Raw genomic sequence first — 143257 nt, 5'->3', positions numbered from 1 at the left:
ATTGTTTTATCTTTAGAAATTTAATACGGTATTAAGAAATTTACAATATTTATACATTTTATTCAACAAATTCAGATAGACTTCCTTAGTTGAAAAAATGTTAGATTGCATATATACTATTTTGCCTTATGTTTGAGGTGAATTAGTCTATACATAATAATATGATAATATTACCTTTTGATTAGAATTACATAGTAATTTTTAGTATGAGTGTTTAAAACTAAATTAAACTTTTTGTAAATCGCCAAAATAATAAAAATAAGATTAAAAAAACTGCTTACATCACAAATCGCAAAAATCAAATATCTAAAAATGACATATTTTTATAATTTGGTTCGATTTTTAGATGTTGTTATAAAAAATCAAACCAAATCAAATAAAACACATATTATAATTATAATTATTTTTATTGTGATAATTAATAATAAATATTAAATAATGTATTTTTTTCCTTTATTTTATAATCAAGATTTATATTTTATTTTAATATGTTAAAAAAATGATATATTAATATTGCTTAAAAATAATATTAAATATCAAGCAATGTATAAATTGCTATTATGTTACAAAGAGTTAGTAATATCATTTTATATTAATTCTAAATAAAAGTAAAAATAATATTTTAAACTAAAATATGTTAAATAAAGTTTAATAAAACATATTTTTTAATAATATAATAATTATATAAGTTTAATTTTAAATTATAATAATAAATTAAAAATACGTCAAATTGTAAAAGATCGATTCGAATTTATTGTTATATTAAATCAAATCAAACCGAACTCCCAAGGCGTACCTACGCTTGTGTTTGGATTTTTTTCAAATTAGTTTTTCAATATTTGGTAATTTTATAAATAATTTCATTTATATGTTATTTATCTTTTTATGTTTTAATAAAATACTTTATTCTTTTGTAAAATTTATTGTAGAGATAATTTTTTTTTTGTTTTTTCTGGATAGAATATTTGACTATTATTTATTTTGTTTCTAATAGTTATCCTTTTATAATAATAATACTATTATATTATTATTATTATTTTAAAATTTATAAATAATTTCAGTTTGTAATCAAATAATTTCCATTAACCTTTGCCAATGGGTCAAACTTACAAAAATTGAATGCAAGATTAACAACTTTAATTTTGAAACACATTAACAAACATTTATCTTTCTATCACTGTTTTCCTAAATTCTCTTTGTTTCTTGTGTCTTGTCTTTGTTCTTAATTCTTACTATTGTGAGGTTCCACTATGCTTTTGATATCAGGATTTAGACTTGCATGCAATATAAATCTTAGAAAAACAAATTAGATACTGAGTTGCACTAAAGATTTATCAAAATTTGCTTCTAAATTTATAGCCTTTGTCATAAAAAATATTTTTATTCTTCTATTTTTTTAAAATATTTGAAAGCAAATTAATTATTCTTCAATAGTTGTTGTCTAGTATTGTACTAAAAGATAATTCAGTGAGAAACACAATTTATTCAAATTTATTTTATTTTTAGAATATAATTAATAGAATTTTTTTCTTAAAAAATACGTGGTTAACAAAAATTCCAATTTTTATTATAAATTTATTAGTAACATGTAAAATTGGTTATTATTTTTTATAATTTTGGGTCTTAAAAAATATGTTTAATATTTTCTAGATAAATGTATTTTTTATTATATGTTCTTAAATTATTTTAGAAAATATATAAACATTTCCTTTGAATTTTAATGCTAGATTCTACCCCTCATTTGGGTCCGCTCCTACAAACTATATCTTTGTTTTATGTTTAGTTCCAATATTTTTATCGAAAAAACTGAACCAAATCTTACAATACATATCCCAAATTTTTGTGATAAGTTTGAAATATTTTTTCTTTCAAATATTGCATAAGTGGTGTGAAATACATTCATAAAAAGAGAAGAAATAATCCAATTTTTTATACATACATTAATTTTCAAGTTAAAACATAAATTTTGTTTTGCATCCCTGATAAATATTTTTTTATTGAATTTCTAATAAAATAAAAAAAATCCATTTTGGTCTTTGATATTTGATTTTAGTATCTGATAAATTAACAAACTTTATTTTTGGTTCCTAAAAAATTATGTTTATTTTGTATTAGTTCCTTTGAAAAAATACTTGATATATGGACTAATAACAAAAAAAATTACTAGAGTTTCAACAAAAAATTTATTAATTTATCAGAAATTAAAATAAAATATAAAGAACCAAAAATATTTTTTTATTGGGGATTCAATATTTTTTTATGAATAAATCAAAATAAAATTCATTAATTTATCAATAACGAGCTAAAACTTATTTTAATATAATTTTTATGTTAGGTAATTTTTGTCCACTAATACACTTTTTTATAGTGTCACGAGGGGAGTTGAGTTATTGTGATCCTAACCTAACATGCTTTATGTTTTATTGTCTTTCAAAATCAAAAACAAAAAACCTAACATGTTTTATTTTGATTTAGGTGAAACCACCGTACAGTTTGTGCAGAAATATTCAAGAATGTGAAACTGCTAGCAGTGAATAGGTCATGTAATAAGTACATAAACTTCAAGCAAGCATATATATAATTGGGTAATTTAGTATGAACTAGATCAAGCCACCTCATAATTAACCCACTAGAGTAGGTTCTGTTGGGTTTGGGTAGTATAAATAAGGTCGTAGGTTTTAATCTGCTACCATTTTGCACAAAAAAAGTCACCTCATTCTGTGTTGAGACACTTAGTCTCCACCCTTTATGCTCTTTCATTACGCTATTGACCATTAGGATGCACAAAAAACATTATAGTCATCATTAGCCTAGTTTGACAATAATATTAGTATTAATCAAACAAGGACTCTATATGGTATATCAGACTGCATTATCGTGTATATCTTATCCATGTTAATTAATTCCAGTACTCGTTGTCACACACATCAAATGACCAAAGGACTATGGTAGTATTAAGAATCTGTTCTAATTTGTGGAATTTGATTTTATGTGGTTCTTTCTTTGACCAATAGCTGCTAGATATATAGCTAGCTAGCTCCACTTTAGTGAGTAAACAAGAAATCTCAGTAATCATTCTGTGATTGAAGTACAATGGTGATGTACTTTATCTGAGAGGCACTGACTCGTTGTGGCAGGAGAGTAAGATAGCAAGCCACAAGGACTAGTGTGTCTGGATACTCTCTGAATCAAAGACAGTCAGGCATGCAAACAAGGATTATCAAAGATAGTGATTACTTGTCAGTTGTGAGACAAGTGTTTATTCACACTGGGATCAAAGTTTTAGACCACAGATAATTGACCACGTGGACCAACTATTGTGCATTGAATCAACTTAGTAATTTCGAGTTATGAATATAGTAATGTTAAATGTTCCAAGAAAAAACTTCATTGTCCATAATAAAAGAACTTTATCATTCATAATATTCGTTTTCACTACCCGATTCAAGCATAATTGTTTCCTATGAAAGATACATGTAAAGTTTTAAAAAAAAAATGCTTTAAACCACAAGCACCAATTTGAATCAATTGCAAGGTGAAAACACAAGGGAAAAGAAGGGTATGTGGGTAACGACACCAATCCAGGATCCTCATGAGAGAAAGGGCCCCAGAGAGCACATGTGGTGGCAGTCAAAGCAAATCAGTGTTGTTTGCTATCCAAGTTGAAGACTCAGGACTCTGCCATTGCCCTGCTACTTTTGCATCCTTTTGGTAAGTGGGTTAATAAAAAAGAAAAGGTTTGGTTTAGTTTTTGGCTGGTTCATAATATGTTAAAAAATATGCAATTGCAAACACTCTTTTACCCCCCACTTCATCACATATCTAGCAGTTTTGAGCTAAGGAAAACTAGTTGCATCTTGATATGAAAAAATTATCATTGTAAAAGAAAAATAATTGACATCATATATACCTTTTACTAATTATACATCAGAAGCCAAAAGGAGGAATAAGATAAAGATCACTCACAAACATAAATATCAAAAACCAACTTATGTGAGAAATATATAAATACTATAGCCTCATACACAAGTAATTTATCTGACACCTAGTACTCTTCCTTTCATCCAAACATTTTGTTTTATCCACCTGTATTCATTACTTATAAACCATATCTCTTAATATTCAAATGCTCTTTTTAAGGTTTGTGCATTTCTATATTTGAGCTAGGTTTAGGGTTAAACTTGAAGCACTTCATTTCCTTACCTTTTTGTGTTATTTATTTGGTCATACCATGCTTAGGGTTTGAAGTGGTTTATTTTGAGCCTTCATCTCTACTCCTTCACCATTGCTTCAGAATAAAATACGACACAGAAGGTATTTCCTTGTGTTAATTCATCAGAAATTAGGATATGGAAACAAAAATTAAAAATAAAAAAACACTAAGAGTAGAAAATTCAGAATTTTTTTGTGAGCTTAGGATAACTCCATACATTTACCCAATTTCCTTGTTTGGCTATCATTATTCTTTTCAGTGTCAATAATTATGTCTTTCAATCCATATTTAATCTGCAAAAAACTGAAATAGTTAAATACCCCATAAATTCAAACATTTGGTGTGGTTCTATTTTTCTGCTCTGTTTTTTCCTTTTCGTGCATACTATATCCTGAAGTGTGAAACAGAAACCACGGAGATCGGTTTATATGGAATTCCTTGGTGTTTCTGTGGAAGTTATCTGCTGCCACGAAGTTCATGAGATCCTAGAAATAGTGCTTCTGACTGCTGAAGTGAACAGTTTTCATATTTTCTACAGAACATTATCATTATCAGTACGATGAATATATTTTTATCCACAAATGTTATTAGTTAATAGTTAATTGTTAATTTTTTTATTAACAGGAGAAAGAAACTTACAACCTTTTCTTTTCTTTTCTTCTTTTACCATCCCGTCAAAGTCAACCTTATAACTAGTACAATGAAATTGCAAAATAAATAAATATATGTACCCGGGAATTTGTGGAATTCTCCATATGATTAGGTTCCCTAACATATAGGATATAAAATAGGTTATCCTATTCGCTGCATATAAATTCTGGTCAAAATAAAACAAATAGAAAGAAACCATGTTTCTTTAGATGGACAAGGTAGACCCTAGCTAGAAGTTTATATATAGAAAATAACGAGAAGATAGAAAATCTTATGTAATGATATATATAGGCCAAACTTTACCAAACTCTGCATCTTCATTTCTCTTCTGTTCATCTAGCCTTGTCATGCAGAAGAACTCAATCAGAAAGAGAAAACAAATTCAAGTGGATCATATAGAAACATGTGTTAAGTGACACGGTTCTTAATTACTAATTTTTATGAGAACAACAAATCTTAATCATACAACTAAATGTACATAAACGATTAAGATTAATTTTATTCAAATTTTTATTTTTAATTATTGACGTATGTGTGGTTATATAGTTAAAATTAATTATTTGCACTAGCAACCCTTTTATCTCTCAAGGTTTTGGCTGATAAAAATCTCAGGGTAAAAATGGTGAAAAGTAAGTTACTTGATAGAATGAATCTTGAAAAGTTAGTTACTTTATTAAGGGTTGCACATAAGAACTTCTACGCAGAAGGGTTCACTTTGGATATATGTATTTTTCTTTCCTTGTTTCTAAAATAATGTTATATTTTGTTAGCTATCTCTTTCCAAATGCTATCGTCATGATTGTCAAATTGCGTTATGAACTAAGACAAATATATATATATATATATATATATATATATATATATATATATATATATATATATATAAGGGTATCACTTGTGTACTCCAACTAGAAAATATGAGCTCAGATCTCGTAAGATGAAGACACGTAGTAGCCTTAGTTAAACAAGTAGAGTTATAGATTTTTTTAAATTATTGGGGAAGAAGACTGAGGAAAAAAAGAGGGACAGAAAGAGAGATTAAAAAAAGGTGTGTGCTTTCTATTATATATATTACTCTTTTTAGTCTTTACCCACACCTGCTGCACAAATGGCTGCAACTCTTTTCATCCGTGTGCCCCACAAACTAGTGCTTGTGTTTAGTCATTTTTACAGAAAAAAAGGGTCAGGTAGTATATATAGTGCCATACACTTGCAAGGGCTCGGATCACACAGCTTGTATAATAATAAATACTACTTCAGAGACAGAGAACTGAAAAAATTGTCCTTTTTTTATTTATTCTTTTGCCCTAGCTGTAATTATGAATAGGTTTATTTATTTATTTTAGTTTCAATATTTTATATTCATTTAGCTTATGTTATGGTTGTTAGCTACTAGCTGCCCTAGTAGCCCTACCATTTGGTCATGCTAGAAGGTTAAATGTAAAATCATTTATGGCCAAATTGAATTCATTCTGGCTTGACCATTGGGGTTTCAATAAATTCACCAACTGTTTTAAACCTTTAAAGAAAAAAATTCAAGTAAAACACTAATAAAAAAAAACTAAAGGTATATAAGAATAAAAAGAGTGGGAAAACAGAAAAAGAAATGAGAAAAATGGTAATAAAAAGACAAGTCCTATAATGGCAAGGGTAATGTTTGTGTATGAATGGAGCTTTTGGTGCTACCTATGTTGTTGTTGCTGCAATTGCAAAGATCAAATGTTTTGGTATGAGAATCAGATACTATCAGAGTTTTCAACTTCTCATGCAACTCAACTCAAGTCCCTCAGAATGACATTACTTCCGTTCACCCTTTTAGGCTCCAAATGGGACCCCATCAAGTAAGTTTTCTGTGGGCCACTCCTACCGCACGCAGGGGTAGGATTTCATGCGTCTCACACACGCGCCCCCTTCATTTGTAGCTTGCCGTAATAGCAACTAGCAACTAGCAACTGAGAAAATCAAAAGAAAAGAAAACTGAGGAAAAAAATTGTGACTAGTTTTTTTTATCATTATAATATTAATAGAAAGTATTTATTAATTTTTTTATATTTAATTATCAGAAAATCTGATTGATTAATTTTAATTTAATCTTCTCTTTTGATCATATTTTTTTATCCTAAATATTGAATTTTGATGTGAATTATGAATATTATTTTAAACATTTTTATCCAAATTTTCTAGAGAAAAACATTATTCCGCAAGTATCCTTTACCCATGTTTTGTTTAGATAAAAATTAAGGGGATCTAATTCAATTTTTTGAATAACGTGTATGAATTATGTAAATTTTTTATGTTTGAATTCAATTTTTATCGATAAGATTTTTTAATATAAGTCACATGTCTTTTTATTAGAGTTATTTTTTAAAATATTAATTAGATATACGAAACTTAAATTTGAAACAATTAATTAAGAGTGTATTCGAAAACAAGTTTAAATCACTTTTTTTTTATGAATGAATATAATATAACAGAAACTACAAGTCTCTAGTAAAAACAGTACAAAGTCATATCAGCTGTTAACTAAGATACAATGAAATTAGGAGCAAACTGAAACACATGAAAATCAACATCTACCAATAAAACATGCTTCACCTGCAAATAAGTTTAACAAAAAAACTCTCTTGTTTTGATACAAAAATCCTAAAACAACTTGAGTGTGTACGTCTTTGCATTACGTTCTTTGCAACGCTTTTACAGACACACTTCATATTATTAAAAGAAACATCCTTAGGATAAATGATATCTTTGATTTAAAGTTACAAAAGTATGTTTATGAATTTCAAGACAAAAAATTACGTGTTTCAATGCATAAAAATAAAAATGAGAAGAAAAAATTTATTGTTTTGAAAGTAAAAGGATAGCTTCAAAAGAAAAACAAAAATCACTACTCCTATGCTTGAGATTCTTGAAGTTGAACAAACCCGAAGGACATTGAAGGTTTGGGATGCAGAGGTTCCCACAGTGGGACGGTCTGCAGGAGATGATTTCCTGAAAGAAAGAAAAAAAGGATAAACAAATAAAATGGTTTTGGACAAGCAAGAGTGACGTGGCTGTAGCTAGCGGCAGGGGGTGTGAGTAAAAGTAAATCCATCCAAAACCTAAGGGCTAAATCGTCCGAGAGAAAAACCAAACAGAAACATATGAATGAAGGGCCGAGAAAGCAAAAAAAAACCCTGATTATCAGGCATCGAGGTGAAGAGAAACCAAAGGCTGGAGCCCCAAAGCAAGAGTGTTCCATTTCCCCTGTGATATTACATATAAAATCCCATTTGGCGGAATAAGAGGTTTTATTATGAGGATCCGCAAGAACGCCAAGCTTTCCCCTCTTCTGTTCTCCTCGTCCTTGTCGTCCTCGTCGTCTTCGTCCTGCGTACAAGGTGGTTCGGTTCCGTTGGAGTCGCACGTGTGCCAGTTGAACCAGTCCCCATGGGATGTGATCCCCTTTGACTCTGACTCGATCCAGGTTCCTTCCCTCTCCCAATCTCTTCATTCTATTCGTTATTTCATTATTCTCGTTATTCCCCGTCCCCGTTTAGATCTCTACGCCCTCACCCATTTAGGGTTTTCCCTCTTCCGTCTTAGGGTTCACCACCCTAAATTCTCCTCTCTTCCTTCTTCTCTTCTTTCCCTTCTTACTCCCAATTAGGTTTATTCTTAACCCTCATTTCTCACCTTCCCTCCCAGTTCAAGCTCGACGACAACTTCACCGCGGGAAACAACAATGGCAGCGCTGTTAATTCCTTCGCCGCCGTCCAGAGGTTCGCAGCTAACATATCCCAATCTTCGTTCAGTTAGGGTTTCTTTTCTTGCATAAACTTAAAATCTCCAATTTTTTTCTCTATGAATTATTATCGTCGTCACCACAGCGTGGCGTCGATGATGGATGCAGGTAACAAAACTACTTGCCACTCGACGGTAATGGTTGACCTGGTGGCGCCGACAAATATTGACGCCACCGTAAACATGACCAATCCTTGTCAGTTTCACGATGACAAGGGTTGGCCATGTAAGAATGAAGCCGGACAAGGGCAGTCATTCTGCGAGCAGCATTTATCTTATTCTCTGCTCACTCCCCTCCACCACACCAGCAGCAAGAAATCGCAACCATCCGCGACCGGAACTCGCCGTGGCAAGACTCGGGGAGCGGCGGGGAAGAAGGCGGCAGCTGTGGCGGCGGCTGGGGCGAGTTCAAACCCGTATGAATTCTACTACTACTCCGGGTTCGGGCCCTCGTGGAGCAAACGAAGAGGTGATAGAAACGGTGGAGGAGAAGGGAGCAAGAATAATAGCGTTGGGGTTGAGAATTCGACAATGGTGGAGTCCGAGAATGTAGTGGGTGGTGGTGCTGACGATGTTGTCGATGATATTAATGGTAATGTGGCAAGTGTTGAGGTTGTTCCTTCGGTTTCGGAGATGGAACATGATGGGATAATCGACTATGTGGATGATGACGAAGAAGAAGAAGAAGAAGAGGTACTTGACGATAGCGGGAAGAAGAGAATGAGGAAGCCCGTGAAAGCAAGGTCGCTGAAATCGTTGATGTGAAGAAATGAAGAAGAAATAGTGGGTAACGAGATATAGTAAGATCGAGGGTTGGGGTTCAATGTCTTTTGTGACTATTATTATTATTATAGATTATCGTAATTTGTTGTTTTTGTCTTTTTATTTTATTTTTCGGTGTTAGGGTGGGTGTTGTTGGCGTTGGGGGTGGGATATTTAGGGTTATGAAAATAATGATGCTAATTTTGGTTTCACATGACGAAGGGTTAGTTCGCGGGTGAGGTTAGTCTTGCCAACATGACGGTAGGGGTTTTATTCTAGTGTGAAGGAGGTGGACCGTAAAATTTATGTGTTTGAAATGAAAAGGGTGTAATGGTAAATTGAGCATGTGGATTTTGGAGTTTTTATTTTTAAATTTCTTAAGGTGGATTTTTCGCTTTGATATTTATTATATTTCGTAACTTTATCCAGAAGCGGAGCATTGAACTTTATAAATTGGTAGTTATATTCATGCATAAATATACATTTTCAGCCTATTAATTTTAAAAAATCACAAAATATTTTTAAAAAAATTCAACAAACCTAAATATATATTATTTATTCAACGAACTACAGTAAATATAAAAATTTTCACTATTAAAAAAGAATAAACATAAAATAAGTGTAAAAGCTTAAGAGTAGTTAAGTAATATTTGTAATATAAAATAAAAATAATTTAATTGCGATGTGTCCAGGACTATGTGGATATGTACATATCTATCTTTATTCTTGTCTTCATTCTAAAAAATCAGGTATTATTCGTTTTTATTTTTGTTTAAAATGAATATTGTTTGTCAAAATTATAATAGATTTAAGATGATATACTTGTAGGTATGAATTTGTTGTCGTATTTATTTGTAACGATAGTAATTTATTTCTCCGAGGTTCCTTCTTATTGAAATAAATGTAGTAATGATATTGATAATAATAGAAAAATAAATTTGATTTTTTTCCTTGGGGCAACTGTTATTTATTTATTAGTTATTCTGCTTATTAAAAATGTTGGCATTGGCAGAAGAGGATTGAAATGCAATTGTGGAATTAAAAATACCTGATAAACAGTTAGACAAAATAACATTGAGTTTTGTATGGAATCTTTAGCACTATCTAATATCTAGCAACTGTATCCAAAAAAATTTAATATCTAGCAAAATTCTTATGTATTTAGCATTATTATCTCAATCAATGGTTTTAAGCATTTTATCTCTGCCAATTAAAAATTCACCTTGAATTAAAATTGACACTTTTTTAAGATTTTTATTGGGACAACAGAATTAACCCTAAACATACTCCAAGTCCATGTTATCTATTTTAAGACTAATTAGATTGGTCAACATCTTGTTGACCTACGTCTAAAAATATTATTTCATATCTTGTTAATTTATGCCCTGCTATACCGTGTATAAGTAATTATATTTTATATTATTATTCATGTTTTTTTCTTTAAAATATCATTATTTTGTCAGCTTTTCTTTGAAAATTGACAAGGAATTTACAATAAAAAGTTGCTGACAAGCTCGACAATAAGGAGAACAAAGAAAAATATAAACCCATCCGGTAAAAATGTATGCAATTTAAAAAAAAAAAGTTCCTGGAAGAGTTGGAAACAAGATATTCCTCCTAAAAATTGTAATTTATACAGGAAATATTACACCGGTTTCGTGCTAGTTTTTTACATGATGGCAAACCTTCATTTCATCAAGCAATAAAATTTAAATATACAACTTTGTTGAAAAAAATTTAAGCACAAATCCCAACATTAAATTACGGTTTAAATTCTAAATGAGTAATTCAATATAATCAAAGATTAATCTTGTAATCAACTAAAAAGTTTAAATCTTATATAAATTCTGAGATCCCATCAAAAAATTAATGTCCCTAACTATGATAATTACAAAATAAAAAATTATGGTTTGAAGAAGAATGTAATTTGACTAGATGAATTTGTAGGTAGATCTACATTAGAGTTATCCTAGTTTGTTCAAATGATGACATTTGACCTTGAGCCAAGGGTGTAATTATAAAAAGAATAATAAATTAATAACATATAAGTACTTCTATATATCAAACACTTTATCAATGTTTACTATTCTTTTTTTAATCACGTAATATCACTTATGATACATAAAGTTTTCTGCCATCTTTCTCTTTTAGATGTTAAATAACATTTGATTTCTATTAACATTTTTCTTATGAAAACATAATTATATCTCGGCTTCCTTAACTAGCTAGCAGCCTAATCATGATATCGCCAATATATTTTTCGCCATATATAAAGGGTGCTAACACTAAAAGATATAAGCAAAAATTAAAATATTGTCCTAAACGATGAACAGTTGCATTATTTGAAGCTTACTGTATTTTATTTTTATTTTTTTCCTTAAATATATTTTTGGTCCTTATAACTTAGTCTTTTGTTTTATTTTTGTCCCTACAAAACTTTATTTTTGTTTCAGTTCTGCCAAATTATGTTTATTTTGTTTTTTTAAAGTATTTTAAATAATGTTTTGAAGAATAAAAAAAGTGTCTTTAACAATAAAAAAAGTGTTATCTAAAATACTAAGACAAAAAATAAAATAAATATATATTAAAAGGATTAAAATGATTTGTTTTACAAGAACCAAAAAAGGTACTTACAGGAAAAATAAAATGTATTTTAGACTTTTTTTATTGCTGGAAATAGGAAGTTTTTATCAAGAAACAGGGGTCATTATCGTTAATGCATTATGCAGAGCATCTTCTATGTACGCATTCTGATTTAAACTACATTATAGCAAGTGCCAAGAGTAACCTTATTATTAGTTCTACAAACATTGATAAACGAAATTGATCTCAATTTACAAAAATCTACATATCATCTCACTTCTAGTTGCAATTACGTTTTTAAATCAGAAAAAAAAGATATTTACTCTGCTAAAAAAAACATTTATCAGCAATATAACAAACCATGTAATCTGAATTCCAAAGCTAGGACAGATCTTGAACCTGTTTACTTATTCATTATTGAAGACATGGACACACATAACACTAGAATCAGCAATACTTAGAAATTAGAATTATGTTGCAGCTAAGACTATAAATTTTGAAAAAGCAACCCCAATAACCGGTCCAAAATGAGATCACAAAAGGACCTTAAAATGTATGAAATCATACCGGGTAGAAGTATTAATATCATTTAAGTTACTCACTACTGTCTTGGTGATCTAACAGAGGAGGGAATGTGTGACAAAGAAAGCATGCCAAAAGTGTGATCAATTTGCAGTTGCAAACAAAATGACCAAAGCATGTACCTCAAAAAAAGGACAACTCTGTGCTACAAAGTTTCCCTCATGGCAGGGTCTAAGAAAGAGTCAATATTGTAGGCAACATTACCTTATATTTGCAAGAGGTTGATTCCATGGCATGAACTTGTAGCTCCCTGGTCACACCACATGAACTCCCTTTCAAAGCATTTACTTCAAATGTCTATTCATATTCTACAAAATTCTCTTAGCATATATAGGTATAATGTGTTTCGAACAATATATCATGTTTTCATCCAGAAATTTTAATCAGTTAGGGAGACATTGACATACAAATCTATAGCATTGAAAATATAATAAACTACTATTAAAAGTATAAATATACATCATTATTATTTTGGAGTTTATATATTTTGGAAACATTGAACATTTTTTTATTTTATTTTCAACACTATAAAAAAAATTCTACTCATATAAGTAACTAAATATTCGTTCAACCTATTTATCGTCCATATGATTTTGCATTCAATTCTTAATGATGTTCACAGAAGCAAATGAACTTTGCAAACTTTTGTCCCCCATTTTTTATTATGCTTACTGCTTTTCTAATATATCTCACATCTTTTTTATATCAAGCATTTACATACTTGATTGTTAGTACAAAATTGTTCAAATGTCATAAAGGTATAAGAAAAACAGAGGTGTGATTAAGATGACAACTTGATAAGTGAATGTTAACTATAGTACACGCTTAAAGGGGTTCAAAAGTCAAAACCCTTATTAGCTTGTCCTAATCTTAAGCAATAACATGTAAAAAAAACCTTGTTCACTAAACTAAAATGAAATTGTCTGCTTTCCTACCAAAATAGTCGAAGGCAATGATAAAGGGACAACGGTTATGTTCTCCCAATAAAAAAAAAAAGAAAATAATGAAGAAAGTAAGAAAAGGAAGAGCAAAAATTGTTCTACTGTACCACATGTTTGGATTTGTGTTTGGCTTGCGGTGACACACGTTCTTAGATGTAAAGAATATATCTCAGAGATGCATTCACGAAATGCAGTTTGAATCTCTTTTATAAGATACTCAAATGTACTCATACCTAAACAGATGAAATGTTTAGAAAGATAGGAGGTAATAAAAAAAACTATTTAGTAAGAAAAAAAGTGTTAACCGACATTATTTAATGCAATATTATCAAATATTACGCACAATTAAAACACATAATACATGTTAACATATAATATATATATCATGTTAAAAAAAATTCAACCATTGTCCTAATAATGAAGTATATAAGTTCATCATTATTTTCACGAAAGCACACACAATAACAACAAAAGTTTCAACAAGTCTGAAGATGACAATAGTATTCATATATTCTTTTCCTTACCTGACATATTACAAGTATGAATTATCGGCACATAAAACACACAAGTCAAAATATTCTGACCATACAATATTTAGGAGTGGGATTATCAAACAAACCTTATGATAAAGTATCAATGTTAGTTTAAAACTTGTCGTCCTTCTCTCCAACAAAAAAAACAAAAAACATTGAGGAGAAATACTTGGTTGAAGAGTCATTAAGTAAAGTTGACCATGATAAGTAATTTATTAACCATAGATACTCGTAAAGTTGATTTCATTACAAATTATATTCTTTACAATTTGTTGTAAAATCTGAGTTAACTGTGTCTTTATTTTTTAGTAAACTTTTATATATTGTGAGTTACTCTCTCTATCTTTCTCTTTTTACAACGAAGATAATGAAATTTGAGTATAAAATTTGACACAAATTATCCAAATCTTCAATAACTAAGGCGACCCTAATAAGTTATTACTCTCTTTCTTTTATTCTTTCTTTTATTTGTTTATCATATTAAAGCATAAATAAATTTGTAATACGATTTTTTAAAGAAAAAATTGACAATTTTTTTTAGATTTTTTCTATTACATCCTCTTAGTTCTAAGACAACAAATAACGTTTGAAAAACTAAAAAAAAAGTAGTGAAAATATATTTTAAATTTTAAATTCATTTTTTTAAAATAAAATTCACACATTTAATTTTAAACTTAAATACCTTTAATGTATATCATTTAAAATTTATAAACCCTTTAATTTATATTATGTCTATAGATACATATTACTCAAGTTTAGTTATGAAACAGAGTTTGATGAAAAAAATAGGGGGTAAATAGTTAAATTTGTCATCCAAATTGGGGGTAAATAAATTGATTTTTAAAAAATAAAAAATTTAATTTTAATATCTAAATGTATAAAAAGTGAAATAAAATAGTTTTGTAATTAAATTTATGAGATCATTTTGTTATTAAGTTGTAATTCCTTCATTATTAATTATAAGGTTTTTTTCAAAAAAATTGATTGTCCTTTTTTATAAGATCCTTTTCTAGTTTTTAAATGCATTAATTATTTTTTTCCTACCTAACCATATATAATTATTTTCTCTCTAAATATTAATAAGAGAATAAATGAATAATTTTAAAATGATAATATAAATAATTGACAAATTTAATATGATAACTATTTTTCTTAAGGAATGTGAATTAGTTAAAAAAAATTATAATTACTTACGGAGAGAGTAATATTCAATGACCAATTTGATAATAAGTTATATTTTTTCAAGAACCAATCTAACATTAAATTACAAAATTTAGGAATTAATTTATCATTTAATTACATGTAGGATTAATCATATCGCACTTTTTATCATTGAGAGATTAAATCCAAATTTTTTATCCTTCAAAGATAAATTTATCAATCTTTCACACTTTCATGAAAAAATTTGACTATTTATAAAAAAAAATGTCTAAAAAGATTTGGTGCATGTAAAAGACGCGCTTGTAAGCGCGTGTGATGTGTGACATACTGAATCTGGGCTACTAGGTCCCAATTTCGGGTCATAGCTTCTAAACCAGTAAGGCACTAACTGAAATCCAGCTCGGACACACTGATTCTAACAATCAAAAACTCACGATCAAGCTAGTAAATTCCTTTGGTGATTTCAAAAATTTTGCATAAACATTTAGAGTAAAATTAACTCACTACCTTAATCTTTTATGTGCCTTTCAAAATCGAAAACCTAATTGTTCACAAGGTTTCAATTGCTACTTGGTTATTCTTCCATAACATCAAAGTCAGGCCGTATATGCATAACTATGGATTCTTCAAGATTAAAATGTCCATTTCGGGCAACTCAATATAACAAAATCTATGACACCATAAGATCTATGTTGCAGAATAACATTATTCATTAAGATATTTTTTAAGTTTTCAAAACTAATTTTCATCTCCCAACTATTTATAAGAATTTTAACTTTTAAATTTTATAAAATCTCTTATTTGAAAAAAAAAAAACTTTACTGTTTGAGCTGTCTTCAAATTCTAATTGGGACGATAAGATTTATGTTGCGTAATAGTACTATTTATGAGGATAAATTTTAAATGTTTTCGAAACTATTTTTTCTCTATCAACTATTGATTGGGATTTTCACTTTCAAATATTAAAAAAATATCGATTTGGGTTCTTAACCCAGTTTAAGTATTTGAGTTGTCTTCAAATTCTAATTGTGGTGACAAGATCTACATTGAGTAAATTTTGTTAGGGTAAATTTTAAACTTTCCAAAATTCATTTTTCCCCTCTCAACTATTTATTAGGATTTTCACGTTCAAAATATATAAAATCTCCAATACAAAATAAGAAAATTTTATTGTTTAGTTAATTAGTTGTCTTCGAGTTCTAATTGTGACAATAAATATATGTTGCGTAGTGGTACTATTTATTAATATTCATTTTAAAATTTTCAGAATTATTTTTTTTCTCTTAACAAATTATTAGGATTTTCATTTTTAGGCTCCGTTTTATTTACTAAAACATATGATACCAAAGGACAAATATTTTTTTTCACATTTGATTTAAGAATTGCGAAAAAACACACATTAAACAAATGAAAACAAGATAAAACATAATTAGAAAACACAGACAAGTTTTTGTCCTAAATATAAAATATTTAAAAGGCACACATAACCTTATTGCATTTGAATTTCCCCATTATCTATTAGACGTAACAATAATCTTATCATATGTATTTTGAATTCATATTATGTATTAGCTAAGTTACTTTTATATATATATATATATATATATATAATGTATTTTGAATTTACATAATATATAACAATAATATAAATTATATTAAGATAATTAATATTAAAAATAATATTTTAATAAATTTCATATTATTTTATTTTATTTGTGTTATTCATTGTTGATCAAACAATGTAGATGATAAAAATATCTTATAACTTAAGTATTTCACTTGTTTTGTTCCTTTGTCCTACACCGTAATTCATCAAACACACATTTTATAAAACCTCTAATTAAAATTTAAAAAAAAAAGTTGTCTTTAAAGAGAAACTATTAGGTAGGCACAAACCTAACACATTATTCTTAGGAACAACTAATTAAATAAAATAAATAAATAATTAAAATGTCAAGTAAAATTAAATTTAATATTCTTTCTGCTTTTTTTTTCTAATCTTCTTCGTGATTTTTTCTAAATTAAAGATACAGATTATGAGCGAAATTTATAATTATAATTAATTAATAATTTTTAAATTATAAAAAAAAAGTTAAAAACTAAAACACGCTACTCCTTAAATAATACGCGACTTCACATTGAGGATTTTTTTTCTAAATTTTAAATTTTATTTATAATTTTTATTTTTAAAAATTATCAATTATAACTATAGTTTGATTTTAATTTTAAAATTGTGATATATTGTATAAACTGAATATGTCTTTATTTTATAAATACAATGAATATTAATATTACAGTAATATTTATCGATCCTAATTAAAATTATATTCTAAAAATTAAATTATAAATTCAACGACAACAAAGTCTTATGATTGCTTAAAATCAAAGTGTTTTATTTGCATTAATAAAGTTATTATTTAAAATAAAATACTCTATAATTTTACACCACCAAAATATATTATTTTAAAATTTAAATTATATTTTATAAATTCGAATTATAATCCTTTATATATTTTAATTTCAATGCAATTTAGCAAAAAAATAGGAAGAAGATAATAAAATAAAACAAACATTATCAAATTTAATTTTACTTGAGATTTTAATTTTTTATTTATTTTATTTTATTAGTTGTAAAATTCTTATTAATTGTGGCTAAAAATGATGTGTTCAGTTCGTGTCTATCTAAGTTTTTCATCTTTAAATTTTGAGTGTGACTATAAGATCTATGTTCATAATAGTAACATTTATAGAATAAATTTTAAAGTTTTAAAAAATATTTTTTTCTTTCTCAACTATTTATTAGGATTTTCACTTTCAAATAGAGTACTTTTTGAGTTTCTTCAAATTTAAAATGTGGCCATAAAATCTATGTTGTGTAATTGTACTCAAGGATGGATTGAAAAGGGAATAAAATCTATGTTGTACTCAGGGATGGATTGAAGGGGTAGCATGCGTCCATAAAAAAATAAAAAATAAATAATCTTTCACTTTTCTTTCTTTCTCAAAGGTGTAAAAATAGCATTTAAGGTGTCGATAAAAAAAAATTCCATAAAAATAATGGATTAGGAAAAAAAAAAAGAGATGTAAGAGAGAATATTTTTATTGGCCAAAAACTTTAACTTGTTTTGGCTTATAAAAAGATTAATTAGTGGCAACATTCAATCACATATCAACGTCTACTAAAAAAATGAAAAAAATCACATATCAACAACGTGCTGCCGAATTAAATGTTTTATTAATCATAATCGGAATTGTCCATGAAAGAGGAATAAATGACTAACTATACATAACTACCTATTCAAGCCAGTATTGTATCAATCTTCAGTGTTCAAAGTTCATCATCACATCAACAACGTGTATTTTTTGTTTAATTTCTTTATACTTTTACAATTAACCTCACTCTTCACCTAAAGTATCCCCCACTTGCCACGTGTTTATTCATGGCTAGGCTTAGAGGTAGCAACTTCTTTTGGCATTTACTTTCCTATGATTATGGGAGTTGGGAATTCTACTTGAAAGGAGAAAAATGAAATTACAGTGTAACTCATAAGTCATATCTGTCTTGAGGAAAAACCAACTAAGAAAATTTTTAATGGGTTATTTTATAAGTTGTTTAAAATTAAACAATATTGTTTAACAAATTTTTATCATTCGGAGTAAATAACTTGATAATATATTATATTATTTAAGTGAGTTATTTATAGAAATAACGTTGTTTAATCCATTCTTACCATATAAAGAAATATTTTTTAATTATAAAATTTAGTGTGACTCAAGTTAAATATTTATTCTAATAATTTTAGTATTTGAATTAATTTTTATGTAATTTTTTTAAATTTATGTTATATTATAAGACTCATAAATTTAAAATAAACAACTTATTTAAATAATTATACATTATAAATGCTCTAAATAAATATTGCCTATTTTCCGGAGAAAAACGTGATAGATACAAGCCTAAAATTAAGACGTTCTCATATGTTGTCTGTTTATTAGGCACATGCTGTCTGCTTATTAAGCACAATCATCTCAAAATGTTTGTACCTGCCATGACAAGACAAAACTTTATAGCGTTATAGAGAAAATTAAAAACCTCGTGTGCCAAGAACATGAACTGAAAATTTTCTTGTGCTAAAAACAAGAGTTTGCAGAATAGGAAAAAAAATGTTATTTAATGACATTGTAAAACAATAAATTATTTTATCATCTAATTACAATTCATCATTTATAATAAGTTTATTAATTTTTATAATAATTATCTTAAAAATTATATAAAAAATGATTTATAATTAAATGATGATATAATTCATAAGTGTATTTCCATGAAACGCTTGGCAGAATAGGGGAGCACTCATGAGAGTTAACAGACTATGACAAAAACATATTTTATTTTACAGCTTCATATAAAACTTTAAAACAGTAAGTATATGAGCAAATCTTCTATATATCGTTTATCCATTGAGCCATTTCATAACAAATGTAAAACTTTAATACGCAACTATCCCATAACATATTTTGGAGTGATTTTGATCTAGTACATTAATAACGGTTAAATATAAGTTATTTTTTATAATAAAAATATATTAAAAATATTTTTAAAAATATTTATTTAACAGTTATTTTGATTTAAATATTATAAATTGATATTTTTTTAATTTATGACTTACAAATATGAAAAAGAGAGATTAAAAAAATATAAAAAATATGAAAAATATAAACAAGAAAGATTTTTTGACATTAGGCCCAAGTCCACTCCAACAACTATAGAAAGGGGGTTAAGCTCTAGTCCACTCCGGTAGTTATAAAAAAGGAGTTTTAAGTTGAGTATCTCTTTAATGATATCCTAAGTTGAGTATCTCTAGTAGGGATTTTTTTTTATCTCCTATTCCATTCCATCTGTTTCTAAACCCCTTTTCAAATGTAAGGTTTCTTATGATTATGAGAGGCTAAACCCTTAGTTAGGGTCTGACAGGCCTAAAAAATCAAAAGATATATTGTACACTTCATATTTCATAGTTATCAATGCAAACAGGTGTTTTCTTCTATATTATCCTTACTTATTTTAATTTTATGTATCATTCATCCTTGTATTATCTTTAGGGGTTAGGTGCTCGATAGAAATATAAGGAAGGTCTTACATGCATCAGTTTTAGGGATTAGTCGTTCGATAAAGGATAATTTTTAATAGAACTAAAAGGAAGAGATACCTTAATAAAATCATTGTTAGACATAAAGTGGTTTCATTATGCCCATGCATCCAAATAAAACATCTAAAATTAGAACTTCATGCATTTTATTTATTGAGTATTTGCAAAAATAATTGGGAAATAAATAGGTTTGTCATCGTGAGACATCAGGGGTATGTATTCTAACGGATATGGGTAGGAAAAAAATTCACCAAATTGATAGAGAAAAATCTAAAATAATACATCTTAGACAAATAAGACAGGTTATGTCTCAACATTATCACATTCTGAATTTATCTTTCTTTATTTTTATCTTAATCTTTTATTTTTCTTGTCTTTTACTTTTCTTATCTTATCTTTTTTATCTTCTATTTTTTATTTTTAAATCTTTTATTTTATCTCTTATCTTTTTTTATTTATTATTTTATTTCCTTATCTTTTGTTACAATTCCTGTGGATTTGATAATTGAACTTCTAGGTACTTTACTACTTGTGATAGATTGGTACACTTACCAATGAGTTAACATACATCTTGAGTCCGCAATTGATCATATAATTGCTTGAATTTCACTGCATCCCTTTTTCACTTGCTGAATAGTCTCTTGCCATATATGGCAACCAGATTGGGATCGCGGGTCCTCTGTACTTGACAACAGCGTATGATCATCAAATTGTAAAATGGGATAATAAGAATAATTCTTTCTGTGAGGGGAGGTGTCACAACTCTTATTTTAAGGTAATTTGGTGGTAATTGAATTATACAAAGAACCTAGAGCTGTTAGTGATGAAAGTCAATTAGCCAAGCCAACAATTTTTTATACACTAAATATCTCTGCTATCTTATTTCTTTCTGTAATTTGAAGCTCATTTGAAATCGGGGGGAATCACAAGTGTGGATGGGAATTCCACATTATCAGAAATCTCAACCAACTTATAATTGCATAATACACCTGAGTTCTTCTATTGATAAAGTTCCAAGCTTAACTTTTATTTAATATGTATAAAAGAAAAGCATAATTTAAATTTTATGCATGATCGGATGAGCTTAAGAAAAATCAAATTACGGAAACAAAATAAAAATATAGGAATGTTTCTCTAAAACTTATAGTTATGCTGGAAACAATTAATTATTGTTAATTAATCATATATATTGACACTATCCAACAGTACTCAAACATGTTTATGAGACGAAGAAAGGAAACAAGAACCTTTTGATGTGGTAGTTAGGAAAGAGCAATTGTCACTTTCTTTCAAATCAGACCGGCACTGGTAAACATCATCTTCAGCTTCAGCCAACATCACACTTGATGTCTTATCATTTCTTCATCATAAAACTTACCCTTGTAGTCCCATTGGAAAGCATCAATAAAAAAAGTTAACAAAGTAATATTGAACTAAAAGGGCCACTATAAGGATTCAGGATAATAATGTAAGATCAAAGAAAGTAGTAATTGAAGCTTGCTCTATTTCTGCTTTCCTGTGTTGTATGTTTGCTATTTTAAGCAACATTCAGGATAGTAACTGAAATTCTTCATTTAATTGCCAAAAAGAAAGATCCCTTTTAGTTTGATAGGCCAAATTGGCATAAGGTCCTCTCCAACCCAACCTCTTTTTATTGTTGGTAATAATGAGAAGATTAGTAGAGTAATGAAATGAGAGTTACTATTGAAAGAACTTTAAAAGGAGAATTTTATTATAAGAGAGAACACAATGTAAGGCTAACAAAATTGTTTAGAGTTATTGAGAGGAGCTTCTTGGCTTAACTGAGGTGTTGAGGGGCTTATTTATAGGCAAGTCAACTGTCCAAACGTGTGGTGGAAACGGTTACTTTTTAAGTTTTTTTACAATTCATTTATTACTCCTAGATACATTCACATCTTGAAAAATATGTGACTGAATCTAGATAAATCTATATCTTCTGAAACATGTGACTAAAAATATCCATGTGATTAATTTAATCTAGATATTTCTTATCTGAAAATGTGCATCACATTTAACAAAGCCTTGAAATTGATGAAAGTTTTTCCCGAGAAAAGGGCTATCACCATCTAAGATGGAAGAAGGATCAGGCAGATTGCATTCGGTAGTACCAATGCTGTTGTAGGAACCAATTTTGTATTATTGGCCATCTTCACATAGATATAAGGAATCCATATTCAGTGATCCCAAAAGCAATGAGACCGCAAAGTGTTTGACATACGTGTGAGAGAAATTACCCTCCCCCTCTCTTTATTTTTGGTTTTCAATTCTACACTTAAAGATTTAAGCATAGTGCAATGAGTTGGTAGTGAGATTGATAGGAAGCAAATATCTATACTATACTATTACTACTCCTAAGCTATCTACCATTAAAAACTTATTGAGAAGATAAAAACATAAATTTTGATATTTTTCATTCTTGATAATAGGTAAAGATGAATATACTTATATAACCTTAATAGTGTGTTTGGATGAAGTAATTTAATAGGAGAATTCATTTTTTTAAGGAATTTAAAATGATTTATGATAAAATAACTTGTTTGGATAGAGTATTTGAAAGGAGATTTAATTTTTGATATTTTTATGAATCATTTTGATTGACTAAAATAGTGGAATTTCAAATTTTCTAAAAAAAGATATAATTTGAAGTTATTTTTTCGGAGATGCTCACTCTAACTCATGTTCTTGCTTGTGACTCTTTCTCGCTCAACACTCACAACTATGGGCGACCAAAAATTTTACGGCTGATATCGACATAAGTTGTTTTTCACTTGACATTGGCCGAGATTTTTTTCGGTCAGAATTTTTTTGTATGATGTCAATCAAAGTTATTTTTTGTCGATATCGACTAAGATATTTTTTAGATGATGTTGATTAGGGCTATTTTCTCACTAACGTCAGTCATGAGAAATTTTTGCTAACGTCGGCCAAGGATTTTTTTGCCATTGTCATCCAGGTTTTTTAAGTTGATGTTAACCAATGATTTTTTTGGTCGATATTGGCTAGATTTTTTCTACTGACATTGGTCATGACTAACTTTTGAGTAGACACCTGTTAGGGTTTTTCAGCCGACATCAACTAGATTTTTCTAGGCAATATCGGCTAGGGTTATTTTTTAGCTGATATTAGTACGGGTGTTTTGGCTTATGTCAACTAGATTTTTTTGCTGACATCGACTAGGGTTTTCTGGCTGACATCATCCAAAGCTATTTCTTAACCACATTAGCTAGGTTTTTTGGTTGATGTTGGCTAGGATTTTTTCTACTAACACCAGCTAGGTATTTTTGACTGACATCAAACATGATTATTTTTAGTCGACATCGACTAGGTTCTTACAGTCGATATCCACTAGAGTTTTTTCGATCGACATTGGTCAGAACTATTTTTTAGTCAACATCAGCCAAGGCTATTTTATAGCTGATGTTGGGTGGGGGTTTTTTTTCCGACATTGGTTAAGGCTATTATTTTAGCCAACTTCGACTAGGGATTTTTCAACTAACGTTGACTAATGATGTTTTTCAGTCGACATCAGGTAGGTTTTATTGGTCGGCATCGACCAAGCTATTTTTTAGCCGATATTGGATATATTTTTTTGTCAACGCTTGCTAGGATTTTTTAGGCCGATGTTGGCTAAAAATAGCCTTGGTCAATGCCGTTCGAAAAGACCCTAGTCGGTGTCGGCCAAACAAATCGTAGTTGATGTTGGTAAAAAAATCTAGCCAACATTGACTGGAAAATAAACTCAACCAACGTCAGCCAAAAAATAACCCCGACTAATGTCAGCTAACAAATATTCCCGACATACTTTGACAAAAAAAAACCCTATTGGATGTCGACCAAAAAATAACCTTGGTTGATGTCGGTTTAAAAACATCATTGTTTGTGGTTAGAAAAAACAACCCCAGTTAAAATTATCAATATTTTATATTTATAAATTATTAAAAATTGAAAATATTTTTTAATTAATATTTCAAAATTAAATTGTTTATTTTTTATAAAGTTTAATATTAAAATTTCATCTATTTAAAATATAAAATTGAAATTTTACATATGAAAGAAATTGAATTTCCCTATCCAAACAAAGAATTTAAAATGGAAGAAATTTGAATTGATTTATCCAAACAAAACATTTGAAAAATAAAGAAAATTAAAATCAAAACAATTCAAATTTTGAATATTTCAAATTTTTTGAAATTTTAAAATTTTTTATCCAAACACAAGGTAAATGATGTCAATCAATGGATAATAATTATCCAAGTGTCACCATCATATTATTTTTATAGAAATAAAATAAAACTATAATTTATAAAAGAAATATCTAAAACCATTCTACATAATCTTTTAATCAATTGAGTCAATTGAGCCAGAGAATATAGAGTCTCCTATGCCCATCCTAACGTAGATACCTTGTATCCAATTTTAAAAAATTACTTTCCAATGGGAAAAAACAATCTTAAGTTGCTAAGCGATGAATTATTTTCCCTTTTAGGTTTAATTTCTTTTTAAGTCCTATTTAGTCTATGTGTAATTTTACTCTTTCAAATTCTTTTTCTTTATGGCTAATCAAGTAAAGTTGGTTTTCTATTGTTTTTCTTCGATAAAAAACCAACTTTGCTTAATTTCCATTTTCTATCCCAGCATTTGTAAATTTGTGATGAATTATTTGGCATTTGAAATAATTTCAGAAGTGCAGCCGGAAGCGCCCCCCCGCCCCCACCCCCCCCCCCCCAAAAAAAAAAACACACCCCTAAATTTAACAGTCACCTACGGAAAGCCCAAGTTTGATAGCGATAAATATTTACTGCAATATGAAGATTAAGAATTTCATCAAAACCAATTTCAGTAGTATTATTACCTACACAATTCTTAAATTTTGTTATAAAATATATCCTAACTTCTGGTAGAGATTAAAAACTGTGACATGCCTTGATTTTGAAATGGGACAACTTCTTCCCTTAACTTTGTTCACCAAGTAAGAACTTAAAACTTCACAGCTAAACCTTGTTTATTTATGAAATAGCAATTAACTTAAAGACTTAATTAAATAGCAATTTTATCGAGAGAAATAGAGACAAAGAAGTGTACCATTGCATAACCTTGTAAATTCTGAAACAGTTTTGCTTTTCGTAGCATTCGTCATGAAATGCTACAGAGAAATGTTCTGGGCCTCCAAGAAAGGCCTCTTTGTTCACATAATTTCTGACATTTAGCTCACTTGTTTATCTTGACCCTCCAAAAAAAGTTCTCTTGTGTTGTTTATGTGGTTCTTGATAATTGCACACTGAAAGGTATCAATCAGACGGTGACAGAGCATTCCCCTGGGAAAAAAAGATGGAGAGTAAGAGAGGAAGAAATTGCCAAATGTCTAGTTAATAACGTGTTTAAGATAAAATGGGAGGAGATTATGAATAAGTAGTACTTAAGATTAGATGGGTCAAGCATTTCAGTTCATGAGATTTTAAAATTTATTTGATAGTTTCCAACGTTACAAAATGTTATTCCTTTTAGTCTTTTTACTTTCAATGATCTACCTTGTTGGATTTATTTGATAGATTCTAACGTTACAAAATGTTATTCCTTTTAGACTGCATAAACTAGGTCAGAGACTGAAACGCAGTTACCTAGCTGACCAATGACCAGCATGTACAAGAACTTGCTCCAATTGTTTGTGTCCATAGTTGAACATTATGCACGCCATCTATCTTGTTTGTGGTAGTAATAATAATCTATCTACTAGGGAGCAATATCTTCACTAGTTTATTGTACTATCCACAAATTGTGCAATACCTTCACTAGTTTATTGCTTTTATGTTATACTTTGAACAACTTCTTTACGCATTCATTTTGGTTTCTTCTGGGCCAACTCCACTGACTGCCTACCGTTTTACTTTTACCATTCTTATCCCCAAAAATGGTCCTACCGTTTTACTTTTTCCATTATTATCCACAAAAATGGTCACACGAACGGCATTTATCACTTTCTTTTAAACTACGTCATATGTAGAACCCAGATTACTGGTGGTCCATTCAGAGTATAGAAAATTATAAATTTATTAATATAATAATATCAATTGAAAACGTATATATTTTGTAGGACACATTGAATTTGTGGAAAAAATCGGTTCTAAACATGCTATAAATTTATCTAAACAATAGCATTTTTGACACTTAATTTACTTGTAGACAATCTAACACTTTCCTATTATATGAGTCACTTGCAGTACAAGAATGTTACAAAAATGGAACAAGATACAATTTCCTCTTCAAAACACAAGTATACTAGAAAAAGAAGAATCTACTCAATTTAGGTGGCATTCAAACTGCAATAATTACATAAGCGGCTAAAGTTTGTAAATTTGCGATTAAAGTAGAGGTTTGTATATGGATCCGGATCTGCGGAGTAGTCTGTTAAAGTCAGGAATGAGGTGGATAAGGAACCTATTTTAAAAAATATCCATATGATCATAGGGAAATTTGAGTCATGTTGTGCGTTTTAGAAATTTCTTCTAATTGGTATATTTAATATTTTAGATTGTTACGGATTTTGTGTTTTTTTTTTTAAGTTTTCTTTTTCACATTTCAATTTTGGCCCACAGACTGTTCTATTATCCATGGGCTTGATACGGACCCAAAAATAAAGTCCATTTAATTCACCACAATTGCAAGTATAGTTAAGTCCTTTTGGAAAATCATATGCCGAAAGATATTCCTTCCTTTTTAAATACTTGTAAGCTAAGGTAAGTAAGTACGCACCAATTAAGGATGGGTATTAGATTATAATTTCAAAGGATTTTAAAATACTTTTTTTAATAAAAATATCTTGTGGTATTCAATTATAATTTTAAAATGATATAAATAAGTTTTGTGGTATTTAATTAAGATTTTTAAGAATCTTTTAATGAGGATAACAAAATCCGGTGGTATTTAATTAGGATTTTTTATAACTTTTAAAAAATCTTTTGTTATTAAAAAATATACAAATTTTGATGGATTATTTTTAAAAAAATTTCTTTAGACTTTTTATTATAAAATATCATCAAACAATCTCACCCAAACCCTTGAAATTTTGCTAGACTATTTTTTTTTTATCAGATTTTCTTTTCTCTCATCACACATACCCTCTTGTCTCTTTAGTATTCTTCAATATGCATACATTGTATATGATTTTTCAATTATTTTAGAATAAAAAAATGTCAAATATACTCCTCTCTTGGACTAACCATATTTTTCTTACACCGACTTTGACATAATATTATTCTCGTGAGTGTCACCCTTAATTTCGTCATCCATATAACTCATTAACTCTCCCACAAATTTTCCATTCCCATCACTCCCTTCTATCCATTTAAACATGTCATTGAATTCATCATAAAATAATTATAGTAATTAAAAAAAATAAAAAAACCAAGGTGTAATTTTAAAGATATATTACTCAAATCCAAATGTGAGAATAAGAAAGTAGCATTACAAGAAGGGTTAGTATACTAGGATACCAAACTAGAATCATTTTAACTATTAAAAGATTAAAAAAATTATATTAATTTTTTTTATCCAAACTTCATCATTTTTATTATTTTTTTATTAACTCTCATAATTTTAAATATATTTTAAATCGAATTTTTACAAATATTATAAGTCTATAAAATTCTTTCAAATATTTTAAATTCTTATAATATAAATTCAAACTATTATAAAAATCTTTTAAAAAATTTAATAAATCATAATATTCCTTCATAATCTTTAAAATTTAAAGATTTTCTTTTCTAAAATAATATCTTAAAATCCTATTCTAATACACTCCCAAGAATAGATCAAACATGTATGTAGTCATGTTAAAAAAAAAATACAAATGAACCAAAAAAATAATGGATCATTCAGAAAAAAATATTTCCTTTTAGTATTTAAAAATTATTAGTTAACTTTGGTAAAAAATAATTTATAATTAACCTTATTAATTCTACTAATAATAATTACAATATTAGTTAATAATCTAACATATGAACTAAAATCTTCAATTTATAAAACTAAAAGAATTAAATGTTATAATTAAAAGTAGAAAAATCAAAATTGTAAATTTGAAAAATTAGGAAAAGAAAATTACAATTTAATCTTAAAAAATGTTATTATTTTAAAGCAACAAATAAACCAAATGATTATTCTATCAGTGACTGTGGATCAATATTCGGTGACCCCAAAAGCCACATATTTCAATTATAATAATAATCGTTAAATTAATCCTATACTAAGTACCGTCGTACATAAATTATATTCAATAATTCACAAGCCACCGTAGTAGTGGATGAAATTCGGATAACACCACTAACAATAATAATAGTAACTAAAAAGTGTATCCATTAATACGCAATGGTTCAAAATTTTAATTTTTTTTCCTTTTATTTTCGTTTTTGTTATATACAATTCACTTTCATGATTGAAATTCAGAAATTCAGAGTTCAGAAGGAAGAAGTGTAATCGGCGTAAAACTCGTTAACCCCAGAAGCAGCCCAGAGTCGTTGATTATAATCATCAAGCATATCATCAGGCACAAAGGGGGTCCTACAGAGAGGGCACGTTTTCTGATCGTGGTCGATCCAACGGTCCACGCATGTGCGGTGGAAAATGTGCTTGCAGTTGCGCAGGCACCGAACCTCCTCCTCCTCGGAGAACTCGAACAGGCACACTGCGCACAAGCCGTTTTGTTGGGCGCCAACGTCGGAGTCTCCGAACTTGGCGACGGGAAGGAGGTCGCGGATCAGGAGCGCCGACGCGGATGGGGGCCGCGCCGCCGCAGCCTCGTCGGAGGGGTGGGGGTGGTCCGGCCAGGCGACCTCGGTTTCGAGGAAGTCGGAGAATCCGAGGAGGTGGAGGAGGAAGAATACGAGGTTTCGGAGGAGGCCGAGGAGGGCCAGCGTGTGCAGGAACGGGTTCGGGAAGAACACCTCCGCGTAACCCACCGGAAAACCCATCGGAAAATAAATAGGAGACACGGTTTTGTTTTGGGGTGAGAGAGAGAGAAGCTTCGATTTTGGACAGCGAGCGTGGAATATATAGTCACAGCTTCTGTAAAACACTTATAAAATACATTATTAAAAGGCCCTTTCTTTAACAAGGATACGGTACCATGAGTTAATAAAAGGAAAAAAGAATATTTTTATACTATGTATTTATTTTTTTATTAGGCTTTTGGTTTCCATGTTTGATCGTATTTAAAATTTCCTGGCTTCTCTTCAATAATGTATTTTATGAGAATGAAACTTAAATCTTCCTTCACAAGTGCACTACATGTTATCAACTGAGTTACTTCCATTCAGTTTTTTTTTTTTAATCTAGTGTATGTACATTGGAAATTAAAAAATAATATTTCAAAATTACTGATATTTATTTAAGAATTTTTTTTTATTTAGGTAGCGGTACTTTGTTACATCCCTCATGCTTAATACAAACCAATTTCTATGCAACAAGATCAACCTTCTCCTGTATTGGTGGTCTTAGCTTGCTTGTTACTAAGCACCTTATCATGAAAAGAAATATTATTAACAGTTAAATGTTTAGTTGCTCCTTCAATGTCTGTTGGTTTCTTCTACAGAAGTCGTAACTCATCACTTCTTTGGACAGAGAAAAAAAAAACTGCTACTAGTTACTTAAGATCAAGTCCAAGAATAACTATGCACAGAACTATAAAAAAAATGTTAATTGTCAACATTATTTATTAGGATTAATTTTATTCAGTTATTTTTTTATTAAAATATTTATTATGTAAAAATTATAAAAGTGTAATAAATATTTATTTTTGTATAAAAAATTACTTTAATTATTTAAAATCAACCCTTAAAGATAAATAATAAATAACATCCTAAAAAATGTGTTGGTAGGCTTCTTCTGGATCAAATAATATAGATGAACTACCTTACGTGTGACCCAATTTTTTTTAATTAAAAACTAAACTGCACTGATGTTGAACCGTAGGATAGGTTTTGGTGAGAGGAAGTTTAATCAAATATTAAGTATGAATTACTCTGGCTTTCACAAATTTGGTGTATAATACAATTTGAAAAAAGTGCCACGTGTTTTTAATAAGGAATTGAAAGAATGAAGAAGTAGTGGGTTCTTGATCACCATCATCATCTGTCTGATTTAATTATCCATTCTAGTCATAGATTCATAATTGGCTTTATATAAAAATTATAAAGGACAAGAAGATGATTATGGAAAACATAAATAACTCGTATCCAATCTCTAAATATTTAATACATATATCGTAAGTTACTTTATCAAAATACATCTCATTCGTTAATCTGAATAATAAGAAGAATTCAAGCTAATGAAACATGCTTTAATTTAAAGCCATGATTAAATAAACTACTTTTTTCAAATGATATTAAAATAGTTATAAAATCTTGCTAACTATTTTCTTAAATACATGTTAAGAAATCAATAAATAATTTTTTTTTATTATAAATTAAAGTAAGAATATATAGAGAGTATCGTTATGGAAATGTTTTTATAACATCTTTTAAGCTTTCTATTTTTTACTCTTTAACCAATGTTAAAATAATACTTATTAATATTATCCATAATTATATTTAATATATTGACTAAAGTTGTTGTTCATAATATTAATTTATAAGTATTCTCTTTTATTAATGTGAGTTATATATTAAGGACTCAAATCCGAAATCTCAACTGAAATGATCCCACATCAAAGTTGATCAACGTGCTTGGTGGTATTAAAAAACCCTTTGATCACCTGACAACATTTTAATTTCATTGCACAAATAATTAAACTTTAGTCATACTAACAATTCATTACTAGAATGTAGATGAGAACATAAGTCAAAGCGACACAGATGGAACATATAGGCTAATATTTCAATAATATATAAGAGAAGAATCAGAAGAGTAAGTGATATTGTCACAAGACATATCAAAGCCCCTCTCCTGAAATGAGCAATGACTCAAGTCCAAATGGGAATAGTTTTAGATATGCTGTGAAGATAGTGCTTTCCTTTTCAAGTGGAGTTAACAATCATACACATTTCTTTTTGTCTTATCCAAATCAATAATCATCAAAGTTAAGGAGGCATAAGGATTTCATTTTGAATTTGTAAAAGCGTTTGAGTAACAAGTGGAATGGAAATCGAGGGTGAACGGAAGGTTGGCGAGAAGAAAGAGTCAAAGCAATGAGGTCATAGTTGAAACATACCCCCCACAAAGATATAATGCATGTTTGAGATATTGTTTGATCCCTTCCAAAAGTATGAGAGTAAAAGATATATGAGCGTTTTTTCTCCAAAAGTAAGTTACGAAAGGATTATCCAAACATAATTATGGTGTATGAATTAAATAGTATAAGGTTATTTTAGTTTAATTATTAGTTTTAAATTTGATTTTTAGTATGTAATTATATTAAATATTTAGAAAGGAGAATTTTATCATTTGCAATGATTCTATCAAGTTACATTAGAATATCTATCCTAAAAGATATGTGATCTATATATAAAAGCTGCATGTACAAATTGTTGGATAGCTCTTGATTGAGGGAATTTGCAAATAAATATGTTTACCTAAGGATTAAATCTCAATTTTGAAAAGTTATACTTTAAGGTTCAACTCTTTCATCAATCTAAATCTCATCATTATAAAAGTTGCTCAGGCAACAGATAAATTTTGATTGTCCATTAGTGGCTAAATTTTAAAGTATGTCGTGGTCCCCCCCAAGTAAACACGACCTGGTCATGAGCACAATTACTATAAGCAAAGCATAAGAACTTTTTTTATCTTTTAATTCCAATATTCGTCATATATTGCCTTGCCTGTGTATTTGTCAACCTATCTGAAATGCGGGTTATGAAATTGTCACATAACAATATCTTTTTAGTCTCTTGAGTTATTTTTGTTGCTTTTTTTAAAAAAAAAATAAAAAAATTCTCTCACCATGATTACTTTTTGAGAAGAACAACCTCGCTGTGTCATTGACCTCATTACAAATGGATAAATACATGAGTGATATCCTAAAAATCTCCATAGAAATTAAATCTGTCCTAAAAAATTTCCTAATATACGAATTAAATATTTACAATTATACCAAATATCATACATAAAGAAAGACAATCATTATGGACATATCAAGTTAATTTATTATTTAGATGGGATATTCTATTAGTATACTGTTACTAAATATAAAATTTAATTAGCATTAGCTAATGATTGTGTTTGCACTGCCTTTCTTTTCTGTTTGCTATAAATATGACAAATGTCAAATGGCTTAAAGGAATCTAGTTAAAAATTTAAAACAAATATTTAATAATAAATATCATATTAAAAATACATAATGATTGAATATTTATCTTTTAATTAACTCAAAATATTGAAATAAGATAAATTAAATATTTTAAATGACTTACAAAAAGTCGTATCTAACAATAAAAGCAATAAATTAGTGCTGAAAAGAAGGATTAAAGGTCCACATTGGTCAAGACGTCTGTCCATGGCAAGCATTGTGGCACTTGGCAATTCAAAGCATCTTAATAACATCACTAAATAATTAAATATTCTTTGCAATAAAAAAATTCTTTGGTCTCCTCAATCGACCAAGCGAGTAGGGTCTTATCAGAATCAGCCATAAAAGAAATCCAAATCTATACCATTCATACATATTTTATTTGGCATGACATATATAAGTTCCCACCAAAACTTTTTAGGTGGATTGACACATATCCCCCTCCACTTCGAGAAGCTAGCCAACTTTTTCCGGTATCTCATTCACGGTTTTATAGCTAAAGCTATATATAAGCATAGCTCTATATTTTTTAATTACATTAATTCATTTTGATACTAGTTCAAGTTAATTGTTAGTGTAACAATATTTATATTAAAGGATTTCAAAATTAAACTCGTAAAAAAATGTCACTAACAAAATGATTATGTTTAAATGTAAAAGCACATTGTCCATTTTGAAATTGGGTGGTTAACTTATAAATTAACCCTCGTCGTACAAGTTGTGTCAAAAGCTTGAGTGAATTAGGAGAAATCTTTCGTGCCTTTTCCTGTTTAATTATTATTTCGATTTCTCGCATCTTTCTCGTGCCTGTTATTGACTAGTGTTGTTCTCTATGTTTAATTAACTTTTATTTGTTAATCAAATTGATGAGAATTGAAGTTGTGATATAGAGTTTTCCAATTTATTCTTAAAAAAAATAATATTGGATCTATCATTTGATATGGTGAATCATGAATGTGATATTATTTTAGATGAGCAGTATGAATGTCACCCTTTGTTTTGTGCCTTTTCCTCGTCTCACCCCAATACGATGCAATTATGCAAATAGAATTTATTCCCCTCCTCAAGAACTGAAAAGTAGAAAAAAACATGCAAAAAAAAAGTTACCTATTATAGAACTTTTAGTCACCTCCAACATTAAACAACATCTCCTCAGCCGGTCATTTCATTCGCCAAAACTGTAACACGATCCCATTAACTTTAAAAGTGACAACATCAAGGTCATGCATAACATTGCTTCACTTTAACAAGAAGTGGGGTTAAAACCACCCAATAGAAGTTAAATTATTTCAATAAAGAAAAAATAAAGGTAGGCAAAATTTCCATGCAGATGTGGCTTTGACATCGAAACTTGGCCTACCCAATGTTCATGAAATGTCGTCCGAAATAATAGCTTAAAACACTATTGAGAATGTGAAAGGAAAGATTGGGATAAAAGTGAAGCAAGGTGGGCCGTAAGAGTAGGTCAGTGGGGGAGGAGAGAAGAGACAGGCAACAAATATGGACCGTCGGTGATGAGGACCCTAGCCAACTAACACAGCATCATGGCTGGGTTATGAGGCCATGACCATCATGATAAAAATGGAAGTGGCAGAAAGAGGTGAATAACCATCAACATGATACAAGAAGCATGTAGATCTAACATTTTGAGGTTTGATTGGAATGCAAAGTTTTGGCTTTGCTTAGCCAAACCAAGACATCAATGACCCTAGTGTACTGTCCCTACCAATAATTTTATGGACGCACTTTAGGGTATGGGATACGGGTAGATAACCTAAGAATAGAATGTTAATTATTAGCTTTTATTTCCACCTCACTTTTTTGTTATATGAATTTTAAAATTAAATAGAAGCTTAAAAGTATTAAATTTGCTTAGAAATTGATTTCTTTTATACTATAGTCACATTGAAATTATAACTTATAACCTCAACTGAATGGATATTAATATCTTGGAGGATTAGTTCATGGCCTCCCTCTGACTGAAAAATATCTTAAGTTCACACAAAAATATTTTATGGAAAAAAAGTTTATAATATTTGGGCTATTGTACTTACTATATCAAGAAAGTTGTTTATTTTTTCAAATATATTTTTTTTTATCCAATATTTTGCCAGCATCACGTTTTCTTTCATACAATCTTGTTCACAGATAATGCTCAAATAGTGGACGTGTTAGTCAAGTACAATATAGAAGTGTTTTCACCCCTAGAGATGAAGAAATTGATGAACATGAAGAAAAGCAACTACCGTTACTAGGGATAAAGATGATTTAAGAGACACATAGTTTGATATATTTGGAGATCTTAGGACTAATACTAACATAAGGGAAAATAGTGTAATGGATTATAATGTGTTTTATCTTCAATGCTTCAATGTGTTGTACGGAAAGGGTAACAGAGAATAAAGTTGTGTGTGATTGGGAAGAGTTTTATTCTAGCTCAAGCTTCAAATGGCCAAGTATGGGGAGTTCAAAAATAAGCCATGCTTCTCTACATTTGTATTATGTCTTTTTCCTAGTGTATTTGCCTCGATCTTGTAAGGCATTAGCTAGTCATAAATTATACAAAATTTAAAACTCGTATAATTAATGCATCGATTCGATTAAATTATATTTTTATATTTATATTTATTATTATTATAAAAAATAAATATACATAAATAAAAAATATGTTTTTAAAATGATTAATTATATTTTTAATTGAGCTCAAATTATTTTATATGGTCTTGTAAAATTATTAATTATATTTGTAAAATTACAATATACATTTTAATTAATTATATTCATAATTACATCAAAATAAATATATACACAAAATTGGAATATACAAATTAGTCTTAATATTTTAAGAACTAATTTGTGTAGACATATACATTGAAAATGACCAAGACAAAGAAAAATCATGCTTTTCATTTTCAAGCCGCTTGAATGTCTCATCCGGATTATGGAGCTATGTATAGTTGATATATTTTACAAAATATTCTAAGACATGAAAAAATTAGTCTAAGCTATGGTTGATATATTTACAAATTAGTCTAGTATATATTTTTACAAATGTTCCTAAGCATTTTGCATAAAATGAAAGTCTAAGCTATGGTTGATATATTTTTACAAATTAGTCTACATATATAAAATGAAAGTTTGTCATAAGTATCTACAATTTATTTTGTATCTACAATCTATCAATCAAGAAAGGTTTGTCGATGTAAGTAAACAATATTAAATGAATTGATAATAAAATAAATCCAAATAAAATACTGAATAAATAGCATATTAGGAAATATAAGTTAAAGAAACAAAGCAGTATTTTTGTGTTTCAACTTTTTCTTTTTGTTCCTCAACAAAAGATTATTTGTTGAACTTCATATATATACTCCCAAAGCCTCTTAGTATTTTCTATCCAATATGATAAAAATGCTTCATGTGAAAGCAATATACCTGTAAATCAGAATATGAATAAACATTCACACAATCTAGGATAATACAGAGATATATAGCAAAAAATGAGGGAGAAAAGAAAAAAAAAAGTAACCACACTGCATGCTCACAATATATACTAAAATTGTCATGCATATCCATTATTGAAATAACCATATTAGCAAATCAAATAACTCCAAACAAAGATATGTTTAAAAAGGCAAACAGAGAAAAAAAAAGAAAAATCCAAAGCAATTAGGTGATGTGTTTTACACGTGGAATTAACCAAAGAGAAAAGAAAAAGGTGAATGAAGAAAAATCAACCTAAAAGAAAAAAAGAGAAGATCATAAATTTCATAGCTAAGAAAAGGAAAATAAGTATCCAATGTTATTAATTTTGGATATTAATGGTGCCATCACCCCTCAAACCAACCCTTAGGATTGAGCTAATGTATGGTAAATTTAAAGTGAAAGGTTTAAAATTCATTCTTTAATATTGATTGAAATTTTTAAAAAATTGTAAAAATGTGTGGGAATCATATTTTAATTAATGATTTTTTTTTATTGATTTTATGATTTTTAATAAATCTTAATTAATAAAAGATTTTTATTAAGAGAAGTGTGTTGAAAAATTTATTACCGACACTTCTCTAATTTAAATGGGGAAAAAGGGATCGTGAGTTGTCTCTTCTTTATATACTTTCCCCTCTCTCTAAGGAAAGCCAACCAATACCAGAATGTTATTCTATTCAAAATCATCTATTTATGTTGATTGAATTAATTGACAAGTTTTAAGTCTTAGGTCTTGGATATTGCTTATTGAAAAAGTAGATACGTGAGGTCTACATTTTCAAGCAATGACGGTACCGCAGCAATAATATTATGTACCACAAAGAAAATGGGGTAGCATAAGAACAATTGTTAAATGACAATGAACGCAGATTATATATATTGGTGAACAGAGAGAAGAAAATGACGTTAACATACTACAAAGTACAAAGTACACGTCTAATAGTAAAATGTACATGAATGTATTTTATTTTATATAAAATAATTATGATTTTTCTATCAATTATATCCTTTAAATTCATGCACAATATATCTTTTCCAAAAAAATTTATGCACAATCATGCTGTTTTATTTTTTTGTATAAATTTATATACTATTTTAATAACTTTTATATCCTTGTTTATCCTAAAATTATATGACTTTGTTTTTTCAACTAAACTAAAGGATCAGATTGTGAAATTAACAAGAAACCAACTAGCCTATATATAAAAAAAGCAAACAAACCCAGAAATCAAATATCCAAGAATTGTACCCGTAATGTGGAGCTAAATGAGAAACTTTTGAGATAATGTCGTGATTTGAAAGGTAGATTTTTCCTTTATGTCATATATACATGAATATGAATTATTTTATAAAATGACCAATGCTAGCTGAACATAAATGAAATTGAAGGGACCCAATACACGAACAAGATGTTTGATCTATGTCTCCCGATCGATCTCACTTGCCATTAAGCATGCACACCCACATGCTTTGGTATTATTATCTTATCTCGTCTAAGAAGTGGGCAACTACATCTTTGACTCTTCATTTGGATCTCTTCTAAAACTTACATCTTTTGTGGTTCTCACGGTCTCTTTTGTCCCTTCCTTAACTCTCTAGATCTCTCTCTCCCTCTTCTTTTATTCATTTCTTCTTCATCAATGTGAATTTATGCAGGTCTACTTTTATGTCACATCCTTGCATTTAAACTCTCTAATTGCTTCTCAAGATTCTTTTTTCATTGTTCAAAATGTTAATTGTTAATTTATTAAGGAAATAAATACACCATCTTTCTTTCCTTTTTTTTAACCATCCAATCAATCTTATATTTTTATCTTTGAATACTTGTATAATTATATCACACTTCTATGAGATCATGAAATAAATAATAAAAAATGATAAAATTATTTAGTATTGGAGTATGAACTGGTTAATAGCTAGATTGATCACGATTGATTTTATTGTGTGTTTGGTTGTGTAAAAAAATATATAATAAAAGAATGAAAGAAAATTGAGAAAAAAATATTTGAATTAAAATTGAGACCTATACTATTTTTTGAAATTTTATTGAATAATAATTACTTTTCTTCAACCAAACCACCTATAGTGTTGTTGGGTTTATATTTTGGGTTAGGCTTAATGTTATGAAATACAAATCCCACCTGCTTTGTTATTTTTCCTTGGTTGGGTATTTAGGATCAAGAATGACAAAAAAGAAAAGAAAAGAAAAGAAGATCAATAAGCCGAAACCCACCATTAAAGTGTAAAGCTTTGGTGATAATTTTGAGTCAAATACACGGACATATATAGATCATATACAAAAGGACAATTTACTATATTAACTAGTAAACAATAAAAACAAGACCAAATTAATTATTTACCCGTGAAAGTTATGAAATAAACGTTTATTCAAAATTTTATTATAGAAGATAGTACTTAACATTAGCTCCAAAAGGTATTCTGGATCCACATACAGTATATCCTTAAATGTTGTCAACAAATAAGTTTGTGAAAGATCATGAAATGTCACCATGTTCATCATTTGCTTGTCCACTATTACAAGCTTAATGACATGACACATTAAATGCTGAGTTACATTGTCTTTTTATTATTATTATTATTATTATTATTATTATTATTATTATTATTATGAGTGCTGAGTTACATCGTTAAATGTTAAGTAAATATATGATTTTTATGTATATAACTTTTATTTACCAATAACATTAATAAGAAAGCAAAAGTAATACATTATAAATAATATATTTTAGAATAACCTTGATTATCATATAAATTATAATTATTTTATCTTACATAACATTTATAAGAAATTTTGTTAATATATGAAAATCGATAGATGAAAAATAAAAAAATTAAAGAAAAATGAAGTGAAAAGTTGTTTCCTAAATTTTCTTTCTTTTCATTTTCTCTTCAGTTAAAATTTCAAACATTTTTTCTCTCTTTTTTCATTTTCCTTTTCCATCAAACCAAATAAATGTCATTCAAAATGGATGGAAAAAAAATAATGAATTTACTGTAAAGTCTTCACGTTTGGTGTCGAAATCAATTGAATAATAATAATAATAATAATAATAATAATAATAATAATAATAATAATAATAATAATAATAATAATAATAATTTGAGAATTAAAAATTATGGGTAAAATTATATATGTAAAATAAAGAAAGTTGTTAAACTACCAATGTGTAATATGATTAATAAATAACATTATTCTTTAAATACGTGATCATGAGTTTGTCTGTTGATCTGTGTGTATGAAAATCCATCTGTTAGGAGATATAAATTCTTCTAATAAATTTTAATATTTTAAGAGATTAGTTTTTAACTTTAGGCCGAAGATATCCTAATTCAACAAAAAAAGAGGCAAGTTATGTTGAAATTTTAGGTCTATTTTTCTCCTAATAAATATTAAATAAATGAAATATTTTTAATATGTATGAGAAAAGAGATAGATATAAAAAGAAAAAATTGATCATCACCAAAGTTTATAAGTTACCATCAAGGGACAAAGAGTAGATTCATGAAGGTTGTGGATCCTTATACTTGTATTGGGCCGATCCTAGTAGATTTTCTTGGACTAAGGCTAAATTTCGGCTTGCAATATGCCGTAGTTCCCAAAGTCTTTTCAGTTAACATCAGTATTCAATGCCACTTGTTCCCTAATTCAAATAATAACCAAATCATAGCTTAATGCGGCGAGAAATATAAGACATGAATTCCACAAAGACGCTTTCCTCAATTTTAATCCAAGACATTTGATAAATGATGTTTGGGGGTATAGTGGTGACAGAAAACGATAGCAATGTGGTGATGTGAATAATAACATTGTTAAAATGGCAATGGATGGTGGTGGTCCTCTTAGTGCAATACAATGGACGACCACGGTGATGATGAAAAAGGGATAATGGCAGTGATGGTCCTGTGAACATTATTGTTAATTGGATGCTTTTGATGGTTCTCTCATGCTCTAATAAGTTCATGGAATTGACATTTGGCTATATTTTATACATTGACTATGCTAGAGCATCGTGTTCTCTTCATCCATTTTTAAACACAAATTAACATCCAGAAAAATAACAAATACTTTATCTTATATTATGATGAACTAAAAAATCATTTTAAAATTCATATCTAAGTTATTTTAACAACTGAGAATCTAATACACTTTATTTGTCACGTAAGTTTCAAACTGAAAATCGCCGTGGTTGCCGTGCCAGAGATCATGGCCTCCGGCGGCATCTTGACCGGAGCAGTAACTTCTTATAAAGCAAGTGAGAGGATCGCCGTTGATTAATTAATTGAATTCTTAGCTGCTAGTATTCACAAAAGGTTTGAAATTCGAAGGTTATTTCTATTCACTTAATGTTATTCAACTGTATAGATATATCTATGTGTATAGTTCAACTCTGTGCTGAATTGATGAATGCTTCGGAGTTGCTATATTCGATGCTCGATGCAGGAAGTGAATGTTTATCTTGAGATGATTTGGTACCTTTCTTGTGGCTGTCTATTATGTTTAAAATGAAATAATGTTTGTTTCGCTTTCAGATTGCCGCACGTGTGTGTATTCGAATGTTACTATTACTACTTGCTCTTTGTTTTAAGCTCAATCATTTTGTTCATCGTTGGTGAGTGGTGACTTCATAGCATGGAATCAGTTTGAAGCAAAAGTTGAAACAGGTTTTAGATTGTGAAAGTTGTTTTCTATTAGAGATGAAGCTTGTAATTAGTAGTGACTAGTGAGCCTATAGCTTATGTAATCATCTTGTAATTGCCACTCCACTTTCCTCTCCTCTGAAATCATGTTTACTAACATTTTCTTTTCATTTTTTCTCAAATGAGTGTTGTATTGATTAACTCGTCAATATCTTCTCTTGTTGAGGTCACATGGAATCTTATACATGTGTGTATAATCGAATTAATTTTGATCCATTAAGTATTAATTAGATGGTCCATTAGATTTGAAACTAAAGAAGGATGAATTGGTATCCATCCATTTATTTATATGATTCATTCAATTCAATTCGAATCTTTCTTTATTTTAACAAAGTGAATGAATTGGATTGGATTTTACATGGATGGACTAATGGATCACGGATAAATAGCTTATTTTCTCACCCCTACGGCCCTACTAATTATGTTGCTTTGTTTGTTACCCATTCTGTAGTCCAGTGGCTTGACAGTTGATTGATTCATTTTATCTATCTTAAATTTGCAGCAACTTCTTAAAAACTGAAAAAAATAAATGAAACTGAAAACCATCCCAAACAGGGCCTAAGTTTTCCATAAGTAAGGATTTGGGTTCTTATATAATTTTGCTTGGCAAGATTGCTCTCTTATATATGCTTTACATGATAGGATGCTTTACAAGATTCATTGTCTCCCCTAGTTTCTGCACAGCACACTGGTGGTGAGAATTTAACCCTTCGTATTTTGGGAGGTGAGAGTATATGATGAAGTTCAACCATTTCATCTTAAAAATAACAAGTAATTGCTAAACTTGAAGGTTCTACTGTCAGTGAGCAATGCGATTTATAGTTATTAAGGTTTTAGCTTGATTGATTCAATCTTTGTATTTTATTTTGTTGGATTTTTCATTTTTAAAAAAGGCCACAAGTGACAAGTATTTCCAAACACATGCATGCAACTCTTGATGAACCTTGGTATGAACTTTCTATGGAGCTTGTATTGCTTTGAACCAATTTCGTGTTATTCATTTTAGTGTGTGAATATTTCTTCTACACGAGATCATGACAACGTTTTTAATTTACTATTATGTTCTTGGTCCTCAACTGAGGTTTTTTATGTGATTTGGTAGGGATATGAACCACCATCAATTGATTCAGATCAATTGTCTCCCATGTTTTTAGGTTGTTTATTTTTTGTTCTAGTAGCCAGAAACAATATTGGCTGAGGCCTGAGAGGTTGATGACTTGATGCAAACTATAGCAATCATTTTTTCTGTTGCTAATAGCATGAATGCTACCCACTATACTAACTAGTAATTTTTCTTTGTAGCAACATCTAATCCCAGGAGCAAAGTGCTATGTTACCTCTATTAAGAATATTTTATAGAAGTATGCTTAGTTACCTGATATCAGAGAAAGAGTTCTCCAATTGGTGGGGTTTGTAAAAGGCACTATGTTCGAATTATTGGTAACCTTTTAGATTGACTGATTTCATTCTCCCTTTTTTAGATAATGTGTTTTGTTCTGTGACAAATAATGCAGGAGCATCTACAATGTGCAAGAGATGTGATTGCTAAACGGGAGAAATTTACTTCAGGGCTTGTACTAGATAAGCCAAAAGGCTATGATTTTAACATTTGAACAAACGAAAAATTCCATGCCTTATATTATTTGTTTTTCATTGGTTTATAATTGCAATGACTTCATTCGGTTTGTCCCTTTCCAATGTCACTCTAGTCTCTCCACAGCGATGTTGCATAAATATTTTGTAGTCTCCTATGCGTCTTTATTTCTCTAAAGTCTAAACCTTGTTTATATACTTAGTGATCCTATGATTTTTATTATTATTTTATTTTTGTGGCCTTGTATATTGTCCCTATTTGGTGTTGAAGTAGCAACTCTCCAAAAGTTTAAACTTCTATTTAGAGGCTTAAGATTGGTTGTATGCCTTGAAGTGCGAAGAATTGTTTTGCCTTGTGTTGAAATCCAATTCATATAGAAGAATGGGGTGGTAAGTGTTGAACTCATAACCACTTGGTCATTGAGCATTTGATAAGATTTCAAGGACTAACTCTTCAGATTCCAGAATGCTTAAGCTGTTAGGTGGAGTCTGTTTTATTATATATCTTAAGTCTTTAGGTGGAATCTGTTTTATATCTTTTTGGGCTTAGCTGGTCAAGAAGCATTACGAGAGGAGGAATTGTGAAGGAGAAAAGTAAGTCAAAGGGAAGAACATTTTCGTTGAATGCAAATCACTCTGAAGCAACTAGTGCTCACAAGGAATTGGTAACTCATTTTTTTCCCTCTTTTCTTAATCTGTCGCAATATCTATTTATTATGACCAAGTTGCTAGTTTCTTTTCTTTCTCTGTGAATATGTTCCCATTCCCCAAGAACCATCCTATTTCTTTTACATCATAAGTAATAAAAATCACATGTTTCGATGAAGTTTAACAGTTTAAAATTGATTTTATCAAAATAAATTCTAATTATAAAACAGAAAGACCTTTAATTACTAGGACTGTCTGCTTTGGATGATGAGCAGAAACATAGTACTTTATTCAGTGTTCACTGTGCCGTGAATAAACTAAATTCTGCACTTAGAGCATGCAACATGTAAAAGGCCAAGAAATTAAAAGGAAAAGGAAAAAAAAACGAGGAAGAAAGAAGCAAGCCGGAATCATTTGAATTTTGATATCTTGCTTCTCCCAGAGGAGTTGATCGATTTTTGAAGATAATTTAGCAATAATAAAAAAGGGGAATGAATTACCCTTTGTTTGATGAAAGATGAATAGGATGAAGAGGAAACAAATAAGTGAGAAATAAAAAGATAAGTGTGTGGAGTAGAAGAAAAATGAGAGAGAAATAAAAATTTATGAAACTTATTAGTTATTTTTATTTCATTTCTCACTAAATTCAATTCATTCATTCATTTATTCTTCCTTATTTTTTAAATCAAACACTTTTATATTCACTTTACTTTTAACCTGTTTTTATTTCCCTTTCTTATTTCCATCTACTTAGTTTATCCACAGGCCACAGCAAAATGAAAACTGAATAAATGAAACTTAAAAACAATGATGGAAAAGGAAAAGTGAAAGTTAATGGAACACGAACATTAACTTTCTTAGCTGAAATAGATTCCAATCACGCAATAAGTCAGTCATCATCAAATATATATATATATTTTTAGTGCAGCTTGGAACCGAACATACACGCTTTCTCTTACTTTATTTATTTATTTGTTTATCCCTTCGGTGAGTTTCTCTGCCTTTTCTTGGATATTTCCTGCAGAAAACGGACCCAACAGGAAACAAAATATAAAACAATTTTATTATTTGAATATTAAACAATTAACACTATATTTAATACCCCACACAATTATATAAAGGTGAAATAACATATTTGATTATTTATGTTATTTTTTAATTTAATCCTTTATTTTTTTTAAATCACTTTTATCTTTTATGTTTTAAAAAATGACTAAAATATTTTTTCTGTCACAACAAGTCATTAATGAAATATCTTATTAGAAAAATCATCTTATACAAAAATGATGGAATTAGATGTAAACCGTATAATACATAAAATGTTAAAATTTAATATAAAAAATTCACAAAATTTTTTAAACGCTTACATTATATTAAATTTGTTCATATTTGATTATACAGTAAATGTTTAAGATAATTTACTCTTTTATATATATATATATATATATTAAAAAAAAGAAAAAAAGTTGCTTCACATAGAAAAACACTTTCTATAAAAATACAGAATATTTGGAAAAGAAAATTTTCAAGTCACTGTTTTTTAGCACTTTCGCCATATCTCTTGTAAAAGAGAAACAACGTAATTACGGGCTTTTCCTACAACGAGTATACGAGTTAGTATAAAAGAAAAATAAAAGAGAGAAGCAGATTAATGGTGGTTGTAAAAAGGAAATTAACATGATTGATACATCCCACCTAAGATTCAGGAACCTTTATTTTATAAATAAAATCAAAGAAACAAAGTTGAGTCATTATCGAAAGGATGCAACTTCCCACCCTCTTTCCTACGAAGACTCATGACTACGTTCTCACTTCAGTGGTCAATTGTTCATCCCCATTATTTCTATATATCTACTTCACACACACACACACATAAGAAAAAAGAAAAAGAAAACTTGTATTGCAGTGTTTAACAGAACCAGCATCATTGCAGGGATAATTCAATGGGATCTTCCAATGAAGGATCTTCTTCTTCCACCCTAACCTCCGGAAGGTCATGGTCCAACCATGTTTTCTTGAGTTTTCGGGGTGATGACACACGCAAAGGTTTCACTGGCCATCTTTTTGCTTCCCTAGAGAGAAGGGGGATCAAAACATTCAAGGATGATCATGATCTTCAGAGGGGGAAATTGATATCAGTGGAACTCATGAAAGCCATTGAAGGGTCCATGCTTGCACTTATCATTCTCTCACCAAACTATGCCTCCTCAACATGGTGTTTGGATGAGCTCAAAAAGATTCTAGAGTGCAAGAAAGAAGTTTTTCCAATCTTCCATGGTGTAGACCCCTCTGATGTGAGGCATCAGAGAGGAAGCTTTGCAAAGGCTTTCAGTGAACATGAAGAGAAATTCAGAGAAGACAAGAAGAAGTTGGAAAGATGGAGACATGCCTTGAGAGAAGTTGCAAGCTACTCTGGCTGGGACTCCAAGGAACAGTAAGTTGCTTCATCATCATTCAGTTTTTTATATTACTTTTTTGTTTTTTTAGCTCAAATGATATGTTATCTTCACTATATAAAATAGAGGATGGATAAACAACCAAATTATGACCCATTAGAAAATTGTATCATTAACACACTAACCAAGAGCCTGTTGAAAGAAAAAAAAATAAAACAGATAATCCAAAGCAGAACAAAAAAGAAAACAGAGAAGGATTAGCAAAGACAAGAAAAAAAAAAAAACAAAGAAAAAAGAACAGTCTCCCAGCATTGCTGTGTGTGGTGGCACAGATGCCGTTCACTGTGGTCCATTACCACACTAACTTGGTCGACTTGGTGACATGAGATGTTACATAAGATGGACGTTTGTTACGTCAATCAATATTAGCATTGTTAGTGCAAAAAACTAATGCAAGGAAGGACCAATTTGTTCTACTAGAGACACTATTAGTAACAAAGTAAAACTTTTAAAATTTAGTATATCAAATTAAAATCAATAAAATAAGATGAGGAATCAAAATTTTATATTAGCCATTTTTTTGTTTGTGGAAAGATTTATCGTTTTACCTTGGATTTGCAAAATATAACATGATAACTTGTTTTCTCTATCTATTGCTGTATTTGTTTATGGTTCTTGTTGGACAAAAATCAATTCTTCTTTTTATCCTTCTCTCTATACAGGCATGAGGCAACATTGATTGAAACAATTGTTGGACACATACAGAAAAAAATAATTCCCAGGTTGCCATGTTGCACAGATAACCTTGTTGGGATTGATTCACGGATGAAGGAAGTGTATTCACTCATGGGCATAAGTTTAAATGATGTTCGCTTCATAGGACTATGGGGCATGGGAGGCATAGGTAAGACAACCATTGCTAGATTTGTCTACGAAGCAATCAAAGGGGATTTCAATGTTAGTTGCTTTCTTGAAAACATTAGAGAGGTGTCTAAGACAAATGGCTTAGTTCACATTCAAAAGGAACTTCTTTTTCATCTTAATGTAAGAAGCAGTGATTTTTATAATCTTCATGATGGGAAAAATATAATAGCAAATTCTTTAAGCAACAAAAAGATTCTTCTTGTTCTTGATGATGTAAGTGAGTTAAGCCAACTGGAGAATTTGGCTGGAAAGCAAGAATGGTTTGGTTCAGGGAGTAGAGTAATAATCACAACTAGAGATAAGCACCTGCTAAAGACGCATGGAGTGCATCTGACTTGTAAGGCTAAAGGCTTAGCCCAAAATGAAGCCCTGAAGCTCTTTTGTTTGAAAGCATTTAAGCAAGATCAACCTAAAGAAGAGTATCTGAATTTGTGCAAAGAAGTGGTTGAATATGCAAGAGGTCTTCCATTGGCACTTGAGGTATTGGGTTCCCATCTTTATGGAAGAACCGTTGAGGTTTGGCATAGTGCTTTAGAACAAATAAGAAGTTTTCCGCACTCCAAAATCCAAGACACACTGAAAATTAGTTATGATAGTTTACAACCTCCGTATCAGAAAATGTTTTTAGATATTGCCTGTTTCTTCAAAGGGATGGACATAGATGAAGTGAAAAATATCTTAAAAAACTGCGGTTATCATCCCGAAATTGGAATTGACATTTTGATCGAAAGATGTTTGGTAACTCTGGATAGGATGAAGAAGTTGGGGATGCATGATTTGCTACAAGAAATGGGAAGGAATATTGTATTTCAAGAATCTCCAAATGATCCAGGCAAACGTAGTAGATTGTGGTCTCAAAAAGACATTGATTATGTGTTGACAAAAAACAAGGTAGGTGCTAATTTCTATACCACTATTGGATACTTGAATGATGCATGCAATATTTTTTTTTAAGCGTGTTTTTATCCCATTCTTGCAAATCAAGTTATTTGCCATTTTGGTTTTCTAGGGAACTGATGAAATTCAAGGCATAGTTCTGAACTTAGTTCAACCGTGTGATTATGAAGGACGCTGGAGCACTGAAGCCTTCTCCAAGACAAGTCAACTCAAGTTACTCATGTTATGTGATATGCAGCTTCCCCGTGGCCTCAACTGCCTTCCTAGTTCACTGAAAGTTCTTCACTGGAGAGGATGTCCTTTGAAAACCCTGCCACTTAATAATAAACTAGATGAAGTTGTTGACCTCAAATTGCCTCATAGCCGAATAGAACAACTTTGGCGTGGGACAAAGGTAAAGACCATTTATATCAAGTGTTCTTTAAAATTTATTTATGTCATCACCATAATAAGTCAGAATACTAATATAGTTTTTCTTTCCAAATTATTAACTTTAATAGCTTCTGGAAAAGCTAAAGTCCATCAATTTGAGCTTTTCCAAGAACCTAAAGCAGTCCCCGGACTTTGGTGGGGCTCCAAATCTTGAATCATTGGTTCTAGAAGGTTGCACAAGTTTGACTGAAGTTCATCCATCCCTTGTACGCCATAAGAAACTTGCTATGATGAATTTAAAAGACTGTAAAAGGCTCAAAACTCTTCCAAGTAAAATGGAGATGAGTTCCTTGAAAGATTTAAACCTTTCTGGTTGCTCTGAATTTAAATATCTTCCAGAGTTTGGGGAAAGCATGGAACATTTGTCAGTGCTTTCTTTAGAGGGGACTGCTATAGCAAAACTACCCTCTTCACTGGGATGTCTAGTTGGCCTTGCTCATTTGTATTTGAAGAATTGCAAAAATCTTGTTTGCCTTCCAGATACCTTTCATAACTTAAACTCCCTCATAGTTCTGAATGTTTCTGGCTGCTCAAAACTTGGTTGCTTACCAGAGGGTTTAAAGGAAATCAAGTCTTTGGAGGAACTTGATGCAAGTGGAACTGCTATTCAAGAGCTACCTTCATCTGTCTTTTATTTGGAAAACCTAAAAAGTATCTCATTTGCTGGGTGCAAAAAGCCAGTATCTAACTCAGTAAGTGGATTTCTTCTCCCCTTTCAGTGGGTATTTGGGAATCAACAAACTCCTACTGCATTTAGATTACCACCTTCTAAACTGAATCTACCCTCTTTGATGAGAATAAATTTAAGTTACTGCAATCTATCTGAAGAGTCATTCCCAGATGGTTTTCGTCACTTATCTTCATTGCAGTTTCTAGATCTCACTGGCAACAATTTTGTTACCCTACCAAGTTGCATTTCGAACCTCACAAAGCTTGAAATTCTTCTCCTAAACTTGTGCAAAAAACTTAAAAGGTTGCCAGAGCTCCCTTCAAGAATGAAACATTTGGATGCAAGCAATTGCACTTCATTGGAAACTTCCAAATTCAATCCATCCAAGCCATGCAGTCTCTTTGCATCATCACCTTCAAATTTTCATTTTTCGAGAGAATTGATACGCTATCTTGAGGTGTGTACTCTGGTCTTCCCCACATTCTAAAATTGTGTTTGTGTGTGCGTGCGTGTAACATAATCATCCATCTTGTTGCTTATTCAACATTACATTTGGTGTGTTAATTCATACAGGAACTCCCTCTTCCCAGAACAAGATTTGAGATGTTAATCCCAGGGAGTGAAATTCCATCATGGTTTGTCCCTCAAAAATGTGTTTCATTAGCTAAAATACCAGTCCCTCATAATTGCCCTGTAAATGAATGGGTGGGATTTGCTCTGTGCTTCCTATTAGTAAGTTATGCAAATCCTCCTGAGGCGTGCCATCATGAAGTTGAGTGCTACTTGTTTGGACCTAATGGTAAGACGATTATCAGTTCCAGGAATTTACCTCCCATGGAGCTAGATTGCCCTCACCTTTATATTCTCTACTTGTCCATTGATAAATACCGTGACATGATTTGTGAAGGTGTTGTCGGCAGTGAAATTGAATTTGTATTGAAAAGTTATTGTTGCCAATCATTGGAAATAGTGAGGTGCGGATGTCGTTTGGTATGTAAGCAAGATGTTGAAGATATTTATGAAAATAGTATCATTTCTTCTAGTGAAGAGATCGGAGTGGCCAGTGAGAAGGTGCGAATTATCTAAAAACTTGTCATGTAATTACGTATGTCTTGTTATTTGTATAGAAACTTCTCATTCTCCATATTTGCAGTTTGAACTCAACCCTTTTGCATGTTTTATTGAGATGATCCGTGCTAATGTGAATCAAGATATTAAAGTAAACTCCTCTTTTTATATTAAGGTCTAATTATTTCACCCATTCAAATAAAAGCAACAAAACAAGTAAGTCCATCAAGGCTGACTGAGCCTAAGACCACTAGGTTCTTCCAGAGGTCGATATCATTAACATCTTGAACCCTTTACAACAGTATGAGTAAAATCACCAGCTAAAGCTAAACACCATTTATCTAAAAAAAATTGCCATCACCATAGTAACTCCGAAAGCTAATGTAGTTTTTGTTTCCACCATATTAATTTTGAACAGCTTCTGGAAAAGCTGAAGTCTATCGATTTGAGTTTTTCAAAGAACCTAAAGCAGTCCCCGGACTTTGACGGGGCTCCAAATCTTGAATCATTGGTTCTTGAAGGATGCACAAGTTTAACGGAGGTTCATCCATCCCTTGTACGTCATAAGAAACCTGTTATGATGAATTTGGAAGACTGCAAAAGGCTCAAAACTCTTCCAAGTAAAATGGAGATGAGTTCCTTGAAATATTTAAGTCTTTCTGGTTGCTCTGAATTTGAATATCTTCCGGAGTTTGGGGAAAGCATGGAGCAAATGTCAGTGCTTAATTTAGAGGAAACTCCAATAACAAAACTACCCTCATCACTGGGATGCCTAGTTGGCCTTGCTCATTTGGATTGAAGAATTGCAAGAATCTTATTTGTCTTCCAGATACCTTTTATAAATTGAAATCCCTCACAGTTCTGAATGTTTCTGGCTTCTCGAAGTTACGTGGCTTGCTGGAGGGTTCAGAGGAAATGAAGTGTTTGGAGGAAATTTAATTAAGTGAAGCTGATAGTGTAGAGCTACCTTCATCCGTCTTTAATCCGAAAAACCTTCAGATTACTTTTGAAGGAAGAGCCTCCTTTTGCCTTTAGATTACCACCTTCTAAACTGAATCTACCCTCTTTGAAGAGAATAAATTTAAGTTACTGCAATCTTTCTGAAGAGTCAATCCAAGATTATTTTTGTCACTAAACTCACTGGCAAAAAATTCTGTTACCCAACAAAGTTGCATTTCTGAACTCACAAAGCTTGAATTCCTTATCCTAAACTTCTGCAAAAAAGCTTCAAAGGTTGCCAGAGCTTCCTTCAAGGATGCAACATGTGACACCCTCTACATAAAAATTTATCCCCGATGTCACATCCTATCAAAGCATTATGTCTCAACATTCTTTACAAAGATGTTCTTTAAAGTCATCCACTTAATCATTTACTTCCGTTCAAGATTATCAGAGGATCCAAACACAAATAACACATATGGAATGAATTATCACATTTCTAAAAAAAATACAAATAAACAAAGACATAATCAAAATAAATTATGAAAGTATTTATAACATTGCTCAACTTAATACAATCTACGTCACTTCACCACTTTATCATTTAAAATTTATTTTTCAATCACCAATTACATTACACATGAATCACACACTTGGCTCAAGACATAATAACACTCATCAATTTCATAATAAATAATTAGCAAGCGTTATGTGCAATAATTATACTTAGACTAAAGCCTATATGCAATGTAGTACCATGTCAGTGAAAAATCATATTGGGACACTTATGAGTACATAACAAGACATACTACACAATGAGTATGTCAGGTCACTCTCACTAAGTAAAATCTCTATTTTGCGAGAATGTTCAAACTATATGGATCAACATATGCTTAAAAAAACACTCAAACCAAATGTCATTACCCCCAATGTCTAGACTTCGAAGAATACGTTAGGACCAGAGATGCATCAACATGAAGTTGAATGCTGCTTGTTTAGACCTAATGGTAAGGTGTTTATCAGCTCCAAGATTTTATCTACCATGGAGCCATGTCTAGCTCACCTTTATATTCTCTATTTTCCCTTTGATAAATTGCGTGACATAATTTATATTGAAAAGGTATTGTTGTTGTTCATTGGAAATAGTGAGGTGTGGGTGTCGTTTGGTATGTTAGCAAGATGCTGTAGATAGTATCATTTCTTCTAGGGAAGAGCTCGGATTAGCCACTGAGATGGAGTGAATTATCCAAGTTACATTTTGGGTAACGACATTTCTGTCTTGTTATTTTTATAGAAACTTCTCATTCTCCATATTTTTAGTTTGAACTCAACTGCATATTTTGTTTAGATGATCCATACTAATGAGAATCAAGATATCATAGTAAATTCCTTTCTTTTTATTCTTATTTATGTGAAAGCCAAATTATTGTTGACAAACCAATTTTCAGTCATTTAAATAAAAGCAACACAACTAGTAAGTCCATCAAGGCTGACTGAGCCAAAGACTACAAGGTTCTTCCAGAGGTTTACCATTAATAATTTCCATCCTTTACAATACAGTATGAGTAAAATCACCAGCTAAAGCTAATTGACTCAAAATGCATATTCGCAGCTAAACCAGATGAGCAAATGGCTGCAACCTCCTGCCTCATTATTTTGGGTCCTGAAGCAAGAACACCCACACTTGAACCTTTGTGTTCAAGTAGCATTCCTGTAAAATGGGGGAAAAATGAGTGATTTCAATCCAATGGTAGGTCTCTAAGCCATAGTTAAAGAAATTGGAGGTGACTTACTTCTTAGGTCTGGTCTTACACCATAATGCACATTAGTAGCATGAATAAGGGACTGATATGGAAGGCTTTCCAATTCTCTATCTGCATTGTGAACCATGGAGTTTGGTGACACTGTTGGTGTTGATCCTTCCAAGTTCTGAGCCTGTTTTGCTTCTTTGGCATTATGTTTCTTGTTCCAAAGAAAAGCTGCACTAGCAGCACTTGCTATGGACACACATATCACTAGCATGTTAAGGAATGCATTCAACGGGAATGAAAATATTTCATTTGAGTTATGATCAATAGGGAAAATGTAGTAACGAGTAATTATCCCTATCAAGATAAGGAAAATTATGAAAGAGGATGATATTATAGCACCAAGCCAGAGCCAACTGTTTGGACCTAATATAGCATGTACTGGTGCATCAGATGGATTTGGCTTGAACCATATGGTTTGAGGGTGAATTGGGCAATCTGCTTTAAGCTCCTCGTCTCTTGTGATGTATGCCTCAATTTGTAATTCCATATTAGAAATTTCAGATGGGGTGCCAGATATTGGGAGGATCATATCTAGCATTGACAGAGATGTAGAGTTTCTGAATGCACAAATTAGGACAACTTTTGGGGTCTTGCATTTGAATGTAGTGTTCAGATATATTAGCTCCCTAATGATGGAGATAAAAGGTGTGATGCCACTTCCTCCACTTACCATCACAAGAGTGTCATGGCTGGTCAAGAGAAAAAACAAAAGGTGTTACTAAGAACTCATCTCTAATAAAACATAAGATTAGAAGTTGTGTTTTGTTTCTAAGATGCAAACCGTAGATAATTGGTTGAAGCAGGTCCATAAGGACCTTCAACAGATACAGCAAGGCGATCTATTGTGGAAGATGTTGAAAGCAGCTGATAGAGCTTCTTGGTCCAAGTTCCTTCACATTTAATAACAACACTTAGCTTGTCTCGCTCCCAATTACTATTAGAAGTAACAGTAAATGGATGCCATTGCAACTTGGATATGCTTGGTATATTTATGAACATAACACTTGTGGGGTTATAAGTTAATCCTGCAAGAAAACATATCACATTAGCTCTTAAAAGTCTCAATAAAATAGTCATTTCTCAAGAAGTAACTAGAGGTAACTTTAATATAATAAGCATAGATAGCCATGTTAGTTACCATAGCCCTTAGAGAAGTTGAGTTCTACAGCTTCACATGGCAAAACCCGCGCAGAAACCAGACGAACTTGGCACCTTGATTGCAGAAACCTTAAGTAACGATCAACCAAGTACAGGTAGAAACCAGGGAGCATAATGCAGGCATAGGTAATGCCAACATGAAAGATGAAGAAGACTATGAAGAGGATGTAGAGGTGATGAGTGTAATAGAACAGCTCAAAGACTTTTCGCCTAATGCGGGGAATGGTTGCAATCCATAGGAACAAACCAGAAAGCAGAGCTATCTCTCCAGCCACAATTGATATATCATTCTTTTTCCATTCCAGCATCTGCAATGAAATAAAGCCATAGATAGGTCCACGAGCTTAACATATACTATACTATAAACAAACAATAACATAAAAGATTGCTTTCCCTGAAATCAATAAAGTTTCAAGTTCTTAACTAACATTAGAAGTATGATCAGTAACTGCCCAAAGAATGATGTAGCAAAGGCCATGAGAAGTAAAAAGTGTCATGGCTATGTTTCCAAGCCAAATATGGTACTTGATGCAACTCTCCGAGGTGAGGTCAAGCAGTGGCAGCACAGATGAGCCACGAGCCACAGGAAAAAACATGAATGCCAAACATATGTTCCCAACCACACCTAACCTTTTTGCTACTCTATCTAGCTTCTCTTCCCATCTGCACCAACGACATGCATCACAATTAACAGTAACAATCAGAAAAATGCTTGGAATAATAATAAGAGTTTAATTTATACGCAATCTTACACTTATAATCCATCAGAAATCATGGCACGCATAGCTTTTATCTTAGATAACAATTTGTGAATGATACAGTGAAAAATAGTTTACATGCACTATGACATTATAAAAACTTTTTTACACTTTTGGTGCATGCATTATTTATCCTATTACTATTAACAATAAAAAAAAAGACTAAATATTCTATGTACTGACAATATAAACTATAAAGAACTTTTATACTGTTATCTAATCACACATTATTATTTATGATAAATTTATTAATTTTAATAATAATTATTATTTTAAAATCATACTTTATAATAATTTCATATCAGTAAATGTGTAAAAACTTTTTATGCCAACAGTATAGAAATTAGATTCTAATAATAATCATAACAAAACTTTACATTTTCTGGCCATCCTTTGCTGCAAATTGTGGGGTGATTGTTGCAAAGCTGTTTTGTACAGAAGTTGAAAAGACCCAAGCTAGGAGGGCAATGAACAAAAACAAGAAGGCTATCTCTGTGCCAGAAACAATGCCAAGAGGGCCTTTTATAAGCACTGGACGCTTCCATATGGTTACCCCACACTTCTTTGCATTGCAGCTGATCATGCACAAAACATACACATACACGGGTTAACCCAATTATCAGAACTACAATTCTTTTCAGGTTTAATTAAAGACTTGTCCCCACCCTCACATCATATTCTTCTAGAGATGAAAAAATTAACATTTTGGAACTCTTTAGAGAAAGTATTTATAGAATATAAAAAAATAAGTTTGTAAAAATGAATTAAACTTCTAAATGAAAGAGCTTCGATAAATTAGTTTATATATAAGTTAGTTTTAACATATAAAAGAAGATTAATTGATTTTACTTTTTTTATTTATAAAAAAAAATTAACAGACCTTAATTAATCTTTTACTCAAGAAAGTTATTACCCATGTTATTTTTCAAAACTATGACGATAGTATATACTACTAGTACTTTTATCATATATCCACCATCTTTTCTGAAATGACATGGTATCACGTAAGAACAAAATTTAAATTTAGTTGTTCAAGTGTTTTTTATGCTTTTTTTTACCTGAAACTTTTGACATTTAATACAAAATTTTGTATGCAAATTAGTGTGATAAAACTTCAATTCTGATTAAAGAATAACACAAAAATTTATAGAAAAGTTAATATTATAAAATCTCAATTTGCTCGATAAAATTAATATAATATAACATTGACAAATGGTAAAAACACGTCCGTAAGCGTTTTTTTAATAGAGATCATGCAAAGTGTAGAATTATACTGGAAAACAAAAACAAAGTGTAGATTTCTTTTTTTTTTATATATAGGGAGATCAGAATAAAAAGTAGTGTTAGGTTAAAAAGCCAAAATATTTAACATTTTTTTAAAAAAATCTTACAAAGAACTTATGTGGCAAAGATTATAACCAGAAAAAGAGGTGAAAAATGGCACCTCTCCGTGTTGGAATGGATTACTTTTTTGCCTATGTGAAGGTAGACACATCCCAAAGTAGCTAGGAGCAAGATTGGGAAAGTGTACAAGAGAAGATAAGCACCTGCAATAAGAACATAATAGGGGTGTATATTAGCATAAAATAATTAAGTCAATGCAAGAACTGAAATTAATAATTGAAATAAAATTAATGACACCTTTTGAACCAATATAAGTTGTATTATTAGTCTTTGCTTTGTATCGAGGCAGCCATGTTTGTCTAAAAGTATTTGTAGGCGACATTATCCGAATGAAAATCCAACCTAGAAGCAATACCACCACTAATAGCCTTATTGCAAATTGAAGCCTCCCACAATTTTCTTGAAAAGGTGACCTTTTCACCACTGTTTCTTGAGGCATCTTGTATTTTGGGTGGCACAATGTAACAAGTTTGTGTGAAGAAAAGAAAAGATTGCAGTGAAAAGAATCTCAGAGGGATGTACCTATTTATAGTTGAAGAAATTTAATTATTGTTATTGGACAATAAATTAATTATACATATATACATAAATGATTAGGCATAGGACACCAACACAAAGGATAAAAACAAAAATGCATGTCATGTCCCTCCGCTAGGAATGTAGAAATTAGTATAATTTTTGGATCATAGTTTGTGGGCCCAAATTATGTAGGTCACATAGAGTTGACATTAATTAAAAGGTCAACAACTATTTCAGTGTTTTGTGACTTGTGACTAATGCCGAATGAGAGAAGCAAATAAGCAGAACTTGAACCCCATGACCCCCACAAATAAATAAATAAATAAAGCTTTGATATTTTTTTTGGTACATACAAATATTCAGATTATGAGAAGACATCGCAAGGCATTGGAATCCCCAGTCAGTATGAAAATTATCTTACAATTAGGTCATACCAACTGAGTTCGAAAAAAAATTCAACAAATAAAAAATGATACTAACAAGGCTAAGAAGATCACCAACTTCAACAAGCATTTATAGGGAAATTCATATGTAAAAAAAAAATCTGAAAATTAAATTCAAGCCAGAAACTAGTATGAACCAACCGCTAGATGGTAAATATTCAGAAATAACTGTTACCTTAAAGATGGGGAGCAAGCAAACGGAGATAAAATTGAATTTATCTGGCTGTAATTTTTGTGGTTAATTGATAAGCACTATATCCTTCATAGCATGTATGCTATATAGCTCGTGCCTGTTTGAAACCGTAATGGGGCTGCGCCTTTTCTGAAGCATATGCTGAAGAATACAGATAATATGATCAACAATTTTGCTTACATAATATTTTCTTTTAATTTACTCAGTTACTGTCTCTACAAAAAAATAAAAATAAGATGTCATTATTAACTAATCATAGTAAGCGATAAAGGATATTCATATTAAAATAACTTTAACCACAGATTGCACAGATTAATTGGTGTGAAATAATTTTATCACCCATTAATAGGAGAAATTATTATGTGATTCAGGATTATCATAGTTTTGATCCCAACCAATAAATATACAACAGGTGTACGTAAAGAGATGACTCACTATGAGTGGTTATGGAGTTATTTGAAATTTAAAACCTTGTTTATCAATTAACTGTAAATCACACGAGATTGCGTGAAATCTAAAATCTTGTAGAATTAATTTAACTGCAAATTGTGCAAACAAAATATGGAAAGTTAAGTTTAATTATACCAATCATTATTATAGGGTTAATCATAAAAAAAATGTTAAATCAAGCAATACGTTTAATATGGTTTAATTTGTTTTTTGAATTCAAACAGTGTGTGTAATTATTTGATTTGTTGATATTCTTTATATAAGCAAATAAAGTGCTTATCGAGTCTCCTTATAAAAAAATGAAAAAAATTAAGTGATAATGTTAACTTATTTTATATTTATAAATTTGTTTATTGAATGAAATTTTTTAAGTATTATTAAAATTAACGGTAACGTAATTTGTAATTTATATCATAAAATTTAATACAAGTTAAATTAAGATTTTATTGAATCTTCTTATATTGGAATTTCTTTCAATTTCAGCGAAATAACTTTCAATCGTTTCTGTTTCTTTTGTAATGAAAATAAATAGATTTTAAGAATTTTGTCAAAATTTTCAATCAAATCATAACTCAGAGTTACTTGACTATAGAAAACTAAAATTGATTTTCGTTGTCCATAATATGTTTTATAAAAATATATTTATCTTTTTATCCTTTTCAAGTATTTTTTATAAAATACACTATATATATATATATATATATATATATATATATATATATATATATATGGAATACCCATTAAATCAGACGGAGCTCCACCCACCAAACAAATTGGGCTATCCACGATCTAGACAAGATCCAAGACGACCATTCTCCGCCCAATTGGGTTAATCTATTCTTTTCCTTTCACTCGTGAGCAATTTTTGAAGACTTGTACATTTTTATTTTTATACCGGTTTCAATCATAAATTATTGTTTCAATTAAAATTATTTTTCTTATTTTTAAAACCAAAACAAACTATAAAAACAGAGTAACTTAAAAAAAATATTTGCCATCGATTTACTAAGTCATATATCCAATGGTCCAAAAAACTTGTGGACGATACCAAAGGAAGCACCACTTGTGCACGTTAGAAAAAGTCATTTTTGAGGCATAAAGCACAACTAAATCATGATTATATTTTGTATTTGGGACAACAAAAATGAAACCGCATTTTAATTTGTTATAGTATAGGGATTGCAAAAAGATTAAAATGGAAACACAATTTCGTAACAAAAAAAAGTTTCAATTTAATTAATTTTGGCCCTAGTGTGTTTGTGTTTTTACTAAACATAAAATAATGTTTGAGTTTTTACTAAATACTATTACATTGTGTTAATTTCAATTAAAAATACTTTTTTCTTAATTTTTTTATTATTGATAATTGATATTCGGTGTAAATTCCTTATTAAACAAAAGATATTTTAAAAATAAGTTTATTAATTGAGATAAAAGTAATTAAAGGTTTCTTATATTTGGTAACAGATCGAAAATATTGATTTTTTTTTCTTGTAGAAAAGAACGAACTAGTATTAAAGTGTGAAAGTAGGCTAACTAGGTTAACGCGAGGGGCGGAGGAAGAGAAAAATGGAAATTTGAAAGATGGAAAATCAATAAGTAGAAGTATATTATTGCATGTTTAACAACATTTACTGGATGGGGGATTTTTTTTTTCTCATTTTAAGTTGAATCCAAGTCAATCAATGTCGTGACATGATAAATAATATATGGATAAATATATAGCTAGGCACCATCTAGAGCAAAGCCTCGAATTCTATGCTTATGGCGTTTGTAGTCAAGCTTGGGGTGTGGAACTAGCATGCATCTTAGTCACAAAACACAATAAAAAAAATTAGTTTCTTCTGATAAATCTTAGAGAAAAGAAGTGCATCTAGATAAACTATACTCCCACGAGAGCCACGCATGCCATACAATAGTCTAATATAAACGCATGCCATACAATATTCTAATATAATAATAATATGATGAGGATGAGGGCACTTTTAAACAAAATTAATGTGTGTGTATATATATTAGAATGGTAAAATTATAAATTTGATCTTTCAATTTGTCTCTAATTTTGATTTTGGTTTTTCTTTAAAATTATTGACGAATTTTGTTCTATATTTTTTCCAATCACACAAGCTTGATCCTGTAGTCAAGTATTGGACGTTGACTATTAAAAAAATGTTGACTATCACGTTCTTATTAAATGATGACCGTCACATGTTCTAATTGGCCAATGACAACAACAATGTATTTTATCTTCCATGTAGTTAACATTCAATCAGAACATGACACGCGATAATTATTATCCAATAAGAACGTGACACGTGACGGTCAACTTCCAATTTTATACTAAGAGATCAAGATTGCGTGATTGGATAAAATAGGAGAACAAAAGTAGGAAGACCAAAATTCAAATTAAATACAATCAGGGACACAAAAATACAATTTTGGCCGTTAAAAAACAAAAAAGCATGTGCGCAAATATGAGAAAAATGTTTGTTAGATAAAGTCATTAAATAAAATAATGCAATATCGTGTAACTCGTGGAGTTTTCTTGGTCATTTTCCCCATGCTGTTACGTATATAAAAAGCAGTATCTTGAAGAGAAAAAAGAAATAAAAAAGGGTATCATCAGACTAGAGAGAGTAAGAGTAAGAGAAGAGATGGAAAGAGTAGCATCAGTATCTCGGCCACTGAAAATATACTTCCTCCCATTCTTCTCACCGGGGCACCTAATCCCTCTGGTCCAGCTGGCTCGCTTGGTGGCGGCACGAGGCCAGCACGTGACCATCATCACCACCCCCGCCAACGCTCAACTCTTCGACCAGAACATCGACAAGGACACCGCCTCCGGCCACCACATCCGCGTCCACATCATCAAGTTCCCCAACGCCCACGTAGGGCTACCGGAAGGCATCGAGCACCTCTCCGCCGCCACCAACAATGAAACCGCCTACAAGATCCACATGGCGGCGCATCTCATCATGCCCCAGCTCGAGTCTCTGGTCAAACACTCTCCACCGGACGTCTTCATCCCTGACATCCTCTTCACCTGGACCAAAGACTTCTCCCAGAAACTCTCCATCTCGCGGCTAGTCTTCAACCCTATTTCCATCTTCGACGTCTGCATGATCCACGCCATTAAAACCCACCCTGAAGCCTTCGCTTCCGACTCTGGGCCTTTTCTAATTCCTGATCTACCCCACCCTTTAACTCTCCCCGTCAAGCCTTCCCCCGGTTTCGCCGCCTTAACCGAATCTCTCCTCGACGGGGAACAGGACAGTCACGGCGTCATCGTAAACAGCTTCGCCGATCTCGACGCCGAGTACACTCAACACTACCAGAAACTTACAGGTTATTTTTTTCTTATTCCAAACTGGAAACCTTTTACCGCTAAAAGGATAAATTTGAATAGACACCCATAGATTATTATGATAATAAGTAATATAATTTAATATAAATTAGAGATACATAATAAATAAGAGTCTTCGAGTTAGGAATATAATAAACGGATTTCCAAATCCAACAAGGCTTCATCTATAAAAATTGAAATATTAGAAAAAAAAACTTTTTTTTTTCAAAATATTTCAAAAGGTATGTTTATATAATACCTATGTATCAATATATAATTGTTCATCCAAGGATGTAACATTTTTCATGTAACTACTGACCATAATATTTTTCTGATCTTAACCCCTCCCATCTTTCAAGAAACACAATTCTGACTAATTTAAAATTTCAATAGAAAAAATAAATAAAATTTAAGCAAGAATTAATTTCGTTAAAGATTGAACAATTCAATTTTAATTTCAAATCCATAAGATGAATTTGGTTAGGATTATTTAGTGGAGTTTAGGTCTGAGATGAATATTGTATTAATTGTTACAGGGCGCAAGGTGTGGCATGTTGGGCCAAGCTCCCTCATGGTGCAAAAGACGGTGAAAAGTAGTACTGTTGATGAGAGTAGACACGATTGTCTCACGTGGCTTGACTCAAAGAAAGAATCTTCGGTTCTCTACATTTGTTTCGGAAGCCTTTCTCTCATCTCCGACGAGCAGCTTTACCAGATTGCTACCGGACTCGAAGGGTCAGGGCATTGTTTTCTTTGGGTGGTGCATCGCAAAAACAAAGACGGAGAAGAAGGAGATTCTTCTTCTTCTTCCGGAAAGTGGTTGCCGGAAGGGTTTGAGGAAAAGATAGCTAAGGAGAACAGAGGCATGCTGATTAAGGGATGGGCGCCGCAGCCGTTGATCCTGAACCACCCTGCGGTGGGAGGATTTTTAACGCACTGCGGGTGGAACGCGGTGGCGGAGGCGATCAGCTCCGGGGTTCCGATGGTGACAATGCCGGCTTTCGGGGACCAGTACTATAACGAGAAGCTGATAACGGAGGTGCACGGGTTCGGGGTGGAGGTGGGGGCGGCGGAGTGGAGCATTTCGCCGTACGAGGGGAAGAAGAAGGTGGTGAGTGGGGAGAGGATAGAGAGTGCCGTGAAGAGGTTGATGGATGATGGAGAGAAAGGGAAGAGAATGAGAAGCAAGGCCAAAGAGATGCAGGAGAAGGCTTGGAAAGCTGTTCAAGAAGGTGGTTCTTCTTACGACAGTCTCACGGCTCTGATTCATCATTTCAAGACTCTTGTGCCTAATCATGTGAATGGGAATGGGAATATCGATCACTGAATGAATATTACATTGATTCGAGTTTCATGTTTTTGATTATTAGTTATTTATCAAGTGAATGCATGAATGCCATAATTTTAGGGAATCTTAATCCGGGTAACTGGCTAGCTACCCTAAATTTCCTGAATCTATCATCCTTAATTTGTAACAATTGATAATAATAAATCAATAAGATGTATGTCAGTGGATTCTGATACTTAGAATATTTTGAGTTCTTAAGCACCGATACTTCTTTTGGCCAACATACCGGTATCGGATACGTATCCAGTACTGATATGCTCGGATACGCCCTAGATACGTATTCCACACGTATCCAATCTTATACCAATTCAGAAAAGGAAAATATTGTTCCGATCCAGCACGGATACAGCATGATATATACTCAAATTTAAAATAAAACGAGTAACACCAAAATAAAGATATATAAAATCAGATTTTGTATATATTTGATAAGATTAAGATATAATCTTTCCTTTTAAGGATATTTGATGGTTTAATCTTTCCATATTTTTGGTTCATAGTTATTTTCTATTTTTATTAATGTTTAATAAAAATATATTATTAATTTTAATTTTTTTTAATACGTATAGTAAATGTATCATATCCTATATTTTAAAAAAATAACATACTGTCGACACGGATCGATGCTCGTATCCGTGCATTATTGAGTTTGAGTCATTAGATTAATATAACGTCATGCTCCTCATACTTTTCAATTACAGGTAACCGGATTATTAATGATTAATAAAGCAATTAATTATGACTTAGCCAAAACAGAATGTCTCCTATGAGACTCTGCCAATAAAAATTGAAAGGAAATTGGGTACACTGGACTGGTGTGTGGTCAGTGTGGAGTATGGATTCTTTATTGTCACAAAAGTGATTCCATGAAACACTACTAAAAAAACGTAATTATAAATAATAAAACTCAGAAAATTTTGAGTCAATAGCTAGATTATAACTGTATATGGTCCTGTAATTGATTTTCACCTTCATGGAATCCAGGTCCCATCCAGTGACTAGTTGCCGAAGCAAGTTTTGCATCGAGAGGACTATTCAAAAGGTCCTGTGTTCAATGTAAAACATGCTCAGGGTCAGGAGGAATAATTCTGTTTTATAAAACTACAGAATGTTGAGAAAAAAAAAAATGATTTTGTTGTTGTTTAGCTTGGCACATTTTAGAAGTAGCATGTGGTTTCTGAAATGGCAATATATACACCCTCATATATAATGCTGGATTAAGTGATCTACGTACCTGGAAATTTGTGGTATTGTTTTAGTTTTTAAAGTACAATTCTAGTTTTGGTTTAACGTTGATACCTTTGTTTTTATTTCAATGGATGACCTCTTTGTCAATTCCTTATTCTCACAAAATATTCATACTTAAAAGGGCAGAAAGATAAGTTAAAGAAGTCATTGTTATCATTGAGAAATAGGTGGTTATCAGGAATAGTTGGGAGGGAGTGTTATGAATGTAATTAGTTTTATGCATTTGGATATATTATATAGATTTATTGGATTGCATTATTGCTTGGATCCTTTTCCGTGCAAGAGACAAAAAAGGTTTATGTCATATATATCTACGTTAGAGTTTTCAGGCAATATTTTATTTCCTTGACACCCAATGGTGCCAAATGATGTGTTATATACCATTATGACAAGATTACCCATTTCATCCAATAACAGCATCCAAGTTCATCTAATAACCAAATGGTTAAATGTCCTTTTTAGTTTTTACTTCATTTAGAACGGGATTGTAATTTTATGGTTGACCATTTACTCTTGTTGAAGCTAGCACACAAATCACTTCATTGACATGGCCTGTTTCCTTAAGATTACTAAAATATCCTTCAACACAGTTGAAAAGGAACCGAATAATAATCAAGTTCTATATTTAATACGAGAGAAGTATGAAAAAGAAGTCAATTTTGAGTAAATACTTTCCTATGAAAGAAGTATGAGAGAAATCAAAGAAAAAGAAAAGACATGCCAAACTGACTCTGCATATCATGTTAGTATCGTTGGATAAAAGGCATATCTAACAAACGAGTTTAGTGTAAGTACTGAAGTACATTGTCTCTTTAGCAAGTCTTGAAGTCTTAATAAAATGCACCGGACCACTGGCTGCTCCATAGATTTGCTGGCCTGCACAAGGTTATCTCAATTTGATTAATAGTTTTAAATTTAAATCTTAAATATATAATTACATTAAATAGTTATAGACTATTTTTTATTATTTATAATAATCTTATTTCATCCAAATAGAATTGTTTTTGATAAAAAAAAAATACAGTGATCGATCCATAATTTTTTTTAAAGTCTTAATGCCTTTCCTATTGTCAATACCGACGGCTGAGTGATGCTCTCCTCATATCCAGCAAGTACCATCACCATCACATTCAACTGTTCACCAAAAAAAACCCATCACATTCAACTAAACAAACCAATTTGCAAAGTTTTCATTTTCTAGCGCCACAAGAAATTACTCAGAAAATTAACAATAGCTCCAGGCATATTTCGATATGATTCCGAGTAATACAAAAAATATGAATTTTGTAACTTTTCATTTAATCTAAACATTAAAAATTATCATTTTAAATCAATTTCAATCCTGACATAACTAAAATTTTGAATTTTAAACCGTAATTATTGCAAATCTATCAGTCAAATTAACTAAACCCAAATATTTAATTAATTAACACATTCATTAAATCATGGCAGATTTTGTACTAGTAATTTCACCCACACAAAAGATCATATTTCTTCTTATATGACACTAACCTGCGAGAAAAAATGTCGAATCTGATTGATTGTTCTTTGAAATTACGCTAGTTAAACATACAACTGATTCATGGAACCTTTGAATATTCTACCATTTGATCGAAAGCATTAATTACTCCCTCTAAAAAAATTGACAAGTTCAACATTTCTGATTCAAACAAACAGTAGTGATTTATTGCCGAAATGAACTTTTTCCTGATGTCAAATTAAGTGTCGGTAGCATCTTTCATTGAGAAGATCCTTCTTGTGCTAGGAAAGTCAACTTTCACAATAAAGATTGGGAAGACTTTTAGCCCACCAATGCATATATCAATCAAATTACAAGAGCAAGTGCAACCATTACACACACACACACAAGCTATAGAACCAAAAAAGAGAGGATGAAAGTTGAAGTAGAAATCATTTCTAGAGAAGACATTAGGCCTTCTTCTCCCACACCCTCTCACCTGAGAGTCTTCAATCTTTCCCTTTTGGATCACCTCATTCCATCACCATATGCTCCCATAATCCTATACTACACCTCACCCAACAGTGACAAAACTTGCTTCTCTGAAGTCCCCAAGAGGTTAGAATTGCTGAAAAAATCTTTATCGGAGACACTAACCCAATTCTATCCTCTTGGTGGCAAAATCAAAGAATTAGACTTTTCCATTGAGTGCAATGATGAAGGTGCCAATTTTGTGCAAGCCAAAGTGAAGTGTCCTCTTGATAAATTTCTAGTCCAACCTCAGTTGACCTTACTTCACAAGTTTCTTCCCACTGATCTTGTTTCTGAAGGATCAAATTCAGGAACCTATGTGACTAACATTCAGGTAAACATCTTTGAATGTGGAGGAATTGCCATTGGCTTGTGCATTTCTCATAGAATCCTAGATGGGGCTGCACTAAGCACCTTTATAAAAGGGTGGTCAGAAAGAGCCAAGGGTTTTAATTGTGACCAATTAACCAAACCAAACTTTATAGGATCTGCTCTCTTCCCCACAAACAACAATCCATGGCTTAGAGACTTATCAATGCGCATGTGGGGTTCTTTTTTCAAACAAGGCAAGTGGGTAACAAAGAGGTTTCTCTTTAGAAACTCAGATATAGCCAAACTCAAGGCTCAAACATTAGGGACAGCAACTTCCACACGTTTGGAGATAGTTTCTTCCATGTTGTGGAAGTCCCTCATGGGTGTGTCTAAAGTACGGTTTGGCACACAAAGGCCTTCTTTGGTGACTCATTTGGTGAACCTTAGGAGGAGAATGGATGAGGCTCTTTGTCCTCAACATGCAATGGGAAATCTTCTTTGGTTGGTGGCTGCGGAGAAAATGTGTGATGATCATGATGAGATGGGGTTGGAGGACTTGGTGGGGAAGTTGAGGAAATCAATATCACAAGTTGATGAAAAATTTGTTGAAGAATTGAGAGGTGATAAGGGAAGGTCAATTATGAAGGAGAGTCTTGGGGCAATAAGTGAGAAGGGATCAAAGGGTGAAGTAGTGGATTATGTTGGGTTTAGTAGTTGGTGCAATTTTGGGTATTATGAGGCTGATTTTGGGTGGGGAAAGCCCACTTGGGTGAGTGGTGTTGGTTCAATTGGTTCAGTTTCAATGTTTATGAATCTCATCATCCTAGTGGATACAAGGCTGGGAGATGGCATAGAAGCTTGGGTTACCTTGGATGAGGAGGACATGACTCATTTGGAAGCAAATACTGAACTCCTCACTTGTGCAACACTTGATCCAAGTCCTTTAACAATGAGTTGACTTGCATGATTATTAGAAGGGTAAATTTTCTTGACTCAAATTGATTTTGTTCCTTTCATTTTAAAAATGATAGTTTTAGTCTCCATATTTTTTTTCTTAAATTAATTTAGTAAATTGTGTTCCTTGTCTGATTAAAATGAAATATATATAGAGTCAGGAACACAATTTACTGGATTAAAAAAAATACAAAGATTAGAACTATCCTTTATAAAATGTATGGACTAAAATTAATTTTAACCAACTTGAAACACAATTTATCCTTATTATTATTAGCTCATGTCTATTTTAAGGTTACTCAAGTCCTTTCCGAATATGTTCTAATGCAGATATGAAGTTCGGATTAATGAAAGTAATACTTCTTGTGAAGTTAATAATTTATTTTCGTGAAAATAAATGGAAAAATTAATTAAATCCTTTTGCCTACTTGCCTATTTTTTCTGCTCACTTTTTTGAACTGTATGTCAGACCAACTAGCAAAGTCAATACAACTGATAGATAATTGGATTCTTTCAGTGTATTGGTCAGAGTTTGATTTATGACTATCTATACATTATCAAGATAAATAAAACACACTTTCTCTATGTTTACATCTTTAAAGGGTTCTTAATATTGCTTTTAAAAATACGAATCTTCAACTGTCTGCTAAAGAATATCCTTAATGCGCACACACACAAAAATAATCAATAAGTTTATACCTATTAACTCATACGATACTCTTCCTAAAAACAAAAACATTAAAAAAAACTCATACAATACTCTTAGTGTGTATCTTAATGATGCATTTAAATTTTTTAGACAATTCAATTGTTTTTATTTGTTTTGTCTTTATCTGTAAACCTTCATATTTAGAGAGAATAATTAATTTTCTTTCATGCATAAAGTTCCGCATTTGAATAAAAAGATTAAATTTCATTAATAACAATAATAATTTTGATAACCTTTTTTTTGTATAGATATTAGATAATTTTGATAACCTATGTATGCCTTCTTGTTTTTTTTTTCTTTTCTGAATACCTATGTAGCCTTCTTATGTCACCATGCATAAATAAAAATATATGTCAGAGGTCAATTTTAAAATGTACTTTTTATTACTATTTTGTATTAATAATTTCAGAGGTCAATTTTTTCATAAATTGTGAATTGAAGTTTTGTTTAAATAAAGAAACAAAACAAACCTAAATAAATAAATCACAAGCTATAAAGAAGATAATTATTTTTGTGCAATTGTATAAATACAAGTGATATGTAATGAAATTATTTGAATATACAGCTAGGTTAAATACTTAAAAGAAAAGTTGTCATCCATAGTATCAACTCAGACTAAAACAAGATTTGCCTATTTGTATATTAAGATATTTACTCCCCAAATTGTATATCTTAATTTGTAAGATAAAAATTGATAATTTAGACCGTAGTGTTGAATTTTGTGACATTTTGACCGTGACAAGCATCTCCCATCGTAATCTTTTGGTTAAAGATAGTACACATTTTAAGGAAAATACTACTATACTAGTTTAGACTTCTAGCCCTCATCTTTGTTTACACTAGCCGCCAAGAAATCCTCAAAGTAAATCATTATATATAGAAGAAGAAAATACATATAGCAAACGATTGAGTTAAGAATTATCAATTGTTGTGTAGGACCTCTAACTACAATTCAACAAGTTCATCTTCCTTGCATTCCCCCACATCAATCACCATAGTTCCTTGCTTCTTTGTACGTCGAACCCTACAACAATTTCTTCTTGGAGCCTGCTCAAACCAACAAAAATCAAATCCACCACATTAAGCAAATATAGAAATATTAACAACTCACCCTTTTTTTTATTTAGGGGATTAACAACTTAGCCTATTTTCCACATTCTCTTCTAATAGATGAAATTAAAGATGCAAGTCTCGTTCTCAAATTAGTTCCATGTGAATTTCAACAAATAAAAGATGTTTTGTTAACACTACTCATAGTCAAATATGCGTACGTGTGTATGTATAAACATTAAAAGAGCCATTCATTTTTATTAGAGAAATGTGAAGTTTGAAGTTACCTTGTCCCACAAATGCGGGTCGGGTTTCTTATAAACATGCACCACTTTGATTTGGGTTGGATCCTCCATTTTCCAATTGCATTCCGGGTTTTGCTGAACCCGTACATATTGACTTGCAGTTTCATTAGCACCCTCATCATACACTGCCCTAGACAAGTAATAAACAAACGGTTTCTGACAAACATGGCGGCTGACCGGCCGCGTGTTGAACGGATACGCTGTGTAATCCGCCCGCTTGTACCAGTTCAGGAATGTCCTTGCTGGCATCTCCATTTCCCGGGCTGAGAAGATGCCCCGGAAAATTTGAACCGCATAGCCCCATGAAACGGATATGGTCCAGGTCCGGGCTTTGTCATAGCAAATTGATTGTTGTATGAGCCCAGCCGGGTCCAACTTCATGGGCCGATTCAGACGCTTCAGGGCCTGTACCCGGCTCATGTTTGGAAATATGGGCTCTACCACGTCCAAGTGATGGAGGGATACCAGTGGTGTAACTGGATGGGCCGCAAGAAGCCCAAAGAGGTTGCCGTACACGTCAAACTATTCAATGTAAAACAGAGCAAAGCAATGTCAAATGTTGGGAAAAATTAAACAAGATAAATGTTCTGCAAATAGTACTACTCTGTCTCAAAACATTCTAATGTAGGATTTGGATTCTCGATTAATTTTTTCCTAAAACCTAACAATTTATGCTTTTAAAGAGTGTAAAAATACTGCAAGAGTTACGAATTTGGTTTTTCCTAGATAATGTCATGTTCGAATTTTGTGTATGTTAAATTACTTAGTCCATAAGCTACTTTGGATATTCCTTAGAGCATTTCTTTTAATTGTGACCTTAAATTATAGAAAGTAAATTCTGTATTAGTTTGACAATTTAAAACCTTAAAAAAATGACCATTTATAATAGCTTTAAATTTTTTAGGGATTTGGTTAAAAGTAATTACATAATCTAAAATACAATTAGAAAAATAAAAACCTACATAAAAAATTCTCAAATAGTTCAAGGAACAAATAAATGATTTAACCTAAAAACAAGTATTGAAAAAACTTTACCCTCTTAAATGAATTCACCCAACTTGACTTGAATTAATCAATATCCAAAGTACTAGCTTCGCTACCTATGATCCAATACAGAAAAAGAGAAAAAATACATGTTCATCTGTATAAGACTACTCAATATTTTATTTTCAACCTGTACAGTTAGAGAAAAAAAATGGAAATCCTAATGTGTATGTTTTTTTTTTTTATCAATAAGAATAAAAGACAAATGTCAAATGACTCTGGCATCCAATCATTCAATCAACTGAACTAAATCCCTTTACAGTCGCATGCATGTTTAACCAATCAACACACAAGAGGAAGTGAAGAACTTGGTAGAGCAAGAAATCACATGTTAGCTTTGGCCTCACAACGCGTTTTTAATTATGTACTGTAACCAGTTTTACAAATTGATGAAACAATAATTTATGTAGGTGAAGTAGGAACTGGGAAGGGTCTTATTTATCCTACCGACAGTGGACAATAGTTTACCAACCAAGGAGCAGATTGTGGCATATGGTTTCATCGTGGAGACTGCGACGTGTCTCGTTGTGTGTGACCCAACTTTATTTTCTTAATATTTATGTCTCCTAAGTCCTAACTTAGAATGTAAGTGGGGTCCCTTAAACTGCCCCTTAGTCACCACGCCACAACAAAATTAGCATTGTGTGACACGTGGATGCTTGCACCATAGATATTCCCCAACAACATGAGCTTTCTTATCATTTTATGGAGTATCAAATATAGTAAAATGTAAATGAGAAAAAGAGTTAAAACGCAAAAATTGAGACAAGGAAAGAAAATGAAAGGAAGCAAAAATCAACAACTTAGTATAAAATTGACCTTTTGAGTTGGTGGTCAGAGCTGGAACCGGTGAAGAGGATAAAATTGACCTTTTGAGTTGGTGGTCAGAGCTGGAACCGGTGAAGAGGTGGTCTTGCTGTTTAATGGTTTAGGTTTGAAAAAGGAAGTCATGTGAGACCATATATGATTTCGAAGATGACCCTGGTGTAAAATGAATCTAATTGATCTTTAACTTAGTGGTACCAAATAAATTGACAATTTAATTAAATTTGTCCTACCTTTCTGTCAGTGTCGACTTTAAAATCCAATTACATTAGGTAAGTAGCAATAAATGGTGTCCACTTATGCACCCAAAAAATGACCGAGGAAAAAAGTTAGATTAAATGTATACTATCTATGTTTTGGCATCTACTTATCTAAAGGTTGTGTATTTTTCTGCTTTTGCATCTAATGACTGTGTCTTTTTCTGATTTTGCATCTTACAGTTAGGCGCCATGATATCTATGGCCAGGTAGCAATCTTTGTTTTTTTTTTTTTATAAGAGGTAGCTATCTCTGTTGATATGAACAACAAATTATCATGTACTCCTACCTCTCAGATTTTTCCACGTTAGAGAGATTATCCTAAGAAAGTTCATTTAATTAATATAAAAAAATCTTTAAAAATGGACAGAACTTTTAGGGAGTTAATAAAGAGAAAGCGAAATTTTCAAAGGCCTATAACAATAACATACCGTATAAAACTTTTAAGAGTTTACACAGATAGAAAATTAAACTCTAAAAAGAAAATTAAATTTAAAAAAATATGGTCTCATAAAATTTTATATAATCTCACATATTTAACGTCTCTGTACATATTTTTCTTAATATAACCTCCTGATGTAAAAAAATAAAAAAAATAAAAAAATTAAGCTCAACCTAATAAAATTTGTCTAATTTTAGTTATCCCATGTGAACCAAAAAACCATCCAACTTCTCAGTTCTCACTAACCCACTTTCTCCGCCACTTCCAATAATTAACTTTCTCCATTACAATCATACCATTCATATTGGTTGACTAAGTCAATATGTGAAGTCACAGACTGTTAATTTCTTTTGTCATATGTCTTTCCATTTTCTATCTATTTTCACCCTTCCCCCTATTTCCCTATAGTTTTCCTAGGAACCAAACAGTAACACAGGTGTCACAAACCAAACAATAACAGTATCACAAATCACAAAGAAAAAAGCAATGAAAAAAATCAACAAAAATTACAAAGTACTAACCTGATGGAACCCTTTTTCCTTGGTGAGTGGAACTCCCAATTCTGCCATACAAGCCTGAATCCTATCATCAGAGCCATACAACCCTGGATACCTCTGAATGCACCTATCTTGCATCTTCTCCAATGCCACAGCCAAGGGATAACTAATTGCAAAACCACCACCCCCATAAGCCATGTTATAAGAAAAATAAATGTTTTGCAAGTGACTCTCTGAGGAACTCCCAATGTAATAAAACTGATTGTGGTCATATTTCTGCAACACTTTCACCAAATTCTCTGCCACAAAAACCGTGTCATCATCCCCCATCACAAACCACCTCACACCCTCCATCCCAAGCCTGAGTGTCTCAGACACTATGCGTGAGATTCTAATAGCTGATCTATGACCCTTTTGGTTCTTATACTTGAACCTTGAAGTATCACTAGAGATCCTCAATGGGGGCAAGAAGTCCTCATTTTGAGCTTCAGTTTTGACCTTTTGCTCCAACCACACAACCCCTCGCATCTCATTAGGCCTCCACCATAGCTTGATGTACTCTTTTCTCTGCTTCCAAAGCTTTGCTGAGGCTCCTATGCCAAAGACTATGTGGGAAATGTTGGTGAGTTCTTCAAAGGGGGGTGTGGACTCTTCTTCAGATGGGGTGTTGAAAGAAATATGATGAGTGATGGTGGGATTGTGAGGGGTTTGATCACAATCATAAGAGTGGCTAACGAATCTTAGGGAGTAGAAGAGGTAGGAGATGGAGATTAAGAGGAAGAAGAAAGCCATTAGCTTTGAGAAGCTCCATGAAGAGTAGAGATGGTCTTGGTCTTTGAAATTGTTCTTCATGGTGGACATGGTAAATTAATTTTCAAAGTGTTTAATTAATTAGCACAAAAAGATGATGAATCGAAGCCCCAAAAGGCTTGATCATAGCTTGATTGCACTACTTCATCAAGGAGATGGGGGAGGAGAGAGAGAAAGAGTGAGAGAAGGGGAAGATTATAGATTTGGTAAAGTTTTGAGCTTTGCACATAGTTCCACCGAAAAGGGTGTCTGATATCTATATATGGGACACAAAACTAAAGACACTCTTTGAACTTAACAATAGATCTTTAAATTGAACAAGCCATTAGGGACGTTTAAATGTATGCTTATGCTGATTGCTAAGGGCAATTTTGCATTCTGCTGATTCCTTTTGATTTATGCAAATACAGAATTATGTATTTATCAAATAATTAAGAAACATTTAATTTATATATTCTAAAATAAATACTATTTTAAAAATCAATAAATTTATTAAATAACTAAGGGAAATAGAGATACTTCGTGCTTCTTAACATACTTTTTAAAATAAAACGTAAAATAAAAAGAGAGAGGAAGTTTAATAAAAAAATAAAATATGAAGTTAAAGGTTAAAACTTCAATTATGATACAAGGAGAATAAAATCAATTATCAAGCGCAATTAAAGAATAAAAATATTCAAAGAAAAATAAAATCCATAAGAGTCTTTTAATTCTTTATATGTTGTAATGTTATAGATTATAAATAATGAATTCAATTTATACATATTATCAGTCTAAGTTTTTACACATATATCTAATAGTTAAATTTGACATAAAACAAATTGTCTACCATAAATAAGATTTATACATATTATCAATCTAAGTTTACACATATATCTAAGTTTACAAAAACTGTCTTATTCAACTGAAGTAAAATTGTCTGCCATAAAACAAAATTATAATCTCAGGCACACAAAAAAAAACAATAAAATGGCATCATTTGACATATCATACTAATAAATAAGATAATGCGGCAATAAAGAGAATTTCTTTTAAATGTCTACATAAAAAAATGAGAAAAAAAATATATGAAATGATTATGTAATCACTCAAAAGTTCAATTTAATTAGTTGAATATGATTCATAAATTATTGTAATTCTCAAGAATTTGTTTTTGACTATTATTAATAAAAAAAAATTATACTACAAGTCATATAAATTAATTTCTTTAATAATTTGTGATCAATTATTAGCGTAAAATCATACATTTTAATTGAATATTTATTTTCACTTCTTACCACTGTGTCTTTAGCTGTTTACATGTGTCCACGCACAAAATCAGCAACTAAAGGATAAACCAAATAAGAACTTAGGGAAGACAGGTGTATCTTGTTTTCCTCTATTCCAACCTTAACAGAAACAAGGACAATATATAGCATGTTTGGATACTCTTTAAAAAATCATGATGATTATCTCAAAATTCATACTATCATTATGATTTTTCAAAACAATTATATGTTGTTTCAGATTCACAGTGATCTAATAACTGATTTTGGTTATCTCAGTGTCACCCCAAACATGCTAATAACCTTTACATACACGATGTTTTTACCTATTAACGGAAACCATGATCATAATGCTCTCGGAGCGATACGAGAAACTTGAAAGAACTATCATGGAAAAAAAATGCTTTCACAACTTGTTGCTATAAAGATAAAAGGTTTGAGATGCATTTATCTGTGATTTTATAAATGCCAACAAGATTGCATTTAAGTATCTTTGGATACAAATAAAAAGTATTTTTTTAGAGCTTCTCTATTAAAAATATACAACATTTTTCAGTAAAAAAAAATCTAAATCACTTCTAGCCTTCTATTCACAAGATTTTTGAATCAAATCTCGAATCTATTACGGCAAGAAACAACTATTAATATGGCAAGTTTTTTTTTTTAATTAACTAGGCAAAAAGAGAGGCACTCTGGCTCTATATTTTTTAAATAAAATAAGAGGATTTTTTTAAAAACTCTTTTTAATTAGTTATTTAAATTTTTTAATAGTTTCTTACATTTTTTTGAATGTTATTTGAAGTTAATATTTTTAAAATATTAAATTTTAGTTTTTTATATTTTTTTTATCCTTAATATATTTATCAAATTTTTTATTTATATTTTTTAAAGAAATCATAATTTATTATTTTTTAATCATTTTATATTTTTCAACTATTTTAATAAGTAATTTTATCAAAAACTTATAATTTAATAAATTTATTTTTAAGCTTTCAACTAACTTTTAAATTAATTTTACTAAATATAATTTTCTGAGAAGCTAATTCTTCTTAATTTTCTATAAACATCTATGAATTATTTATATAGTAAGTTTGAATGTCTAAATTAAAAAGTTGTCAAAGTTAGAAGATATTCCAAATTGGATCTTAAAAGCTAGGGATTATCAAGGAACAAATTGGGATAAATTTTATTTATTTTTAACCTGACGCCTAGATTTTGATCACTCTATTTTTTGAACTTTTTTTAGGTAATTTTTTTAGATTTTAACTTGTCCTAAAACTTGAATAAACTAGATAATTAACCAGAAAAAGTAAGGCCGAGTCTTTTTTTGGTACACTAACAAAATATGTTAATCTTAAAATAAAAAAATTTAAAATTTTCTCTTCAAATTTTAAACTATTTTATCCTCCCTAATTTTCTATTTTCCTCTAAACTGTTGATTAAGTGATTACTATTACTTGTACCCATATCATGTCAGAAAAATAAAAAACTGCGTGAGTTACACTTACATCTTAGTATGGATTTTTTTTCTTCATTTATTAATTTATTGGGCAAGAAATAGAAAATTCTGTTCATCCCAAAACACTGATGACTTTGGTAAGTTTGGTTACTTCCGTTTCCGTTCGGGAAAATCGGTTCAACAACACGAAAGGAATGTGAGTAAGACCTTATCATCCTCTCCATCTCACTATTTTCATTTTTCACTCTGCTTTCTGCTCACAAACACACGATGCTTGGGTTTTATCGATTATTCTGAATTGTTCATTCTAATTTTTAATTTAATCTAAGTATGTTGTGATTGCATTGTGATTATTGTTTTGGAATTCGCAGATTGTCGATTTACTATACTTGATTGAAATCGTATCATACGATGTCGTAGCTCTTTTCTTTTTCAAATTCTGAGTTGTTAGTGAGTGTGCCCAGCAATGGCAGCTGTTAGGTCTTCCTCTGTAAGACGGTTGGGGAGCACAATTAAGGGTTCTTTTAGTATGGAATTAGTTCACCATAGTATGTGTATGAATCTTGCAAGGTTTCCGAGTGATTCGTTTAATGATCCTTATTACAAAAGAGAGTTACAGTTTTCTAAGAATCAGTTTAGTAATTTGGCTTCTGAATCCCTTGGAAGTAGTCATCACTTTGGTACTAGAGCCAATGTATTGGTTAAACCAACGTTCTCTGGTTATTGTTTTTGGAGTTCCCTTCCTTTTGCTTCCATGAGCAACCACGTTTTGAATCGTCGAATGTATTCATCGTCGTCGGTGGGTGACAAAGGAAGTAGAGATGGTGGTACAGAAGTTTCTGCTGGTTCTGGTGCGAGTGATATGAATACTGGTGGTGATTCTGTTGTTGGGGGTGATTGGGCTGAGAGGATTAAAGATGCTTGGAAGAGTGTGGCAGAGGCAGCATCATATGCTGGAGATAAGGTTAAAGAAACTTCTGATGATCTCACTCCATATGCTCAGCAGTTGCTTGATTCACACCCGTATCTTGACAAGGTGGTTATTCCAGTTGGTGGTACTTTAACTGCTACCATAATAGCTTGGTTCTTGCTGCCTAGGATTTTGAGGAAATTTCACAAATATGCAATGCAAGGTCCTGTTTCTCTATTGCCAGCAAGCGTGGCTGGGGAGCCAGTTCCTTATGAGAAAAGCTTTTGGGGTGCTATGGAGGATCCAGTGCGATATTTAGTTACCTTCATTGCATTCTCACAAATGTTAGTGGGTTATATACACTTGGTCAATTTTTTTTTTTTAAAATGTGTCATTTTGTTTGCTTTATGTGCAGTTATATGACAGCTGACTTTGATTTCCAGTGGTGTTATGGTGGCTCCAACAACTATAACCTCACAATATCTTGCTCCCGTTTGGAGGGGTGCAGTGATTGTTTCATTTGTATGGTTTTTGCATAGATGGAAAACAAATGTTTTTGCACGGTCATTGTCTAGTCAAAGTTTACTTGGGCTTGATAGGGAGAAAGTGTTTGCTCTAGACAAAATCTCATCTATTGGTCTATTTGTGATTGGGATAATGGCTTTGGCTGAGGCTTGTGGTGTGGCCGTGCAATCTATTGTGACTGTTGGTGGTATAGGAGGTGAGTATTAAATTTAATTGAATTTAGTTTAATTTTAGATTCTTAATTTTTTTAGCATCTCTCTTTTTCCTATATCTTTGGTTTTCTTTAATGTTGTTGGAGGCAGGAAAACTCTTGTTTAGATTTAGGTTTAAGGAAAGAAAAGTTCCTTATAGGTATATTAATTTGGTTGAAAGTTGACACCATCAGCACTATAGGGATCAAATTTGACAAAATAAGTTAAATTGGTTTATAATACTTTGGTTCATACTGTTTTTGCAGATTTTATTGGTATATGTAAGCCAACTGAAAGGATTGGTTGGGGTTGTGTTAATGGTGCTTTGTGTTTGCAAAATGGTTCAAAAGTGAGAGGAAGCACTGCATAAGTTGGTTTTATAAAAATAAATTGTATAACTAGGAAGTACAAATGCCTTGATCTCTAAAGAGACTGCAAGTTCTAAGGATTCGGCTCCTCCAAAGTGAGAGGAGTGCATTTTAGCAAAATAACAGTTGAGATTCTAACTAATTTTAAAGTTTCTTATACATGTACTTGATTTTATCACAATCCTCAACCAATAGTTATACAGTTGAGATTCTAACTGATTTTCTTTTTTCTATCTATAGTTGTAACTTGTAAGTGCACTTTATCTTTTAAAATTTAGAGTACACCCATTCACTTAGAGGAGTTGGATACTTGGATCCTACTTCTAGTTGTAAAAGCAAAGTATAAGATCAATAGTAAGAAAAAGAAAGGAATAGAATACACACATGCACATATAGTATTTTCTTGTCTTCCATTTAGTGGAAACATCTGCTATCCTTAATCCCTACCTGTCAATCCTGCTTATTGCTTAAGAGTCTTATACTAAAACATGTCAAGATCTCTATATTAATTTCTTTATTCATTTGATAAATGTTTTATTATGTTGTTTTTCCATTCCTTAATAAGTTCCACTCTTTTTTTTCTACCACTAAAATAAGGAATGCAAGATTTCATGTTTCTATCTTTCTTATGCAGGTGTGGCTACTGCTTTTGCTACCAAGGACATTCTTGGCAATGTGTTCAGTGGTTTATCTATGCAGTTTTCAAAGCCCTTTTCAATTGGAGATACAATAAAAGTATGTTAATTTAGTAGGTGCACATTAATGATTGGTCCTTTTTATGGTAAAAGTTGTTTTCTGAACCATGGTCTTGCACTCTGGCTATCTGTTATGAATTTTAATGCCCTCTTTAGGTGGGGAATGATAGTCTTCTTACTACTTGCACATTATTAGGTAATAATAATATTATAGTCATTCATTACTTGTGTTTTTTTCAAATGGCCCAATATGTAGCGCATATACAGATGTAGTTTGTACATCCAGGGCTAGAATTAGGGTTGAAACATTTGAGGGCCTAAAAAAAATAAAACCAAGGGAGGGTTTTTGAGAAAAAATAAAATGAATTTGCAGGGCGTAATATATTTTTCATGAAATTTTTGGTGAAATTCAATGAGCATTTCACAAAATTTGGAAATCTTGAAGGGTTCCATGCATCAATGTAGGTCTTCCCATGGTTACATCTCATGTTTCTTAAATGTGTCTGAGAAATTGTAAAAATTGCAGGCTGGCTCGATAGAGGGTCAAGTTGTGGAAATGGGTCTTACTAGCACGTCATTGCTGAGTTCAGAGAAGTTCCCAGTCATTGTGCCAAACTCATTTTTTTCTAGCCAGGTGGGTCCTGTGATTTAGAATTAGTGGAGCCTATTTTATTGTTTCTTTCTCTAAATGCATCTATGCAGTGACTTCAAAGAAAGCCAAGTCTGTTCTGAACACTTGAAATTACTAATCAATGATCTTTATCTTTGGCACTCATACATCATGCAAAGATATGCAACTTGTTGAAAAATTCTCATTTGTTGTTTGACTTTCCAAGCAGTAGTTTGAGCAGGCTTCTTATTGAATAAATTTATATATAATTCTATTGTCTTCTATCCTGTATTTGTGTTTGGCAGATTGCAGTGATCTTTTTGCTCCTTGGTGTAGTTTAGATCATAATCTTTTTGCAAGGGAAAAGATAAATATGAATACATCAGTGAAGAAGAAAATGCTGACATGTGGAGATATTTCAAACCATTTGTGGTCTTTTTCTTATCATAAAAGGGAACGGGGGACATGATTTTTTCCCATTATTCTCTAGTTCAAATTTGGAGTTTACATTTGTCCAACCATTCTTTTCATCAGTTTTTAAACTGAGGCTAAGATATCTGATTAAATTACTTGATTGCACCTATATTTTTAATTTTTATAATTCCCTTTGCCATTTGGGGTTGAATTTTTGTACTAGGAAACTTCTCCGGAGGATATGTAAAGTTTGAAGGTTGCACCTCACATACATGTCTGCCCACACACGACTGATACAAAAGCTATTGCCGTGATTCTATAAATGTTTCTTGCTTAAGCTTTTGATGTTGTGACTATAATCTATTTTCTGTCTCAGCCATTGGTGTGATAACCCTCTTTTCATGCTAACTTTTTAGGTTATTGTGAACAAGTCCCGTGCTGAATATCGCGCCATTATTACTAAAATTCCACTGCAAACTGAGGATTTAAGTAAGATTCCCCAGATATCAGATGATGTAAAAAGCATGCTCAGATCAAATGCAAATGTTTTCTTAGGGAAAGATGTTCCCTACTGTTTCTTATCCCGTATAGAAAGTTCATATGCAGAATTGACTCTTGGATACAACCTCAAACATATGGTACCTCGCCCATCTGAATCCCTGTGTTAGATAATCCTTTATTACTGTGATACACCTTCTTACTTAAATTTCGCCATATTTGCATGTACATCTTTTTATATCTCATGTTTATCTTGTTTTTCTGCTATTTACAGCGCAAAGATGAATTATACTCTGCAGAACAAGATATTCTCTTGCAGGCAGTTCAAATCATTAAGAATCATGGGGTTGCTCTTGGCAGCACATGGCAAGACACGTCTTCTAAATGATGTGCTCTGCTTGATGACAATTTTGGATTGCAAATATTGTGAGCTTTAGGTGTGTTTGGTTTGTATTTTCATTTTCTGTTTTCATTTCCTGAAAATTGTTTTCATTTTCAAAAGATTAGAATTTTGAAAACATGTTTGGTTTGACTTCTTGTTTTCTGTTTTCAAGAAATAAAAACACTGAAAATTTATGATATATTGACTTCTTGTCTTTTTTGTATTTTTAGATTTGTTTAAAATTACATTCCTTGTCATCGCATTTTCATTTTATCCAAAACGAATTCAACTGAAAACGAGATTTTATTGTTTTCATTTTCTGGTTGTTTCCTGTTTTCATTTTTACTGAAAATATTTTTAAAAATTCAACCAAACACATTTTCATCACCATTTTCTGTTTTCTGAGAAAATAAAAACAGAAAACAGTCAAACCAAACACCCATTTAGCTTTTACTAATACAATGTCCCTAGGGATATTAATTTGTCATTGGTTCACAGTCACCCTGAAAATAGTTTTCTAGCACTAGTTTGGCCTGTGTAGTTGGTATTAGTTTTGATTTACTAAAAGAATATAAAAAATTTACATTATGAGTGAATTGTGGCATTATCCATTTATGAATTTCCTATTTTTTTTAAGGCAAAAAAACTTTGTTACTATATATAATATGATATTTTCTCTCTCTCTTTCTTAATGGCAGCGGGTCAGTGCACAAGGCTCACTTTCCTATTTTTGTATTATTGTGCATTTTGGAAACTTAATACTGTGCCAATGATTTTGTTGAACCAAGCTCACACGTGTAAGAGGATTTAGTTTCTTAAACTTTCAAGCCAGTTGGTCCTCAGTAAGTATCATATCAAAGCATTTAGGATCAAGAGATAAGTTAAGATCAATATATTTAAAATGAAAATAACAGAAGAAAAACTAGCTCCCCTGCAACTAGCCAATTCCATAATACTGTACATTTTAATAAATGATTGTTCAAATTGTTAAAACAGAACAGTACCCCACCTAGCATACGAATTTTTCAGAGAGATGTCTTATTGAATTCAAAAACAAGTGTTGACTTTGTAGCCTACAACGTGGTGATGGCTTATTGATTAGAAAAACCCTAAACACTGTCTGCACGTCCCTAAATAATAGGACTTTATTTAAACCCAAAAACACAAGAAACAGTACATAAAACCAAGTGACAATCATCAACTTCACATCTATTTCCACTTTCTAGCTTCCATTCTTAAGAAACTGAACAAACGCAGCTATGTAATGATCCTGGTGCAGCTTCAAGTTTCCCACAATTGCAGCAGCTTCTCCTGTATTAATTCTGAGCTTCTTACCTTCCTCCAAAACCATAGCTTGTCTAAGAGATTTGGCAATTTCGTTTCTAGTGAATGATCCATCTTCAGTCATTTTCACTTCAATGGCTAGACCCTTTTCAACCAAAAACCTTGCATTAAGAGGTTGATCTATATGAAGGGTAATACAACAAGGTTATGACCAAACTGCAGGGTTTCAATGACAGAACCCCAACCAGAGTGAAACAAAGAACCCCCAATAGATGGATGTGCCAATATTTCCTGTTGTGGTATCCACCCCATACAAACAACTCCTCTGTTAGATGTCCTTTCAATAAAACCAACTGGTAGAAAATCTTCATCATTGGTTGCCCAACTTGGTTTTCTCAGTCCCCATAAAAATGGCAATTGAGACTCCTCAATTCCATAAGCTATCTCAAAAACTTGGTCCTTGTTCAGCTTCAACTCACTGCCAAACCCCACAAATACAACAGATTTTGATGCTTGCTCATCAAGCCACTCAAATATCTTACCACTAGTACTCCCATCAATAATTTCTCTCTCTCTGTCTGCACTATCTGCAGGCAATATACCTATGGGAATCACAGGCTTCCCAACTAGTTTCTGGAATGCATTAAGATATTCTCCTTCAATCTCGTAGCAGCTACGAAATATTACAGCTTTAGAGGCACAACATACCGTGGCCATCCTTTCATAGTCACGCACCCCAGAAGCATTTACGTCGTTAGCACCAGCACAAAAAGGTATTGCCTCGTGTATTCGATAAGCCACTGAAGATGGAAATGTCACCCATTCTGGTGGCACTGTTAGACTTTCAGGAGTTACAGGAAATTTCCTCGTACTTGGTGCGAAAATATTCATTGAAGCAGCCGAGAAAACAGAATAGAAGATTAACTTAACCTGAAACTCTTGAGCAATGTCTACAATCCAGTGAGGACTAAAATCACAAATTATCCAATTTGGCAACTGATTGGCCACAAATTGCTTCACAGGATGTTGCAATTTATCATATGCCAACTTTAAGAACTCAATTTCTTCAGATGGAATGTCTACAGTGGCCTCAGCACCTTCTGGCAAGTGCTCTTTGTCTAATGATGGCAAAGGAAGTTGCACAAAATGAACCAAATGAGCTAAATTTGAAGGAATTTTGGGAAGCCTTTGAATGTTTTTGGGAGTGGATATGAAGGAGACATGAACACCAGCTTTGGCTAAGGCTATGGAAAGTTTGAAAAATGGTATTAAGTGGCCAAAGGCAGACCATGGAAGCATCACTACATGAATTTCATTCTCAGCCATTTCCTATACCTAGGTCTGCTTAATTGCTGCTTATGCTCTACCAAACATGAGAAAAAATCAACTCTACAATTATTTTATATCTCTTTCAGGGAATTAATTTTTTTTATCTAACATGCGTTACACCCGTACACATTTTTTTTATTTTATTGTCTAACCACCGACAAAATTGTGAGGTACTCGTTTTTAAGGGAATTATTTTTTTTATCCAACATGCGTTACAGGTAAGCATTTTTAAACACGACTTACCCCATTTTTTTGTAATAATTTAACATCAACCCCAAATGAAAAAATAAAATATAAAATTATCTCCTTTTGGTAAAAGTCCCATTTTTATTATTATTAAGTCTAAACCACTCACAAAATTGTGAGGAATCTCTTTGGGGAAATTAATTTTTTGTGAAATGATTTTATTTTTCTTTATCTCTCTTTCTTTTACATCATGCCACATAGGTGGTTCTTAGTTGATATACTGCTATGCTCCCATGTACGTGCATTTTTGGTACAAGAAGTACACTAATAAGGAGGTGTTTGCTTTGTGCAACCTGAACTCGTGCATGGCCCGAAATATTTGGTTAATTTATCTTATTATTTGTTCTTTGAACTTTGTTTATTTTAAACTTAATCCCATAAAGCTAATGCAAATTTTTCTTTTGGTCCATATCATTTTCTAATATGTGACAATAATGAAGAGTATTTATTTAGTGGATGGTAGAATGTTTTTGTGGTGTTGTTTCATCATTTGTAGTAGGGTGTGTATATAATTTGGTTCGAACCAATCGTTTGTGAACTTCACTGAATCAAATTGGTTTAGTTAAATAAAAATGAACTATTTTTTAAATCAGTTGGATTTGAACATAATTGGTTTTAAATAATCAGATTTGGTTTTTCTAATACTGGAACAATTTATTTTATAAAAAAAAAACAATTTGAATACCAGTTTGATTTTTAAAATTGATTTAAAACTTGTTTGAAACAATTTGGTTACAAACTGGCTTTAAAAACCAATTCTCAAATTTGATTTAAAAATCAAATTGTTTAAATTAGTTCGAAATTTGATTCGATTTTTTTACCGAATCAGTTTTTGTACACGCCTTTGAAGCCATGTAGTCTTGACCATATAAGTTAATGGTCCATGGAGAACGATGCATGCATGTAGCTCAAGCAACACAGCTTCAATCATGATGCAACATGCAAAAGCATGCATAAAGAGAAGGATCATGAAATTTACCGGTGAATTTGATGCTTTGTGGAATTTTCCTTAACACACATCTCACCTCTGAATTTTGTGCCCTCCTTCTCTTCTCCACTGCCTTCTTTGTTATACCTATCCTAATTTCTATACTATACTGTTATTTATATATATATATATATATATAAACCCGATGGATACGTAAAAAGAATGAATAATCAGAGTGTGTATATGCATGTTATATAACGTGAAAACGGGAGGGAAAGGAGGCTTGAGAGTAAATATCCTATTTTGTATTATTGTGCATTTTGGAAACTTAATAATGTGCCAATGTTTTTTTGTTGGACCAAGCTTACACGTGTAAGAGATTTAGTTTCTTAAATTTTCAAGCCAGTTGGTCCCTAGTAAGTAATAAGTATCATGTCAAAGCATTGAGGATCAAGAGATAAGGAGTTAAGATCCACGTAAAATGAAAAAAAAGCTGGTTCATCCCTAGTAGCCATTTCAGTAATAATTAATAAATGATTGTTCAAATTGTTAAAAAGAATAGTATCAATCCAAGTACACGAATTTTTCAGAGAAAATGTCTTATTGAATTAAAAAATTAACAAGTGTTGGCTTTATAATCTACAAGCCACGTTTTACATGGCCTACTAAGTGGTGACTTATTGATAAGAAAACTTATATGCACACGTCCCTAAAGAATAGGATTTTATTCAAACGCAAATTACAACCAAGAAATGGTACATAAAAACCAAGTGACAGTCATCAATCCAACCCAAATTACTTTTGCGAACTTGTCAACGTACTACACATCTGTTTCCACTTTCCGGATTCCATTCTTAAGAAACTGAACAAATTCAGCAATGTAATGATCTTGGTGCAGCTTCAAGTTTCCTACAATTGCAGCAGCTTCTCCTGTATTAATTCTGATCTTCTTACCTTCCTCCAATACCATAGCTTGTCTAAGGGATGTGGCAATGTCATTTCTAGTGAATGATCCATCTTCATTCCTTTTCACTTCAATGGCTAGACCCTTTTCAACCAAAAACCTTGCATTAAGAGGTTGATCTATAATGAAGGGTAATACAACTAGGATATGACCAAATTGTAGGGTTTCAATGACAGAACCCCAACCAGAGTGAAACAAAGACCCTCCAATAGATGGATGTGCCAATATTTCTTGCTGTGGTATCCACCCCATACAAACAACTCCTCTGTTAGATGTCCTTTCAATAAAACCAAAAGGTAGAAAATCTTCATCATTGATTGCCCAACTTGGTTTTCTGAGTGCCCATATAAATGGCAATTCATACTCCTCAATTCCATAAGCTATCTCAAAAACTTGATCCTTGTTCAGCTTCAACTCACTGCCAAACCCCACAAATACAACAGATTTTGATGCTTGCTCATCAAGCCACTCAAATATCTTACCACTAGTTCTCCCATCAATAATTTCTCTCCCTCTTTCTTCACTATCTGCAGGCAATAAACCTATAGGAATCACAGGCTTCCCAACTAGCTTCTGGTATGCATTGAGATATTCTCCTTCAATCTCGTAGCAGCTACGAAAAATTACAGCTTCAGAGGCATTAAATACCTTGTGAAGCCTTTCAAAATCACTTACCCCAGAAGCATTTACCGGGTTGGCACCGGCACAAAGCGCTATTGCCTCGTGTATTCGATAAGCCACTGAAGATGGAAATGTCACCCATTCTGGTGGTGCTGTTAAACTTTCTGGAGACAAGGGAGTTTTCCTTGTACCTGGTGGTCCCCAAACTGTTAATGCAGGAGCAGATAAAACATTATAGAAGATCAACTTTACCTGAAACTCATGAACAATGTCTACTATCCAGTGAGGACTAAAATCACAAATTATCCAATTTGGCAACTGATTGGCCACAAATTGTTTGACAGCATGTTGCAATTTATCATATGCCAACTTTAAGTACTCAATTTTTTCAGATGGAATGTCTACAGTGGCCTCAGCACCTTCTGGCAAGTGCTCTTTGTCTAATGATGGCAAAGGAAATTGCACCAAATCAACCAAATGAGCTAAATTTGAAGGAATTTTGGGAAGCCTTTGAATGTTTTTGGGAGTGGATATAAAGGAGACATGAACACCAGCTTTGGCTAAGGCTATGGAAAGTTTGAAAAATGGTATTAAGTGGCCAAAGGCCGACCATGGAAGCATCACTACATGAATTGCATTCTCAGCCATTTCGGTCTGCTTAATTGCTGCATATGCTCTACCAAACATGAGAAAACATCAACTCTATAATTATTTTTATATCTCTTTGAGGGAATTAATTTTTTTTTTATCTAACATGCGTTACACGTACACATTTTTTTATTTTATTGTCTAACCACTGACAATTGTGAGGTACTCTTTTTTAGGGGAATTAATTTTTTTATCCAACATGCATTACAGGTACGCATTTTTATTATTATCCAAGTCTAACCACTGACAAAATTGTGAGGAATCTCTTTGGGGAAATTAATTTTTTGTGAAATGATATCATTTTTCTTTATTTCTCTTTCTTTTACATCATACCGCTTATTATGTATCTATATTATTAGTTTAAAAGTACTGACTTTGTATGCCATGATGACAATAGTCTCTTTTGCATTTGACACTGCAGACATATCAGCAGGAATTCCAAACTACTGACTTTTACAACAGTAGTTTGGAAATGATTGCTGCGTTATTTTTGCCTTCCATGCATGCTTTTTGGTTTTTAATGTTAAAATTGCACTTCTGTATTGGGTAAGATATTATCATCAGTTTTTTTTGGTAATAGTAGTCGTAGGTCATAATTTCTTCATCTTTAAAAGGTCATCACAGTGAATATTTCTGTACATGTCTTTTGTCTCCAATTGAATTCTGTTAGTGATGATTCAGTTATTTTCTAAGGGAGCTAGCTAGCGTTCAGTATATTTTTCATGCAATTTGCAAATTTACATGAATAATACCCCAAGTTATGAATGTTTTGTTTAGCAAAATTGGGACCCTAAAGCACCAGATTGATTTTCAGTTACATGTTTCCTTTATTTAGGTCTGTTGATAAGTTCGTTACTGCTTGCAACATGATTTTCATAGTTTAATTGTACTGTATATGAAGCTAATAGATTTTAAATGTGCAAAAAATATTTAGATTAAGGGCTTGTTTGGATGTAAGCTTCTCTAGAAGCACTTCTAGAAAAAAAAAAAAATGAGTTTTTCCATAAGCTAAAATGAATTTTTCATTAACTAACCATTAATTAATTTATAGATGTCATTTTTTTTTTCTTCTTATTTTCTTTTTTTAGAAGTGCTTTAAAAAAGCTTATCCAAACATACCCTAAGTATTTGACAATGACGTTTAACTGTGAAAACATTCTTAATTAAAAAGGAAGAGACATGCTGGATCCCTCCCCCATGAGCAAACCGGAAGCTTTTTTTTCTTTCTCAATTATAAAGTACATCAAAGACAGAACCAGTATCTAAGGTGAATTAAACCCCTAGCATCAGATATAACAGAAAAAATGTCAAGGCCTTGACATAAATGTCTGAATGTGATTAACAGTAGGAACGTAAGAGTGAAATTGTGAAACTCCATTGTGGAGCCATTTTGGAGTCAGATTCGCAAATGATGGTTGTGAACCCTTTATTCCAAGCTAAATAAAGACCGGGGCATGATGGAATATAGCTCAACTTTAAGGCTAGTTGAAATGCCACCAAAATCCATACCACCAGCGAGCCATTGACATTTATAATCATGGATTAGACCACTGAATTCAGTTCTACCAAAAGATTCAAGACAACTACTACTCATGTTGGTCTTAAGGGAATGAAAAGCCGAAGGGGACCATTGGTCTTGAACAGGAAGTCTTTCTTTATACACAGGACTCAAAGACAGGTAACAAGAGTTTAGAACAATCCACGTACCATGTTCAAGTAACTGAATTAGACCTCTTGATAAATAGGAAGTCAGGGACTAGTCTTTGAAACATAAACTTGAGAAAGACTTTCCAACAGGTCTTGATGTGAGTATACATAAGAAAGGTTATCCGGGCAGAATGTTGAAGACTTCATCATTTCAACCAGTACTAGCCAATTCAGTAATACGTTTACATTAATGATTGTTCATATTGTTAAAACAGAACAGTGCCACAAGGATTTTTCAGAGAAAATTTCTATTGAATTCAAAAACAAGCCATACATGATAGAAAACAGAAACAGTAAGAGAACCTTGTCTTACATGGCCTACAACATGGTGACTAATTCATAAGTAAAATCCTAACCCCTGTCGGCATAATTATCCTCAACAACTTCATATTTGTTTCCAGATTCCATCCTTAAGAAACAGAACAAATGCAACAATGTAATGATCCTGGTGCAGCTTCAAGTTTCCTACTATTGCAGCAGCTTCTCTTGTATTAATTCTGATCTTCTTTCCTTCCTCCAATACCATAGCTTGCCTAAGGGATGTGCCAATGTCATTTCTAGTGAATGACCCATCTTCATTTCTTCTGACTTCAATGGCTAGACCCTTATTCACCAAAAGCCTTGCATTAAGAGGTAGATCCGCGAGGAAAAGTAATACAACTAGGCTACGACCAAACTGAAGGGTTTCAATGACAGAACCCCAACCTGAGTGAAACAAAGACCCTCCAATAGATGGATGTGCCAATATTTCTTGTTGTGGTATCCATCCCATACAACAACTCCTCTGTTAGATGTTCTTTCAATAAAACCAACAGGTAGAGAATCTTGATCGTTGCTTGCCCAACTAGGTTTTCTGAGTGCCCATAAAAGTAGCAATTGAGACTCCTCAAGTCCATAAGCTATCTCAGAAACTTGATCCTTGCTCAGCTTGCACTCACTGCCAAACCCAACAAATACAACTGATTTTGATGCTTGCTTGTCAAGCCACTCAAATATCTTGTTCTTACCGCTACACTCATCAACAATTCCTCTCTCTCTCTCTCTCTCTCTCTCTCTCTCTCTCTCTCTCTCTGTGCCCTATCTACAGGCAATAAACCTATGGGAATCACAGGCTTCCCAACTAGTTTCTGAAATGCATTCAAATATTCTCCTCCAATCTCATAGCAGCTACGAAATAATATAGCTTCAGAGGCATTAAACACCCTGGCAAGCCTTTCTGAGTCACTTACCCTGGAAGCATTTACCGGAGTCACTTACCCATTCTGGTGGTGCTTTCCTTGTACCTGGTAGTCCCAAAAATGTTGCTGCATGAACAAATAAAACAGAAAAGAAGATCAACTTTACCTGAAACTCTAGCGCAATGTCTATTATCCAGTGAGGACTAAAATCACAAATTATGCAATCTGGTGACTGATTGGCCACAAATTGCTTCACAGAATGTTGCATCTGGTCATATGCAGCCTTTAAGTACTGAACTTTTTCAAATGGAATGTCTACAGTGGCCTCAGCACCTTCTGCCAAGAGCTCATTGTCTAATGATGGTAAAGGAAGTTGCACAAAATGAACCGAATGAGATAAAGTTGAAGGCATTTTGGGAAGCCTTTGAATCTTTTTGGGAGTGGATATGAAGGAGACATGAACACCAGCTTTGGCTAAGGCTATGGAAAGTTGGAAAAATGGCATCAAGTGGCCAAAAGCAGACCGTGGAAGCATCAATACATGAATTGCATTCTCTTTCTCAGCCATATTTATATCTGCTTGCTGCATTTTTTCTTCCAAACCCGAGACAATGTCAAGGAAAATATTTCTTTGACACAATCTACACCTACAATGAGATATATAAAAAATAGACAAAAAAGTGTTATTAAATATATATATATATATATATATATATATATATTGCACATTATAATTATTAAATATTATAGTATATATTTATTTTATTTATTATATCTATAAAAAAAATTAATTCATTCATAACACAATAAAGAGAAACACACAAAAAATTATCATGATTCATCTTAAACCTAGGACTACCTTGACAATCCACAAGTTTTTACTAACTTAATAAAGTTACAAGTATTTTTTTTAGCTTCTAACTCTTTTCGTTTTACCCCAAACTTAACTTAAACTCAAGTATTATTTGTTTTATCAAGTCATTGGTTAGTTCTAAATAAATCAATAAGATTTGTTGAAAGTTTGCATAATGACTAAATTTGTAATCGTCTTATAGACAAATATATCATTAAACACCTTTAGTATTTTTTGTCAAGTATTTTGAGAGTTTAGTATCTTTACAAGAATTTACAAAAGCATTACAAGAAAGAATGAAAGAGTTTGTTCAAATAGATGATTCATGTTTTATTTCTTCAAAGTTTCTTTTATATATAACCTTCATTTTCAAGTATATGTTATCTCATAGGATTCTTCACTTGCTCTTCATTTAAAGTCTAGAGCATGTCAGGACATTTAATGTTTGCATTTGATGTACATTTCTTCTTCATGCAAAGTTCATATTGATAGGCTAGTGTGTTTTGTACTTCAACAAAAGAGTCATTTATTTTACCATAGCAGCAATACCAAAACATGCCTTTTGATGAGGATCAATGCCTTTAAGCTGAGAAGAATGTTTTTTGCATTAATGAATCTCAAACACAAAGTATTAAATGAACGTCTTGTACTACTTGAATGTTACACCAAATCATTTTAGGAGTGCATCATTTAAAAAATAAAAGGACACAGATATAGATTAGACACAGTTTTTATCATTTGTATTTGTTTACATCTAATTAAAATGATTAAGAATGTTAATTGTTCTTTAAGACATAAATAATTTTTTTGACTTAATAATTTTGATGAGTACTAAAAATATTTAGCTCAATTGGTTGAATAGAATGCATGAATTGTTGTAATTTTAAACCTCTCAATATTTATCTTTAATTCGTACGGATATAAAAAATATTGTTTAATGTGAATTTTATTTTTCTTGTTAATAGATAGAGTATTGTTATAAGATGTTAATAATTTTTTGATAAGTGGGAAAAAACAACAAGCAACATGACTAAGCAAAACTAGAGCCTAAGAAACAAGACGCCCATGGCATATGCGAGCAAACGCTTAGACAACTGAAATAGTAGGAACATAGAGGCCGGTCATTAGAAGCACCAAACTTAGCCATCAAATCCGCACAAGCGTTGCCCTCGTGGCAAATATGCTGAAGCTGAACATGCCAGAAAAGAATTCAAAAACTTCATTCAGAACAACAATATTACATTGTGATTGGGCCTCATATTTGTGATTTGTCATGCTCACTCACCTTCTTTTATTGCTTGATTGCTTCGCAGTTTTTCCAAATCTTCCAGATAGTCACCGAGCCCAATAGCTATTCTAAGATATGAGATGAAGCTACAGTTTTAATGTAAGTAACAATTTAATAGTTTTAAATAATTTTATATTTTTATCAATTAACAAATTTATTATAAATAATAAATTCATTAAAAATACTAATGACCCACGGGCCAATTTGACACAGTTTAGCTCAACTTTTTTTTTTTTTTTGTATAAAAAAAACTTAAAACGACACTGTTTAACTAAAACGCTGAAAAATTAAGAAAAATGAAAGGGAAGGGGAGCGACATGATTATCAAAAGAATGTGATAAAAATAGAAGATAAATAATTTAAAATAGAAGAAATAGAAAAGAAATAAAATGATATGTTATATTGATTAATTTAAGAGAAATACGTGAGAAATAAATTTTTTGTGTTAAAGAAAATTGAATTCTTTTTTTGCTAAAAATCAAATAAAAACGATTTTCTTTTTCCTAAAAATTGTTTTTTTTAGAAATGATATTTTTACTGTTTGTAAAGACTGAATTTACAAACTTGAGTCCCTTTGAAGTCGTTGATAGTTGATACTACTAAATAACCGACCCTCAATTCCGTCTGCTGCTGTACATGTTTCCGTCCGCGGAAACAAACACAGCCTGAAGACTGAACGCTGAAACACCAAACTCGAACCCTAGCCATCCGCCGCTGTCGGCGCCGTCGAACGCACCTCCGGCTGCTTGTAGAACCACCGCACGCACGCTCCTCGCCTTTGTCGCACGATCTGCGCCCTCGCACCAACCACGCCGCCGCACGCAGTCGCGTGGGAAGAAAGGTTCACCGTGCACCCCCTTCTTCTTGGACCTTTCTTTTGCTTCTGCCCGCAACAGTCTCTGCATCGAGTGTCTGGTATGTATTTTTGGTTGTGTTGTTAATCATCTCTGATTTAAAATTTAATTAATCTTACATTGATTTTTTTTTGGCTGATTGTAGTAAGAGAAAATTTGTAAATGTAGTGGGAGGGGGGGGGGGGGGGGGTAATGCTGTTAGATTGTAGGAATTGTTGTAACGGGCTAATCTTTTTATTGTTCTTCTGTCACGAAATGGCCTTGCAGTGGCTTATTAGTATATCTCTCTCTGTGGTTTGGGGTGAGGCTTTTGTTAGTATACATGCAAGGGAATAGTTTATTTACATATATACTGTGGTATTTGCCTTTAATCTAATGCTGGTACTTCTTGTGAAATGAGTATTAACAGTGAAATGAGCTAACTGTTTTGGACATATTCTGCTGAAACTTCTTTGTGTGTGTGTGTGTGTGTGCTATTGTGCATATTTTGAATTCTTAGTGACTAACTTTTTTTTTTTGTTTTTTATTGAGTTTGTTATTTGTTTAGTACTTGTTTTATTAGTTTAGAAACTCACGGACGAATGTCAATGGATTTAAATTTTAAGAATGAGCTTGTGCCTTGACTGGTTCAGTCACCGGTTCTGTTTTTAAAACTATGGATGCAACATTTGTATGCCACTATCGATTACCTAACCTAAGCTTCCCTGCAAAATCAGCCTTTGTTTTCTTCTGTCACTGCTCCAACCCTTAAACTTCTCATTCCATTGTTCTTTCTCCGCCGCTGGAAAACACCCAAGTTCTGGCAAGTTTCAACCTTCAAGTGCCCCCTGGTAGATTTGGTATCTCATCCTGTCGGTGTTCAAGTTCCCCCTCTTTGTTCTAGGTCTTAAAAAATCAGGGCCTTTTATTCTGTATTGTAAGGTAACTCTTATGCCACTGAGAAAGTTTTATTCTTGCTTTAAATTTAAGCACTTTTCAGTATTTGGGTTATTGATTGTTGGTATCATTTTGGGTTTTGTGATTCGAGCCTGTTTTCTGGGGGATGGTTTGGTTTATCTTTTGTTGCTTTGGGAATCTCCCATATTCTTATTTGTTGAGTGTTTGGGGGTTGCTTCCATGTTTAATTTACATGCAATGGTAGTTTCTTGTAATGTTTGCATTTGATATTTTGATGTATCATTATTTTGTTATTATGTATTGACGAGCTTTTGCTAGCCATGATCTGGTTTTGTGGTTTTCTTTTGGCATCATTTCTAAATGGTTGAGTACCCTCTAGGTAGTTACTTGGTGGCTGGTTGAACTTGAAACAGTAGCAATATGCTTCAAATTGTATTTCCTTTGTGGTTAATTTTTATGAAGATGGTACTTTGATTAATTAATCTTTCTTTTACTCCTCCTAGTTTTCACTATCAAACTTTTTCAGGGATCTTGTTTTGTTTGTATTTTTTTGCTTAGCAAACAATGCTAATTGGTGACAAAATGTCTGAAAATGTGATGCAGTTTTGGGTTTTAGGGAGGAGTCCATGGAGACACAATCAGATGGTAATGAGGACACCATAGCTGCCATTAAAGATATGAGGCAGCAGCTTGAAGCTCGCATAGAGTCGCAACACAAGGCTCACATGGAGATGCTTGCTTCTATGCAAACTGTAATACCTAATCTTGTTTCATCGCTTGACCTTTCTCTGAAGGTTGTGTCTTCTTTCAATCATCGTCCTTTTGCTCCTACACCTTCTCTGCCTCAGCCTGATCCAAAATTGAATCCCAGAAAACTGGTTGAACTAACTCATCGTTCCAATGCTGAAACCTTCACTGATGGCTCTATTGAGGCAGACTTGACAAATCCCAAGAATCAAAAACCCAAAACATCTATGGATTCAAACTCAGCATGTCAAGTAGATTCTGAGAAGGTTAGTCCATTAGCGGTGGTTCGATCAATGGTCGCTGTTTGTTTATTAGGGCGAGTACCCTTCTCACCAATTGATTCTTCCACCGTGTCAAGGAAATTGGAAAATGATCAGACGGTCACACCAACAGAGAAGGCTGCACTTCAGGAACTTGGAGGGGATTCAGGGGCAACACTTGCAGTGGAGATAGCTTTAAGGGCAATGGCAGATGATAATGGTGGTGTTGAAGTGGAGGAGTTTGTGGTGAGTGGCAAGGCAAGAATTATGGTTTTAAATATAGACCGGACTAGGATTCTGAGAGAATTGCCAGAAAGTGTGCAGTATCAGCAACTTGAATCAAGTTCTGGAGATGGGAATGCAAATCAAAATCAAGTTCAGCAAATCACTCATAGTGGTCCTAATGTGAATGGTAGTTTGCTTGGGATGGGAAGGCCAGTTCTGAGGCCAATGTCTGATATGTGGATACCCCATGGAGACCCCCATATGTCAGCATTGCAGCCAATGTTTTCAGGAGGACCAAGGGGAGCACCCAGACTAATGGGCATGATGGGGGCACATAGAGGTATAAGTATTCCTTCAATGCATAGACTCCCATTGGGGCCTAATGCACCAGGGAGTAGTCCTAATGCAATGCCACAAAAACCAAGAAGTTTTGATGATGATATGAAGGATCTTGAGGCATTGTTGAATAAGAAATCATTTAGGGAGATGCAAAAATCGAAAACTGGTGAGGAGCTTTTGGACCTAATTCACCGACCAACTGCAAAGGAAACTGCTGTAGCCGCTAAGGTTCAAAGTCATTGCCTACTTGGCGCTTTGATAAAATTTCCTTTGTGCTTGCCAGATTTTAGTGTAATTTTGTACACTTTAATCTAATCCAGCTTTTTTACAATGTATTGTTCAGTTCAAAACAAAAGGTGGTTCTCAGGTGAGGCAATACTGTGACTTACTGACAAAAGAGGATTGCCGACGTCAAACTGGTTCCTTTATAGCATGTGATAAGGTTAGTGACAAGGACAGTATTATACTGTTTTTTTATTTCTTGGATTTCATAACTCTTTCAATCTCTGTTTGTTTAAACTATTATGCTGATTATGTGGTTTTTTTAATGGAATTTAACCTTGAATATTGGTATTTACATTTTCTATTAGTCTTTCTTGACATGCATTAATGATCCTTTCCTTTGCAGGTTCATTTTAGAAGGATCATTGCTCCTCATACTGACATCAATTTAGGAGATTGTTCTTTTCTTGATACTTGCCGACACATGAAGGCATGAATTTTTACCTCTGACTCTATCTTATTTTGAAATGCTTTTCATTTTAGTAATGTTTATTATTAGTTTGAGTTGCATGATATTCTTTTTGTCCTTTGACAGACATGCAAGTATGTTCACTATGAGTATGACCCTACTCCTGATGTGTCTCCAACAATGATGGGCGCCCCTCCTCCTCCCAAACCGCTAAAGCCTCAGCGTGCTGAATATTGCTCTGAAGTAGAACTTGGTGAACCACAATGGATCAACTGTGATATACGTAACTTTAGAATGGACATTCTAGGTCAATTTGGAGTAATAATGGCAGATCCACCATGGGACATTCACATGGAACTGCCTTATGGAACAATGGCCGATGATGAAATGCGCAGTCTTAATGTCCCTGCTTTGCAAACTGATGGTCTTATTTTTCTATGGGTCACTGGACGTGCGATGGAACTTGGACGGGAATGGTATTGTATTTGTATTTGGTTATATGCTAATTGTATTTTTGATAAAAAAAATAATCTATTATCTGATTAGCATATAAGTCTTGCTTTTGTTAATATTCTGTATTTGGTTTCTATACCCATATGTTCCATCCAGCTTGGAACTTTGGGGATATAAACGTGTTGAGGAGATCATTTGGGTCAAAACAAATCAACTTCAGCGAATAATCAGAACTGGGCGTACAGGTCACTGGCTCAATCACAGTAAGGAACATTGTCTTGTTGGAATAAAGGGTGATCCTGAAGTAAACAGGAACATTGACACTGATGTTATTGTTGCTGAGGTCCGGGAAACAAGCCGCAAACCAGATGAGGTTTGCATAATATTCACCTAAGTCTTGATATTTCATTATGCCCCTAAACGCTTTGACTGAATTTATCTCAGAAAAAGGTGGTTAACAGTAGTCATGATGTTGTATCTATAATTTTCTATTTTGAAGGATATGTTTTGTTTGCAGTTATCAAGTTTCTTTTTATCCAAAAAATGTTGCTTGATATTATAATAGGCTTGACCAAGGCCCAATTTTTTTTTTATTAAAAGCCATCACATGCTATTTTTTCCCATTTCCTTTCCATGTTCCTCATTGTTATTAAGCTTGCACATTCACTGATCTTGGGATCTCTCAAAACCAGTCCGTCCCCATGTGTGAAGAGGAAATAGTTTAACTACACCTAATAATAATTTTATTTTACTATTCCTGTTATTAAAATTAAATAATTCACATGCTTAGCATTTATTCCTGCAGATGTATCCTATGCTGGAGAGGATAAGTCCAGGAACAAGAAAGCTAGAACTATTTGCTCGCATGCACAATACTCATGCAGGGTAGGTTTTCTTGACTGGTGTTTTTCCTTGAGTTTTTCTTTCATGGTATTCTTGAAATAGTTTGATAGAGATTAATGTAGTCTAAAAATGAAATTGTTTTTGATGCTTTGTAAGTGGAGTTTACATAATAATTTTCTACAAATTAAATGCTTTCTTCTCATGTGGTTTTGATTTCTTGGACTAAACCTTAACTGGTAGAACCATAGCAGTAGGCAAGTAGTTGTAGGTTTAGGGCCAAAAATTTATGTAGATAAAAAATCATAGGATGTTGGTGTTCTTCGTTATTGATTATGTTCATGTTTGTTCTGCACCAGATGGATGTCTCTTGGTAATCAATTGAGTGGTGTAAGGTTGGTGGATGAGGGGTTGCGGGCAAGGTTTAAGGCTGCTTATCCAGATGTGGAGGTGCAGCCAGCATCACCTCCCAGAGCTTCTGCTATGGAAGTAGACACTAGTGTTGCTGCTCACTCGAGGAGTCCATTTTCAGCCACAGAATCAAAGTCCACTTCAACACAGTTTGCGGAGCCTGCAGCAGCTCCAGAAACTGCCTTTGTTTCAGAGGATAAGCCATTGGCTATTGATGTGGACATTGGCTAAGTTTCCACTTTTGATCATGCTTGGTAGGAGCAATTCCTTGAAGCTGAAGGGGAAACAGCATTTTGACCTTTGTACTGTGTTAATTTGCAGTCTTTCACGTTTTTAGTTTGAGTAACAAGGTATCTGGGTAGAAATACTAAAATTAGGGAGGATGCTTTTGTAAATCAAATAATTGTGTAATAGTTGTTAGTAATGAGGAGTGTTGTAAAAGTCTCGTTTTGCTTGTACTTTACTACTGTTTTCTTTATTGTTCAAGCATCAATTTTGTTAATTTGTTACGTTGCTTGTGCAGTCTACTGATTTAGTAATCGCAGGAAAACCAAAGGAACAACACCAGATAGATTTACGTTTCCTTTTTACACCTCGCCGATTAGTGTGTTTGGATAATTTTTTGGTAAATTAATTTTGATTAAAACTAACTTTTTAAGTGAAGTAATTTATATTTAGATACATTATGGGTGATAGTGACACTGGCAAGTAGAGCCAAAAGCTTATTCCCTTTTCTTTTCCCTTCATTAATTTGCACTCATCTTTCACATTCTTAGACACTATCACTTTTGTTATTGATATTATTCATGTAGGTGTCTTTTAACTAATTCTAAAAATGTCCTTTTGACAGAATCATTGCCTATACGGGGATAAACAAAATAAAAGAAAAAAATCATTGCCTATACGGGGATAAATAAAAAAAAATAACATAAAAATATGATTCTGATGTATAAGTATACAATGGAATAATGTTTTTGTTGTATAATTTTTTTCATTCTCAAATAATAGGATGAAATAATTTCTTTTGACCCTCAAATAATACCATTATGATTTTATTGTGTATTTTTTTAATAAATACACAGAAAGTGAAAATAGAAATGATATGAATAACAAAATTATGTTTTTAACCAATATATATTTATTCTCAATTCAATTTCTCATATTAACCCGTACTGTATAAGGTTGATTTTAATTTAATCCTTCCATCAGTAAATGTGATGAAATGCTTGCAATGCATCCATTGAGACAATCTAAAAACAAATAATGTATTAAAAAAAAGGAGTTAGCTACAAGCACAAAAAGCGCCATATAGAATCTAAAAACAAAGGAACAAAACATTCCCACATAAAACAAAACCATCATCCCCCACATACCATAAGTAACCCCACACAACCTAATATGGAAATATGGGCTTTTGTACCACAAAGTAGTGCATTTTTTTTTTCATAAATTACCGAAATGGATAGATTAAAAAAATTACGAAAATAAATAAATCTTGCTTCCAAAACGATTTCAACATATAAAAAAATTGTTTTAAAATATCATTTCATTTTTTCAGATTTTTCTTTTCTTTTAAAAAAGTATGTTACGGTTAAAAATCGTCACAACATGTTTCTTTAGTCGTCACAATTAGACATTGATTTGTTTTTTATGTAGTGAATTAATGTGATGATTTTAGAAGTAATTTGTGACAGTTTTATATTCACCACAATTTATAAAAAAAAAACTAAAAGTGAAATCACTTTTGAACATGATTTTTTCACGTTAAAATCGTCTCTAGAAGCATAATTTATCCATTTATGTAAATTTTTTGCAATCTATCCATTTTGATAATTTATGAGAAAAAAAGTATTATTTTGGTTAAAGAAATACAAAATAATACGAAAATATATCCATATGAAAAGCCGCAAGATGAACATCATAATCATACAACAGTTCTTCACCACATATATCCCAATCAGTTCAACGTTGCAGAAGAAACCTTTATAGTCCATTCTTCAAATATCGATTCCCTTTCTCCAGATTGGATAGGCCAATTGAGGTTGACATAAAGATAAAACTCCAACTTTTAAAGCAGCATATATAGATTCCAATGTAATGAATCTAATCTAATATGTCATTACATATAATAACAAGTATAAAATCATGTCCTCATCCCTCAGTCACTGCATATCAGCAAGCTTTATTAGTAATTGAGCCATATATATTCTTATTTTCTTTATTATTTTATACAAACTCACGAAACATATTCTTTCCTTCGCTTATACTCATTCTCACTGTCTCAGCACCTTGCTAAATTAACATAGCTTTAATTTCTCTCCCTGCTTTTTATGTATCACCTATGCATATCTCTTTAATTTATTCATCTGCGTAGCTTGCCAAATTAACATAGCTTTAATTAGTCTTTCATTTTGATCCCTTTCATTTCATGCATGGATGATTCCTTTAATATGGAAGATAGACAAATCACGTACATGCACTGTACTTAACTACACACAGCAGGCAAAGTGGTGGTGGCCAATATCTGCATGTATCGAAAGACTATAAAGATTTTCATATGACTGGTTATATTTGTAAAAGTAACAATATACTACTATATACTCACACTTACCGTCAACCAAGAAATTAAACCATATATGCCAATCAATTCATATTTTGTGTATCTCCCGCACTTTTGCCTGAGATCGTTAACTTTGCAAATTTAAAACACACGAGACTACATACATAATTAAAGCATGCGCACGGTTGCTAAAGTAGAAGTTAATTAATACTTCAATTAAAACATCCGTCCGGGACCACCAAGTGCGTGGATGTTGTTTTAATTTAACCAACAAATTTGAATTCTAAATCTTGAATATACAGTTATTTTAAATATTTAGAGAAAGAATTTTATCGTTAATTATGATCTTATATGACTCTACAAGATTATCACTCAGAAAAGATAAATGTGTTTCAAAAGAAATAAAATAAAAGCATTCATTTGGGACATAGCAACTTGCCAACTTTTATTTCCCACATCAATCATTTTCACTTTCATATGCTTGCTTGCTCACTTTTTTTGTTGTCTCGGTTCTTTAATTCTTGGATAAATGGTTATTTTTATTTCTAAATATATAGAGCCTTGAGAAATTCGTCTTGAAAGATGAAAAATTAAATTTTAATCTCCCAAAGTGAAAAAAGCGCGACAAATTCATCCATTCGTTAGAGTCCGTCTAATACCGTTAATGGAAGAGTCTACGTGACACATTCAAGGATAAATTTGTTAATTTATCCAAAATATGATTTAATTTTGTTCTTCACCCTTTTTTAATAATTACAAGCATAACACTATAATAAATACTTAAAAAATAAGAAAACAAATATAAGTTAGAACAAACATAATATTAATTAATAAACATAATCTATCTGTTGTTTATGAAATTTTTATTTGATAACATTAGGTAGAGACAAGATCTAGTTAGGTCTCATTTTTTAATAAGGATTAGTTTAATGGTTGGACATTTTTGTTTGAGTCAAAATATTTTTTTGTTGCTTGTATTTAGGTCTAGAGGAATGATTAATGGTAGTGGTTGAAAAATAGATAAGTACAATAGCCAAAAAAATGACAACATTACATTGATATATATAATTTATTTGGGGTAAATTTAGAATAAAATTTTTAATGTTTTTATTGAAAACTAAAAATATCAATCAATATGAATTTTGTTTTCAATGCTATAAGCATAAAAGGAAGGAGTATCATTCTAGTGGTGGTAGCATCAATTAACACAAAATATTTAATGTACACAATAAGTGCCACATTAAGATACACAGACAACATCACTTTGTTAAAATAATAAAAAATAAAAAAAGAAGAAAGAATGTACATAAAAGTTTTTTGATTAAGTTAAAACCAAAGGATCCAAACATAAAATGGGAGAGGTAGATAATTAGATCGAGAGAGAGAAAGAATGTAAATAAGAACAAAAAAGGATCAGAACATGAAAATGAGGGAGGGCTTCCTAGGAGGCGTGACGACCATGATGAAGAGGAAATTAAGGATGTATCTCAGACTCAGTCATATTCAACAAGTTTGCGATATGAATGGTGTCAACAAGACTATATGGTGATTATGGCTGGTCTATTTATGTGTTTGTTAATGGTAGTCTCTATATAATATGGTGAGCCTAGTAGGTTTGGGACGCTATTTGGTATAGGTTAATTAAAATAACCGACTCTTAATTAACCTTTTAGACACCAAAATAATTCACTGCCTAATCAAGAATATTGTCACATCAAACTTAAAGTATATTTTAATTTGAGTGAATATATGGCTTATATGATGAAAGTGGAATTATTTTTACAATCTCATCTAATCATACGTTATATATAATAAACTTATTGATTTTTAAAATAATTTTCTTAAAAAATATATCAACAATTATTTTTAATTAATTACATATATTTTTTTATGCTAAAAATACATATAAATTAATCTCTTTTAACTTTGTGATTATTTCTACCACAAAGAATAAATATTTTTTTACTCCAAAAATATAAAAATATATTTTCCCAAATAATAAAAAATACTGTTTGGGATGAGAAATGAGTTCACCACGTACGGATTTCTCAAAATACATCTTAAAAAAATTCTCATTATTAGGAAATGGGTGAGCATGCATCAATTCCTCAACATGTTTTTTTCATTTCATTTTTATAATCTTTTCTTTTTTTTCTTTTTTACTTTTTTATTTTTTTAATTGTATATTTATTTAGATTTTTTTGTTTCCTTTTAATTTCTAATTTTATGATTTATTTTTTCTAATTTTCATTCAAGTCAATCAAAAATATGTTTCGTATGTTGTAACTTTGATTATTCAAAAAATAAATATTCTCGTCGTATTTGGAAGTGTAGGCTCAAACCAACAACGTCAATTTTAATCTTATATCAAATTATTTGTAATTTTAATTCTTAATCAAACAATGTTAATTTAAATATTATGTTATATTGTTTGTAATTTAATTCTATTTCATGTTAACCCAATCTCTCTTTTTTAATTGAATCAAAGTTGTGGGTTAAATATAAATTTTATTAAAAATAAATTAATTTTTTTTATAGAAACATTGAAATAAATTTATAAAAATAAAATGGAAATCCACTCAAGAAAAAAGAAAAAATGAATAAACAAAAAAAATATAGAATAAAAGAAAGCAAAAAGAAAAAATAAGTAAATGACACATTAAAAAATTTCTAAAAAAAGAAAAAGAAAATATTTAAAAAAACAAAATAAATAAATAAATATGCAATTAAAAAATTATAAAAATAAAATAAAATAAAATAAAAAAACATGTTGAGAAATCGTGCATAAACCACAGATTTTCCAACAAGGAAATTTTTTTTAAGGTGCATTTTGAGAAATGAAGGTGCGGGGAACCGATTTCTCACCCCATACAGTTATTTGTATAAATAATTTTACACTTGTATTATTCGAATAATTTTTTATTTTTTATTTAGTTTTGAGGTAAAAAACTCAAGAATAGATACATGGTGAGGATGAAAGGGTTATGAAACGACCACAAATTTTCTGCCTCTACGAAATGGGTAGGCAGTAGTGGGGTTTGGAGTGGGCGTGAAGGAGAAGAGAGAGACTCACTAGATCCAATAGAAAGTGAAGTGAGAACTCCAATAAGTCCCTTTAACTATATTCTAATACCACAATGTTCCATAGTGCCATTAGGATAAACGAAATAAAACGAGAAATATTTGTAAGAATGTACAAAATTATACTGCATAAAATTTTGTTTACATTCTTTTATTGATCTCGAGAATAAATATTTTTTATTTTAATTTCTTAACTAATATTTTAAAGTCTTTATATTATACAACAATATATATTCCATAGTAGATACCACAGGGACCCAATTGCCCATCATTCTAATTTCTAAGCTTCTTCGAAATTCACGAAGCACAATAACAAGAAAACTACATGATTAGTTTCCCCTTGCCCCCCACTGGATATATACTATGCCAAGACATAAATACGTTAAGTGCAATTTCCATATACTTGATATTGGGTCAGGAACCAAGGACATGTGTGCACAATAAGATTAAGAAAATGACATTGAAACGGTGGATCGTGTTCGTGTGCTGTTAACATTTCATAATAATGTGACGGTAGCAATAATGAAAATGAGTCGTGAATTTGACAGAGCAACGCATGAACATTCAAAATTAGCATATGTACTGTTTGACTGCTTCATGAATCCTCATAAAAACAGTTTTCTGACCAGAGCGCGCCGTTGATTGTCTTGAGCATCCATGAGACTACGAATGTTTGTCAAAGACTCCAAGTTAGACATTATTACATTAACTAAAACGGTTTATGATATTTATTTATTTTCCATTTAACAAGAGAATAAATAAGATGATTTTGTAAGAAAATATAGCGTTACTTTATAATTTATATACGGGCTGGAGAGAGAAAGAGGAAAGGAAATCATAATGTTCATTAATTGAATATTGTCGATTCTTAACTATTAAACCCTTGATTGAACATACTTCGATGCCAAACATTTCATCAATTATACAAATGTAACGGTTTATAATTTCAAAGAACGTCCACTAGAAAACATGGGGAATACTATTGCTCACCTTCGAAGCAAATGGAAAGGGAAAAAAATGTATACACTCAAGGATTTAAAGGAAAAATAATCAACTCCTATTTGAAGTTGCAACTAAGACTGAAACCTTGACTATCATTCTTTTGGTACATCATGGTTCCTAAAGATAACAAATAATCTTGGACTTGTATGTTTTGTGTTTAAGAATGATCAAAAAGGGTATTTACTATTTAGTACATTGGGGACTTTAAAGTATAGGTTATAGGCATATTTACAAAATATGTATATAGAGAGAGTAAACAATCGTCGGTTATTTTGTTAAACAACTCCTATACAATAATCATCCTCCTTTTGAATTTTGAGAATTCATGAACCTATTAGCCATAACTTCCCCTATAAATACTTAACACAGCTTCTTCACTCTTCACATATGTCTCAAACAAATACCAAAGTGCCTTTTCTTAGGATGAAGCTCTTGTGGAAATCTCACGTGAGGGTACAAGTGAGACCCTTTTTCCTCCTCTGTCATTCTAAGTAGCATTCTGGTCTAATATATCATGAAATTATTTCCTGCATATATAAACTTTTATGTAGAGCTACATATATACTATTTTCTACATTTTTTTTTTCTTTCTAAGAGGTGTGATTTGTTTTACAGGTAATTAGATTGGTTTGTGCTCTCCTTTTGGTGACACTGCTGAGCTCAGAGGTAGCTGAGAGCAGAAAAGCCAAAACTGCTAGAACTTCCTTTGAGTACAAAGCTATAAATTGCAGGGCTCATAGTGCTTCATTGATTGATTTTGGTGGTGTTGGAGATGGAAATACATCAAATACAAAGGCTTTTCAGTCTGCAATCAGTCATCTGAGTCAGTATGCTTCTAAAGGAGGGGCTCAGCTGTATGTTCCTGCTGGGAAGTGGCTTACTGGGAGTTTTAGTTTAATCAGTCACTTCACTTTGTATCTAAACAAAGATGCTTTTCTTCTTGCATCTCAGGTATCTATTTTGTTTTATGTTCATTCTTTTAAGACTTAGTAATCACTAATATGATGAGATCATGACCTGGTTAACAATCAATTTCAGGGTTTGCAACAACTATAGTCTTGTGTTCTCTGGGTGAGATAGGCTATATGGATTATATAACACCATTAGATTCGGTTAAAAATCAAATCCTCTTAAATATTATTCATTGTTAAGATTTTTTTAATAATTTATTTCAAGTTTTAACATCCTTCTTGGTCTCCTTTTATCCTTTTATATGACTAAAAATCTTGTAATCTACGTTCCTCAGTAGTGTTTCCTATAACCTTCTTTGTATGTGTTCAGAAATCTTAACTGATTTTCTGTCATCTTTTTTTTTTCATTGGTGTCACAATAGTATCTCCTCCTAATGACTAAATAACCACAAATATCAGATCTTTGTCTACCTTCAAGCAAGTGTTATTGTTCCTCCATAGTCTTTGATAGTAGTGGAAAAAGTTATTCTACTGATTCTGCTATTTGAACTAATGTTGTTTTACACTTTCACCCAGTTGGCCCTATCTTCCCTTTCTTGCACCTTTCCTTTTGGCAGCATTTGGGGAGAACTATTTCCTAAGTCTGACAAAAAACAAAATGAACAATAAGTCAAGGAAGTGATGCTCTTAGCTTTCATTAGGTGGATGGTAAAAGAAATTATGTGAGTGGACTTCATCGATGGAAAATTAATAATATGTGCTTTGTTTAGTACTCAGGCTAGAATTTCTTAAATGTCCTTTCAAAATTAAAAGAAAAAGAAAAGAAAAAACTAGTTTGTTATTCATCAATGTCATGAGAGTCATAGACTCATGACTTATTGATGAAATTGGAAATATACGTTTTTAAAGGGATTCACTTGAGTTACAAATAAGGTAAGATGTTAAATAAATGAACAAATGTGTCACAAGGTTATTCACTTCTTACTGTTACTAGAAAAACTATGCTATCAAAACAAAATTGTTAAGTAACTCGTGAAAGCAATTTACAAACTCCTCAACCTTTGGTCAACTAAAAAGTGTTCACAAAACTCACTTAATGACAAATTGGGTTCGTGGGAAAGGAACCTTTAATCCTAGCACTTCTGGTTTATTCCTCCTAGAAACTATCTCTGCCAGTGCCATAGTGTGGTCCAATACACTTTTTGTCATTTGTTTATAGGGGAACAGTATAGCACATTTTAGCACTTTAATGTGTGACACCACTAACCAAAGTTTTTATTTTTATTAATACTAATTATTTAATTAATATAAATTGGTTTAGGATATTAGAGAGTGGCCTGTGATTGAACCACTCCCATCGTACGGTAGAGGAAGAGATGCAGCAGCAGGAAGGTACACCAGCCTCATATTTGGAACAAACCTCACTGATGTTATTGTCACAGGTATGGAAAAAAAAAGTTGCATGAAACAATTATCAAACTAAGTGGTTAAGGGTTGGTGAACCTTTTTCAGCAAACATGTGCTACGCATCAAAAGTTTGAATTCAATTTGCCAAACTTTACTTGCTCTCTGATTCAATGTATTCTATTAATTAGGCTTAATTTTTATTTTATTTTTTTCATTACATTTTATGTTTTGGTCATTTTAGACTCGTATTTGTTTTTTGTTAATTGTTTAATTTAATATTTATATTCTATGTAGTCTCTCAAGAGTTACTTTGAGTCAAATTAGACATATAGTTATTTGAAGAGCTAGCAAGCTGGTTAGTCGTTTGTTTGATGCTTAATGATGTATTGTGTGACCAATGATCATACTACATCTCTTTCTTGGTCAAGTGTGATGATTGCTTAAATGACAAACATTTTAAATATCAACTTCACATTATTTAAAAAATTATTGAAAATTTGATATTATATTAAATTATTAACTATGGATTAAATGATTTTATTATTGTTTGTGCTTGTTGACTAATCTTAGTATGAATGGAATTATGACTATTTTGGTGATAGGTGACAATGGCACCATAGATGGCCAGGGAGCATTTTGGTGGCAGAAATTTCAAAAGAAAAAGCTGAAGTACACTCGCCCCTACTTGATTGAATTAATGTTCTCAGACAAGATTCAAATCTCCAATTTAACCCTCCTAAATTCTCCATCATGGAATGTTCATCCAGTTTATAGCAGGTAATTCTTGCCTTTCATTTAGTCTTATTCAAGTTATAAATGCCTTCAAGATTACGTTACAGAAGCATTATTACACCTCTGAAATGTTATCACAATTTCAAAATTATAACAACTTTTCCAACACTATACAGCAATATTATTATTAAGGGCCTCACCATCATCGCTCCTGTCCCATCTCCAAACACTGATGGCATTAATCCAGGTGAGCATCAGAAGATTATTTCTAGTATATATGTGCATGTGGAGAGTGTATCAAGTAAAAATGTAAAACGAATTAGTTTTGACCATTTAATTTTACGTAAATGTTAATATTCATTCAATTGTTTTACACATAATTATTTGATTAAAATTAGTTTTTTTAAAACTTTTTTTCAACGTTCTCACCCCATATGCAACTGATATGTTTTCTTGTATGCTGATCATATAAGTATTTCAAAAATTAAATAAAAATAAATTGAAAGGATAGTAAATATTTTATTTCATTAGATAAAAATAAGCTAAACAAGTAAACTTTTAAAACTGAGGAGAAAATTACGGAGAAAAAAAAATTGTAAGATATATCGTTTCTATTGATATGTGTCAAATTTGTTTTTACAAAACTATTCTTAAGTAGAAATACATTAATTAGATGGAAAGAAATTAAAAGAATATAATTTGCAATGTAAAAAATATAAATTGCTGATAAATTTAATATTACTAATTAGTTTAACTAAATTTCTTAACGCTTGAAAAATGGTTGAAAGGGTGTTATGTACAGGACAATTGAGTAGATTTATAGTATATTTAATGTTTCTTTATTAACACTCTTTGTTTGGGTATTAGATTCTTGCACAAATACAAGAATTGAAGACTGTTACATAGTTTCTGGAGATGACTGTGTGGCAGTGAAGAGTGGGTGGGATGAGTATGGCATAAAGTTTGGATGGCCCACAAAACAACTAGTTATCAGAAGGCTGACATGCATTTCTCCAGAAAGTGCAGCCATTGCCTTGGGGAGTGAGATGTCAGGTGGAATCCAAGATGTCAGAGCTGAGGACATCACAGCCATCCACACAGAATCAGGTGTCAGAATCAAGACAGCAGTAGGAAGAGGAGGGTATGTGAAGGACATATATGTCAAGAGAATGACCATGCACACCATGAAATGGGTATTTTGGATGACTGGTAACTATGGTTCACATGCTGATAGCCACTATGATCCTAATGCTTTGCCTGAGATCAATGGCATCAACTATAGAGATGTGGTGGCTGACAATGTCACCATAGCTGCTAGGTTGGAAGGAATCTCCAATGACCCCTTTACTGGAATCTGCATTGCCAATGTGACAATTAATATGGCAGCCAAGGCCAAGAAGCAGCCATGGGCATGCACTGATATTGAAGGGATCACAAGTGGGGTGACTCCCAAGCCATGCAATTCTTTGCCTGATCAAGGGCCAGAGAAAATCAAAGCATGTGATTTTCCCCAAGAGAATCTACCAATTGATATGTTGGAGCTTCAGAAGTGTGTTTACAAGCATTAAGCATGCATGACTACACTTGTTTTAAGATGCGTCTTATAGATTTATTTAAGGCTAGTCTTTTCCCATTTCATCCAGAAATCATTGCTCAAGATGAGAAATGAATTTTCTGTCTAGTAATGAAACAATTTTTTTTTCTCTCTACAAGTTGATTTAAGAAATGGCTTTATGGTTCTTAAAGCCTAAGCATTACGCTGTTGCATTAATCAAATTTTGCTAGTTCTGTTTTTGTTAAGAGGATCACTATACAAGATATGTCTGACATAGGATATTGTTTAAATTATTTGGAATACTCTAACAAACCATTACATTTAATTTAATTTAAATGTCATACAATGGGAATATGAGATACTGTCTGTCCCCACAAATTAAAAGTTTTCTTGTGAATTTTTCTTGATGTAAAGGATAGGAAAAACTGGCAAGAACAGTTCAATGCACTAAACTATGGACCTTGAATCTAAAAAGAAGGATAGAAGTACAACAAGGAGTTGGAGCTTTAGGATATTCTGCTGAAACATATTTTGATCCTTTCTTTCCTCAGTACATCTCAACAATATGATTATCCAAGTATCTGAGATGAGACTAAAACGAAAGAAACCTTCAACAAACTCAGTGAATCTCAGTATCTCCAATACGTTTTCATATCTTCTGTGCGCTGCAACTTGCCAAGTAGTGGTCATAAAATGTATATATTAGTCATCAGATATTTCACTAAACATATACAACATAAATACAAAATCTCAGTAGACTGGTGGAACAGGATTGAACTTCACAGATTCTCTCCAGATGAGTTCCTTGATGTCTTCTTCAGTGAATGATGGTTGCTCAAAGTCAAAACTGAAAGGTCTGGTGCAAACAGGTTCCTCATTGATGTCATGGAGAGGTGACATGTATGGGTGGCTCAACGCCTCGTCAACTGAAAAGAATCAAGTGGGGTACAATGAATAAAAATACATCCAAAAAAAGAATCTCCTTTTTTTATAAAAGACCACTTGTATATATATTGTCAAGAAACATGAGAAAAAAGAGTTTTGATGAATTCATAAAACTAGTTGGATTTTACATTAATGTTATGATAAGAATCTAGAGAGAACCACACCACAAAGTTTTACTTTTGTTGTTGGAGAGCCTAAGCCCCAAGGTCCTATAAACTCTATAACAAAATACCATACTTTCGATGTACACTCAAATCTCATACCTTGCAATAGGATCCTAACATGTTATTACACACACAGTGACCTAATAGTAATGGGTTCAAGACATAAAAATTTTAACCAGAAATGAGCATAGGGCACTTGAACAAAAAACAAATTTGTCATTGATCTGGTTGTTCTGAACTAAAAAAAAAATCATTGGAGGCCAGCAAACACTACACATACTTACAAGGGTGCCTTCAAAACAAAATTAGAAAAACTTATCCCAAAATTTTAATTGGTACCCTCATATTTTAATTATTTTTCCAGTTTTGCTTCTTGTGGTGCTAGTTGGTGCTAAAGTTGTCAGTTGTGGTAACTTGATCTTTCACATCAATAGCTGTCCCTTTATCATTACAATTAATATACAGCTCCAGGAACAATAAGTTGTAGTCATTCAATAAAAGTGGGGGCAAAAGTTTTGCAAGCAATTTTACCTGTAATACGCCTGTTTGGATCAAAGATGAGCATCTTCTCTAGCAAGTCAACCGCACCAGGAGACATGGTGGGAAATCTAGCAGAAAAGTTTTGTTTTGGATACTGCGGAAGCTGTTTTACGTATCTACGAGCATTATCACTTCGTAGAAATCCAAGGCTGGCATCATCTGGCGAACCTATCAGCTTTTTGAAAGAAAAGAAAATTGTCATGCTAGAGTTAATTTTAAATCAGAAAGAGATCTGAAAAGGATCGGAGAATGAGAATTTGCATTCTACCAGGAAACTGCATAATCTGAATCTATTGTTTGCAACTGTGAGTTGGCAGCAAGCTAGAACACAATGAGTTAATGACTATATAAGCATTCTTAATTTAACCAAGTTTCATCTCTCACATGTATGGTTTCCTTTTGTTCCCAAAAAGTAAAAAAGGAACCAAGGGGACAAAAGTAGAGCCAAAGAGAGTACAACTATTTGATGTTTTTCCATAACAATATGCTATGGTCATGTGGAGAAATTATTCTATAACAAGGAACAAACGTACCATGTCCCATAAATAAAAACTAAGCACTTAAAAATTGAACTTCAAAACTGGGATTCATTTTCATAGTTTTCCATTTAGACATCATTCCCATTACCATTTCCCTCTTCATTAGAAATTTTTTTCTGACTCTTGAAGTAACAAGATTAACAAGAGGTCGATATGGACGGAAATAACCCAAAGGTTAAAAATAATCAAGGTACCAACAGCATTTTAGCAAAGCTTGACACCCAAAATTCACAATCACATAAAGCTGTAGAAGTTGGAACTATAATTTGCAAATAGATCCAACATCCAGTTCTAAAAGAGAGAAAAGAAATACAAACAAACAAGAACATAATCAGTCTTAATATAATTATGCTAGCTAATTCAGGAGTTTGGAATCAAGCTAATACCTCTGTGATAAGTCTCAGCTGATGAACATAATCTTTGCCAGGAAAGAGCGGTTGTCTTGTTATGATTTCACCAAGTATGCAACCAACAGACCATATATCAATGGCTGCTGTATATTCTGAACAATTAAGAAGCAATTCGGGAGCTCGGTACCATCTAGTGACCACATACTCAGTCATAAAGTCAGTTTCAGATGTGGTTCTAGCAAGACCAAAGTCCGCAATCTTAAGGTCACAATTGGCATTCAATAGCAAATTACTAGGCTTTAGATCTCGGTGCAAAACATTTGCTGAATGTACATATTTGAGCCCTCGTAACAATTGATACAGAAAATACTGGGGCAAAAAAAAAGTTCTTATGAGTGGCTGCAAGAAAGAAAATATAAGAATTATGCTACAGTGCCTGAAGCCTTGGAGACCACATGAAATCCATGCAGTGAAATAGATGGTGCGGACCCCACAAGTGAGATAGGAGACCTACATCACCTAGTACACGGATCAAGCTTCATCCAGTCTACAAGGTTCTAAGCTCTTGTTCCCAAGTATAATTACATTTTATCTATTGTTATATATAACCATGAATGTCACATTCACGTACCTATATAATTCAAAACAAGCAGAATAAAATTACTGAGTAAAGTCAAAGGTAATTCAGCATATTAATGCAAAATGTAAAGCTAATTCGTATTAAAATGTTTCCACCTGTCTGTTGTAGAGAAAGTGAAAAACATTATACACACCCAGCACAGATTTATATAACATTTTTAACATAAGCAGAACAAAATTTTGTCCACAAATATTATTAGTGATGAAAACCAAAGCATAATCTTTCCCATGATCAAAGTTTATTAAAGACAACAGAATGATGTAACAAGAATCAAGACCAAAAACAAAGGTACAAGATGCGGAATTTTTTTCTGCAAAGAATTGCTCAAATAAAAGTTAATAATAGGTCTACACTTTTGAGAGTGGCTATCATATAAAGTTTATATGCAAAGGAAAAAATAAAAATCTGGTAAGCCAATAAATTCAGGCACAGAATTTATATAACATTTTTAACATAACCAGAACAAAATTTTGTCCACAAATATTATTAGTGATGAAAACCAAAGCATAATCTTTCCCATGATCGAAGTTTATTAATGACAACAGAATGATGTAACAAGAATCAAGACCAAAAACAAAGGTACAAGATGCGGAATTTTTTTCTGCAAAGAATTGCTCAAATAAAAGTTAATAATAGGTCTACACTTTTGAGAGTGGCTATCATATAAAGTTTATATGCAAAGGAAAAAATAAAAATCTGGTAAGCCAATAAATTCAGGCACAGATTTAGCATAACCAGAACAAAATTTTGTCCACAAATATTATTAGTGATGAAAACCAAAGCATAATCTTTCTCATAACCGAAGTTTATTAATGACAACAGAATGATGTAACAAGAATCAAGACCAAAAACAAAGGTAAAAGATGCGGAATTTTTTTCTGCAAAGAATTGCTCAAATAAAAGTTAATAATAGGTCTACACCTTTAAGAGTGGCTACCACATAAAGTTTATATGCAAAGGAAAAAATAAAAATCTGGTAAGCCAATAAATTCAGGCCAAAAGTGTTTGTTCAAATCCTGACCAACACTAGATATGTATCATTGTAGTGACACAAGTTCATATGTCTTATGTCATACAAAATCAATAGTAGTATCAAGTTTAAAACATACTGGGTGAAATTTATTTACACCATTGACATGATTTTGGAAGTAAAACTTCAAAGAAAGTAAGAGCAATGCCACTACACTACTGTTGCTGTCACAACATTGCACAAATACAAACAAAACACTATTTCAGTTTGACAGAAAAACCGAAAAAGTGAAAGCCAGGCCTATCAAACTCAGATGGAACTAGGGCTGCTAAAAAAACTAGTTTCAAAGAAAATAACCATAACTAACAATAATTAGTTATATAATAACCAGTTATATAAAAGTAGTTATAAAACTATAACCAATTTTATAGAAATGGTTATTTCAAATAACTTAATTTTTATTTAAAAAATAGCTATAGTTATAAAACTATAACCAGTTTTATGGAAATAGTTATTTCAAATAACTTATTTTTATTTATTCATAACCGGTTATATAACTAGTTATATTCATAAACTAGTTATGGTTATAGTTATTATAACCATTTATAATCTAGTTATTTATTAGTTATGGTTATGGTTATTTAAATAACCAAACCATGAGCACCCCTAGATATAACTGCATGAAAAGTGTGCAATATTGCTCACTTGAGACCACAGAGATTTATGTTTAGTACATCTACTCAATCCCATTATTTTTTGTTTTATCTTCAGTTTGTGCAAAAATACAACCAAAGGAGAATACATTAACCACCAACCCATTAGTTATAAAGTCTTTCAACTAAGTAGATTAAAAGTCATATGCTAAAAGTAGTTAAAGTTCTAACCCGACAATGATCATCAGTCAATTGCTGATTGGAACGAATTATTTGATGCAGATCTGTGTCCATTAACTCAGAAACAAGGTACACATCATTGAAGTTTTCCTTCTGTGGAGGACGTATAATATCTTTAATGGACATAATCTGCATTGGATAAATTATTGATAACCAAGCAGTCAGTCCACTTTGCAAGATAAATGCTAACGAAGATATTTGTGCATTATTGATAATCTACACATCAAACGAAAATATCATGCATATCATATTTGTGCATTGCACCACAGGATGTTGCACTGTGTCACTTGTTCAGTAAGCAAATTAAATGTTACAGATCTACACATCAAACGAAAATATCATGCATATCATATTTGTGCATTGCACCACAGGATATTAAATGTTACAGATCTACACATCAAACGAAAATATCATGCATATCATATTTGTGCATTGCACCACAGGATGTTGCACTGTGTCACTTGTTCAGTAAGCAAATTAAATGTTACAGATCAAAGCTTTTGCAGATGCAACAGAAAATGGGGTAAGAAGCAAAGAAAGGAAGAAATATTTGGTCAAATAGGAACATTTCAGACTGCCACAGATGAAAATGAACAATGACATCAAGGAAAACAAGGTGTATAATGTCCGAGTGCAAGTAAAATAGTATCAAACTTACATTTGCATGATCCATGTGCCGAAGAAGTTTAATTTCCCGTAAGGTCCTTTTGGCATCTATTCTGTTGTCGAATGCATTGCCAATCTTCTTAATGGCAACTTCCTCGCCTGTCTCTGCATTTACAGCAGCGCTGAAGGAAACAAAAAATTAATAGTGTTCCTCACATCCTTTTTGCTAGCAGAAAATCTATGTCACATGGATGACAAAAACGAACTCCTACTCCTAGTCAGACCCCAAATTTTAATAAACCATCCACAACACATACATTGTACACCATGTAATTGAGTTTTAAAATACCAAGAACTATGCTATTAACAGCATCAATACCACATAAGTCATGAGCACACAGAGATACCAGAAGAACGACCCCATCTGATTTTCCACTTTGACTTAAGCAGAATCATAGCATCAGTATATTATCTAATGAGACAATTGGCCTACATTTTAAAAACTACAAAGATAGTAATCTAAGGAGTAACATATGATTCATTCAGCTCACGAATCGCATCAAGACATGGCAAATTGGTAATTATCCTATATCTTAAAAAGCAAATAAGAAAAATTCAAGTTTAAAAGTGATCTTCATCATCATCAAACCAAAATAACCAATTCAATATTCATTCACTCAATAAACAGACCAAACATCAACTTAACAAAAAACAAGGTCAATTCTTAACAAAAGGGGTTTGATTGATTAGTAGCAAAAACTAGTTCTTGCTCCTTAAGTCAGCTCAAAACAAGGATACCCCTTTGCCCAAAAAAAAAACAACAACAACAACAACAAATGCTAATAAATTCAGCAAATAAAAGAGTTCTGGGCTTACCAAACAATACCATAAGCACCTCTACCGACAGGGCGAATAGGAGGGACATACTTTCTGGAAACTTCGAAGAGATTGCCATAGATATTGTACTGAACATAGCGTCCACCATGAGTTGGTACTCCTCTGATGTTGTTGTGTTCAGCTGACTCAACAGCAGACATGTCTTGTGTGTGTGTCTATGACCTCTTCTTTTCTTCTCAACTCAATTCAACACCAACACCAACACCAAAAACAACTTGGAAGGAAGAAGAAAGATGAGAGACCCAAAATAAATAGGGTGATTCAGAGTGGAAAAGAAGCAAACTTTCCGACACTTGAGTTTGGAGGACAAAGTGAGAGAGAGAGAGAGAGAGAGACAGAGAGGGTATGAGACTGCTTTTCAAGCGGACACGCATGTGTGAACCCGTGAGAACTTATTGACTTTTCTTTTCACTTCTTTTTCATCAACGTTGGTGTGCTGTCTGTGATTTTCCACTTCCAATCCTTTCGTTTCTTCCCCCATTTTTTTCTTATTATTTTCATTTCCCTTTTCGTTTAAATCATTGTTTAATTAGTCTATTGGTTTACTATCTTGTGTTTGATTTTGTTCATTGATAATCTTTATAGTATTATTTTTACGGCAAAGAAAAATAAACATATATGTATAGTAATTTGTTGGTACAATGTGGATATCTACAATTGCCTTGAATGGTAATTAAAATAAATAATGACTACTATATGTGATAAATCAACTTTTAATATTAAATAAATAAATAATTTTTTTCGTGATTCTAGGTAAAAATAAATAAATTGCATGAATATCAAGTTGCTATTTTATTTACCTCATATAAAGTGTTATTCATTCTTTTTTAAAATAAAATAAAAGGTAGCAAAGCTCCAATTTTTTCTTTGGTTTGGTCAATGAAAAGCTCCAACTAAGCAACTAGTTTATGCATTTGCAATGCAAGTATGCCCGTACGAGATTTTTTTTTTTCTATTTTCATTTTCAAACCCATGATAGGTGTTGTTGTTTAATAGAGAAATGAAAAAAAAAAAAGACAGAAAGGTAAATATTAAACTATATTCATGGGTAACTGGGTAAGGAATATTTCTTATTTATAGAAATATATAATCAACTTCTCATATAACGCCAACTATTTAATTTTGTTTAATCTTGCGAACTGTTTAAAACATTTACCACATATTAAATATTCCGCTTGCTCCAATAAGTATTTATTATTTTTTAAGATGTTATATTTATTCTTTAAAATCATTAAAATTATAGAATATTTAATAATTGAATGTTATGAAAGGAAATTATTATAACATTGAAGTTCTGAATAAAAGTAAATAATGAAAATTAAATATATTTAGGTTCAAGATAAATTATTGAAAATAAAAATTAATAATATTTAAGATATGTAAAAGTAAAAACTAATCATTTTTCAATAAATGATAAATATTTCTATATAAAAAATTAAATAAAATTAAGGTACATTGTTTAGTTTCTTTCTACTTTATTGGGATATTTGGTTAATATATATATATATATATTAAAGATTAAGATCAATGAAATTAATAAAATCAAATTACTTAAATAAAATAAAAATGAGGATATTTTTGAAAAATAATAAACGTATTATTTGAATAAATTAACTAACTACTAGATAATTAATATTTTTTAAAACTTTCTTTGGTAATATATTTTATTATTTTTGTAAAAAATATTGACTAGAAAATGGAAGAAATATCTACATATATACTTCACCAAAAAAAAAACATTCATAATTTTTAAAAGTATATTTAACTATTGAAGCAAACAAAACAAATACATATCTAATAAAAAAAGTACGATAATAAAAACAAAATTATTAGAATAAATAAATAAAAAGAAGATTAAATATTCATCTAAGAAAGTGATATCAAATAATATCTCGAAAACTCTAGGAAAAATTAATAATGAAAAATATAAATCAATGTATATCAAATACGATAATTATAATTGAAAGAAAAAAAATCACCAAGTTATAAGTAATGCAACATTTTTACAAATAATTAAAAAAATGAAATAGAAAAAAGGCGAGAAGATAACATAAATAAAAAAAATTCTTTAAAATCTAATTCACCAAAAATTATTTACCTATACTCAAAATCTTATTATAATTGAAATCATGTCGTCATGAAAATGTGAAATAGAAGAACCATGAGATCTTTATCTTTATATATTAAAAGAATTATGCAAATATTAAACTTGATGTTCATTGCATTCTTCAAAATAAAAAACAACGCATAACAAAAATAAAAAGCAAAATAAATTGAATCAAAATTACCTTCCACCATTACAATTGAACTTGATCGTTCAAAGCTCTCACTCATTATAGATGGTATATTAATTTTTTTTTTTATTTTAGTGTGAAGCTTAGGAATATAAAAAACTATTATTTATAGATATTCTATAGACATTTTACCATAAAAAATATATTTAATAATCATTATTACAATAGCGATAATAATTGAAACTCTCACCTTACAAATTCAAAAAATTTTAAACCACTAAAATATATTTCCATAGTTATCCCACCCTTCTTTCTCCTTTTTATATATATAAAGATTTTCATATATTGCTGATATAATTTGCACTGAACGAAGTCGAGTCAAAGAAGTTTGAGGACAAACAATATAAATACAACTTCTCAAAAACGATATTAGTACAAAATCCAAGTCGTCGTCAACGTAGCACACGACTGGAATTGGTTTAGTCTTTAATTTGAACCTCTCTGAAGGAATAAAATGCAAATTATCAGTAAATTTTACAGTCAATGTTCATTTTCCCCTTTAATAAAAATCAGTGCTTTCTTATGCAAACCAAATTAGTTAGTCTTTTATTTTTGTTTTGTTTGTGTTGGTCCATACTCCATAGTCACTCTTCGTTTCTTTCTTATTCTTTTGCTTGCATCCCTTGTTTTCTGGCCCCAGAATTGGGCCTTGAATTTGCAAAAGATAGAAACTTTCCCATTTTGTGGTCCAAAAATGAATAGAGACAAAATCCACAAGACATGCCTCGGAAATATAGGCTGTCCTTATATGAAAACTCTGATACCTTGATGTCTTATCCAATTTATATTGTTATCCATTCCATGATTATTATTGTACAGAATTTAATATAAAATCTAACAATAATATGCTAACAGAAATAAGAACCACGAAGAAACCACACTATGCTAACAGAAATAAGAAGCACGAAGAAACTATCATACTACAAATTATGGGACAATCCCTTGTAATATCTGAGTTGCATTTAAAACATTTTGCGACTTAAATTTATTTGAAAGGACTAGTTTTGCTTACTTTGATCCATATTTTTTGTTATGAAAAGATGCAATATGCAGAGTTTACACCTTTTAACCAGTCAAATTGTTAGCAAAATTAAAGTAACACCTAAATTTTGAAAAAATAGCATCTGAATAATTTTCCTTCAGCCAGTAAAGATAGCACAATCTATGATTGTTGGCAATTATTAATTCACGAATGACTAGTCAACCCCAAAAGAAATCTTCAGAATACCTTAGAACAGGGGTTAATGATAAAAGGTGATAGAGTGAATCAACAGCGGGGCAGATTGACTTATCATATGCCAAAGCAATTTGACAAGTCAATCGACACTAACACCCTTGGTAATAAATAACCTTCATCTGTTTCTATCCAAAAGAAAGTAATGAAAGCTTGATATAAAAAACAGATAAGGTTGCAGTAATCAGTGAAGCACGAATCAGAATTTTGCATGATATATAACCCAATATCCTTTTTCTTTCTAAAAAAAATATTGCATTTATTGAACATTTAGGTTGCAAACAAAATAATTCAGACCAGATAAATTCTCAAATATTAATATTATATCTGCATGATATATTAATATTACAGTTGACGCAGACAGAGCAGAATTATATGCAACAAACAGTTCCAAATATTTTCTGAAACTGTGCAAGAGTTCCATGAAATTTAGGATCACTAACACTGTGACATTAACCCACAAAGCAAACACACAAATTGCATATAAGTAAACACAATTTTGCATACAGCAAAAAGAGTGCTTATCTATTTCAATCTCAAACAGTATACACAAAATCAGGTTTCCATTTGCATGAGCCATTAGATGCACATCATCCCAAATTCACAAATCATCATAAGCCACAGATGGAACACAAAAATCAGTTGAGTGCAACATCATAAACGTACCACATTTTTCATCCAGTAATAATAAATCATTTTCCCAATAATCATGAAAAATGCTAAACTTAATCATATGAGGTAAGCTAGTATCACACTCCTTGATAGAAAGTCGCCTTAATTGCAATCTCCCCTAACCCGCCTTAATTGCAGCTTCTTTGGGTTGCTTAATTGTAGCATTGAAGGGGGTGTTTAGTCTCACAACGATTAGAGATATAACTTTAACCGAGCTTATAAAACTTGTGAAATCTTCACCTTTCAAGTTAGTTTTATAGGGTTACACCCTTAGCTCAAATTCTAAGATTATATCATAGTTTATCCTAGATCTATTGTTGGGTCACATGTATTTTCCACACTCTAGGAAAGTAACCTTGGGTATGAGAAAGAATGTTGAAAAGTTGTCTTAATTATAGTCACCTTTAGCTCACCTTATTTGGGGCTTGTTTGGACGATACTAATTGCAACATTGAAGGGGGTATATTTAGTCTTTCAACGACTAGAAATATAGCTTAAACAAAACTTATAGAACTTGAGCCATTCTCACTTACAAACCAGTTTTGTATGGGCTATGAAGGTTAAAATTTATTGCAAATTACAAAATCATATACAGGATTTATTAAATAATAAGTGAAATCCACAATTTTATAATTTCTAATTAATTTCAACTAATAATAGAGTGCTTAAAAAAGTATGTTAAAAAGTGTTACTAATATTGTCTAAATCACAATAAAATTGGGTTAATTTGATTAACTTAACTCTTACATGAATTAAAAAAAAAAAAAAACACCTCTTCCCGTGCCTTCATGGATGTAATTCATGTAGTAAATGCTGGGTCCGTTCAATCTGACATATGGGCTGACTAAAAGGACCAAAACAATAGCAAATCAGAGTGAGGCTTAGGGTTCGTGTGAGCTTGTAAATGAAGAGATGAGATACCTGCCTTCACTTGAATGATTTGGGGTAGGATTCCAAGTTCTGAAGTAATAATAGGTTAGTGTTTGAAAATTTGAAGCAATGGGTTCAGAATCTTCAGAAATATGTAATTTGATATTTAAGTATTTAAGTTTGGATGCAGTTCAACAAATCACTTTAGTAAATCAGTTCAGATAGCCGAATTGTTTTTTTTTTTTTAAAAATGGTTTGGTTATTAAATTGTTTTAAGTTTGTTTTTTTGTGGTTTGATTCTGTGTGGTTTGGTTCACAAGAGGCTTTTGCACACCTCCTAGTTGATAAGATAAATAAATCCAGTGACTACAAGAAGCACTATAACAGGATATGTTGAAAAAAATAGAATGTGATGATAAGTTTATTTTGCTGATCATATGATCAAATCCAACCTATACAATGCTCATTGACTAAATATTAGAGGCAAAGCTTGTACACTGGATTTTATTCCATGATTTTGATTGCAAAACTCTAGCACACTGCTATTATCCAGAAAACTAAATAGGAGTACAATTTATCTGGTCTGAATACATACGGCTAATGAACAGTGGGAGCAGGAACAATTTGCAGTTTTCGGCGAACATCTTCCAAGTCTTCATCAAAATGCCGCTCATAATATACACACATAAGATCAGTGGATTGCATGCCAGCATGAATGGCCCAGGGGAAGTAGTGATGATAAAACAATTTTCTCTGCTTTTCACTGAATCTAGCCGTGCCCCCTATAACGGACAGCAGACACATAGGAAGGCCCATCTGCTCAAACTCAATAACCTTCAGTGCTGTCTCCCCAATCAAGTTAGTAGGAAGGTCAAAAAGGGTGTGCCAGAAGTCATGCACTTCACGAGCCCGCATGGCTACATAGGCTAGTTCATCTGTGTCCATGAACCGCACAGGAGGTCGATCATCTGGTGAAAAGTTCCTAGATCCCATAAACCTTGCATAGGCAGCACCAAAGGTGTTTGCTGGCAGGTCCCAAGCATGTCCTACTTTTGCAGAAACAACACGAGGGCGCTCCAACAGTACAGCCTATCAATCAGGAATATGGAAAAAAAATGATTGGTTTCTGCTGTGATATAATTGTATGTTCCACCAAGCAAAGTAAGAATGCCAATTATTTTAGTGATAACTATTTATAATCACTTTTATCAGTAGGTTCAGGGGCAAACCATCCCCTCATCTTAAACTCTTTGTTACACCAAAATTAATAAACTTAGTAAATAGTTCATGCACTTCTACATTGTCATATAATCACAAATCACCATGTATGATAAATTTGTTGATTTAAACAATAACTACCTTAAAAGTTATATCAATCATGATTTCTAATTAGTTAACTATGTAAAACTTTTTATTCTTTCAGTGCATAGAAATTAAACTTATAAACTATTGTGATTGCATGCCACCGAGCATCCAAAAGAAAAAGTGTTTTAACTAAAGGGAACTCAACATTCAACAACACAACACAGGCAAGGAGAACATCGACATAAACCAAAAACAAATCAGAGTAGAACAAGATAAACTGACCCACCCTCCCTTCAGGGGAACTCTTCATCCTCTGAAGAACTCTCTCAAAAGCAGGCTTTCCAGTTGTCTCACCAAGAGCTGCTATCAAATCCGCTCTTCGAGGGTCCAACAACGCCCCCACCGCCGAACCCACTGCCACAGCTGCCTGCTGCCATGTCTTCAGCCGGATTCTACCACCTTCTATCATTGCAAATAACTAACTACCTACCTTTGCTAATCTGAACTAACACAAACACAAACACAAACACAAACACATCATTATTTTCAGAAAGCCAAGCAAATTCATCAATTATGATTCAACTACCGTTGAGAATAAACAAAATCAAATCAGCAAGAATGATAAACATTAACATTGACATTTAACATTAACAAGAACGAAAAATATGAGGAACCAAAACCATTAGTATGGAATTAATTATAGGAACCTTAAAAACCATAAAACTTCAAACAACAGCCAAATACAAACAGCGATTATCAACCACGCAAGTCTAAAAAGTTTACCAGCAAAAAAAAAAAAATATCATGACATGTAAACCTAATCAAACACTTCCAGCGCATGAAACCAAAGAAAATCATCGGTTATCAGATTAATTACCAAAACGACACAGAAAAAAAGAAGAAAATAAAAACCCTAATTCCTTCAAGAAACAAAAATAGAGAGTTTATTAGAAGCAAAGAGTGAAGGATGGCGATAACTGAAAGAAGAATGAAAATGAGGGGAAAGTTTCGACTTTCGAGAATGAAGAAAACTCTGTCTCGCCTGATTCCAAGGATGCAGTTTTAGAGAGAAGAAGCAAAAGCAAGCATTTTAGAGAGATCTCAGTTTCATATGGTTCTAATAAATCTTCATCCCCCTCGCTCACCAACGACGACGGTGATTCCTCGGAGAAAGAGATCAAATCGCGTAGCATATCATCCAAGAGTAAATTGTTCTTTAAATATTCTTTGGGTACAGGAAGCAAAGAAGGTGTAGGAAGTAAAATTCTCATAGTTATGAAACCTAGATAGACCGCAATCTCGATCATCTTGGGGCTGTTACTTCCTGCACCCCAACTTGCTTCCTGCACCCATTTTAGATTTTTTTTTTTTTACATTTTGAATTGGTCATTTTGGAATGTTAAAAAAAGGGTACATTTGGTAATGTAATTTTACTCTCCAGATTGTCCATTCCAGAAGTCATATAGGAGGTGTTGGAAGCAACTTGGCAGGTGGAGGAAACAATAGCCTCATCTTGGTCGAAGACTATATGTGAGTCGCTTGATCATTAATCGCCAAAGAAAATGTAGCTAAAAAAATTGAAGAGATAAGGCTGATAATATCATAATACTAATTTGTAAACAATGTCAAGATCTCCAATCATATCGAAATCTTCAAATAGAGAGATTCTTATGAACACCGAGTGAAAGACAACCTAAGTATTTATAGTTCTACAGCATTTAATGTGGCTCTTCATTAATTGCCTTCCACCTAACCACTACATTTTCGTGCTAATTGTTGTCATAGATGTCGAAAGACAAAGGTGACAAACATAGTTGACAATGACATGACACATGTTGAACAATACAGCGTTCGAGGATTTCTTAACACTCATTGTACCTAAAATTTCTTCTTCGTACTAACCTTGACTGTATTTAAAGCCACAGTATTCATCACTTCATTCCCTTGTTTCCTAATAATATGGTTTTCCATTCCCACGATTCCTAAAGCAAAATGAATAGTTTTGACCATTTAATCTCGTATATATCATGCATATCTGCCATTTATATTCCTGAATTTTTATGCTATACAAACTTAAAGAAGACTTCAAAAAAGAAAAAAGGAAAATGATAATAACCGTTCTAATTTATAACTTTCAGGTTTGAATTGGGGTGGGGATGAGGATTAAAGAAAATTAATACTGTATTCTTATAATCTTTTGATGTAATGATGTAAAAATTTGAAAATGTCAAATAAATATTAAAATAATTTATCTACCTATTATATTCAGTATACTTCAGCCATTAGTTAAAAATTAATTTCTTCGGAAATGTAAAAATTACCAATCATATTTTTCTTATTCCAAATTTTGTGAGTAGATTATGGATGTTCTGACGTTCAGTTGGAACCTACTAATGACCCCTATTTTTCTTGTACCCGGAAAAAATATACAAGTTCCAAATTAACTTAATATATCTCCACAAGCACGATCCTGTATAAATCTTAGATCTTGTAGGGTCGTCTCTTATTTTTGGAGAAAAGAACACTTTGGTTTGTGCAATTTACGTCACAACATTCATGTGAAAGGTGACTTGAAAAGAAAGCGTCGTTATGGTTGGCTTTGGCTATGAACTGAATAAAACATACTACTGACTTCAATTTTTTTTTTCCTTTTTCCTTAAAAAGGTTCAACTGCATAGAGCACACCAAGAAAGTCATGTACCAGTTTCATAACTTTCTACTAATAGGTCAATGGAGAATATATATGCCAAGGACACAGGATCATTTCTTCGACGTCGTGTTGACTCACAATTTTATAGATTTTTTTTGCTGTTAAATAACACTTGGAATAGAGTATAATTATGTAGTACTTTCTTGAAGACATGGCCTTGTAATCGATGGTGTTTGTTTATTAGAAACTATATAATATTTGCCTATTTGATTTCCCACTATCCACTGCCAATAAAATATGATGAGCAGCTGAGCACGTGCATGCACAAGTTGGAGCACTTAATGGCTTTGAAAAAAATTAAGTTCAACTTGATTGATTAATATTCATAAAAAATGTCAAATTTATAGGACCCAATGTGGATCTTTGATTTTAATTCTTATCTGGTAGTTGTGAAAAATCTTTGAACATTGCTATATGATTAAATTTGATCTCATGTTTGAGCATATATACAAGATTCTCGTGACTTTAGAAGAGTTTGAAAAAAATGCAAAAGTATCTAAACGCATCATTTCATATTCATGATACACAAACATAACTTTTAAAATAAAATATGATTCTCTAGTAATTATTTATGCAAAATAAATATATTTTTTTTCAAACTAAACTGGATGCCCAAGTATCTCTCTTGCACCAACTGTTCTTTCCGACAACTTCTGATTTTTTTTTTGGCACAGTCTTATTTTTTTAATGGTTCAATTTTAAAACATATTAGTTCTTCTAATGTGTGCTGAAGTGCTGAACCATAGTTTTCCTTGATCCAATTAACTGGATTTTATGAATCACACACTTCCAAGGACAAATCATTTATGACAAGACAGGAGTACCTCCAAGTGCATCGATAAATTAATATAAGATTGACTCCAGCTTTTAACTTAACCATTTTAAGTTTTGAAGTTCAGTCTTAAATATATAGATATATTAAATATTAATAAAGAGTTTTATCACATATAATAAATAATAATTTATCTGATTTAAATATAATCATTTTTTGGTAAAAGATATTTATAATTTTATATAATAAAAAATGAGAGATGAAAGCTTAAAGTATAAGGGAGTGAATCTCAACCATATATACTTAGAATAAATAATTAAAATAATATTAACTATTTGTATACAATAATGTGATTAAAATTAATTTCTATCACTTTTTTTTAGATGAACTTCTATCACATATGATCTCTGATATTTGCTGTATATTTATACATGTGCATGCGCAGAAAAGAAAAGAGTCATTATAAACACCCACATGAGTGCACGAAGCTTCAACCCAAAATTTATGACATTGTCGGGAAATTTTGAAGTTATAGTACATTTGAAAAGAGTTGTCTATTTTGAACAAGATCCTAGAGAAAATATTTGCGCGCGACAAAGATTTACTTCTTTTTATTTTTGTGCAAATCAATATTTTTGGTGCAATACTTTGTTTAGAAATGATTATAGCTTTAGTTGTTTTAATTTATTTAAAAATACTTTTACGTTATAAAATTGAGATTTTTTTAATTTTATTGTTCATTTTTATATATCCACTAAATAGAATTAGAGAAAGTTTTAAGGAAGTAAAAAATGATTTAATCAAATGTAATTATATTTTCCTATAATTAAAGTTATTGAATGACTTTAGTAACAATTGTGTAAAACCTCAAATGGAAATTATTTTTAAGTAAAGGAAGTGATTTCCATATTTTATTTATTACTAATAAGTACACTTATTAAAAATCCTAATTTAAAATATAAAAAATCATGAAACAAAAAGAATTATGCAATTATTTAACTTTGATTGGGTTATTGCACACCAATAAGACAGAATAGGAAGTCGTTTAATGTTCCTCACAGTTTCACTTCTTTTTGGGAAATTAAAATATACCGCTTTAGCTCTGTTCCTCTGTGGCCCATTTTATTTTGTTTTTAGAAATAAAATTCATCAGTATGTTACGTGTTGTTTTAACAAGTCTTACCGGTTACCAGCAACCACTATTGTGTATAGATACAACAATTTCCGCAAGAAAGCGACTTCTGAGATTAAAAGACAAAAACAAAAACAATAAAAGTGTTTATCTCTAAATTATGCTGCCAACACGTAATTGGATATTTATGAGAGCGGAAGGGTTAAGAATATGGTAGTATGATTACCCATTTGACACTTTGAAAGGCTATAAAAATAACAAAACAAGAAATATCAGGAAAGGATAAACACATAAATGTTAGTTTATTCTCAAAGGGTCCACAGTTGACAAAAACTCAATAATCAATGTAGCTTGACAAATGCCATTTTTTGACAAAAACTTTCTTGGTGGTTTTGATGATTATTACTAATCCATGTCAATGTCAGGTTCCAAAGTACAGAGAAATTAACACGACAGTGGTTTAAGGCTTTAAGCATTTCAAGGGGTGAAGTCAAGAGTCATGAGAAACTAACTAACCATTGAAGAATGCAAGAAGAGACAAAAAAAAGGGTGTCCCCAAGATACGCTCATACTCAAGGCACCAATCAGTGCCGGTTGCTTTCTAATGACAAAAGTGTGTAATGGCAAGTCTGGCATTGACAATGAAACCAAAACCTATGACCAAGTTCCTGCACACTTCCCTGCTCCCAGTGCCAGTTGTTCCATTTGGGAAATCTAAGCCATTCATGACAAGAAGTAGGAGATACAGTTGATATTGATTAGCTAGCCAGCATTTTGATTTCTTCATAAGCATCCAACTATGAAGTTGGCAATGATGTTAAAAGCTTGAAATTGTTTCCATCAAGTAGCTGGATTCATTGTGGGCCTAGTGATCAGAAGCATCCAACTGGACCCACCAACTGCACTCATAAATGATAAAATGCTATCCAACATATGATGGGACCAGGAGGCAATGCTAAAAACAAAATATGGGAGACAAAGGTGGTTGATAACATATTTTGACCACATGGGAAGAGTACTAATTTTGTGTAATGCTTATCCAAATTTGTCTTGTAAACAGAGACAAACAATTTTGAATTTTATAGTAGTGAATCAGAGTATACAAAAGAATCCCAAATTGAGGTAGGTTACAACTGGGGACATTATGCAAATATGGGGGGAAAACTAATTGCTTCTTTCATCATTCAAGTAAAAATATATATTGGCAAACTACCAGGAAGAAAAATAATATGGCACATTGCTTTTCAGTTATCTCCATCTAGTGGGCTGAGGGTGATGTCTACTACTAGTAGTACTATCATCTTCACTTTGATCAGTGATCTCTCCACCTATCTTCCTTTTATCTAATCTTGAGTCCTTATGCTCTAGTTGATAATCGCGATGGGAACGGGAAGATTCTCCTCCACTCCTTCGATCCTACAGACAAGAAGGATGAAAGAAAAGATATAAGCATCAGATTACAACAAAAAATTGAACTTTCTTATTATTGGTTCAGTCAACTAAAATGTAAAGTTTGAGAAGGGAGAAGAACACACATCACGGAATAAGAGGTCCTCAGCCTCGAGCATGTGGATCACATGTCCTATTTTAGGCCTCTTTGCCGCATCAGGGTCAACACATCGAAGAGCAACCAACAAAGCCCGTTTAAGAGCCCTTGAAGATGGCTTTTCAGCAATCTTAGGATCAACTACTTCCTCAGATTTTCGATTCCCAACCATACTTTTCAACCACTCTATTAAATTAACCTGCAACAATGCCAACTTCCACAGTTAGGGGAAACTAGAGAAAGAACTGCATAGATAAGTATAAAATGAACAATCTCAAAACTGTTGAGTGTGTTGGTGAAGGTTTCTAAGTTCTAACCTCTCCTTGTGGTTTACTATAATCAACAGGACTTCTTCCAGTAATTATTTCCATAATAAGTATCCCAAAACTATACACGTCACTCTTCTCAGTCAGCATTCCAGTGCATGCATACTCTGGTGCAACGTAACTGCAGAAAAAGAAAGGGGAGAGAATCAGTACTGTGGACTTTAAATTTGAGAGTAAGAATGACTAATAACACATTTTGCTCTTACAGGTATTGAAACTAATTATAATTGGCAACAAAGCTAGGAAAATGCTTAGTTAAACCATACTAACCCAAATGTCCCCATCACTCGAGTAGTGACATAACTATGATCAGCTGACAAAAGCTTAGCAAGCCCAAAATCAGAAACCTTTGGGTTCCATTGGCGATCAATCAGTATGTTGCTTGATTTCACATCTCGGTGGACAACTTTTGGTTCAAGACCTTCATGAAGATAAGCCAATCTGAAAAGATACACAAATTACTGTGATCAAAACCTTTCAAGCATTGACATGTTTACCAGTGAATGCCTGCTAGACCATGAATATAGTACCCTTTTGCCGTGCCCAATATAATGTTCATTCGGATATCCCATGTCATTGGGCTTACAGGTCCAGCATCCCCATGAAGCCACTGTTCTAGATTCCCATTGTTGACATATTCATACACAAGCATCCTGCAATATGAACATTGAATACATACTTCAAAGTTCAAATCTTACATTCTTTAAACTAAACAAACTTTATAGCTTCAATGTTCAAAATGAAAAAAAAAAAAAAAAAATACCTGTATTCCCCCTCAACACAGTATCCAAGCAACCTAACAAGATTCTTGTGCCGCACACGACCAATTGCTTCTACCTCTACTTTAAATTCTCTCTCAGCTTGGCCCCTGAAAATGAGTTAAATATTAAGCACTTACTTCTTAAGAGAAAGACAATCACAAGATCACATTATTCTCACTATACAGCAACAGTAAGTAATCAAAGAAAGAAAGTAATGGAAAAACCCAACAACATATGACAGTACAAAAACTCCTGAAAGTGACAACGACATTATCAAATCAGTAGTAACAAACAAGGAGGCGAAAAGAAAAACGATTCTTTTCTTCACATAAGTAAGCGACTTTTTACAACACAACACCCAGCATCACAAGACAAGGATAACACTCCAAAAAGAAAACAGGTTAAAAAAGTACAAAACAGTAGCAGCAAGAGTAAAACAGAAGAAAAACAAAAATAGAAAAACACAATCACTGTTCACAATAAGCATCAGTTTACTTCAAGCAAGCAAAGCCGCATTCCAGAAACTAACACAACCATTCAATTAGCTCAACCCAAGCAATTTTTTCTTTTCTTTTCTTTTTCAAAACCCCAAAACCAATAAAATAAAATAAATCATTTCCCTTTTTCCAATGCCAGATTCAAAATACTACCAAAGAACCACATAGACAACACCATGAAGAAAAAACAAAAATTATTTCTCAGACAACCAAATTAAAAAAAAAAAAAAAAACACCAAAGAGTAGGCGGTGAGAATAGTCATGAACCGCAAACTAGATTAGTCTCTCACCTAATAGCTTGGGAGACCCCGCTAGTATTTGACCCATAACAAAGAAAAAAATTAAAAAAACCCAGTTCGCACAGACACCACTGTCACAGAAGCTTCATTTATTCTTCAGCCACCCTAATTAATTCCCAAAATAAATAAAACAAAGTTATTGAGTGACAGAGGACAAAGTTATTTGAATCGAATCCATTCTCTAGTTTCTAATACCCATTCTCTATCATTTTTTTTAAAAAAAATTTGGTCTTTAACAGAGTCCAACAACATCTTGTGATCCATATCCGTATATCGCGTGATTCATGTAGCTGACCTCACTTAATTCAAATTACTACATGACGAAACTGAAGCATGAAATAAGAAAGATTAGAATATTTCTGAGAAACGTACTTGTTATTCAAAAGGTTCTTAACAGCAACTTTTGTGCCATCGGGCAACAAGCCACAGTACACGATTCCGTAGCCACCTTCGCCGATGACGTTCTCTTCGCACAACCCATTAGTGGCGGATTCGAGTTCTCGGAGCGTGTACCACCTTCCCCACCCGAGATGTGACACTTCGGGGCCCACACTCCCGCTTCCGAGCGACGACGACGCCGTTTCGCACACGCTCGCGGCTGCTCTGCTCTCGCCGCTAGAGTAGAGCGCCGCCATGGCGGCGGAGCGAGGGTGGTCGGGTTTTGGCGGCAGTGGAGGAGGAGGGGGGAGGTGGCCGGTGTCGGGGGGTGGGGGGACGTGGACGATCTCGAGGATTTCTTTGGAGATTGGGGGAGTGGGGTGACGGCGGTGCTTGTGGTGGTGGTGGTGGTGGTGGTGGTGGCGGCGGCGGGAGGTGAGGCAGAGGGAGAGGAGGAAGAGGGTGATGACGATGAGGGATCCGACGAGGATGCCGATGAGGACCCAGAGGCGGAGGCCGAAGATTGAAGTGCGTTTGGAGAGCTCTGTGTCGACGAAAGCGGCGTCGTATACTGAGAACATGGTTGTGGTTGAAATCAAAACAAAGAAACAAAAAGAGAGTGTTTGTGTGTTAGAAACTAGAGAATGGGCTTTGAGTGACAGAGGACAAAGTTATTTGAATGGAATCCAGAGAGTGAGAGAGAAAGTACTAAGGAGGGAACATGTGTGTGAGAGAATCGTAATTGGGAGGAAGACAAGAAATGAATGCTATTGGATTTGGAGAAGCTGCTTATTTATTTATACACTAATTCGTCACTCAAGAGAAGAGAGTCATAAAATGTGACAAAGAATATTTAGGAATTACGATCCTTCGCAGTTGGCACCTCTGCAATTTACAACTTACTATATTACAAGCCTTACAGGTTACAAGGTTACTTGTCTTGAGCTTTTTTCATGTAGCCAAAATAAAATTGATAAGACCATCGAGGCATTTATACAATAAATCATATTAAAAGTTTTTTTTTTACTGAATCATATTATTAAAAGTTATATATTTCATAAACATACATTACTTTGATAAATATATTATATTATAAAATATAATATTTAATAAAATTATTGAATTTTGTTGCGTATTATATTTAATAAACACAACATTCAATAATATATAGAAAAAATATATGTTTATATAAATACTACATTAATATTTGTACTTAAGTATATTTTAATTTTCTAGTTTGACTACTTTAAAATATGTTTTATGAATAATAATAATAATAGTAGTAGTAATTGAAAATATAAGAACTTTTTTTAACATATAATTAAATTTAAACAATTCATAATATATTTGTTAAGCATATATTACTTTGACGAATTATATTATAATATTTATTAATATTATTGAATTTTATATATTTATATTAAAATTATGTTAATAATTTTACCGAATTAATTTAAAATTTTTAATTTGACCATATTTAAAATAATTCATATTACATATATTTATCAAATTATATATATATATATATATATATATATATATATATATATATATATATATATACTTTGTTTGTGTTTGTGTGTGGTTTCATTATTATTCAATATTTTTTTATATTTTTTAAATTATTGACTATTTTTAACATATGGTTTTACTGTTTTCTTAAATTTTAAAATTTTTTATGCTAGAAATTTACTTTTCTTTTTAATTACTTATACTTCATTGAAATTTATAAAAAAAATTGTCAATTATCAAGTTAAAAATAATTGAAAATTTAATAAGTTGTCAAATCAAACTAAACTACAAATTATAAGTTTAATTTTATTTGGATCCGATATTGTAATCAATTCAAATAAAAACTTAAAACTATAATTCTGAGTTCAATTAGAATGATTTTTTTTATATATTGTACTGCAAACACCTAATAGTGGGGGCAGGAATTAGAGTTCTTTAATAATCGCAGCTATATTTAGGCATGTACTTTGATTAGGTAGCTCAAGAAAGTCTGCTTTTGATGCACGTAGCTCGCTAAAGTCGGATGCTTTGTGTTGGTTAGTAAATTATAAGTGAATTAATAGTCTAGGGTTTCTTTAAGAATGCATTATACTGGAACAAAAATATTGGATTAATTATTATTAAAATAATGACACATTAGTCGCCTCATGTAGGCCTTATGAGTTTATCAATTTCTTAAAAGAAAAATAGAGTGCCACTCCTTAAAGGTACGATGGTAGAACCCACCTAGGATGTCTTTTATTTATGCAATATTTTTTTTTTTTACAATGGTGATAATAATATTAAAATATAAATTTTGTGTAAATTATTCAAATTCTGATTTCTTAATAATGAAAAAAAAAAGGTACACACTTTTGATTATCCCGGGTATTTTTAATTTTATTTTGTAGTTGTCCCATGCATTGATCTCTTGTGATTACCCAATTAACCCCTACTGAAACTACTATCATTAAGTTTGCGTCCAGATCAAATTCCTTATAAAGTTTCAAAGTCATATCTATTGTACTTGTTTTTTTATGAGCATTCTTAAACATAGTTAGAGTCTAAAAGTAACGGGAAAAGAGTTATTTCTATAGGCAACTATATAATATTTTAAAAAATAAAAAATTCACGGTTTATGATAGAGGAAATATGCAATTCAAAATTGGATAAAAATGCTGTTATAAAAAAACTACAGAGACTAGGGATCATTTTATCGTTTCACACCGACAGATTTGTAACCTGAATTCCATTTGGATTCAATTTTGAAAATTGAGACGAAACCAAACCAGATAGAAGATTTTTTGGGGGGTCGATGGGCCATATATAGAGTACTTTCAAGTTAAAGAATGTGATATTCAACAATCCGTATTATAAAAATGGGGTGCACCAAGCTAAAAATAGGTGCGTTAAAGAATTACCTACTTGAAAATTAGACTGCATGTGAAGATCACATTCATTTAGGCCATTGTTATGTTCACTCCCTGTTTTGTTAAGTTTACTCTATCTCTATATTAAAATACACATCCCTTTTGCCTTGACAAATAAAAATGAGTTTAATTGATTTATATTGTCAGTGTAAAGTTTTTTACGCTATCCACCAATAATATTTAATAAAAATATTTAATTTCATAAAATAAGAAATAATTTCTTTAATTTATATCATAATTATTTTTTATTTTGTAATATTTTTTAGTGAAATGAAAAAAGGCATTGTTGCATTTCAATGGAATTTTTATTTCACTAAAATAAATATTATAAAATATAAATATAAATAAACGACATTATTTAGTTTTTCTTAAAAAATATTTGTTCCAATTCTTAGTAATTGTCTGTCAATGTTGTAGCATCACGTTTTTTTTCCTAATGGAATCCTAATTAATATCCAGAGAATAATCATTTTATCTGACTAAAAGAAAATCACTGGATTCTACATCATTTATTTCACATCTTAACTTTATTAAGAAACAAATATATGGAACACAAATTACTGAGCATATCAAATGTTGGGTGAACTGAAATTTTTCGGTACAAAAAGTCAATAAATAATCTGGGATATGCATAGACATTAAATTGAACTCCTAATTACCTGTTTAGAGAACAAAATTATGTATAACCATGACACATCATATTGGTATATCATTGAGCATATCTTACCATAATATTATCATACTATATAGAATGATATACATTACAAAATTTGTCTGTCTAAACAGCTGAATGACTGTTGATAATTTTTTCAGGCATAAATTGTTGGTGGCACATAGAAGTATCAATAGACTTGGAGCTTCTGCAGCTTCTGATGTGGAGCCTATCTTATCACCTGTGCAAATTGATCATAGTCAGCTTCTTATCGATGGACTAATTGATCTTTCGCCGTTTTGTTTTGTACTTAAACAATTGCTATTTAATTCATGTGAATATAAGCACATGGAAAAAAGACTTTTTTGTTCCAATATTATTTGTAATTGTTTTTGTATAATATATGTTATGAATAAGTTAATTTCTATGAAATTTCTTTTTTATCGAATGAAAATTGAATAAAATTAGACTTAGTAGAAATCATCTAGAGTCGATGATTTAGGTAATGATGTGTTTCACATTGGATGATTGACTTTGATCGAAATGTGGAGTAGGATTGATCAAAGTGTAACATCTGGAGTAGGATAATTGACACTGTATAATCTAATAACTAATTGAGTTGTGATCAACTATTCAAAATGACATTGACATATAAGAATTGAAATAACAAAAAATCATGGTATAGTGTTTGTAAACAATTATAAGGAGTAATGTAATGTTTAAGGGATGTGAGTGTGTAATGCTTTCAAATAATTAATAGAATGGTGTGGGGGATAAAAAAAAGTAAAGAAGAGTTCATATAATTTTATGAGACTTATAATTTGATTTTTTTTTGATAAATTTTATAGTGATTTTATGAGGTTTTAATTTGAATTTAAAGTATTTTAATCTTAATTTTTCATTTTAATATAATGAATAAAAATAATCGTTCTTATTTTAAAAAAAAATCATTTTCATATGAAACATTCTCTTTATATATAAATAATAACATTTATTAGTAAAAAGGTCCTAAAAAAATAAGTTATTGGACCAAATAATAATCATTGATGACTAACCATATATTTAAAAGTATGCTAGCTAACTCCACTGATGTTCATCAGTTTATTTATATATCTAATTATTAACATTATATAATATATATATATATATATATATATATATATATATATATATATATATATATATATATATATATATATATTATTGTTATAAAATTGGATGACTTTTAGATATTATTATATTTTGTTTTTATTTCTTTTTTTATTGTGAATGTTATTTGATTGTTATTATGCAAGTGAGATCAAATAATCTTTTAAAACTTAAAAAAATATGAGTTATAAATACATATGTTTTCTTCTTATATACTTTGAAATAAAAATTAATTTTAATTTTACAAGTAAAATTAATAAATAATTTTATAAAATAATTATTTATTAAATATTTATTTGTTAGAGATTAAATATTTAAATAGTTAAAATAAAAAAATCTAGCCGGGGGTTTCCTGTGTCCAGTCATTTTAAAAAATTGTTTGTAATTGTTTAAATATTTATCTTTCATTAAATATTATTTTTAAAAATTTGTCATTTTTACACATAAAAATGAAACTAATTTTATATTAAATGATAATAGCAACCAACACAATTAATTTTATACAATTTTACACTAATTATTACTTTAAAAATTACAATAAAACAAAATATACAATTAATTTTACACTAATTAATTATTATTATTATAATAATAATAACATACAAAATTAATTTTATAGTAATTAATCTAAAAATATATATGTATAAATATGAAAATTTTCAAGAGAGCTAGGGGGCTGGGACCCTTTCACGGAGCTTTCACGAGAGTGGAAATGGGACTAATTAATTGATCTTGGTCTTTCTTTTAAAGTGCCTTGACCATTTAAAGTTAAAAGAACAAGATTAACTTTGCCATATTACTACGGGAAAAGTGAGATATTGATTTTCGATGGGAAATTACGTTACATGTACAACATATATGCATATAAAACCTGTGCCAGAAGAATTAATCCCATTCCTTGTTCATCTATTATAGCTACTCTACTCTTTTTTCTATCTTCATCAATTCCATGGCTGATCTTGTAAGGCCAAGACACCATGCCAGTAGTTTCTTTTGATCTTCTCCTCCGGATCTCCATGCCCTTGTTGCTTTTATCCAAATATAATATCCGGAAAATGCCACCCCATTTCAACTTCATCCAAAGACCACCATATATAGTCTCCATTGCTAGCTAGCTTTCTTGTTTATTGCTTGGCTAGACTGCTCAAGTTAACTTTGCTACTACTATAAGCCTAAGGCTTCATCACTTTGACACCCTCATGCACGTGTTTGGCTCCTTGTTCTTCACTTGGGAATCTTTCAGTTTCATTATGTACGCGAATGGCTCAACGCAATACATACATCAAATCTATCACCAACCAAACAAAAGGCTTTAGAGGGTAAATCCCTCATTCATGGAATCATTTGTGAGCAAAACAAGGAATTAAATACCTCCTCCCCCTTACTCGATTGATTTGGCCAAATGAGAAGAAAAGGAGAAAAATTGCTTGCTTCCTTTGAACAAGGCCAAGATGAAGAGGAAGTGATGAATGCTTGAATTCGTAATGCCAATTTGAAAATTTGAAGAATTTAAAGAAAAGGCTTAATTTTATTTTATGCCTCCAAAGTTTCATAATATCACAAATTTTACTCTTCAATTTTTTTTCCATGAACTTTATTCTTCAATTTACAAAACATTACAAAGTTTGCCTTCACATAGAAAAAACGCCACAATTAAGACCTTTTTGTGACGGTTTTTCCTTTAAATAACCACAATTAAGACAATTTTTCATTAATTGTGACGCTTTTGCTAAATTCATGTTGAACTGAAAGCGAAATCAATTTTGATGTTGTCCGACGCACACACCTGTGACCAAAATCGATTCAAATTTCCGGTTGATTCTTTCATCTTTTTGCTAATGATTACAGAGGATTATATATATAGTTGAGACCAGGTAGCAAGTATTATTAATATAATATACACGCATGAAAAGAAGAAACTTTATCTACACTGTTTTATTGCTTTATATATACAAGGCAGACGGCACCCCCTAAGTCCTAACACCGCTCTTTTATACTAATTCTAAGCTTCACAGCATAACACACAAAAGCACTCAACAGACTGTACAGAGTATAGCCTCCAAAAGTGACCTAACAGGACTCTCATTGTCCTGCATGCCAAGGACAATCATCTTCAAAAGATATACACAAAACAGCAGCATAACTCGATCTAACAGTGCCTAAAACAAATAAAAACTCAATCCAAAAGGTATACATATACTTATATATACGAGTTATATACACATGCAAGCATCTAGATACTACACTTCCTTTCAGCAAAACCTTTGTCTTTTCCCTTTCTTGCTCCACCACTTTATGTGCATTCAGAAAATATATTGAAAACACTCTTCAGGGCAAACCACTGGCTACATCCTAAGCAGACAAAACAGCACTCTCGGATTTATTGGTGAAGGATTTGCTGCAAATATTAACAAACTTCGACTTGTCAGAGTCGGTATCATATGATGAAAGCAGCCTCTTCTGCATTAAAGGTTTGGCAAGAAAAGAATCAGCCAATAGACTATGATGAAGTACATGTTATGAAAAGTAAAACAAAATAAACGATGCTAGGATTTTGCCAAGCAGAATAATAAGACAACACTTGCAGTGACAGCATGGAACATACAGTACACTAAAATTAGGAACATACAGAATAATAACTATTGGAAACAAACTTACATGATCCTCAAATTCAGGACTCATTAAATTGACGGAGAGATTTGTCATCAACAACAATACCTGCAAAACAGCACAATACAAATTAGGCAGACAAGCTAAGAACTTAAACCCCAAAAATTAGACTCCTTTTTCAAACCTGGGAACTCTGCATTCCAAAAAGAAAAGAATGATCGAGGCAAAAAAAATTATGTACTTGGCATTACATACCGTTTCCACATTTATTGGGTCCATCTGTTGTAGTTTCTGTAGGTGATTAGTTGAATTTGGATCGAATACACTGCCAATGAAGCTGTAGACTTGTGCAAAATCTGGCATTACTGCATGGACAAGTCAAACTTATCAACAAGAGCATGGCAAGAATCATGAACATAGGAGTGAAACATGCACAACAATTGCAATGTCAGCCATATAGCATACCACAACATAACAAACTTAGCAACATTAATACTATTCATATACATTTCTATTTATACACAAATAAGACAATGCAAGAGTTAAATAATGATGTAAATGAATTAAAAAAACCACTCAGGGAAATTGGCAAAACTTATAGTTATTTATATGCACTACGCACTTCAGAAAGTAAATTCAGAGAAGAGAAAAAGAAAGTGTATTATTCATTTTATAAGGTCCAGATGAGTTGAATTAAATATACCTAGCCCAGCCCTACTTGTTTCTTGAAGTCCCAACAACACATGAAAATGCATATGTTGAATTAAGGGCCCACTCCCAACTCCTGGCCAGCCAACCCTAAGCCAACTCTAAAGTATATTATCATTTTATGACACCAGATCACAAAAAATATAACTTTACTATTACTCCTGTTGTCTCAAAATAGCAGCTCTAGAATTCTATAAATAGTCTAGTTTCTTTCATTCTTTTTGAACTGTCCTCTATATATAGCAGCTCTAGCTCTGCTTCTTGTGCTGAAAATGATTATATATAAACAAATGGAAACTTTAGTAAGTGTTATTTTAGCATATTTTTACTTCCTTGAGGCTTGAACTGAAAGCTTCAAGGAACATCATGAAATTCCTTATGCACACTTCCTATGAACTTTTACAAAACCGATCAAAACTTGTTGTTCAACATTAAATTTTCTTGATCTTGGATACATTTAAATGAACTCTTTAATATCTTTGGTTTATATTTTACAATTTTAGGCCATTCAGATTTCATTCTCAGGTTCAGTCCAATGCGATTAATCACTATACTTTTATAGCACCAAGTCCAGCCTACAATGTAGAGTTTCACAATAATGTAAAAATTACAACTTCAACCTCTCCCTCTTCTCCCCTACTAGTCCTGCACTCCTTCTTGTAGTTATACTGATATAACGACAATTGATAAAAGTGATCAAATATAATATTGTACACTGAAATCACACACATTACAGCAATACACTAGCTGTCCCAGAGACATCCTACAGAGAGTATTCTCTGACCACAAATAACAAATAACTTCACACTGCCTACTTACACAACCTACCTACAATCAGATATATACTCCTAAATCTACATAACTACCAGCAGTTTTTTTTTTGTTTTTTTATACAAGACTGGGCAGAATCAAACCAGCATCCCTCAAGGCACTACCAGCAGTTATTTTCTACACATAATTGTCATCCTACAGTTTATAATGCATAGCTAACTGCCAGAATTTATTTTCTATACAGAACTGTCACCCTGGAGTTTTTAATACAGAACTGATTTCTAAAACAGTTATTTTCTACACATAACTATTAAGCGTTTAGAGACAGGTCGCACCAACACCTATTATTTCGAACACATAACTGTCATAGTGATAACTGTGCGAAATATAAACTAATTTGATAGTCAATTTGGATTAATAAGTGGGTATAATTTCTTTACTTTATTATTATTTTTAATGAAATAATGAAGAAACTAATATCTTTTCTATTTTGATTAGCAAAATTCAAAAGAAGAGAATTTTAAGTGCTTTAGAGGAAAAATTGATACAAAAACTGGAAAAAAAAAGGCCTTGAAGAAAAACTGAAGAAGTTGACAGCTTGCTTAGCGCACCACCCAGGCTTAGTGCGTGTCCGCGCTTAGCACGCAACACACGCTTAGCGCGAAAATCCTGCACTAAGCGCGAGGTCAGCATGAAAAGTAAACTACCTTAGGCCTATAAAAGGAGTAGGAAGCTGAAGGAAAACACACATAGAGTCTCAGAGCTATCCAAAGCCTGGATCTATCCCTTAGGGGAAACCCCTTTGCTTGTTACTGGTCATCTATCATCTTCTTCTATCACCCTTTTTCTTTTGTAAAGCCTCTCATGACTATGAGAGACTAAACCCCCTCAGTTGGGGCCTAGCAGCCAAAAAGCCTTTGTAATGTAACTGTTCTTCTTATCTATTAATGCAATCTCAATTTCTATTGTTGGGTTTTAGGGGCAGGGGTGGGGGCGGGACGAGGTAAGCAAAACCCGACCTCGACCCTCCCCGTTACCATGCCTACCTTATATATATATATATATATATTATTTACTATTCCTATTTCTTCTATTAATTAAAGAAATAATTTGAAAATAAAACAGCAAGTACAAAAATGAGTAATACCCCTAGTAGAGACTGGTACGACTCAATTCAACATTGTATTCATTTGGGCTGGTTCACAAATTCTTGTTTCAGTTATTTCCTTAATATCCTAATGGATGAAAAGCTTTATCTTTTAGTAGTTGATTCCTATATAGCATTCTACAACTACACAAATAACTGCATAAGACATAGGGAGTGGGGACAATTGGGCAATTCCTAAACCAAAATCCTCAGAAAATGGCCTTCAACAGAATTACGAGTTTCAGGATTTCTTTTCCCATTTTAATTGAACCAAAACTCAAGAAGTGCCCCCACAATCACAAATTACTTTCTCTAAGTTTTATCATAAGATCTACTAAAAAAATTTATGATTCTTCCATTATTCAAGCAGAATCAAGTGCAAATTAAGAGATAAAAAAGCATTCCAACCTTTAATTGGCTTGCCCTGGTCACCTTGATTAATCCTTTTGCTACGAGGCCAAGTCGGAGGGGTGCTCTCATTACTACTGCTGTAGCAACAATTAAGAGGAGCAGCTTGTCCAGCTCCAGTCAATCCCATGTCATCTAACAAGCAAACCAAAAAACTTTCCAACTTAGCTGAGCCTTCCTTAACTTTGAATTCATCACAGAATAATTACATATTTGAATAATAAAAAATGTAAAAAAAAAAATTATGAGTTCAGGACAAACAATACCTCTGGTCACTTGTGGCACATTGCCTGGTTGTGGTGTAGTATTATAATTCCAAGATGATAAAGGCATGTTAGTAACTGGAGTTCCAAGCACAGATGAAGAATCTGGGCTATAAATGTATGCAGGTTCAATGAAAGCAGATGAAGATTGCAATGGGCCCATAACTTGGGATACAGTAGGAGCTGATAAAATGCAAAAATAAAAACCATGTTATTCAAAATTAGATACAATAGACAAAACCACTGAACATTAAAAGTGGTTGGCATTGACTATACTAACTTTTAGGAGCTTTTTGAGGGTATGGGCGAGCAGCTTTTCTCTTTGGCCGAGGAGGAGGTACATGTTCACTTGTTCCATTCTTCTGAACTTTAAGAAAATACTTTTGTGCATGACTTCGTATCTGCCAAATAGAATTTTACATAGAACAGTGAAGAATGCATAGTTAGAAGAACATGTAAGTGTAAGAAATTTACCACAAGAAAATTGGTGAAATAAACACTATACACATTATATAACCCAAGATGGAATTCAAAATCCAAGGATAATGTGAAATCAAGAACAAATTTATTATTGTGATTTTTCACTGTTTTCAAAAGAAACCAAAATCATCTAACATCCGCTAGTAACTTGTTCTTTGTTTCCTTTTACTTATATTATAAATACCTGGATAACTGTTTTTGAACCAACAAATGCTTCAATCTTTTTCCAGTCCCGATCAAATCTGGAATTAGTCAAGCAAAAGTGAGAAACACAGAAAAAAAAAAGTAAAAATATACAAATAAATCATAAATTAATCATTATTGTTACATATACTGGTTTTGGCATGAAATCAACAGAAGGAAAAAAAAAAACTTTGGTTTTGGGTGCATAGGTGATGTTATCCAGAGAGCATGGAATTGCATTTTTTGGTGAGCACAATGCACACTGGCAAAATAGCAACCAATATGGCTTAATGATCTTTTGTTATGCTTCTCTCTAGATGAACTATGGACTTGTAAAATTCTAATTCTTTAACAATCTATCTGCTTCCCTCTAGAAAGCATTCCATTACAGAATCTGCATTCTGTGGCTCGTTCCTTAATTGGAAGGGTGTCGACAACCAAAGATTGGAAAGTCTAAACACTACAGAATATGTTGTAAATAAACCATAAACCCTTGAAATAATAAAAGCAATAGCTTAAAACAGACCAGGTTGTTCTCTGATAAGTACAGATGCTGCTCTTTCAGAGTTTCAGGTAAAATTGCTTGCAACATGACTAAATACAAAATGTCAAAAACTAGTTAGAACTAAATTACTTTTCACTGTGATACTTATAACCCCACCACCCTACATTCCAATCATTAACTTGTTCACACCCTACCAGACTTGAAGTTATTAAGGACCAAACGCTTAAGTAAATTTAATTTTCCCATCCTAAAAAAGTTACTTTTGCTAACCCTCCCCATCTTACTCAAAACTAAAAACCCAAATAAAACAACAGCAACCAAACCATATCAAAATTATAAAGAAAAAGTAAATAATTTTAAAAAAATCCCAATTAAAACACAACCCTGCACAATTCACACTCCAGCCACCTATTCCTTACTACTTGTCTGATTAAATAAGAAACGTAACTCACGATTAACCAATCAACTTTAATTATCTAGAATCCTCAAGAACTGGCAAATTCCCAAAATAAAATAAAATGAAAACTAAAACAGTCACCAATCCTCCAATCCCTTTAATTATCTAGAATCCTCAAGAACGGGCAAATGCCCCAAAGTTACAAAAAATTAAAACAGCCGGAGCCTAATTCACACCACATGAATTTCAATTCCATGAAAAACAAAGCATAATATAAAAATGAATTAAGAAAAAAAGGGACTCACAATTGGAGAGCTTCTAGAAACTTGTCGTGCTCCTGCTCGGTCCAGCTCTCCCTGGACTTGGTAATCGTGTAGGGTTTCCGGATCTTCTTATTCGGATCCTCGACGGCGGAGGGAGCAGCCGGAGCCGGCGGCGGCGGCGGTGGAAGATTGTTGACGCCGGGAAGGGTCATGTTGGAGGGATCGAAGAAGTAGAAGCCTTGAGCGGGGTTTGGGTTCACCGACACCATCAAGACACCCAAACAGCAATCCTCAATCGAATCGAATTCGAATCAATTAGTGTTTCGTGTTTCCCAATAACTCTGTTTCTGTTTGTGTTTCGTTTTTTTATGTATGTGTCACTGTGCGCTGTGATTCTTGTCTTGGGTTTCGCTCGTCCTCTCGCGATCTTAAACCGCATCAACTAACCTCCTTTATATAGACCGTCGAGGATGAAATGACGTTTTTGTCCTTGGACCTATATAGTGACAAGTGAGTCACCCTATGGCGGTTATTATCTGGTTTATAGTGAATATACTATATACTATTCTCATTCCCATTTTTTCCTGGTCACAATTTATTCTGCCTTTTAAAATGTACCTGTATGTATTTTGCTTAGATATGTTTTGTTTTAAGAAAATTAATATTAAAATGTTTCAAAAAGGAAATAAAATAACATTGTAAGTTTGTGACTAAGGAAACATGATACTAGAACTGAGAAAGAAAAATGGGATAATAGTAGCTAGTTAAACCTAAAAACTGATAAGAATGGATTTTTTTTTTTCACCATTAATTTTTGTTGGTGAATATATTCTCCTCAAATATATCTTTTGATGTCTAAAAAATAGTTGAATATTTTGCTTACTGAAAGTATACTTATATATGATTTTCTGTGTAATTTTTTTCACAGACGAAATAAAAAAGAACCAATAATATTTCATGTTCTCTTAATTTTAATTTATTATGATGTGATTTTTTTTTATTAAAATTCAGTTATGCGATAATATTGTTATTAAACAATAAAACATTTAACTAGAATAATAGCCATTATAATGTCAGCTTCTTTTTCTCATTTTGATATTAATTACAAGTATTTTTAATAACATGCTATAAAACAAGATATTTAAATGATATATCAACGTGAATGTGTTAATTATGACAATTGAATATCCCAAATATTAAAATTATGCAACAGTGACCGAAGAACTAAGAAGCAAAAAAAAAAAACACAACAACAACATCAAAGCGTAGCTTCAAAGGTCCTATGTTGACTTTCCTTTTTGCCAAAATGATGTTATAGTCCTTACAAGTAATAAGTTGGGAAGGCCAGGGGATTAATAGAAAATTGTGACAATAATTTAAACTTAGGGTAAAAAACAAGGGGCAATAGCACATTTGATTTTGATAAGGATTAACATGGGCTCCATGAATTCTTAGCTTAAAAAACAACTTATTTTATGTCATAAAAAATAAAATAGTCTATGTTGTATGAATGGACACGTATTACATTTAAATTACCATTCGTTTATTAAACAACTTGTTATTAATTAAAGGTAAATAAAAAGTAATTTTAAATGTTCAGGGATTGAAACCTGGAAGGTACGTACTTAAACACTTTTCAAAAGGCTATAAAATCTATGTATATTTTAAACAGACGTGATTATGGGCGAAATGATTCTCGTGGTCGTGATTAAAAACCTATAACTATATATTAATAATAGGAATTATTTTATTTGATGTACATATTTTATAGGATAATTTAATCTTTAAATTACTTCTTAAATTTTAATTTTTTTAACTTACATTAACTTTTCACTA

General features: G+C 31.8%; 16 protein-coding genes and 1 pseudogene across 26 annotated transcripts; 7 read left to right on the top strand and 10 right to left on the bottom strand.

Annotated features, from left to right (window-relative positions):
- Positions 1–7927: 7927 nt before the first annotated feature.
- LOC102667126 (uncharacterized) lies at positions 7928–9754 on the top strand. Its single transcript, XM_006598889.4, has 3 exons — positions 7928–8330; positions 8552–8625; positions 8734–9754. Exons 1-3 carry the CDS (start codon positions 8160–8162, stop codon positions 9410–9412), a joined length of 924 nt encoding a protein of 307 aa, XP_006598952.1. The 5' UTR covers positions 7928–8159; the 3' UTR covers positions 9413–9754.
- Positions 9755–28781: 19027 nt separating this feature from the next.
- LOC100500261 (BRH1-like RING finger protein) lies at positions 28782–29392 on the bottom strand. The gene has a single exon (NM_001248566.2). The coding sequence runs from the start codon at positions 29338–29340 to the stop codon at positions 28828–28830; it is 513 nt and encodes a 170-aa protein (NP_001235495.1). The 5' UTR covers positions 29341–29392; the 3' UTR covers positions 28782–28827.
- Positions 29393–40162: 10770 nt separating this feature from the next.
- Positions 40163–49565, top strand: LOC100815486 (TMV resistance protein N). 3 transcript variants are annotated; one of them, XM_006598884.4, is made up of 7 exons: positions 40163–42263; positions 42374–43117; positions 45034–45534; positions 46219–47311; positions 47430–47711; positions 47818–48876; positions 48993–49565. In XM_006598884.4, exons 2-7 carry the CDS (start codon positions 43077–43079, stop codon positions 49503–49505), a joined length of 3489 nt encoding a protein of 1162 aa, XP_006598947.1. In that variant the 5' UTR covers positions 40163–42263; positions 42374–43076; the 3' UTR covers positions 49506–49565. The 3 variants fall into 3 exon arrangements, with proteins under 3 accessions (XP_006598947.1, XP_006598949.1, XP_006598950.1); XM_006598886.4 differs by having other exon boundaries at positions 40288–40472; positions 42162–43117; XM_006598887.3 differs by lacking the exons at positions 40163–42263; positions 42374–43117 and adding an exon at positions 44811–44919.
- Positions 49566–51813: 2248 nt separating this feature from the next.
- On the bottom strand, positions 51814–56886 carry LOC100796460 (ferric reduction oxidase 2). The gene is made up of 9 exons (XM_006598882.4): positions 56695–56886; positions 55795–56079; positions 55598–55700; positions 54531–54728; positions 53824–54058; positions 53376–53703; positions 53019–53262; positions 52220–52926; positions 51814–52137 (listed from the first exon to the last, which is right to left on the bottom strand). The coding sequence occupies exons 2-9, from the start codon at positions 55994–55996 to the stop codon at positions 51998–52000; spliced, it is 2157 nt and encodes a 718-aa protein (XP_006598945.1). The 5' UTR covers positions 55997–56079; positions 56695–56886; the 3' UTR covers positions 51814–51997.
- Positions 56887–59770: 2884 nt separating this feature from the next.
- Positions 59771–62037, top strand: SG-9 (UDP-glycosyltransferase UGT73B4). Its single transcript, NM_001367432.1, has 2 exons — positions 59771–60507; positions 61042–62037. The coding sequence occupies exons 1-2, from the start codon at positions 59817–59819 to the stop codon at positions 61830–61832; spliced, it is 1482 nt and encodes a 493-aa protein (NP_001354361.1). The 5' UTR covers positions 59771–59816; the 3' UTR covers positions 61833–62037.
- A 2919-nt stretch (positions 62038–64956) lies between these two features.
- On the top strand, positions 64957–66751 carry LOC100305374 (transferase family protein). The gene has a single exon (NM_001251297.2). The coding sequence runs from the start codon at positions 64994–64996 to the stop codon at positions 66359–66361; it is 1368 nt and encodes a 455-aa protein (NP_001238226.2). The 5' UTR covers positions 64957–64993; the 3' UTR covers positions 66362–66751.
- A 1167-nt stretch (positions 66752–67918) lies between these two features.
- On the bottom strand, positions 67919–72663 carry LOC100790149 (uncharacterized). Of its 2 annotated transcripts, none has more exons than XM_003548603.5 (3): positions 71511–72663; positions 68404–68943; positions 67919–68113 (listed from the first exon to the last, which is right to left on the bottom strand). In XM_003548603.5, the coding sequence occupies exons 1-3, from the start codon at positions 72345–72347 to the stop codon at positions 68012–68014; spliced, it is 1479 nt and encodes a 492-aa protein (XP_003548651.1). In that variant the 5' UTR covers positions 72348–72663; the 3' UTR covers positions 67919–68011. The 2 variants fall into 2 exon arrangements, with proteins under 2 accessions (XP_003548651.1, XP_025981963.1); XM_026126178.2 differs by lacking the exon at positions 67919–68113 and adding an exon at positions 70285–70381 and having other exon boundaries at positions 68719–68943; positions 71511–72575.
- A 2359-nt stretch (positions 72664–75022) lies between these two features.
- On the top strand, positions 75023–80209 carry LOC100814954 (mechanosensitive ion channel protein 1, mitochondrial). The gene is made up of 7 exons (XM_014769104.3): positions 75023–75216; positions 75392–76274; positions 76374–76651; positions 77649–77749; positions 78236–78343; positions 79150–79371; positions 79506–80209. The coding sequence occupies exons 2-7, from the start codon at positions 75487–75489 to the stop codon at positions 79617–79619; spliced, it is 1611 nt and encodes a 536-aa protein (XP_014624590.1). The 5' UTR covers positions 75023–75216; positions 75392–75486; the 3' UTR covers positions 79620–80209.
- Positions 80210–80490: 281 nt separating this feature from the next.
- On the bottom strand, positions 80491–82286 carry LOC121173767 (putative UDP-rhamnose:rhamnosyltransferase 1; annotated as a pseudogene).
- Positions 82287–83982: 1696 nt separating this feature from the next.
- On the bottom strand, positions 83983–85709 carry LOC121173766 (putative UDP-rhamnose:rhamnosyltransferase 1). Its single transcript, XM_041010759.1, has one exon. It carries the CDS (start codon positions 85670–85672, stop codon positions 84221–84223), a length of 1452 nt encoding a protein of 483 aa, XP_040866693.1. The 5' UTR covers positions 85673–85709; the 3' UTR covers positions 83983–84220.
- Positions 85710–87663: 1954 nt separating this feature from the next.
- LOC100814420 (putative UDP-rhamnose:rhamnosyltransferase 1) lies at positions 87664–89182 on the bottom strand. Its single transcript, XM_041010760.1, is given in 4 exon segments — positions 87664–88120; positions 88123–88378; positions 88426–88591; positions 88593–89182. Coding segments are annotated over 4 exon segments (1332 nt in total). The 5' UTR covers positions 89108–89182; the 3' UTR covers positions 87664–87725.
- A 1707-nt stretch (positions 89183–90889) lies between these two features.
- LOC100782695 (N6-adenosine-methyltransferase MT-A70-like) lies at positions 90890–96817 on the top strand. Of its 2 annotated transcripts, XM_006598880.4 has the most exons (9): positions 91240–91574; positions 92230–92434; positions 93014–94209; positions 94325–94423; positions 94610–94693; positions 94799–95148; positions 95282–95498; positions 95931–96010; positions 96325–96817. In XM_006598880.4, the coding sequence occupies exons 3-9, from the start codon at positions 93037–93039 to the stop codon at positions 96605–96607; spliced, it is 2286 nt and encodes a 761-aa protein (XP_006598943.1). In that variant the 5' UTR covers positions 91240–91574; positions 92230–92434; positions 93014–93036; the 3' UTR covers positions 96608–96817. The 2 variants fall into 2 exon arrangements, with proteins under 2 accessions (XP_006598942.1, XP_006598943.1); XM_006598879.4 differs by lacking the exon at positions 92230–92434 and having other exon boundaries at positions 90890–91574.
- Positions 96818–102884: 6067 nt separating this feature from the next.
- On the top strand, positions 102885–107869 carry LOC100778404 (probable polygalacturonase). Its single transcript, XM_003548596.5, has 6 exons — positions 102885–103478; positions 103635–103970; positions 105252–105372; positions 105940–106114; positions 106246–106316; positions 106937–107869. The coding sequence occupies exons 1-6, from the start codon at positions 103407–103409 to the stop codon at positions 107635–107637; spliced, it is 1476 nt and encodes a 491-aa protein (XP_003548644.2). The 5' UTR covers positions 102885–103406; the 3' UTR covers positions 107638–107869.
- A 55-nt stretch (positions 107870–107924) lies between these two features.
- MPK4A (mitogen-activated protein kinase MPK4a) lies at positions 107925–114552 on the bottom strand. Its single transcript, NM_001352963.1, has 6 exons — positions 114148–114552; positions 113324–113453; positions 112657–112794; positions 110199–110531; positions 109265–109448; positions 107925–108550 (listed from the first exon to the last, which is right to left on the bottom strand). Exons 1-6 carry the CDS (start codon positions 114306–114308, stop codon positions 108375–108377), a joined length of 1122 nt encoding a protein of 373 aa, NP_001339892.1. The 5' UTR covers positions 114309–114552; the 3' UTR covers positions 107925–108374.
- A 5079-nt stretch (positions 114553–119631) lies between these two features.
- On the bottom strand, positions 119632–121815 carry LOC102664386 (ubiquinone biosynthesis protein COQ4 homolog, mitochondrial). 6 transcript variants are annotated; one of them, XM_006598876.4, is made up of 3 exons: positions 121689–121815; positions 120830–121043; positions 119632–120327 (listed from the first exon to the last, which is right to left on the bottom strand). In XM_006598876.4, the coding sequence occupies exons 2-3, from the start codon at positions 121010–121012 to the stop codon at positions 119836–119838; spliced, it is 675 nt and encodes a 224-aa protein (XP_006598939.1). In that variant the 5' UTR covers positions 121013–121043; positions 121689–121815; the 3' UTR covers positions 119632–119835. The 6 variants fall into 6 exon arrangements, with proteins under 6 accessions (XP_006598939.1, XP_006598936.1, XP_006598937.1 ...); XM_006598873.4 differs by having other exon boundaries at positions 121586–121766; XM_006598874.4 differs by having other exon boundaries at positions 121557–121756.
- Positions 121816–126216: 4401 nt separating this feature from the next.
- On the bottom strand, positions 126217–129833 carry LOC100777348 (probable serine/threonine-protein kinase At1g01540). The gene is made up of 7 exons (XM_003548595.5): positions 128959–129833; positions 127793–127897; positions 127560–127682; positions 127300–127470; positions 127021–127150; positions 126693–126902; positions 126217–126573 (listed from the first exon to the last, which is right to left on the bottom strand). The coding sequence occupies exons 1-7, from the start codon at positions 129543–129545 to the stop codon at positions 126406–126408; spliced, it is 1494 nt and encodes a 497-aa protein (XP_003548643.1). The 5' UTR covers positions 129546–129833; the 3' UTR covers positions 126217–126405.
- A 5761-nt stretch (positions 129834–135594) lies between these two features.
- LOC778090 (protein REVEILLE 5) lies at positions 135595–141887 on the bottom strand. 2 transcript variants are annotated; one of them, XM_003548594.5, is made up of 8 exons: positions 141464–141887; positions 140258–140315; positions 139874–139994; positions 139597–139776; positions 139331–139465; positions 136552–136661; positions 136345–136404; positions 135595–136146 (listed from the first exon to the last, which is right to left on the bottom strand). In XM_003548594.5, exons 1-8 carry the CDS (start codon positions 141688–141690, stop codon positions 136039–136041), a joined length of 999 nt encoding a protein of 332 aa, XP_003548642.1. In that variant the 5' UTR covers positions 141691–141887; the 3' UTR covers positions 135595–136038. The 2 variants fall into 2 exon arrangements, with proteins under 2 accessions (XP_003548642.1, XP_006598933.1); XM_006598870.4 differs by having other exon boundaries at positions 135595–136084; positions 141464–141858.
- Positions 141888–143257: the final 1370 nt, after the last annotated feature.

This window comes from Glycine max, chromosome 16 (genome assembly GCF_000004515.6).
Source record: "Glycine max cultivar Williams 82 chromosome 16, Glycine_max_v4.0, whole genome shotgun sequence".
Lineage (NCBI taxonomy): Eukaryota > Viridiplantae > Streptophyta > Magnoliopsida > Fabales > Fabaceae > Glycine > Glycine max.
Note: the sequence above shows the minus strand (reverse complement) of the source record. Positions and strands in the feature narration are given on the sequence as shown.

Bases quoted from the DNA above. Each gene is read 5' to 3' on its own strand.
- LOC102667126 (XM_006598889.4), top strand. From the start codon at position 8,160: ATGAGGATCCGCAAGAACGCCAAGCTTTCCCCTCTTCTGTTCTCCTCG. The intron at 8,331-8,551 runs GTTCCTTCCCTC...CTTCCCTCCCAG, and splicing joins TTGACTCTGACTCGATCCAG to TTCAAGCTCGACGACAACTT. The intron at 8,626-8,733 runs GTTCGCAGCTAA...TCGTCACCACAG, and splicing joins TCCTTCGCCGCCGTCCAGAG to CGTGGCGTCGATGATGGATG.
- LOC100500261 (NM_001248566.2), bottom strand. From the start codon at position 29,340: ATGGGTTTTCCGGTGGGTTACGCGGAGGTGTTCTTCCCGAACCCGTTC.
- LOC100815486 (XM_006598884.4), top strand. From the start codon at position 43,077: ATGCAAATCACTCTGAAGCAACTAGTGCTCACAAGGAATTG. The intron at 45,535-46,218 runs GTAAGTTGCTTC...CTCTCTATACAG, and splicing joins GGCTGGGACTCCAAGGAACA to GCATGAGGCAACATTGATTG. The intron at 47,312-47,429 runs GTAGGTGCTAAT...TTGGTTTTCTAG, and splicing joins ATGTGTTGACAAAAAACAAG to GGAACTGATGAAATTCAAGG.
- LOC100796460 (XM_006598882.4), bottom strand. From the start codon at position 55,996: ATGCCTCAAGAAACAGTGGTGAAAAGGTCACCTTTTCAAGAAAATTGT. The intron at 53,263-53,375 runs GTAACTAACATG...GTTTTCTTGCAG, and splicing joins CAACTTCTCTAAGGGCTATG to GATTAACTTATAACCCCACA. The intron at 52,927-53,018 runs GTTTGCATCTTA...TCTCTTGACCAG, and splicing joins GCTTCAACCAATTATCTACG to CCATGACACTCTTGTGATGG.
- SG-9 (NM_001367432.1), top strand. From the start codon at position 59,817: ATGGAAAGAGTAGCATCAGTATCTCGGCCACTGAAAATATACTTCCTC. The intron at 60,508-61,041 runs GTTATTTTTTTC...TAATTGTTACAG, and splicing joins ACACTACCAGAAACTTACAG to GGCGCAAGGTGTGGCATGTT.
- LOC100305374 (NM_001251297.2), top strand. From the start codon at position 64,994: ATGAAAGTTGAAGTAGAAATCATTTCTAGAGAAGACATTAGGCCTTCT.
- LOC100790149 (XM_003548603.5), bottom strand. From the start codon at position 72,347: ATGTCCACCATGAAGAACAATTTCAAAGACCAAGACCATCTCTACTCT. The intron at 68,944-71,510 runs GTTAGTACTTTG...TACATTGAATAG, and splicing joins AGGAAAAAGGGTTCCATCAG to TTTGACGTGTACGGCAACCT. The intron at 68,114-68,403 runs GTAACTTCAAAC...TGGTTTGAGCAG, and splicing joins ACCCGCATTTGTGGGACAAG to GCTCCAAGAAGAAATTGTTG.
- LOC100814954 (XM_014769104.3), top strand. From the start codon at position 75,487: ATGGCAGCTGTTAGGTCTTCCTCTGTAAGACGGTTGGGGAGCACAATT. The intron at 76,275-76,373 runs GTTAGTGGGTTA...TTTGATTTCCAG, and splicing joins TTCATTGCATTCTCACAAAT to TGGTGTTATGGTGGCTCCAA. The intron at 77,750-78,235 runs GTATGTTAATTT...TAAAAATTGCAG, and splicing joins CAATTGGAGATACAATAAAA to GCTGGCTCGATAGAGGGTCA.
- LOC121173766 (XM_041010759.1), bottom strand. From the start codon at position 85,672: ATGTTTGGTAGAGCATATGCAGCAATTAAGCAGACCGAAATGGCTGAG.
- LOC100782695 (XM_006598879.4), top strand. From the start codon at position 93,037: ATGGAGACACAATCAGATGGTAATGAGGACACCATAGCTGCCATTAAA. The intron at 94,210-94,324 runs GTTCAAAGTCAT...TGTATTGTTCAG, and splicing joins AAACTGCTGTAGCCGCTAAG to TTCAAAACAAAAGGTGGTTC. The intron at 96,011-96,324 runs GTAGGTTTTCTT...GTTCTGCACCAG, and splicing joins ATGCACAATACTCATGCAGG to ATGGATGTCTCTTGGTAATC.
- LOC100778404 (XM_003548596.5), top strand. From the start codon at position 103,407: ATGTCTCAAACAAATACCAAAGTGCCTTTTCTTAGGATGAAGCTCTTG. The intron at 103,971-105,251 runs GTATCTATTTTG...AAATTGGTTTAG, and splicing joins CTTTTCTTCTTGCATCTCAG to GATATTAGAGAGTGGCCTGT. The intron at 105,373-105,939 runs GTATGGAAAAAA...TTTTGGTGATAG, and splicing joins CACTGATGTTATTGTCACAG to GTGACAATGGCACCATAGAT.
- MPK4A (NM_001352963.1), bottom strand. From the start codon at position 114,308: ATGTCTGCTGTTGAGTCAGCTGAACACAACAACATCAGAGGAGTACCA. The intron at 110,532-112,656 runs GTTAGAACTTTA...TTTTTGCCCCAG, and splicing joins TGACTGATGATCATTGTCGG to TATTTTCTGTATCAATTGTT. The intron at 108,551-109,264 runs GTAAAATTGCTT...GATTCTTTTCAG, and splicing joins TCCAAACAGGCGTATTACAG to TTGACGAGGCGTTGAGCCAC.
- LOC102664386 (XM_006598876.4), bottom strand. From the start codon at position 121,012: ATGATAGAAGGTGGTAGAATCCGGCTGAAGACATGGCAGCAGGCAGCT. The intron at 120,328-120,829 runs GTGGGTCAGTTT...CCTGATTGATAG, and splicing joins AGAGTTCCCCTGAAGGGAGG to GCTGTACTGTTGGAGCGCCC.
- LOC100777348 (XM_003548595.5), bottom strand. From the start codon at position 129,545: ATGTTCTCAGTATACGACGCCGCTTTCGTCGACACAGAGCTCTCCAAA. The intron at 127,471-127,559 runs GTACTATATTCA...GTATCTTTTCAG, and splicing joins ATATTGGGCACGGCAAAAGG to ATTGGCTTATCTTCATGAAG. The intron at 127,151-127,299 runs GTTAGTATGGTT...CTTTTTCTGCAG, and splicing joins CGAGTGATGGGGACATTTGG to TTACGTTGCACCAGAGTATG.
- LOC778090 (XM_003548594.5), bottom strand. From the start codon at position 141,690: ATGGTGTCGGTGAACCCAAACCCCGCTCAAGGCTTCTACTTCTTCGAT. The intron at 139,995-140,257 runs GTATTTATAATA...TCTATTTGGCAG, and splicing joins GTTCAAAAACAGTTATCCAG to ATACGAAGTCATGCACAAAA. The intron at 136,147-136,344 runs GTAAGTTTGTTT...CCTTTAATGCAG, and splicing joins GTCCTGAATTTGAGGATCAT to AAGAGGCTGCTTTCATCATA.